This window comes from Bufo gargarizans, chromosome 9 (assembly GCF_014858855.1).
Source record: "Bufo gargarizans isolate SCDJY-AF-19 chromosome 9, ASM1485885v1, whole genome shotgun sequence".
Lineage (NCBI taxonomy): Eukaryota > Metazoa > Chordata > Amphibia > Anura > Bufonidae > Bufo > Bufo gargarizans.
This window is the reverse complement of record NC_058088.1, coordinates 183,585,277-183,729,455: the sequence shown is the minus strand read 5'-3', so window position 1 is coordinate 183,729,455 and position 144,179 is coordinate 183,585,277. Positions and strand designations below refer to the sequence as shown.

The following is a 144,179-nucleotide window of genomic DNA, read 5'->3' as shown; positions in this document are numbered from 1 at the left end:
AAGTTTTGATGTTCGTGTGCTGTGCCTCTTTTTCTTCATACATAGTGTTGTGTGTTTCTTCCAAACAACTAAACTTTGGTTTCATCTGTCCACAGAATATTTTGCCAGTACTGCTGCGGAACATCCAGGTGCTCTTGTGCAAACTGTAAATGTGCAGCAATGGTTTTTTTGGACAGCAGTGGCTTCCTCTGTGGTATCCGCCCATGAAATCCATTCTTGTTTAGTGTTTTACGTATTGTAGATTTGCTAACAGGGATGTTAGCATATGCCAGAGACTTTTGTAAGTCTTTAGTTGACACTCTAGGATTCTCCTTCACCTCATTGAGCAGTCTGCGCTGTGCTCTTGCAGTCATCTTTACAGGAGGGCCACTTCTAGGGAGAGTAGCAGCAGTGCTGAACTTTCTCCATTTATAGACAATTTGTCTTACCGTGGGCTGATGAACAGCAAGGCTTTTGGAGATACTTTTATAACCCTTTCCAGCTTTATGCAAGTCAACAATTCTTAATCTAAGGTTTTCTGAGAGCTCTTTTGTGCAAGGCATAATTCACATCAGACAATGCCTCTTGTGAAAAGCAAACCCAGAACTGGTGTGTGTTTTTTATAGGGCAGGGCAGCTGTAACCATAACCAACACCTCCAATCTTATCTCATTGATTGGACTCCAGTTGGCTGACACGTCACACCAATTAGATCTTGGAGAAGTCATTAGTCTAGAGGTTCACATACCTTTTCCACCTGCAATGTGAACATTTACATGGTGTGTTCAATAAAAACATGGTAACATTTAATTCTTTGTGTGTTATTAGTTTAAGCAGACTGTTATTGTCTATTGTTGTGACTTAGATGAAGATCAGATCACATTTTATGACCAATTTGTGCAGAAATCCATATCATTCCAAAAGGGTCCACATACTTTTTCTTGCAACTGTATTTGATATTTCGGGATTCATATTTAATAAACTTTATTTACTGTGAATGCATTTGTGCATTTTGTTTTTAGTATCCCATACGATTTTAATTTTGTTTTTTTTTAGCTATAATTAACTACTTAATATATATATCTATATGGCAGTACCTTAAAGGGCAAATAACCTTTCAGACGTGTTAATTTTAAAAATTTTCTAAATGCACTGAAATGACTTTTTGTGACTTTTTTGTTACAGTTTCACGAAACAAATAGGCAGCGAAGTTAAGGGAACCTATTGCGCTTAGAAATCGGTATACACGTACACCGGCGACATCTATGTGGTGTCCACATTCCACAGTACTGCTGCAATTGGGGCTGCAGCGAGCTCCTGTTGGTTCCCTGGTCTCAAAGTCTCTCTTTGAAAGTGCCAAAAGCACATTGGGCTTTTCAGAAGTTGGGAGCTATGCATGTACTTCAGTGCTGACACCATTTGGTACTTATTTTGCGATGCAGGCACACAGTGAGGCTGCAATGTTCTGTAGATGCCAGTCTGCCTTGTGGTCTGTGCTCCGTGCCATAACCACATGCCCCAAGATGCCATCCAGGTCTGGCCTGTTATGGAAGGTCACGCACACCACATACGTCACACACAAAAAAAGCACCAAATGGTAAAATCAGTAGTTCTCTGTCCCACCATTTGGACTGTTTTTGTGATATACCGTAGGTGCCATGGTTGACGTTCCGCAGATTCAGGGCTGGCTAAAAGAGCACAGATCTGCATGACATCTCGGAACCAGAGACAGGCGAGTACGGTTCTAACATAAGGGAAACTATGGGGGGGTCGTCAGACCATAAGGCACACTATAAAGGGGCCCAGACTAGTGGTACAGCAATAGGCTATATACACACACATGGGGCACAGTGTGTGGCACTATATAATTAGGGGGTGGCTTTACCATTAAGGGCACTGCCTGTGTGGGGCTTTATTTTCAGAGGGCACAGAGTGGTAGCATTCTGTCTTGGCAAACTACAACCCCCAACATACCTTTACACCTGTTCAGGCTGTTGTGCCTTTTCATAGGTGTATAACAATTACATCAAAATATCCTAATTATAGTGGATTTGATATATTTATATTCATATTGTGTATGTATTTTAAAATAGGCCGAAAGAGGTTCAAGGAGAGGACACAGTTCATATAATTTCTTCTCTGTACATGTACCAGTCTGAGAAGAGTCATTCTTGTCTCCTTATAGATTTATGACAGATAAGGATATTTTCTAGATGCATCTGGTGCTAATTACCCCTACGGTTTAATGTCTATTGATGAAGCTGAAAATCTGTGACGTATATGTATAATGAACATTAAATTTTAGTATAAGATAGCCAATAGGAAACATGGATTGTACTATGTTGTTAAATATTATGAAGGACGTCAATGCATCTATTATCTCACTAGGAACGCATACACTGCTAAAGCATGGTGAGAAGAATTTTCAGTGTAGGGTAAACTTTGTTAGCGAGATAGTGTTATTTTAACTAACAATCAACCATTGGAGTAACAGAGGAGACACACATGTCTGTGAGAGTACAAGGTCTATTATATTCTTATCGGTACCATAAATTTGATTAGTGTAGGAAATGTCTGAAATGGTACCCAAACGTCTGTGTTTTAATTGGTCCATGTGTCAAAGATAATCCATTAGCTCCGATTTAGGATTCCTTATGTTATGTGTATGGAATGTAAGAGGAGATCAGGCCTGGACATTTAACCCTTACTAGTATGATGCTAATAGCTTATGCAATAGTGCTACCTAGGTATATATAGGTAACATTGCGCCAACAGTTGAAATGCATTTTGGGCAATATAGTGACATCATAGTCATTATCATATGTACACGCCTAACCAACAATGATTGGAAAACTCCAAGTTAGGAAGGTGTGTCTAACTGAAAAGTTTGTGATCATAAACCACACACACACAAAGAAAAATAACACAGAGAAACAAAGAAAGAAAGGAGAGACCCCAGGAGAAAAATTCAAATTATCAGAACGTACTTCAGAAATAAGTCCCCTTAGACTCTGAATATCAACTGCACTCTTGGGTAATGTATAACTTTATTATGTGCAGTATTGATTGAATTAATTGGCTTGATATTTAGGAAAATCCCCGTTTTAGTGCGGATGTATAATGTTAAGTGCTACATCAATATTATCACTATTGAGTAAAGATACATATTACTGAATAAAAGATCTAATATTGATTTCGGAAGAAAATCTATGATTGGAATATTCAATTCCATAGCCAATATTTGGCCTGATAATTTATAAGTTGTGTAGCAATATTACCCGATATCCGAGATTGGTCATAGTTTGAGCTGAGCAAGGCTTCGTATCTGTCCTTATCATTATTGAGTGTATATCTCATAATTGTCGTAGAGACGCTGGTATTACATTTTTATGTTTGAAAGGTGATAAGGAACACTGGTATTTGTGTTAGAGCCATCTAGTGGGGAATTTAGGGCACTGCTTACAACTGTGTATTATTGCATATTATTGTTTTTTTTCTATTGATTAAGCTTTGATTGTATTTTAAGTTATTGTATGATAAATCATTTATATTTTTGCATAGAAGCTTGTACCTTATTTTACTTATTTTTGAGGTGTTTTATATGTCCACCTGTAGGATCAATTCTCTTTGAAATGTTTCCTTTGAGCCTATCTTTTATATAAAGCATTTGCTTTATATCCCTGACAAAACCATACTTGGACCTGTAGTTTCACTTTTCATATTTATATGGCAAGGGCTAACTTAACTATTCAAATGATATCTGTATTTGAGCTGTGCTGCGTATATGTACCAGGCTTGGCTCTGCTGTGTATATGTAACAGGCTTAGCTCTGGTGCTGTATTTATGTACCAAGCTTGGCTCTGGTGCTCTATTTATGTACTGTGCTGCTGCTCTATTTAGGTATAGGGTGGCCACTGGCTTCACCCCGGAAAGCTGTACTTCACCGGCCATGCCCCCAGATGGATAAGCCACGCCTCAGTTATGTGAAGCCACGTCCCAATCACAGGCAGGAAAAAAAATGGGAGGAGGAGAACGAAGAAGTTTCTGAAGGGAAGGTGAGCTGGGGTTAGACGGGGCGCTTCTCTCCCCCGCAGTCAGCCACACAGAGCCATGTCTGCAGGCTTTGGAGGGAGACAAGCCTCAGTCAGTTGCTGCAGCTCATGCTCAGACAGCACAATGCTGCTGTCTGAGCATGAGCTACTGAAAGGGTGGAGATCTGTCATGCCCTGCTCAGGCTATGTGCGGAGGTCTGCCAGATTAGCAGCACGTGTGTAGTCCTTTTGTTTTGTTTTGGAGTTGAGCTATATCCGCCTCCCTTCAGGTGCACTGGGTGTGGTCGTTGGTTTGAGTTTAAATTATGCCCACTCCCAGTGTCCTGTGCGGGTTATAGCTTCTTTCTGGCTCAGAGGAAGGAAGGAAGGATGGATGGATGGATGGATTTGCTGTTCCTGCTCAGTAAATGTAGCGGAGTGCAATATTAGAATCCACAATCTCCGCTGGTATAACAGGTAAATCCACAGTCAGCGCTGAACAGTACGGCAATATTCCCAATCCTCCCAATAACCGGACGAAACACAGTCTGGGAGTCAACTACTCGCTTTATTCACAAGCTTGTATATTTATACAGTTCCCCATGCCATTGTACACAAACTCCCCTCCCCTCTGTCTGTAACACAATACACAAAACCAAATGAGCCTTGTCTGAGATGTAAATAACCAACACAATAAGCATTGTCTGAGACGTAATCCACAAAATACAATTACCAAACGTAATGGACTAACTTGAACCCTGGCATACACATATACAATGTAACCGAACACATAATAACATACATAGTCTGTAGGACAGCCTGAATGTAATCTGCTACCCAGTCTAAAAGGGGCAGTAGTAGCAATATAAAATACCACATTCCCAAATATTGTATTCAAACGTACGGACAACCTTCTTACATTATAGTCCAGAAGTGGCTAGGTTTGCCACAATGCTCCCCCAGAACCAAGCCGGCATACACAGTCTGAACCCAACGGATCGGCTTGGGGATGTCCGGGAGAGTACTCACAGATCACTTTTCCAGTTCCGTTTATCTGGATAACCCGTCAGCATTACCGTTTTGTTTCCCTGGGCGGTAGTGGATGGTAAAGTCATATGGCTGCAGCGCCAGACTCCAGCGCAGCAGCCGGGCATTGTCTCCAGCCACACGGTTTAGCCACACCAACGAGTTGTGATCTGTGAGTAAGGAAAAAGGTTGTCCATATAAGTACGGCTGTAACTTTTTGAGGGCCCACACCACGGCCAGGCACTCCTTCTCAATGGCGGCGTAGCTTACTTCTCGTGGCAATAACTTTCGGCTCAAGTAAGCTACGGGGTGTTCTCCGCCATCGGCTCCAACTTGGCTCAGCACTGCTCCCAATCCAAACATTGAAGCATCTGTGTGAACAAGAAATCTTTTAGTTGGATCAGGAGCAGCAAGTACAGGAGCATTAGTTAGAGCAGTCTTCAGTTGTTGGAATGCCTGATCACACTCTGGGGCCCAGACAACCTGTCGAGGAAGATTCTTACGCGTCAAGTCAGTCAGGGGTTTGGCCAGGGCGCTATAATTGGGCACGAATTTTCTATAGTACCCCGCGGTACCCAGAAACGCTAGCACTTGGGTTTTTGTCCTAGGAGTGGGCCATTTAGCTACAGCTTCCACTTTAGCTGGTTCCGGTTTCTGTTGCCCGCTCCCCACCCGGTGGCCCAAGTACTGCACTTCGGCCATCCCTATATGACACTTGCTGGGTTTCAGCGTTAATCCTGCCTCTCCAATACGATCTAGGATGGCCCCTATGTGTTGTAGGTGCTCTGCCCAGGTCTGGCTGAAGATAGCGATGTCATCTAAGTAGGCACAGGCGTATTCCTGGAATCCGTCCAGTAACCGATCGACCATCCGCTGAAAAGTTTCCGGAGCGTTTTTCATCCCGAATGGCATGACCCGAAATTGATACAGGCCAAACGGGGTGACAAACGCCGACTTGGGGATGGCATCCTCGGCTAGTGGAATCTGCCAGTATCCCTTACATAGATCTATGGTAGTGAGATACTGGCCCCGTGCCATCTTATCCAGCAGCTCGTCTATCCGAGGCATCGGATAGGCATCAGACACTGTTTTGTCATTTAGCCTCCGGTAGTAGACACAGAAACGTGTCGACACAGAAACGGAAGGTTCGATAACCCCCAGCTGCAACATCTCGTCAATTTCAGTTTTCATATGGGTTCTGACTGCTTCAGGGACGCGATATGGAGTCTGCCGCATAGGTAGCTGTCCCGGGGTTTCGACTCGGTGGGTGGCCAGCGGAGTGTACCCAGGCAAATTGGAGAAGGTAGCCCCTTTAGCTACAATCAGCTCTTGTACCTGGGCACGCTCCTGAGGGCTTAGCCGCTCCCCCAGCCGAACCCCCTTGGTGGGCTCTGTCTGTTCTTCCTGTTCTAATAGGTCAGGTAGGGGCAGATTCTCCTGATCCTCAGAGGCTGAGGCGCATATCGCCGCCACGTCCTCTATCCTCTCATGGTAGGGTTTGAGCATGTTTATATGGAGCATGCGTCTCTTCCCTACCCCTGAGCAGGGGCCAATCACATAGGTGGTGTCACATCTCTGTTCCACCACCTGGTACGGGCCTTGCCAAATGGCCTGCAGCTTGTCTGTGCGGACGGGTTTTAAAATCAAAACCTTCTGCCCCACTTGAAAGCTGCGGTCTCTGGCTCCCCTATCGTACCATCGGCGCTGGCGCTGCTGGGCCGCCCGGAGGTTGGTGCGCACAGTCTGAGTCAGCGCCTCCAGACGGTCCCGGAACTCCAGTACGTAAGATACGACAGGGGTTCCATCTGGGCTACTCTCACCCTCCCAATGCTCCCTAATTAGGTCTAACGGCCCTCGTACCCTCCTTCCAAACAGTAATTCAAAAGGAGAAAACCCTGTCGATTCTTGGGGTACCTCCCTGTATGCGAAGAGCAGGTGGGGTGAAAACCGTTCCCAGTCTTTGTGCGCTTCTCCAAACATACGGAGCATTTGTTTCAGCGTACTATTAAATCTTTCGCATAGCCCATTGGACTGGGGGTGGTAGGCAGAATTTATTATTGGCTTAATGCCACATATCTTCCACAGTTGTTGGGTGACCTCGGCAGTGAATTGGGTGCCCCTATCGGATATTATTTCTTGGGGAAACCCTACCCGGGAAAATATCTTCATTAAAGCCTCGGCCACCGTTTCAGCATGGATATTAGTGAGGGCTACGGCCTCAGGGTATCGTGTGGCATAGTCCACTACTGTTAAGATAAACCTTTTCCCAGAGGGGCTGGGTTTGGGTAGGGGCCCTACTATGTCGACGGCCACCCTACTGAAAGGTTCTGCAATAATAGGGAGGGGACATAATTTAGCTTTGGGGCGGTCACCTCGCTTGCCTACTCGCTGGCATATATCACAGGATGTGCAGTACTGCCTCACATCTTTAGAAATCCCTGGCCAGAAAAATGCATGGGTTAACCTATATCGGGTATGGGTCATCCCTAGATGCCCAGACAAGGGAATATCGTGCGCAATCCTAAGTAGCTCTTGCCGATATTTCTGGGGAACCAATAACTGTTTGGTGGTCACAGTGACTGACCCCCCCACTCCTCTTTCAGCAATACGGTACAGTAGCTCCTTCTCCCATGTGTACCGCTCCCCCTCTAACCCAGCCTGGTCGGTGTGTACTCTGTCCCTATATATCTGTAGTGTGGGGTCTGACTTTACCTCTGCCTCAAATGTAGTTGGGGTATCCCAGGACATACGTGTCGTGTGGGGGTCATGGTCTTTTACCTGAGCCTCAGAGTGTGCTAGTGGAGCCGTGATGCGAGCCTGCTGCCGTGTGGTCACTGGATGAGCTTCCTGGTGTGGAGCCTGGGGTACAAAAGCAGAGGTCATCTGGCCCAAGTCATTCCCCAGTACAACATCTGCTGGTAGATTTTGCATGATGCCCACTTCCACAACCCCCTCTCCCGCACCCCAATCCAAATGCACTTTAGCAGTGGGTAGTCGGTACACTGCTCCCCCTGCCACCCTTACGGCCACTGATCCGCCAGTGTGAGCGGAACCTGGAACCAGATGGGGTGCGATCAAGGTTAGCGTGGCTCCGGAATCTCGGAGCCCTTGTACTTCCTTCCCTTCCAGGGTCACCAGCTGGCGATGGTGCTGCCTGTTGTCGGTGGCTCGAACGGACATCACCTCGTGTAATACCCCTAGAGGTTCCTCGGCTTGCACACTCCACATCTCTTGGGCAGCTGGCTCCCGCTGATAATGGTGGGCAGCAGCCCTTGGTGCCGGATTCGGTCGAGCTTGGTTCCAGGCGGGTCTGCCTCGATTTTGGGTGCACTCACGGGCCATATGCCCCCACTGTTTGCAGGTGTGGCACTGGATATTGACACAGTCCATTATACCTGGAGGGTGGTGGTAGGTTCCCTGGGGACGGGCGAAGAGGAGATGCAGTGGGAGCGTGGGGGGGTGGAATGCTGGGTGACCCCGCGGGTCGCGGGTAACTCTTGGGGAGGGTTACCTGATGCCTTCTCGCATCAAAATGCTGATCGGCTAAGCGTGCCGCTTCTGTTAGGGTGAGAGGCTTCCTGTCCCGCACCCATTCTTGTGTCTCTGGAGACAAACCGTTGAAGAATTGCTCCAACAGCATTAACTGTCGCAATTCTTCCATAGTAGTGGCTTGGCTGGCTTGTATCCACCCTTGTGATGCTTGGTCCAGCTTGTGTGCCCACTCAGCATGAGAATCTTTCTCTGGTTTTCGCAGGTTTCTAAATTTTCGCCGGTATGCTTCTGGGGTAATGGCATACCTCTCTAATATCGCTCGCTTCACTTTTTCATAATCTCTGCTGTCCTCGCTGGGTACAGCGCGATATGCTTCTGCTGCCCGCCCTGCTAGCTTGCCTGCCAGCAAGGGGACCCATACTGCCCGTTCCAAGTCATGTAAATCACACAGCCTTTCAAAATCCTGTAAAAACCCATCAATCTCATCCTTCTCCTCGCAAAATACTTTAAAGGCATGATAGGGAATTATGGGTTTTACCTGGCTGTAGAGTGACCCAGTCGTGGATTCCGCTTGGGACGGTGCATGCTGTGGGCTGTGTGCCATCACGTACTCCTGCACATTTGCCATTACCATTTGCATCATGGCCTCTGATATAGGCTGTGGCAGAAATTCCAGCCTGGTTCTCATTTCCCTCTGGTAGAGTGTCTCCTCCATGGCTGCTGGGGGTGTAGCGCTGCGGGCTCTGTCTCCCTCCATCAGCTCGGCAATTAGTACATCCTTGGGTTTGTTGCTGGCTACTTTACCCCTGGCTTCCAATAGCTCTTTCAATGTCTGCCGTTTCAAAGCAGCATAATCAATCTCCATTCACCTCGTTGTTCGTTCCTTTGTTCCATACGAATTGTCCTTCACTTTCCTTGTTCGGTAGTTTCAATTTACACGAACACCGCTTTTCGGCTGTAAGGTTGGATCCCGTCGCTTGCCACCAATTGTAGCGGAGTGCAATATTAGAATCCACGATCTCCGCTGGTATAACAGGTAAATCCACAGTCAGCGCTGAACAGTACGGCAATATTCCCAATCCTCCCAATAACCGGACGAAACACAGTCTGGGAGTCAACTACTCGCTTTATTCACAAGCTTGTATATTTATACAGTTCCCCATGCCATTGTACACAAACTCCCCTCCCCTCTGTCTGTAACACAATACACAAAACCAAATGAGCCTTGTCTGAGACGTAATTAACCAACACAATAAGCATTGTCTGAGACGTAATCCACAAAATACAATTACCAAACGTAATGGACTAACTTGAACCCTGGCATACACATATACAATGTAACCGAACACATAATAACATACATAGTCTGTAGGACAGCCTGAATGCAATCTGCTACCCAGTCTAAAAGGGGCAGTAGTAGCAATATAAAATACCACATTCCCAAATATTGCATTCAAACGTACGGACAACCTTCTTACATTATAGTCCAGAAGTGGCTAGGTTTGCCACAGTAAATATAAGTAGTTTTTTGTTTTCTTGTGATGGTCTGTCTAGGCTGTTAGAGAGACGCCTGCCCCTCCTGGTTCTGAGGGAGCAGGCTGCCTCTTTCCCCCTTTCACCATCTTAGGGTATCTTCAGCCCAGGCACGAGGACACGTTATTCCCATCTTCAGGGTCTAAACGTGGGCATAGAAGTCTAGGGGGAAGCTGGAAAAGATTTATCAGGAGGGGACCTTTATCCCCAGCTTCTTGACTAGACACTTGTTTGTTTATTTTCTGTGCATCTTGTATCCTGTCCGCCGTGACAACATCCCTGCATCCATCCAGGCCCTGCGCCAGACAGAGGACAGGAGCCAAAAAACCGAACTGTCCAGCCACCTTATCTACGTACAGCGCTTGGCTCTGGGGCTGCATCTACGTACAGCGCTTGGCTCTGGGGCTGCATCTACGTACAGCGCTTGGCTCTGGGGCTGCATCTACGTACAGCGCTTGGCTCTGGGGCTGCATCTACGTACAGCGCTTGGCTCTGGGGCTGCATCTACGTACAGCGCTTGGCTCTGGGGCTGCATCTACGTACAGCGCTTGGCTCTGGGGCTGCATCTACGTACAGCGCTTGGCTCTGGGGCTGCATCTACGTACAGCGCTTGGCTCTGGGGCTGCATCTACGTACAGCGCTTGGCTCTGGGGCTGCATCTACGTACAGCGCTTGGCTCTGGGGCTGCATCTACGTACAGCGCTTGGCTCTGGGGCTGCATCTACGTACAGCGCTTGGCTCTGGGGCTGCATCTACGTACAGCGCTTGGCTCTGGGGCTGCATCTACGTACAGCGCTTGGCTCTGGGGCTGCATCTACATACAGCGCTTGGCTCTGGGGCTGCATCTACGTACAGCGCTTGGCTCTGGGGCTGCATCTACGTACAGCGCTTGGCTCTGGGGCTGCATCTACGTACAGCGCTTGGCTCTGGGGCTGCATCTACGTACAGCGCTTGGCTCTGGGGCTGCATCTACGTACAGCGCTTGGCTCTGGGGCTGCATCTACATACAGCGCTTGGCTCTGGGGCTGCATCTACGTACAGCGTGTGAAGAAATCCACTTTTTCTTTCAATATTTCTTCCTATGCCATTCGTTAGGTGTAACTACCGAACGCTGGATCTATATGTACCGAATTTTCTAGAAGAGCGCTATTCGGTACTTTATTCGTTTCTCCCTTGTTCTAAAGTGACCGGCAAAGACACCCAAACTTATGGAACTATTTTGGGCAGCCCACCCAGGGTGAACCGGTCACAGAAGACTTCCATGTTTCTTTGAGAACCCCTAAACCGATCGGGGTAAAATTTGAATATGTTGATCACCCAGATCAGGGCTATCAGTGGACATATGATGTGTGGGGATACCTCATGTATAAAGGGGTGTTCCAGATATTGGGGAAAACTGTGACTTTTCTGCCTAGAGATAATCAAGTTGTTACTTTATCAGGCTTGATTATCTCCAGGACTAGGGGAAGTCATTGTATGTTTATGCTGGAAGGGTGGTATGTTTCCATTGTACTTGATTGGCTATACTGTGTCCCTCCCTGTGGGATGTCCCCTTGCATGGGGACTTGCATAAAAGCCTGTGTGTGTTATTTAAAGCGTGTTTTCTATTTGTACCCTTCTTCTGGACTTCGGCTGATGTTTGGGGATCCGCATTCTTCAATAAGGGATTTATCTTAAAAAGTTATTGGCATTTCGTATGGAATTTGTCTACTTGTCAACTGCCGAACGGAGCGCTATATTCACCAGGCTCGGGCGGTTCAGGAGGAAACTACTGAATGTGGTTTAAATATACTTGGTTTCCTTACAACTGGTGGCAAGCAGAGGGATTCGAATCCCGAATGGACGTCCTGAACCAAACAAGGGAATGAATGGCTCAGCAATACCAGCTACTTGAGAGGACCACGCTAAAGGATTTACTGGAAGCTGGAGGCGTAGTGGCAAGCAACAAGACAAAAGCCACGTTAAGTGCAGAATTAATACAGAGTGACGGAACCAGCAATACAGAAATGGAGCACGAGGAAGAAACCGCGATGCAGAAGGGACATCAGATGGATGCTCAGTGTATTGGGACCCAATCCATCAACAGAGGCGGTTCTGCAGGTCATGGCACAAGCCAGGCAATCGCAAAAAGAGCGAGAGGACTGAGACAGACCGACACAGGGAGATTGGCTACACGCCCCGGGAAGTACCAATGACCTACCAAAGAAGGTAAATTATGCAGCGTTTAAAACTTTTAATGACAATGAAATGGAAATTGACAGTTATTTGCAAGACTTTGGAGGGATTAGACTGCGCTGGAAGGATTAGACTCCACATAATGGGCGGGAGTACTTAGCAGCAAGTTGTCAGGAAGAGCAGTAGAGGCGTTGCGAGCAGTACCTGATGGGGACATACATAATTATGTCCAGATAAAATACATTTTGTTAGCCAGATATGCCGTAACCCCTGAGGCATACCGGAAAAAGTTTCGGGAACTTCGGAAAACCGGGAGAGATTAACACACTGAATGGGCTTTTCGGCTACACAGGGCAGCCTGTAATTGGATGCAGGGCTGCCAAGCAACTATCCTGGAGGATGTCTTACAGCTCCTGCTATTGGAGCAATTTTTCAATCACACTGCAGAAGATATAAAAGATTGGGTAAAGGACAGAAAGCCTAAAACGGTGGAGGAAGCCGCCAGACTAGCAGATGAATACCAGGACAACAGGAGGAGGGAACAGGGGGTGAGCAGATCAACTTTTAAGCCCAACTTCCCGGCTCCAACAACATCTGCAGCCCCTAGGGCCCCCATAAACCAGTGCCCTCGTTTGAACCGGGGAGGCTGGGAAAGGCAACCACCACAACAACCCAGGGCAGCCGCTCATTGTGTCCAGCAAGAAAGTACAACCTACTTCCCTAATCAAGAAGAGCAGTGGAGTGTACTACACAAGGTTAATCCAGTGCAAGCGGGAGGTGACAACTGAGACCACCACCGGCAATGGATTACAGTGGATGGCATGGGGACACGAGCTATGAGAGACTCTGGGGCCACTATAACCGTGGTACAACCACACACAGTCAAGGCCCAAGCTCGCACAGTAGCTGTAAGGGTAGCTGGGGGCGCCATACACAAGTTACCTACAGCCAGTGTCCTTGTGGACTGGGGTTCTGGATCCAAACAGTTGGAGGTTGGCATTATGCAGGAAATGCCGGCAGAAGTCCTACTGGGCAAGGATGTAGGCTGTTTAACCTCCCAACTATCACGAGACACCACTTCAGAAGCATACCCGGTTACCACCAGAGCTCAAGCCAGACTGGAAGCACCGCTGCACTCTGAGGAAAGCCAGGTAGGAGTTGAAATACCCCCTTTACCCAACCACCTGTCCCCTTTCTGGGATACGCCACAGGATTTTGAACAGGAATAGAGAACCGACCCCACAATAGAAGGGTACAGAAAGGCAGTAGACATTACCCAGGGGGAAGGCACCCACGAAAGATTTGAATGGCATAAGGGGTTATTGTACCGAGTGAAAGGAGGGGTGGGACACGAGGCCGCTCAGGTCACTAAAAGGCAGCTAATAGTACCCCGTAAGTTTTGGGCGGAGTTATTAAAACTCAGTCATGACATCCCCCTAGCAGGACATCTAGGGGTTAAAAAGACAAGGGACCGGTTGACCCAAACGTTCTTCTGGCCTAGGGTCACGCAAGATCTTAAGTATTATTGTAGGACGTGTGACATATGTCAAAAGATAGGGAAAAGGGGTGACCACCAGAAAGCCAAACTCCACCCTTTACCCATTATAGAAGAACCGTTTCACCGAGTAGCGGTGGACTTAATAGGACCCCTCAGCCGACCCAGCCAGTCCGACAAAAAGTTCATTCTCACTGTAGTGGACTACGCCACTAGATACCCAGAAGCAGTAGCTCTCGCAAACATAGAGGCAGAGACTGTGGCGGAGGCCCTAGTTAACCACCTCCGGACCGCCTAACGCAGATTCGCGTCCCGGAGGTGGCAGCTCTGCGCAGAGTCACGCATATACACGTCATCTCGCGAGAGCCGTGATTTCCTGTGAACGCGATTTCCGCTAACTTGTGACAAAAAATACTCAGGAGAAGTTGGGGAATGTGTTTTGGGGTGTCATTTTACATATACCCATGCTGGGTGAGATAAATATCTTGGTCAAATGCCAACTTTGTATAAAAAAAATGGGAAAAGTTGTCTTTTGCCAAGATATTTCTCTCACCCAGCATGGGTATATGTAAATGGATACCCCAAAACACATTCCCCAACTTCTCCTGAGTACGGCAATACCAGATGTGTGACACTTTTTTGCAGCCTAGGTGGGCAAAGGGGCACACATTCCAAAGATCACCTTTTGGATTTCACCGGTCATTTTTTACAGATTTTGATTTCAAACTACTTCTCACGCATTTGGGCCCCTAAAATGCCAGGGCAGTATAACTACCCCACAAGTGACCCCATTTTGGAAAGAAGACACCCCAAGGTATTTCGTGATGGGCATAGTGAGTTCATGGAAGTTTTTATTTTTTGTCACAAGTTAGTGGAATATGTGACTTTGTAAGAAAAAAAAAATCATTTCCGCTAACTTGTGACAAAAAATAAAAAGTTATATGAACTCACTATGCCCATCAGTGAATACCTTAGGGTGTCTACTTTCCGAAATGGGGTCATTTGTGGGGTGTTTGTACTGTCTGGGCATTGTAGAACCTCAGGAAACATGACAGGTGCTCAGAAAGTCAGAGCTGCTTCAAAAAGCGGAAATTCACATTTTTGTACCATAGTTTGTAAACGCTATAACTTTTACCCAAACCATTTTTTTTTTACCCAAACATTTTTTTTTATCAAAGACATGTAGAACAATAAATTTAGCGAAAAATTTATATATGGATGTCGTTTTTTTTGCAAAATTTTACAACTGAAAGTGAAAAATGTCATTTTTTTGCAAAAAAATCGTTAAATTTCGATTAATAACAAAAAAAGTAAAAATGTCAGCAGCAATGAAATACCATCAAATGAAAGCTCTATTAGTGAGAAGAAAAGGAGGTAAAATTCATTTGGGTGGTAAGTTGCATGACCGAGCAATAAACGGTGAAAGTAGTGTAGTGCAGAAGTGTAAAAAGTGGCCTGGTCATTAAGGGGGTTTCAGCTAGCGGGGTTGAAGTGGTTAAAATATTTTCCCCAGGAGATTTTGTCCAATCGGAGAATTCAGTTCACGGCACTCCTGACACAGCAATTGTGGCAGAGCTGTGGAGTGAATCCCCTATTTAGCTCCCCCTATCACCCCCAGACCAATGGACTCTGAACGGTTCAATGGCACACTCAAACAGATGCTAAAGACCTTCGCAAAGTCCTACAAGAATTGGGAAAAGTATCTTCCCCACCTTCTGTTTTCCTACTGCGAAGTGCCCCAGGCATCCACGGGGTTTTCCCCCTTCGAACTCCTGTTCGGGAGAAAAGTCCGGGGCCCCCTGGATCTCGTACGGGAGCACTGGGAGGGCAACACGGATGAGGGGGTAGTACCTGTCGTCCAGTATGTTCTGGAGTTCTGGGACCGATTGCGGGCTCTCACCGAATCCGTTCGGGGGAGCCTGTGGGCGGCCCAGGAATGCCAGAGGAAGTGGTACTATAGGGGAGCCAGAGATGGGGTACTAGACATAGGGCAGAGAGTGTTGGCCCTGAGACCCGCTAAAAAGGACAAGCTGCACGCAGCCTGGCAGGGACCCTTTAAGGTGGTAGAGCGCATAAGCGATACCACCTATATTGTGAGCAAATGTTCAGATGAAAGGCTGACTAAAGCTTTTCATGTAAACATGCTCAAGCCCTATTTTGAGAGAACGGAAGATGTAGGTGCCATATGTGCCCCCTCTCTTCTGAAGATAGTGAGGTACTACCCCTCCCTGATTTATTAGACACCTCCCCGTGTACTATTGACCAAGTAAGCTGGGGTCAGAACCTAAACCCCTTAGAGAAAGGTGAGGCATTTCAACTGCTTCAGGGATACCAAAGAATGTTTTTGGCCATACCAGGCTATACCTCCGCTGCTGTACACAGTGTAGAAACCCAGGGAGAAACGCCGTTACGGCAGCAACCATATCGTATCCCTGAGGCAGTACGTGAAAATATGCTCACCGAAATAAGAGAGATGCTCAAGTTAGGGGTTATAGAACCCTCATAATGTCCTTGGGCTTCACCGGTGGTACTGGTACCGAAGCGCGACGGCACCACGCGCTTCTGTGTAGACTATCGGAGACTCAACGATCGCACGATAACTGACGCCTACCCCATGCCCAGAATAGATGAGCTATTAGACCGTATGGCTGGGGAGAATTACTTGACCACCCTGGACTTGTGCAAGGGGTATTGGCAAATCCCCTTGGAGCCTGCGGCCATCCCAAAGTCGGCATTCGTCACTCCATTTGGGCTATACCAGTTCAAGGTTATGCCCTTTGGGATGAAGAATGCCCCGGCTACTTTTCAGAGGATGGCAGATAGGCTCTTGGAGGGGTTTCAGGACTTCGCATGTGCGTATCTAGATGATATTGCCATCTATAGCCGCACATGTGTCACAACCAGACAGCTGAGAAGCTCTGACAGAGGCCTTTCAGAACCTCCTCCTTGAGTTCTCTTTGTTGTGCTGTTCAGTTCCTCATCTCGTTAGCCTCTCTCAGCTGTCATGGAGTTGGACTGATTGCTTCCCTTTAAATCCTTCCCCATGGTGCATTGCTGGGCGGCTTATACTTCCTCTTGGAGTGTGTGTGCATGCTGATCTTGTTTTCCTGTCTGCTACAAAGTTAAGTGCTGAACATTTATCTGTTATTTTCTGTTTGCTGGATCCCAGGTGACCCTGACTCCCTCCGTGTCTGGAGTAGGGAGCCGGTGGTCGTGTCCCCTCACTATTGTAGGGTGTTCAGGGGTTATATAGTCGAGGTACGTGGATATGCAAACCTCCACCTTTCGGATCTTTGCATAGGCTGAGCAGCCAGGGATAGTCTCAGGTCTTGTGCAGGGGTCTCCCTTTTGGTTCCTTAGCTTTGGATCCACTCAGTCATATATGCATGTTGCTTTGTCTTGTTTTCTGTACACCGTCCGTGACAACATGGGAGGACCACCTGGGTCACGTGTCCAGGGTACTCAAACAAATTCATCTCGCAGGTCTCACCTTGAAACCGGACAAATGCCATGTAGGCATGGCCGAGGTGCAATATCTCGGCCACAGGGTAGGTTCTGGTAGGCAGCGTCAAGAGCCGGCTAAAGTAAAGGCCATAGCGAATTGGCCCCTACCCCATACCAAAACCCAGGTATTAGCCTTTTTAGGGATGGCCGGTTACTACCGAAAATTTGTCCCAGAGTATAGCGCCCTGGCCAAACCACTCACCGACCTTACCAAAAAGGGTAACCTGGACCCCAGAGTGCGCGGACGCTTTCCAGAGACTTAAAGCAGCATTAATCGAGGCTCCTGTGTTGGCAGCACCCAACCGCACTAAACAATTTCTTGTCCACGCAGATGCCTCCATGTTTGGGTCGGGAGCCGTGTTGAGCCAAGTGGGGGACGACGGCATGGAACACCCAGTGGCATACCTCAGCCGTAAACTTTTGCCCAGAGAGGTCAGCTATGCCACCGTGGAGAAAGAGTGTCTAGCCCTAGTGTGGGCACTCAAGAAACTTCAGCCCTATCTGTATGGAAGGCCGTTTACCCTTATGACCGACCACAACCCCCTTGTGTGGTTAAATCGGGGAGCTGGTGACAACCCCAGGCTATTACGGTGGAGCCTAGCCATTCAGCCCTACAACTTTACAATGCAATACCGTCCGGGCAAACAAAACGATAATGCGGACGGTCTGTCCCGACAGACCAAACTGGACTCTTGAAATAACTCTCGGACATCCCCAAGCCAACCAGACAGGGTCTAGGCGGGTATTCCGACCTATGGACTTATAGGGGAGCAGTGTGAAGAAACCCCTCTTTTCTTTCAATATTTCTTCCTATGCCATTCGGTAGGTGTAACTACCGAACGCTGGATCTATATGTACCAAATTTTCTAGATGAGCGCTATTCGGTACTTTATTAGTTTTTCCCTTGTTCTAAAGTGACCGGCAAAGACACCCAAACTTATGGAACTATTTTGGGCAGCCCACCCAGGGTGAACCGGTCACAGAAGACTTCCATGTTTCTTTGAGAACCCCTAAACCGATCGGGGGTAAAATTTGAATATGTTGATCACCCAGATCGGGGCTATCAGGGGACATATGATGTGTGGGGGTACCTCATGTATAAAGGGGTGTTCCAGATATTGGGGAAAACTGTGACTTTTCTGCCTAGAGATAATCAAGTTGTTACTTTATCAGGCCTGATTATCTCCAGGACTAGGGGAGGTCATTGTATGTTTATGCTGGAAGGGTGGTATGTTTCCATTGTACTTGATTGGCTATACTGTGTCCATCCCTGTGGGATGTCCCCTTGCATGGGGACTTGCATAAAAGCCTGTGTGTGTTAATTAAAGCGTGTTTTCTATTTGTACCCTTCTTCTGGACTTCGGCTGATGTTTGGGGATCCGCATGCTTTATTAAGGGAATCATCTTAAAAAGTTATTGGCATTTCGTATGGAATTCGTCTACTTCAACTGCTGAACGGAGCGCAATATTCACCAGGGTCGGGCGGTTCGGGAGGAAACTACCGAATGTGGTTTAAATATACTTGGTTGTATTTCTGCACAGCGCTTGGCTCTGGTGCTGCATTTCTGCACAGCGCTTGGCTCTGGTGCTGCATTTCTGCACAGCGCTTGGCTCTGGTGCTGCATTTCTGCACAGCGCTTGGCTCTGGTGCTGCATTTCTGCACAGCGCTTGGCTCTGGTGCTGCATTTCTGCACAGCGCTTGGTATGGCACCATTCAAACAGCTTCCTCTCCATTCGCTGTAATGGGACTCCTGAAAATACCTGAGCCAGCCCTAAGATATTTTTGGAAGGCCCATAGCAAATTGAAGGGCCATTCAATGCTCTCCATTCATTTCAGAATCCCGCTCTTGAGATAGGAGCAGCTCCCAGAGTTGGGAATTGCACCAGACATTCATGCCACATTCTATCAATATGCCATAAATGTGCTAGATGGGAATACCTCTTGGAACATTAACTATGCATTCTCTTCTGCATAAAATTTAAAGGGAACCTGTCACCAGGATTTTGTGTATAGAACTGAGGACATGGGTTGCTAGATGGCCGCTAGCACATCTGCAATATCCAGTCCCCATAGCTCTCTGTACTTTTGTGTAAAAAAAAAAAAAAAAAAAAAAAAGAAGATTTGATACATATGCAAATTAACCTGAGATGAGTCCTGTTCCTGAGATGAGTCCAGCGTGAAAGAGTTCAGCATTCGCGATGCGCGAGCTAGCGCATGCGCAGTGTCATCATCGCGTTCCTTCCCTGTGCTGGCATCAACCTCAAGGAACGAACTGCGCATCGCGAGATTACGGCGCTCTAGCTTTCTGATGTTGTGGAGCAAGGAGGAGATTCTAAAGGATGTGGGGCAGTGCTGGGCTCCTTTACGGGTAGATGGTATCTTAGCAATTTTCCACTCACAGCAGTAAAGTCTATAAGCAGCAATATAGGATGGCTTCTTAGTGAAAAGGAGCTCTGGAGCGTTGTCCATGAAGTCATCATTCTCCATGATAGGGCTCCGCTATTGATTATTCTAGTAATCAAGTTTTCTACCAATTAATCCAGTACTCTTCTAAATAAAAACATATTAATTCCTGTGTAAAACTTAAAGGGTTAACAACATTTCTAAAACCAGTTTTTAATAGTTTGAGGGTGTAGTTTCTAAAATAGGGTAATTTATGGGTGGTTTCTATTATGGCAGCTCCTCAAAGTGACTTCAGAACTAAACTGGTCCATAAAAAAGTTGATTTTGGAAATTGCTTCTAAAATTCTAAACCTTCTAACGTCCTAAACAAAATAAATTACATTACCAAAATGATGCCAACATAAAGTAGACATATGGTGAACGTATTTTATGAGGTATCACTTTGTCTTAAAAAGCAGAGATTCAAATTTAGAAAGTGGTAAATTTTTCAAAATTTTCAGTAACTTTTAGATTTTTTTTATAAACAAAAAGGTAAAACATATAGATTTTACCATTAACATGATGAACAATGTGTCACGAGAAAACTGTCTCAGAATGGCTGGGATAAGTAAAAGCATTCCAAAATGATTACCACATAAAGTGACATGTCCGATTTGCAAAATTAGGCCTGGTCAGGAAGGGGGCAAATGACCTGGTCCAGAAGTGGTTAAAAAAATAAATTATATATATATATATATATATATATATATATATATATATATAAAATTGAATCTTTGGTACCTCATCCATTTGATCATGAAGAGGCACACCGCAGACATTTTGCTTGAAGATCCAGCGCAAAATCTCACTCGGCGCGTGGTGACATCGTACCTTACAATGCACAAGATTTTGAGTGGTATCTTCAAGCAAGATTATTATTTTATTTTATTTTTTTAACAACATTTCAGGGAAAATCGATTTGTTACCATGAAGCACAAGGAAATTCAGCTTCACGGCGAATTTCACTTCGTCAGCTTTGATTCGCTCATCACTAGAGATAATATATTTATGCTGCTATACCCAGGGGCGAATAGGCCATAGACTTTACAGAGAAATTTCCCAGGGGGCCATCTGAGCCCTCCTCGCGGCAGCCAGTGGAAGTTTTGGGGGCTGTATTTTGTCCTGGTGGCAGGATTTTGTGATGCAATGTGGTACTTGGCTCTGTTGGGTTGGTTTATTATATGGTATTGCTGGCCATGCTTTCCATCAATTTGGACCCGACTACCGGACGGGGCAACTTTTAATATATTTTCCAGGGCCACTTTAAGTTCCCAGTCCACCCCTGGCTATACTGTTGTATGGATTATCTAAAGAGGTTTTCTGGTTGTTGATGTCCTCACGATAGTGATGACCTATCAGATCAGAGGGGGTTCACCTCTCAGCCACCTCGCCAGTCACCTGTTTGAGGAGGTTGCGGCTCTCCAGTGTGTACAATGGCCTCCTCACAGCTTCACCAAGCACAGTGCCAACTATTGGATGGCAGCTGTGTTTGTTATTATAGCTCAGCCCAATTCATTTGAATGGGACAGATCTACGCCTAGACCACGTGACCAAAAAAGTGACACCACAGGCCTAGAAAGAGGCCGCAGGGGGTGCGCCATAGCCTGATCGGCAGACTGTCAGGAGTCGGACCCCTACCAATTAGATATTCATGACCTATCATGAGGATAGGCCATCAATATTAAACACTTGGACAACTCCTTTAACCCCTTAGTGACCCATACGTGTTTTTACGGCAGTCACTAAGGCTGGTCGCTGCTTTTTCACATGAGAGCCGCGGCCCTACTCTAACAGCCCGGACAGGCAGGAGTTCCGATCCGGGCTGTTCAACACTTTACATGCTGCAGGCAATGGCGCCCACTGCATGTCAAGTGCTGACAGAGGGAGCGGTCTCCCATCGGCACCCCGAACACACATTCTTACGCTTCTCAATGAAAAAAAATTGCAAAAAATAAAATAAAAATCTCCCCCATATGTTTGGTATTGCCGCATCCGTAACAACCTGGACTACATAAATATCACATAAATTAACCCCTACGGTGAACGCCGTAAAAAAATTTTTTTTTTTTAAATTACATAAATTGCTAATTTATTTTTAGTTACCACAAAAAAACTTAAGTGATTAAAAAGCATAATTTACTCCAAAGTGAAACCAATAAAAAATACAAGTCGTCCCACAAAAATAAAGCCTCTATAGAAAAAAAAAAAAAAAAGTTATGGGTATTGGGAAGCAGCGATGCAAAAATATTTTTTTCTTTTTTTATTGCAAAAAAGTTGTAAAACATACAAAAACAAAAAATGTATTTGGTATCACTGTAATCATAATGACCCAGAGAATAAAGATATTATGTTATTTATACCGGAAAATGAACGCCGTAAATTTTGTAACATAAAAATGCAATGGCAGAATTGCTGTTTTTTCCATCTCCCTCCCAGAAAGAGTTAATAAAAGTTAATCAGAAAGTTGTGTACCCCAAAATGGTGCCATTAAAAACTACAACTTTTACCGCAAAAAAAGATGCCCTCATACAGCTTTACAGACAGGATAAGACTATAAAAAGTTATAGCTCTTAGAACAAAAAGAAAAAAAAAGGAAGTAAAACACTTGGTCAATAAGGCCCAGAACAGGCTGGTCACTAAGGGGTTAGAAAACAATAGATTTAAGAAGCTGACTGGAGCAGTGGCGTCGCCAGGGGGGGGGGGGGCCAGAGGGGGCCACGGCCCCCCCTACATCAAGCTGTGCCCCCCCATGTGCCCCCCATTCATTTTGGTAATAGTTGGTGTATGCTGCGCTGCTGTGCACTGTGTAGGCACTAGGCAGCCCTACCGGACATTTTCTTCACATCTGATGATCTGAGTGTCGGACTCTGTGCAGTTGCGGTCTCACTCTCTAGTCTCCACCCACCGCCGCAGCGCCGCGTCCCCGGCTCCACCCCCAGCTCCGCCCGCCCCCGCCCCCAGGACCTGACCAGTTGAGTCAGACTCAGTGGCAGTGAGACGAGCTGATAATGATTCATTCATCTACTGGCAGCAGCTGCTTAACCACCTCCGGACCGCCTAACGCACATGTGCGTTCCGGAGGTGGCAGCGCTGCGCACAGTCACGCATATACGCGTCATCTCGCGAGACGCGAGATGACGCGACTATGCGCGCATGCGCAGTTCGCGCCGGCATTTCGCACAGAAGTATTTCGTCAGCAACCTGCCAGCCAATGATCGTGGCTGGCAGGTTGCTGATTTTTAAAAAATCCAATCAAAGTGCCAGATAGCAGATCATATTAGTAAATATGATCCGTTATATGGCTGCCTGCTCCTCTGCTGGTTCTTTTCGTCGGTTGGATCCAGCAGAGGAGCAGGCTTCACAGTGAGTACACCAAACACTACACTATAGCCCCTGATCACCCCCCTGAACCCCAATTAACCCTTTGATCACCCCTGTCAATCACAAGTGAAAAGAAAAAAGTGATCAGTGCAAACTGTCACTTTTTTTTTTCACTGTTATTGACCGTTAGGTTTTAGGTATAGTTTAGGTCCCTTGGTTAGGTAGTTTAGCGATCAGTTAGCGCCCAGCCCACCGCACCGCAGTCCGTTATTCGCTGATTAGCGTATCGCTAATCAGCATTTGTACTTTTATAGTATCTGGAAGTGATCAAAACTGATCACGGTCAGATCTATAATTGTATTAGTGTCACTTTAGTTCGCCCTCCACCCAAAACGCAGTGTTTGCCCGATCAGGCCTGATCGGTCGCCCACACGTGCGTTCGCCCACACCCGCCCCACCGCAGTGACAAAAAAAATATTTTTTTTTGATCACTGCACATTCACTTTACACGCACTGCGGCGATAAAAAATCTGTTTTGATATTTTTTATCAACCGCAGCGGCCTCCGGTACTTCGCTAGCCTCCCCTTTGTAAGACAGGCTTGCTTTTTTTTTCTTGGGTAGTCTCAGGGAATACCCCTAAATTTAGTTGCCCACATGTCTAACAGGGGGTATTCCTCTGAAGAGGCCTACAGGCTTCTGACCCAGTCGGATGAGGAGTGGGAACCCTCATCTGATGAATCCAGCGGGTCAGAATACGAACCTGTAGAAAGCAGTGGCTCTCTGACCCAAAGTTCGGACGAGGAGGCTGAGGTCCCTGATACCACCAGGCGTACCCGGCCCCGTGTCGCTAGACCGCAGGTTGCGCAGGATCCGCTTCAAGAGCAGCAGAGTGGGGCTGGTGCTGTCGGATTACGTGGTGAGGCATACACCAGCAGCCCAGCCCTCCCTGGACCTAGTACCAGCACTGCCGTACAACCTGGTGAAGTAGCGAGCACCAGAAGGGCAGTTGAAGCTGGTACGGTGGCACGTGCAGTAGTGACCCCGTCGCAGCCACCGCAAAGACGTGCCCGTAGAGCCCCATACTGCCCAGTCTGGAGTTCGGGTTGAGACAGCTCAGATCGGTTCGGCCCTGGGATTTTTTGAGCTGTTCTTGACTGCGGAGCTCTTAGACATAGTTGTGGCCGAAACAAACAGGTATGCCACACAATTTATCACCGCTAACCCGGGAAGCTTTTATGCCCAGCCTTTCCGGTGGAAACCAGTCCAAGTTTCCGAACTTAAAACTTTTCTGGGCCTCCTCCTCAACATGGGCCTGACGAAAAAGCATGAATTGCGGTCATATTGGTCCACGAACCCGATTCATCACATGCCCATGTTCTCTGCTGCCATGTCCAGGGCACGTTTTGAGGCCATCCTGCGGTTCCTGCACTTTAGTGACAACACCGCCTCCCGTCCCAGGGGCCACCCTGCTTTTGACCGGCTCCACAAAATTCGGCCCCTCAGACCATTTCAACCAGAAATTTGCAGATATTTATACCCCAGAGCAAAACATCTGCATAGACGAGTCCCTGATACATTTTACCGGGCGCCTTGGCTTCAAACAATACATCCCAAGCAAGCGCGCCCAGTATGGGGTCAAATTGTATAAGCTCTGTGAAAGGGCCACAGGCTATACCCACAAATTTCGGGTCTATGAGGGAAAAGATCAGACCCTGGAGCCGGTCGGTTGCCCTGACTACCTGGGGAGCAGTGGGAAGACAGTTTGGGACTTGGTGTCACCCTTATTCGGCAAGGGGTACCATCTTTATGTGGACAATTTTTACACAAGTGTGGCCCTCTTTAGGCATTTGTTTCTAGAACGGATTGGCGCCTGTGGTACCGCGCGAACTAGTCGCGCAGGCTTCCCCCAACGGCTCGTTACCACCCGTCTTGCAAGGGGGCAGAGGGCCGCACTGTGTAATGAAGAACTGCTCGCGGTGAAATGGAGAGACAAGCGTGACGTTTACATGCTCTCCTCCATTCACGCAGACACGACAATACAAATTGAGCGAGCAACCCGTGTCATTGAAAAGCCCCTTTCAGTCCACGACTATAACCTCCACATGGGAGGGGTGGACTTCAATGACCAGATGTTGTCTCCGTATTTAGTTTCCCGACGCACCAGACGCTGGTATAAGAAGGTGTCTGTATATTTGATTCAATTGGCTCTGTACAATAGTTTTGTTCTCTACAGTAAGGCTGGGAGAACTGGATCCTTCCTCAAATTTCAGGAAGAGATCATCGAGAACCTCCTGTACCCAGGAGGTTCCGTGGCCCCATCCACCAGTGTAGTTAGCCGTCTACACGAGCGACATTTCCCCAATGTCGTTCCTGGTACCTCAAACCAACAGTCACCCCGAAAAAGATGTTGTGTCTGTAGCAGGAGTGGAATAAGGCGTGACACCCGCTATTTCTGTCCTGACTGTCCGGACCACCCTGCCCTATGCTTTGGAGAGTGTTTCCGGAAGTACCACTCACAGGTACACTATTAGCATAGGGATCATCTCACCAGGACAGCACACAGGGCTATTAGGGCCCATTCACTCACTGCTGCTGCAAACGTCTCCTTTCACATGGGACAAAGTGCATAACGCACTTCGCCACATCTTTGGGCGATTTGCGCTTTGCACATTGACCCATGGGGAAGGAGAGGTTTGTTCTATAAAAGGTAAAAAAACAAAAAAAAACAAAAAAAAAAAACACACCAGTAAGCAAACACGTTAATGTTCAGTTAAAAAAGTTAAAGTTTATATGTTCTGTTGCAAAGTTAATAAAATTATTGCGTTGCGGCCTGGTTTTTTTTTTTCTTTTTTTACCTTCCAGGTGGACCAACCGATTGACCAGCTGCAGCACCGATGTGCATTCTGACAGAAGCATTGCGCTGCTGTCAGATTACACGCAAGTCGGTGTATGCGGCGCTGCAAGACGGGATTTTCTCCTCTGCAGTGACAGATACGTTTGCCAAGGCATACGAGCTGAGGAGGAGGCGGCGTTCCTATGCTTTGGCAAACACTTTGTATATATTTATAAAAAAAAAAAAAAAAAAAATCCCGGCAATGATTTATTCATCCACATCGATTGATGTGAATGGAGAAATCTGGTTTGCCAGGGCATACGAGCTAAGTGGGTATGGATGTAGGGCGGAGCTCCTATGTCCTGGCAGACGCCTTTCCCCTCCATTTTTTTTTTTTGGCAGAGATTTTTTCATCCACATTGATCGATGCGAATGAAGAAATCTGTGCCGTTCATTTTTTTCTTTCAGCCCAGAGGCTGAACGGAAAAAAAAATCTCATTACCTGTATGCTCAATATAAGGAGAATAGCAGAAACTCCTAATGCTGGCCATACATGTAATGATTGCGGAGACCCTCAAATGCCAGGGCAGTACAAACACCCCACAACTGACCCCATTTTGGAAAGAAGACACCCCAAGGTATTTGCTGAGGGGCATATTGAGTCCATGAAAGATTGACATTTTTGTCCTAAGTTAGCGGAAAGTGAGACTTTGTGAGAAAAAAAAAATTCAATTTCCGCTAACTTATGCAAAAAAAAAAAATTTCTATGAACTTGCCAGGCCCCTCATTGGATACCTTGGGGTGTCTTCTTTCCAAAGTGGGGTCACATGTGGGGTATTTATACTGCCCTGGCTTTTTAGGGGCCCTAAAGCATGAGAAGAAGTCTGGGATCCAAATGTCTAAAAATGCCCTCCTAAAAGGAATTTGGGCCCCTTTGCGCATCTAGGCTGCAAAAAAGTGTCACACATCTGGTATCGCCGTACTCAGGAGAAGTTGGGCAATGTGTTTTGGGGTGTCATTTTACATATACCCATGCTGGGTGAGATAAACATCTTGATCAAATGCCAACTTTGTATAAAAAAATTGGAAAAGTTGTCTTTTGCCAGGATATTTCTCTCACCCAGCATGGGTATATGTAAAATGACACCCCAAAACACATTCCCCAACTTCTCCTGAGTACGGCGATACCAGATGTGTGACACTTTTTTGCAGACAAGGTGGGCAAAGGGGCACATATTCCAAAGTGCACCTTTCGGATTTCGCAGGCCATTTTTTACACATTTTGATTGCAAAGTACTTCTCACACATTTGGGCCCCTAAATTGCCAGGGCAGTATAACTACGCCACAAGTGACCCCATTTTGGAAAGAAGACACCCCAAGGTATTCCGTGAGGGGCTAACTTGTGACAAAAAATAAAAAATTCTAGGAACTCGCAGTGCCCCTCACGGAATACCTTGGGGTGTCTTCTTTCCAAAATGGGGTCACTTGTGGCGTAGTTATACTGCCCTGGCAATTTAGGGGCCCAAATGTGTGAGAAGTACCTTGCAATCAAAATGTGTAAAAAGTGGCCTGCAAAATCCGAAAGGTGCACTTTGGAATATGTGCCCCTTTGCCCACCTTGGCAGCAAAAAAGTGCGACACATCTGGTATCGCCGTACTCAGGAGAAGTTGGGGAATGTGTTTTGGGGTGTCATTTTACATATACCCATGCTGGGTGAGAAAAATATCTTGGCAAAAGACAACTTTTCCCATTTTTTTATACAAAGTTGGCATTTGACCAAGATATTTTTCTCACCCAGCATGGGTATATGTAAAATGACACCCCAAAACACATTCCCCAACTTCTCCTGAGTACGGCGATACCAGATGTGTCACACTTTTTTGCTGCCAAGGTGGGCAAAGGGGCACATATTCCAAAGTGCACCTTTTGGATTTCACCGGTCATTTTTTACACATTTTGATTGCAAAGTTCTTCTCACACATTTGGGCCCCTAAATTGCCAGGGCAGTATAACTACCCCACAAGTGACCCCATTTTGGAAAGAAGACACCCCAAGGTATTCTGTGAGGGGCATGGTGAGTTCCTAGAATTTTTTTTTTTTTGTCGCAAGTTAGTGGAATATGAGACTTTGTAAGAAAAAAAATAAATAAAAAAATCATCATCATTTTCCGCTAACTTGTGACAAAAAATAAAAAGTTCTATGAACTCACTATGCCCATCAGCGAATACCTTAGGGTGTCTACTTTCCGAAATGGGGTCATTTGTGGGGGTTTTCTACTGTTTGGGCATTGTAGAACCTCAGGAATCATGACAGGTGCTCAGAAAGTCAGAGCTGTTTCAAAAAGCGGAAATTCACATTTTTGTACCATAGTTTGTAAATGCTATAACTTTTACCCAAACCATTTTTTTTTTTGCCCAAACATTTTTTTTTTATCAAAGACATGTAGAACAATAAATTTGGCGAAAAATTTATATATGGATGTCGTTTTTTTTGCAAAATTTTACAGCTGAAAGTGAAAAATGTCATTTTTTTGCAAAAAAATCGTTACATTTTGATTAATAACAAAAAAAGTAAAAATGCCAGCAGCAATGAAATACCACCAAATGAAAGCTCTATTAGTGAGAAGAAAAGGAGGTAAAATTCATTTGTATGGTAAGTTGCATGACCGAGCGATAAACGGTGAAAGTAGTGTAGTGCCGAAGTGTAAAAAGTGCTCTGGTCATGAAGGGGGTTTCACCTAGCGGGGCTGAAGTCATATTTTTATTTTTTCCAACTTAAATTCCTTATAATGCGATATATTAATATATAGTGCTCTTACTCATTTTGGTTGGGTAGTTTCTTCAAAAAACTGACTTTTATAATATGTAAATGAGCTCTCTACCAGCAAGTAGGGCGGCCGCATCCTCCTTTCATAAAGACGCCCCCTTCGCATGTTGGTTGACAGGGCCAGCGAACGTGCTCGTCTTCTGGCTGGCCCTGTCTGCGTTCAAAATCTGGTGCCTGTGCCGTACCGGTCTTCAGTCGGCGCAGGCGCACTGAGAGGAGGACGCTCGCTCGGCCGCTCCATCCTCAATGCGCCTGCGCCGATGACGTTACATCTACACCCGGCACAGGCGCACTGAGGAAGGAGCGGCCGAGCGAGCGTCCTCCTCTCAGTGCGCCTCCGCCGACTGAAGACTGGTACAGCGCAGGCGCCAGATTTTGAATGCAGACAGGGCCAGCCAGAAGACGAGCACGTTCGCTGGCCCTGTCAATCAACATGAGGAGGGGGCGTCTTTATGAAAGGAGGATGCGGCCGTCCTACCTACTGGTAGAGAGCTCATTTACATATTATAAAAGTCAGTTTTTTGAAGAAACTACCCAACCAAAATGAGTAAGAGCACTATATATTAATATATCGCATTATAAGGAATTTAAGTTGGCAAAAAAATATATATGACTTTAGTGGGGTGACAGAAGCCCTTTAAGCCAGCCAGGCCCAGACTAGAGAACAGACAGTGTGTGGCGTGGCCCTACCCTACCGATACCGAACAGACTGGACTGAGCCTGACCTAGTGGAGACGGTGTGTAGCAGGTTAACTTAATAATAATAAGGTACAACTTACAAGTAGTGACTGAGTGGACTGACCTAGGCCTCTTTCACGTTGTCCGGATGCAGCGTGTACTCCACTTGCCGGAATTACACGCCGGATTCGGAAAAACGCAAGTGTACTGAAAGCATTTGAAGACGGATCCGTCTTCAAAATGCATTCAGTGTTACTATGGCAGCCAGGACGCTATTAAAGTCCTGGTTGCCATAGTAGTAGTGGGGAGCGGGAGAGCAGTATACTTACCGTCCGTGCGGTTCCCGGGGCGCTCCAGAGTGACGTCAGAGTGCCCCATGCGCATGGATGACGTGCCATGTGATCACGTCATCCATGCGCGTGGGGCGCCCCGACGTCACTCTGGAGCGCCCCGGGAGCCGCACGGGCGGTAAGTATACTGCTCCCCTGCTCCCCACTACACTTTACCATGGCAACCAGGACTTTAGCGTCCCGGCAGCCATGGTAACCATTCAGAAAAAGCTAAACGTCGGATCCGACAATGTGCCGAAACGACGTTTAGCTTAAGGCCGGATCCGGATCAATGCCTTTCAATGGGCATTCATTCCGGATCCGGACCCCCACTTATCAGACATTACTTTCCTACACAGGTTATAGGGGATAAGTCGTTGTATTGGGATAACCCTTTTAACATGAGATTTATGCAAAGATGTAATTAAAAAACGCACATGCTCTATGGAAAACTTCGAAACATTATGGCCTATTTGTACAGGAAATTTTTGAATGCCCGTGTCCGATCATTGCAGCCTGTAAATATGGTCAGCAAATCAGTCAATAAAAGAGTAAGTTGTTCATTGTCTTTGATCATCTCTTTTTTATGGGCATAAATATCATCGTCTGGAATGTGCTGCTGAAGAGAATGAACCAACGCACTGATGATCAGTCATATTCTGTACCGATGATTGCGCCATGTAAATGGGGGAAAATAAGTTTAGATAAGACTGCTTGTGCTGATAATCAGCGCTTTCATATACCACAAATAAATCTGCCAGTGTAAACAGTCCCTTAATCTGACCGCACAAGAAGCTAATATTTGATGAGGACAGGCTACAAGGTAACTACTGTATTCAAATAATTTGCAAACACCACTTATCCTGCAGCCTTAGTCCATGTTCTTGCAGATAAAGCCGCCCCTAAACCTCAGATTAGAAGAAAACGATAAAAGATTTAACAGACCTTGTGCAAGCCAAAAGCAGCGCTGTCACCTGTAGAAACCTGTTTCCAGCGCTCATTTTTGAGGTTGCTTTTGAAAAATAAAGTTTTTTTCCTAAACTAGTTTTGATAAATGCCTTCCTGATTCAGCAAGACTGGGGCAGAGTTAACCATACTGGTGTAAAGGAAAACTGGTGCTGTTGCCCATAGCAACCAATCTGCTTCTACATTTTATTTTTCAGAGCTCCTTTGGAAAATAAAAAGTGAAATCTGATTGGTTTCTATGGGCAATTAAGCCAATTTTCCTGTGCAACAGTTTCGATAAATCTGACCCTCGTTTTTTTGTTTTCAGTGGGGAGTTGATTTGTTTCTTTCCTAAATGGTTTATTGCCACGTAAGGGCGGGTTCACACTTGCATTAGGGAATTCCGTTATAACAGAATATAACAGAATTCTTGGAGGGAATGCATAGCGAAAGCCTTTAGGAGGCATTTCGTTTTGATCCGTCATAATAGGAGTCTATGGGTAAGCCTAACAGATCCGTCTGGTTTCCTGTCCACAGGACTTTGCTTTCCGTCCTGCATAACCAGACGGATCCATTATTCTGCCCATAAACTTCTATTATGACGGATCAAAACATAATGCCCCTAAAGGCTTCCGCTATGCATTTCCTCCAAGAATTCTGTTATAGTCTCTTTCAACGGAATACCCTAACGCAAGTGCGAACCCGCCCTAACAGGTGTGGTGCTGTTAAAAAAAAAACTGCATCTGAAAGAATGCCAAGCATTCGAGGGGTTTTATAGGGTCATTTATTAACAATTTAAAGTCAGTTTTCGGTGTGTAAAAATGGCACATGATCCCTTTTTGCCCTTTTTTAACCCCTTCCCGACCAGCGCCGTAATAGTACGGTGCTAGCTGGGTCTTTAATGATGGCGCCCACTCCTGAGCGCTGCAGTCATCATAGCCGCCTGCTTCTTATAGCAGACACCCGCGGCTCTTCTCCGCAACCAGCAGTAATGCCGATCGCGGACATCTAACCCCTCAGATGCCGTGGTCAATCCTGACTACGGCATCTGAACGTGCTAAAAATCGAAAGCGCGCGCTTCTGGTGGTGCTACAGCTCCTCCGTGCGGCGATCGGAGGAGCCGGAGCTTGTGCGCAGCAGCCCCTGTCTTTGTGAATGAGAGGAGGCTGCTGCATAGTATTTTGTATGGAGCCCTTGCCTGTAATAGGGCTCCATAGGAAACAAGCAACTTTCTCATAGACTCCAATGCTATTCGCCATTTATGGTCGCTTCATTTTATATAAAAAAAAAAAAAAAAAAAAGTGATCAAAAAGTCATACACACCCCAGAATGGTATCAATGAAAAGTTCAGATCGCTCCGCAAAAGATGAGCCCCCATACAGCTCCGTACACATAATTACAAAAAAGTTATAGGAGTCAAAATATGGCGACCAAAAAATAAAAAAAGTTCCTACTTTTATTTTTATTTTATTTAAAGCGCAAGAAAAACTATACATATAAAAAGGTATCACCGGATTCGTACGGACCTGTAGAATAAAAGTAACTAGTCAGTTTTATGGCACATCGAATGTCGTAAATAAAACGACATACCGTGGTGGAATTGCTTCTTTTTTTTTTTGCAATTTCACCCCATTTGGAATTTGCGCTTCCCACTACATCATTAGCGATGAGCAGCATAGGCAATATTAGAATTAGCGATATTTTGCTAATTTTTGGCCGAACATTCGCCATAAATTCGCAAATTCGTGCTCAACACTATACATCATATGCAATATTAAATGGTGGCGTTGGAAAGTACAACTTGTTCTGCAGAAATCAAGCCCTCATATGACTATGTGAACAGGAAAAAAAGTTATGGCTCTGGGAAGGCAGGGAGCGCAAAACGAAAAAAAACAAAAGCAAAAAAAAAAAAAAACTGTATGACAATAATTTGTTGCATGGTCATTTTTTCACTGTGTTCGACACTTAGGAGTGTCGGGCCAAGCAAATTGACCAACATTTATGCATGGAAACAGGTGCTCAGGGGGCTGAAGTAGGTTTGTTTTTGCCAGGTGCACCAACTGCTGAAGGTGCACCTAATAAAAAAAAAAAGGTGCACGCACCCCTCATGAATTATTTTCATGTTCCAGAAGGAAAGTCAACACAAAAGGGGAGTAAAAGACAGTCGAAAAACACTGGCCCTAGTAAGTGATCCCCGTAGGCCTCTTTCACATGAGCAATAAGAATTGGCTCAGGAAGTGTTAAGGCTGGGTTCAGACCCGAGTTCCCGTACATAGACTTCAGCGGGAACGCGCGACATTGGGCGTTCGCTTGTCTCTGTATGCGCGATTGCAAACGCCCGTACAATCGCGCATACAGAGTGCTCCATCGCAAACGCTCAGGTCTGAACCCATCGTCAGGGTGCGTTCAGTAAAACTTGCATCATTTTGCAAGCAAGTTCAGTCAGTTTTGTCTGCATTTGCGTTCAGTGTTTAAGTTGTTTCTGCGCAGATGTAATGTGTTCTTCACTGAAGCCCCATTCACTTCTATGGGGCCAGGGCTGCATGAAAAACAGAATATAGAACATGCTGCGAATCTCACGCAACGCAGAACTGATGTGTGAAAAAAAAAAAAAACACTCATGTGCACAGACCCATTGAAATGAATGGGTCAGGATTCAGTGCAGGTGCTATGCGTTCACTTCACGCATTGCACCTGCGCAGAAACCACACTTGTGTGAAAGGGGCCTTAATTTTGGTAATTTCTGGTAAAACCTTATGTACCTTTTATTTCATTATAATGTGCATGGTAAAACACAAGCATCCATAATACTAAGGCTACGGCGACGTGTCTGAAAAGTTGTGCAAGGTTTTTGTAACGATAGTCAGTGTGCTGTGCTGTGGAAAAAAAAAACGTCCAAGTTGGATTTTTGTGCGACTAGTTGCAGCATGTTGCAGTTGGAACTATCATTGCAAGAAATGTAAAAAAAATGTGTAGCCTTAGGTTACAAATGTAACGCCCATCACATGGTAAGGATGCTACAACATAACAAACTCCATTTGTGTAATAAAATACTGAGGATTTGCAGATACCTGGTCAGCGCAGAGCTCCATCCAGCAGTCAGGGAGGTTTTGCAGGAGACCCTCATGTGATCCTTACTCCTCCCAGGTGCAGCAATATCTGCAATTACAACCAGGAGACACATTACAAGGGTGGACCTTCTGAATGGAGACTTTTTTCTGAAGCCTGGCTATGTCTGGTAAGGCCAATGGTAATAAAAATACTATTGTTCTCTGCATTGTATCTTATACTTCATGTAAGAGATGTGCAGTGTGTGAGCATGGTCCTGACATCCCATTGCAGCAGCCTCCCACTGGTAGGAGATTTTTCTATATATATACCTTTCTCCTTCTAAAGATCAGGCTTTTGTATGTTGATACAGTTCTTTGTATGCAGCTTTTTCTAAGCGGCACCAGAAATGGATAAAAAAAAAAAAAAAAACACCATCCTGATAAAACTGGTAGAAAAGATGCACCTCAAACTGGGGCCCTAGTTATGTTGTAAAAAATAGGGGAGATTTATCAAAACTGGTTTAAAGGAAAACTGGCTTAGTTTTCCTTAAAGGGAACCTGTCACTGGGATTTTGGGTATAGACCTGAGGACATGGGTTGCTAGATGGCCACTAGCACATCCTCAATAGCCAGTCCCCATAGCTCTGTGTGCTTTTATTGTGTATAAAAACTGATTTGATACATATGCAAATTAACATAAAAGAGTCATATCTTACTTGTGTGACCAGAGAAGAGTCATATTTTCAAGCTCTGACTCATCTCAGGTTAATTTGCATATGTATCAAATCGGTTTTTATACACAATAAAAGCACACAGAGCTATGGGGACTGGGTATTGCGGATGTGCTATCGGCCATCTAGCAACCCATGTCCTCAGCTCTATACCCAAAATCCAGGTGACAGGTTCCCTTTAACAATCAATCAGATCACACCTTTTATTTTCCAAAGGAGCTCTGAAGAGTGAAAGGCGGAATCTGATTGGTGACTATTAGGCCAGGGCTACACTGTGACATTTTGTAGCGCGACTGATTGATTTTAACTATTGAACTAGAGCTGAAGTCCGTTCAATGAAATCCTGATCACTGCAGCTGTAGTTCAATAGTTAAACTCAATCAGTCGCGCTACAAAATGTCGCAGTGTAGCCCTGGCCTAAGGGAGGAGCGAATCGACTTGGAACCGAACCCGAGTTTTGTAAAAGGTTTTTTTACAGTAGAAATTTATTAATGAAGTTATTACCCGAATTCTCGCAAGGCTTTGCAAAGTAATAACTTCGGCTCAGGAGCCAATACATTTTAATACTGTACGGAGCGCTCGCTCCATACGGCATTCTACCGAAGTTTTATGTGAATCGCTCATACCTAGTGACTATGATAAATCTCTCCCATGAATGTGTCTGTAGAAAATGACACACTGGTGTTCTGCGGTTAGATGTGAGTTTATCATTGCATTTGAAAAACAACGGGCCACGTTTACTATAGTGTTTGAGCCTGTTTTTAGTCTAAAAATTGCTGTTGTAAACTATCTTTATTTTCTACTGAAATTACACCAGCTTTGGAGGCTTTTGCGCTTCATTTATCTATTTTTAGTTCTTAGACTCATTCAGAGGTTTATTAACCTTTGCAACCTTTTTCTGACCTATTTATGTAGATGCGAATTTGTCACAAAACAGTCTGATTTCTACATCACTTCAGAGCTGGTGTATTTTCTTTGTTTTCAGTGGTGAAGTGCAAGTTTTTTGCATTAAAAGTCGCACTTTCCTGGAGACATGCAACTTTTCTCCACAGAGATGAGACTTTTATTTTTATTTTTTATGTGCAAATAAATTAGACTAATCGCTGATTGGGGGTCTGATCTGAGGTTGAGTGGGGCTGGGGGTACGATCTGAGAATGATAGGGTCTGATCTGAGGCTGATTAGAGCTAGAGGGTCTGATCTGAGGCAGATGGGGGCTGAATTGAGGATAATGGAGGCTGGGGGTCTGATCTGAGTCTGCTGGAGGCAGATGAAGAATGAAGATCTGATTTGGGGGTCTGATGGAAAAGGTCTGATTGGGGCTGGGGGGTCTGATCTGAGGCTGATTGGAGCTGGGGATCTGGTCTGAGGCTGAGTGGGTCTGGGGGGTGCGATCTGATGCTGATGGGACTGGGGTCCCGATCTGAGGCTGATAGGGTCTAATTGGGGGTCTGATCTGAGATTGGGGGGGTGATTGATACTAATGGAGGCTGGGCAGTCTGATGGGGATCTGATTTGAGGCTGGGAGGGTCTCTGATTTTGCGGTCTGATAAAGAATGGAGATCTGATTTTTTTTTTTTTTTCCCTCCAAATCCTAGGTGAGTCTTATGGTTCATTCACACGTCCGTAAGTGTTTTGCAGATCCGCAAAACACGGACACCGGCAAGGTGCATTCTGCAATTTGCGGACCGCCCATCGACGGCACTATAATAGAAAATGCCTAATCTTGTCCACAATTGCGGACAAGAATAGGACATGTTCTATTTTTTTTTTTTGCGGAAACGGAAGCATGGATGCGGAAGTGCGGATCCGAAAATGCGGATGCAGAACCACAAATGCGGATGCAGATCCACAAATGCGGATGCGGACAGCACATTCCGGCCCTATTGAAAATGAATAGGTTTGCACCCGTTCCGCAAAATTGCAGAACGGATGCGGACCCATTTTGCGGACATGTAAAAAAAATATAAATGCAATAAAATGAAATAAAATGAGTCACTAGGTTTCAACGGTACTTGCGCTGCTGGTCTCCCGAAATGGAGTGGGTTCTTCACAAATGCAAAGTGTTAATGTAGTGGGACCGCGCTGCTCCTGTTCACACAAGGCGTTTTTCCAGGAATGCAGGTAATCACTTTCTCTGGCTCAAGACAGACACCCTTTAGTTGGATAGTGGTGTGCTTCAACCCAGATTGAAGCTCAGCAAATCTATGCTGGATCGTTAAAGGCTTTTCTGCAAGATGTCATAAATCACACAATAGTGAGAGTACCTCCGACACAGTAAAAACTTTCAATTTTATTATACTCACAGAAGTAAGAAGGTTATTCAGCATATCAATATGATAGTATTCTTTCCGCACTCAAAACTATGAATTAACACATGTGGAATTATATACATAACAAAAAAGTGTGAAACAACTGAAAATATGTCATATTCTAGGTTCTTCAAAGTGGCCACCCTTTGCTTTGATTACTGCTTTGCACACTCTTGGCATTCTCTTGATGAGCTTCTAGAGGTAGTCATCTGAAATGGTCTTCCAACCGTCTTGAAGGAGTTCCCAGAGATGCTTAGCACTTGTTGGCCCTTTTGCCTTCACTCTGCGGTCCAGCTCACCCCAAACCATCTTGATTGGGTTCAGGTCCGGTGACTGTGGAGGCCAGGTCATCTGGCGCAGCACCCCATCACTCTCCTTCATGATCAAAAAGCCCTTACACAGCCTAGAGGTGTGTTTGGGGTCAACCAGCTGCAAGATGCTGTGGTAGCCATGCTGGTTCAGTATGCCTTCAATTTTGAATAAATCCCCAACAGTGTCACCAGCAAAGCACCCCCACACCATCACACCTCCTCCTTCATGCTTCACGGTGGGAACCAGGCATGTAGAGTCCATCCGTTCACCTTTTCTGCGTCGGAAAAAAGAAACTGTGGTTGGAACCAAAGATCTCAAATTTGGACTCGTCAGACCAAAGCACAGATTTCCCCTGGTCTAATGTCCATTTCTTGTGTTCTTTAGCCCAAACAAGTCTCTTCTGCTTGTTGCCTGTCCTTAGCAGTGGTTTCCTAGCAGATATTCTACCATGAAGGCCTGATTCACACAGTCTCCTCTTAACAGTTGTTCTAGAGATGTGTCTGCTGCTAGAACTCTGTGTGACATTGACCTGGTCTCTAATCTGAGGCTGGTGACTCGGATTAACTTATCCTCCGCAGCAGAGGTGACTCTTGGTCTTCCTTTCCTGGGGCAGTCCGCATGTGAGACAGTTTCTTTGTAGCGCTTGATGGTTTTTGTGACTGCACTTGGGGACACTTTCAAAGTTTTCCCAATTTTTCGGACTGACTGACCTTCATTTCTTAAAGTAATGATGGCCACTCATTTTTCTTTACTTAGCTGCTTTTTTCTTGCCATAATTCAAATTCTACAAAAGAAAGGGCTGGGCACTCACTATATCTAGTAGCCGTGGTACTTTATTAAATAAAATCAATTCTTATATTATTAAAAACACATATTCTAACACACATTCATACACATAGATTATAATGACTAAAATATATAATCACTGTAACACAATGGTAAAAGGACCTATTTGATATATATAAAAAAATCGGATGTGACCAATAATTTGCATATATGGAGGATGAGAACAATCCAAAACTATCCAAATGTTCAGTCCAATATCAGAAGTGTGCCATATACAAAAAGGGCGGATGAAATAGTCAATCGGATATCCTAGGATCTTTTACAGAGACTAATAGTCCTGAATTCAAATATGTTCGCACAGTTCAAAGTAACAGCGTTAATTTCCAAATAGATTATTTGTCAGTTGTATTATAGTCTACTCACATAATAAATGTACTTAGGCGGCTCAGATCAGCAATCCGCGGCGTCCCGCGTAATGGTCAGGGTATGATCTCCGCTTGTACGTGTGAGCCTCAACTTCACAATGGAATAGTCTTTGATAACTCCTAGTAGATTTCACAGAGAGTTTTCAACAAGCTGTTTTTCAATTGAACAATCAAAGTTCCTCACTTACTGGCGCCAGTAGTATCTTTATAGTCCACAGCTCTGCAGGTATACGTTCCACCTTCAGTGTGTTTTCTCCAAGAAGGGTCGAAGCTGCAAGAGTTAGTGGTCCTTAAGTCCAATCGGGGGGTCCAGTACCAGACGCGTTTCGGGGCTCTTAGTGGCCCCTTCCTCAGTGGTTGACCTCCCCTCCCTAATGTCTCTCCTTTTATAGAGGACTTCAGTAATCAATCCAACTTGGAAGTGAACCAAGTATTCCTCAAATTCTGAAATGGATCAGGTTCTCCTCAAAATCTGTGGTGGATCTCAATATTGGGATCTCTTCAAATAAATCAGTATTAAATACACCAGAAAGTCCTCCATAATCCTTTCCATAATTTTCATTAGATATGCATAGATCTGGATTGTATATATCAAAGATACACCAAATATAAAGAAACCGCATATGCGGTATTGATGCGTCTTTGTTACGTTTTTATTGCGTTTATATTCAAAACAATCCAGATTTCATAACTGTATAGATCCCTCATATGCATATCTACCAAAATATGTAAATATCAAATAATAGGTCACCATCGTGTCGGGCTATGTTATATAGCCTTGTTACAATGAGCAGGAGATTTTGAAAAAAAAAACAAAAAAAAAACAAAAAAAAAAAAAACGCATGGTCTACAAAAAACGCGTATGCGGTTTTGATGCGTTTCCGATGCGTTTTTACTAAAAAACGATAAAACATGTTATATAATACATAAATAACATAAAATTCCCCAAAATACATGCAAACATTCCATAAAAACGTATAAAATGTGTAATAGTGAATGTACGAAGATTGATATTTCCTTACTCATGTTTGAGGAAAAAACTGGTTACCTAAAACCATTTAATATATAAAAGTTAGAAAAAGCATAAAATCTCCATGTCAGGCTCCTAAAAAGTAGTCCTAAGTTACATTTCATACTTATATATAAAAAAAACTCCTTGTAGTGGCTATCTATTTCGAATTCAGATCTTATTGTAGTATATTGGGGGGAGCGTCAGCGGCAGAGAGGGACCGGCCACCTTAAATATGGTACGGTCACTAGTCGGCCGATGGCGCTCTCCCCTATAGAAAGCCAAACAGCTCAAATTCAGAATTTAATCCCATTGGAAGAAGTGTGTCAAATTCGAAAAATTTTTGAGTTTCTGCTCTTGACATCTTGGCTATATAATCACCTCCTCTCCAATCTCTATGTATCTTTTCAAGGGCTGCAAACTTAAGGCCTGAGGGATCCTGATGATGTACATCTTTAAAATGGCTTGAAAGGGAGTGATTTTCGAAGCCCTTTTTGATTTTACTAATATGCTCCGCTATCCTTTTCTTAAGTAATCTCTTTGTTCTCCCGATGTATTGTAATTTACAAGGGCATTCAATGACATATATAACGTCACTTGTATCACAGGACAAAAACTCTTTAATCTTATGTCTAAATCCGTTTGAGGTCGAGACAATCTCCATTGTTTTTTTAGGGAAGGATGTTGACTTACAATTATTGCATTGTCCACACCTAAAAAAACCTTTGATGTCGGCCCATTTTTGTAACGTTTGGGCTCCTTTCTTAGGTTTGACTGTTGGCGCTATTTTAAGGCCCAAATTTGGAGCTTTTGTAAATGATATACCGTATTTTTCGCCGTATAAGACGCACCGGCGTATAAGACGCACCTAGGTTTTTGGGGAGGAAAATAAGAAAAAAAATATTTTTAACCAAAAGGTGTGCTGTGGGTTTGGAACTAGGTGGTCTGTGGATGGCACTATTACTGGGGATCTGTGGATGACGGACACTGTTATGGGGGGATCTGTGGATGACGGACACTGTTATGGGGGGATCTGTAGATGACGGACACTGTTATGGGGGGATCTGTGGATGACTGACACTGTTATGGGGGGATCTGTGGATGACGGACACTTATGGGGGGATCTGTGGATGACGGACACTGTTATGGGGGGAACTGTGGATGACGGACACTGTTATGGGGGGAACTGTGGATGACGGACACTGTTAGGGGGGAACTGTGGATGACGGACACTGTTAGGGGGGAACTGTGGATGACGGACACTGTTATGGGGGGATCTGTGGCTTTCACTGTTACAGGGGGGGATCTGTGGATGGCACTGTTATACATGTGTCATCCACAGACCCTCCCAGCCCATAACTGTGCCATCCACAGATCCCCCGCCGCTCCTGTATACTAATATCATATGTCTTATTCAATTAATAGTTTTTAAATATGCCTCTTTATTCCTAAAAGTACCTTAAATCCGAAGCGCTTCAGTACAATGCCGGCAGGCCGGGCAGCCGGCGCGGCGCGTCACTCACTGACGTCACTTGCCTGCGCCGCCTGCTTCATTCATAAAGTAGGCGGCGCAGGCACGTGACATCAGGGAGTTACGCTGCCGCCCGCCCAGCCTGCATACTACTGAAGCGCTAAGGATTTAAGGTACTATTAAGCATAAAGGGGCATATTTAATAACCATTCATTGAATATGACATATTTTATTAGTACACCGGAGCGGCGGGGCGGGCCTTTAGTACAGTGACTGCACCGCCCCGCCGCTATTGCCGGCCCCAGCTCCTCCTCCCAGTCCCTCCCCGAGTCCTCGCTCTCTTTACATCGCTGCCAGCGATGTAAAACTGACTGCATTCGCCGTATAAGACGCAGGGGCATTTCTCCCCCATTTTGGGGGAAGAAAAAGTGCGTCTTATACGGCGAAAAATACGGTAAGTGGATATTCTGGCATCATACTCCCAATGATTTTGTCCTTCCGGACCATATGCCAGTATTTCTTGATGATCTTGCGAATCTTTCCATATTGCTCATTATATGGCAAGATCATCCTAATCTGTTCGTCCCCTTTCCCTTTTTGGAGTATAGTATTGTCATCAAAGAAGGAGCTCCTGTCCATATTACGGACCTTATCAATAGTTTTGTCTAGCACTTTTAAAGGGTACTTCTTTACTAGGTTCACAATAGGTAATAAGCAGATGGCTCACTCTGAATTGTCACAGTTGGTGCACAGGTTCAAAAGGACACACCCCTGATTCTGTGCTGCATATATAAATGTTGAATGGAACCGGCACTCAAACAGTTGGAACACACGTGGGATTGTTTTAACTTATAAAACTTTTATTAAATAGTATGTTTTTTGTGCACTTCTAAAAAATATATAAAAAACTTAAAAATAATAACTGCTGCACACATTCAATTGGAGGCTTTCAGTAAGGAAGAATCGTTATTAAAACTGCCCTGTAGGTTCGCTATACCATATGTCGCTGCATCCGTATCCCGCTTGTTTAATGGGACTAGTGAATCGCAGCCGTCTATGGTCGAGCGACCTATTTGTGGGGCTATTTGTATGGCTCCTTACAAATTGACAGTTACAAGCAGATGGTTATATAGATAGTCCCTGCGACAGATATATAGTATAGCTTTCAAGCAATAGCTCGCATTATATAATGCATCAGTCCTCTAGCGCAGTTTTCTTAAGCGCAGTTTTCTTAAGGCTCCGGGTGTATCACCCAAACAAAGTCAACAGTTCGGTAGAGTTTTTAAAGTCCCACCTGTGTAAGCACAGAGATATAGCGACGCTCCACGTATATTTCTATCAGTTGTGTGTATTACTCACTGCGTTCCGTATGGGTTCACTATGTGCGTCCCGTAGTCGGTTGTTAGCGTGGCGTCCCACGCTTCCACCTTTCTCCGGTATGTTTCTATTACTTCCGGCTCTGCTGAAGTCTCGCTTTTAGTCTCGCGAGAGTCTTGTGTCGGGTAATTCTTTCGTGAATCCCAATACGGTGTTCCGTGTATGTGAGTTCGCTGGAGTTCTTTCTGTCTTTATTTGAGATTATCAGTTGTCAATCCTTCTGTACATGGCCATGCACTGTCTCACAGGTAACACCCAGACGCGTTTCGAGATACTATCTCTTCATCAGTGGGTCGCCTGTGAGTTGTGGTTTCTTGGTTCTTATACTCTCCTCTTAATTGCTTGATTGATCACACTTGTTATCGCTGTGAAGTCTAGTTCACAATTGGTTTGTCTTTTTCTCTGTAATTCTGTCATTTCCTCAGTTGTTCACCATCATTAAAGCTTTTATGCATCAGCTACTTTTCGAATGGTATCAATATTATACAATATAAAATAAAACATATAGTATAAAAAATATCATATAAAATGTGATATAAAAATTGTAACATAAAAAAGAAAATACAAGAATGCAATATAGAAAAATATTTTTGCACATAGGTATATTTCTATTAGCAAGAGATTGTCTGTCTGTCCTTGCTTTCCCATTACTATTTTCAATATATTGTTGTTTCTTTTTTATTCATCCTACAGTATTAGAATCTCATTCTATTCAAGACAGATTTCTCATGTATGTCTTTATTTACAGCTGTATGAGGTGATTCTACATTTTTATGGGGAGGCAGGTTTCACATAGTGCTATCTTTTATCTACGCATTCATTCATAACTATATGATGTAATCCTGCATTTTCATGGAGGGACCTTTATAGAGGGGCATCTTGAACAGAGGGTTTTTGTCTATGAAAATATCTGAAGTGTCTCCTCGAGACTCCATCTATATGTCGTAGATCATCCTCTCTATCTCACTTCTAGATATTACTATATAGTTCCCCTGTTTATCACCATATGTTCAGATCTGATGTATGAGAATGTCACGGGCAGAGTCCAGGAGAATATACGATTTTGGGAGTCTTCTCCCTGCAGGACTAAATTCAGACCTAGAAATTTTTGGTTTTATATAAAATACAGATACATCAGATCTGAACATATGGTGATAAACAGGGGAACTATATAGTAATATCTAGAAGTGAGATAGAGAGGATGATCTACGACATATAGATGGAGTCTCGAGGAGACACTTCAGATATTTTCATAGACAAAAACCCTCTGTTCAAGATGCCCCTCTATAAAGGTCCCTCCATGAAAATGCAGGATTACATCATATAGTTATGAATGAATGCGTAGATAAAAGATAGCACTATGTGAAACCTGCCTCCCCATAAAAATGTAGAATCACCTCATACAGCTGTAAATAAAGACATACATGAGAAATCTGTCTTGAATAGAATGAGATTCTAATACTGTAGGATGAATAAAAAAGAAACAACAATATATTGAAAATAGTAATGGGAAAGCAAGGACAGACAGATAATCCCTTGCTAATAGAAATATACCTATGTGCAAAAAAATCTCTTTTTCTATATTGCATTCTTATATTTTCTTTCTTTTTTATGTTACATTTTTTATATTACATTTTATATGATATTTTTTATACTATATGTTTTATTTTATATTGCACGATATTGATACCATTCAAAAAGTAGCTGATGCATAAAAGCTTTAATGATGGTGAACAACTGAAAATGACAGAATTACAGAGAAAAAGACAAACCAATTGTGAACTAGATTTCACAGCGATAACAAGTGTGATCAATCAAGCAATTAAGAGGAGAGTATAAGAACCAAGAAACCACAACTCACAGGCGACCCACTGATGAAGAGATAGTATCTCGAAACGCGTCTGGGTGTTACCTGTGAGACAGTGCATGGCCATGTACAGAAGGATTGACAACTGATAATCTCAAATAAAGACAGAAAGAACTCCAGCGAACTCACATACACGGAACACCGTATTGGGATTCACGAAAGAATTACCCGACACAAGACTCTCGCGAGACTAAAAGCGAGACTTCAGCAGAGCCGGAAGTAATAGAAACATACCGGAGAAAGGTGGAAGCGTGGGACGCCACGCTAACAACCGACTACGGGACGCACATAGTGAACCCATACGGAACGCAGTGAGTAATACACACAACTGATAGAAATATACGTGGAGCGTCGCTATATCTCTGTGCTTACACAGGTGGGACTTTAAAAACTCTACCGAACTGTTGACTTTGTTTGGGTGATACACCCGGAGCCTTAAGAAAACTGCGCTTAAGAAAACTGCGCTAGAGGACTGATGCATTATATAATGCGAGCTATTGCTTGAAAGCTATACTATATATCTGTCGCAGGGACTATCTATATAACCATCTGCTTGTAACTGTCAATTTGTAAGGAGCCATACAAATAGCCCCACAAATAGGTCGCTCGACCATAGACGGCTGCGATTCACTAGTCCCATTAAACAAGCGGGATACGGATGCAGCGACATATGGTATAGCGAACCTACAGGGCAGTTTTAATAACGATTCTTCCTTACTGAAAGCCTCCAATTGAATGTGTGCAGCAGTTATTATTTTTAAGTTTTTTATACACTTCTTTACTAGGAATTGTTGTTTCATTTTGGTTGCTTCCTCCTCAAATTGTTGATCTATTGTACAATTTCTTTTTATCCTTCTAAACTGTCCTTGAGGTATGTTAAGGAGCCATTTTGGAAGATGACAACTGTTGTACAGTATAAAGCTGTTACGAGCTGTAGGTTTAACAAAAGTGCTACATTTCATTTTTGTATCCTCTATCTGAATCTGTAAATCTAAAAACTCAAGTTTCATTTGGCTAGTCATGGAGGTAAATTTTAAGTTAAAATTATTATTGTTAATATCAATTAAAAATTGGTCCAAATTTTGTTGGCCTGTCTGCCAGACAAAGAATATATCATCGATATATCTTTGCCAGAGCACCAGGTCTGTCCCCAGCCTGGGAGTGATGATGGACTAACAGTCTATTCAGTAGGACTATCAGCTGTGTATCCACCTGACTTCTCCACAACGCAACTGATGGCCCCAACCCCATTTATAAGGCAAGAAATCCCACTTATTAAACCTGACAGGGCACACCTATGAAGTGAAAACCATTTCAGGTGACTACCTCTTGAAGCTCATCAAGAGAATGCCAAGAGTGTGCAAAGCAGTAATTAAAGCAAACCTAGAATATGACATATTTTCTGTTGTTTCACACTTTTTTGTTATGTATATAATTCCACATGTGTTAAGGTGTGTCCAAACTTTTGGTCTGTAAGATTATAATCTGAATAAGATTTCAAATGTCCACATACAAAGAGATGACCCTACGTAACCAGTAAACAAAATCTGTGATTTTAAAGAATTCCGTCAAATTCCTATTCTCCCACAAAGGGGTGAAAGCAAAAGGGGAGGAGACTTTCAAAATCCTCTTGAGCTTATTCCAAACCATCTGTAGGGTCCAAGGAATCAATAGAGTCTTCCTCCCCCCCCCATATAACCAGACTATATTCTCTATTGGTTTTTCCAAGACCTGCGACAAATATCGTGCTAAAAAACTATCCTGTAAAACTACAACAACGTTGAACCTGTGCACATAATTTAATATCCGTGAAAGAAAGGGAATAATAGCCCACCATCTGATTCCGACAGCCATAGATATCTTTGCTTTATCCTCACCCTCTTCCTTCCCCATATTAGATTGTTAATAAGAGTCTCCAGTCTGTAAAAAAAATTATAATAATAATAATATCATCGATCCAAACTGGGGAAGCACACATCGGGTACATCACAATAGGCAAAATAATCATCTTGACCAGCGCTATTCGATCCGTCTGTGCCAGTATCAATTTCTGCCAAGCACATATTTTGGACTTTACTTTGTTCAAGACCGGAACTAAATTAAGCTCATAAAACCTCTTTATAGGAAAACCAATCTTAATTCCCAAATAGTCCAGGGTTTCATTCGGAGCAAAAACCCTTACTCCACTCCCCTCATCTACGGCCTTGCGGTTAAGCGGGAGGAGCGATGACTTGGACCAATTAATCAAATAGCCCGGATCTTACAAGCCAATGGTTCAATAAATAGGGTAAAGAGAAGGGGGGGGAGAGAGAGGGCATCCCTGTCTCATCCCACGACGCATCATAATAGGGGCAGAACAAATACCGTTGATGTTTATATGCGCTACTGGCTGTTCGTATAGCATTTGAGTCATCTCTATGAATACAGTCCCCATTCCAAAATGAGACATAGTAGCCCACAAAAAAAGCCCACTCTATCCTGTCAAACGCCTTTGCGGCATCTAAAAACAGCACGGAGTGGTCTATACTACCCCCTACCGAGAGGTTCAAATACACCCTATAGAGACTCATCTGTATTTGTCGGACCGGAATGAATCCCGTCTGGTTGATATGTACCAGAGAGGCTATGACCCTTTTTTTTCAAACTTTTGGCCAATATTTTGGCGAAGATCTTGTAATCTGTATTTAGGAGCGATATGGGTCTATATGACCCCATATCGCATACATCTTTATCCTTTTTCAGCACCAAGGTATTTCATGGTCTATCTGACCCTGCTCCCCTATCACATCCAGCCAGTGCGAGTTCAATTTAAAAGTTCTACCTGAGGCTGGAGAATCCACCTCTCTGAGCGATATCAGGATGGGAGAATGTTCTGATATTCCATGAGGTTCATATTTCATTTTCACAATTTGATGACACAAATCGCGACTTGCAAAAGCCAGATCAATAAGGGACATTGACCCATAGGACTGGCTAAAGCAAGAATAAATTCTCCTGTTGCCATAGAGGTGGCGCCAGATATCCACCAGCACCAGCTCCTGGCAAACAGAGCTCAAAGGAGATCCAGTCCGACCTCGCCCAGCCGAGGTAGAGAAACGATGCAGCCCAGGATCAGGTGCAGAGTTAAAATCTCCGGCTACTAGTAACGGGCATGGGTTTTTTGTAGCAAGATATTTAGATAATAGAGAAAAAACTGTTGATTTATATGGTGGAGGAATGTAGATGAACGCCATTTATAATCTCCTGCCCTTTTTAATACCCATGCAAGAAGACAAATTTCCCTTCTTTATCGATCATGTTATCCACCGGTAGAAATTCCATCCCACCGTGAATATACACACTGACCCCTCTTGCATAAGAGGAGAAGTAAGCATGGTATTCAAGAGAAGCCCATTTTCTCTTCAATGTGTAGAGCCTGTCTACTGTTGCCGGTAGATGACGGGCCACCTGATCAAACACCACCGTCCTCTTCACCCTGTCTCCCAACGCTCTCACACCAAAATAGAATATTACGTGGCATAGGCAGTAGATAACTGGTTATCCTGGTCCCCCATCTAGGAGAGAGATACCTAAGCCTATAAAGCGAATGACTACAGCCAATCCCTCCCTTATACCCACCCCCAAAACACCCCATCCATGGTGGATAAGGAAAAGCACCTTACCCATCAACCTCTTCCAATCCACCAAAACCTCCCCCCTAACCTCCCTCCTCCCCACAGCCATATTTTCTTTATAACCCCACCGTGGCCAGCCATTTAACAGCGTCCGCCTGTGTAGAGAAAAAACGAACCAAATCGTTGTGAACCACCTTCAGTTTGGCTGGGTACATCATTGAATACTTAATATTAGCTGCAGCTAATCTTTTTTTTTAACATAAAAAAAATCTTCTTTTAATTTGGGGGTCTCGTGAAAAATCTGGATATATTGATATCAAATTACCGTCAAAGTATGTATCTAATACTTCTCTTTTGCGTCTAAGTACCCAGTCCCGGTCCTTGGAGCAAACTAGTTTTGCCAGAATTGCCCTAGCAGGAGCCCCTGGAGGAGGCTTCTTGGAGGGGATTCTGTGGGCTCTTTCCACGCAGAAAGTAGATGCATCATGGTCCGGCCCTAGATTATTAACCAACCATTTTGGAATAAAATTTGCAGGGTTATACTGTTCTGTCTCTTCTGGAAAACCTACTAATCTCAGATTATATCTACGGGACCTGTCTTCCAGATCTATCAGTTTCCCTTTTAAGCCAGGAGCGATCTGCATCTACCTCTTCCAATCTCTTTTTAAATAGTCTGGTCTCTGAAGTGGCAGTTCTTGCGTTTCTTGTAGGGTCCAATATTTAGGTTGTAAGATCAGGCCTCTCAAGAAATGTGTAGCTGAACACGTTACACATATTGCTAACCCATCCAACCACACTCTTTATGCAGTTTCTACCAATTTACATCATGGGAATACTTATACCTTGCAGGTTATGGACTTGAAAAAGGTTAAAAGGGTTTTCCAGGATTTTATTTTACTGATGACCTATCCCCTAGATAGGTCATCAGCATGGGCAGATTGGCCATAGACCTTGCAGAGAAACTGGCTGATGGCCAAGGAGCCGCCCAAGCCCTCTTCTGTGCCAAAGGCCAGATAGTTAATGAGCTCTCAATGGTAACTAGCACTGTAAGAATCAGGTACTCATTTACCCCACACAGTGCCCTCGAAATTCAACAGCTGTGGCCCACATCTCATCTCCTAAGCTCCCTGCTCCATATCTTAATCAGAGACAATTGGAGGAGGGCAAAAATGGCAGCTATTGATGGCCACCACAGAGGGACAGCTTTTGGGAAAATATATTGTGGGGACATATTTTGTTCTGCTGGGATGGTATTTTGCACTAGAGTGTTGCTCCGGCTTCTGTCAGTTTGAACCTCCCTACAACATAAGGCCACTTTTAGTTTTTTTTTTCCAGGGCAGCTTTAAGTTCTCAGTCCACCCCTGGTCATCAGTATCTGATCAGTGGAGGTCTAACACCCATAACCTTAACCGATCAGCTGTTTGAGAAGGCATCTCGCTCCTGTCTGCGCTGCTGCCTTCTCACAGCTTATCAAGCACAGAGCTGTCCATTGTATATGCAGCTCAGGCACATTCACTTCTATGAGGCTGATCTGCATCTAGGCCAGTGATGGCGAACCTTTTAGAGACCGAGTGCCCAAACTGCAACCCAAGACCCACTTATTTATCACAAAGTGCCAACACAGCAATTTACCCTGAATACTGCAGTCCTATATACAGGTCCTTCTCAAAAAATTAGCATATTGTGATAAAGTTCATTATTTTCTGTAATGTACTGATAAACATTAGACTTTCATATATTTTAGATTCATTGCACACCAACTGAAGTAGTTCAAGCCTTTTATTGTTTTAATATTGATGATTTTGGCATACAGCTCATGAAAACCCAAAATTCCTATCTCAAAAAATTAGCATATCATGAAAAGGTTCTCTAAACGAGCTATTAACCTAATCATCTGAATCAACTAATTAACTCTAAACACCTGCAAAAAATTCCTGAGGCTTTTAAAAACTCCCAGCCTGGTTCATTACTCAAAACCGCAATCATGGGTAAGACTGCCGACCTGACTGCTGTCCAGAAGGCCATCATTGACACCCTCAAGCAAGAGGGTAAGACACAGAAAGAAATTTCTGAACGAATAGGCTGTTCCCAGAGTGCTGTATCAAGGCACCTCAGTGGGAAGTCTGTGGGAAGGAAAAAGTGTGGCAGAAAACGCTGCACAACGAGAAGAGGTGACCGGACCCTGAGGAAGATTGTGGAGAAGGACCGATTCCAGACCTTGGGGGACCTGCGGAAGCAGTGGACTGAGTCTGGAGTAGAAACATCCAGAGCCACCGTGTACAGGCGGGTGCAGGAAATGGGCTACAGGTGCCACATTCCCCAGGTCAAGCCACTTTTGAACCAGAAACAGCAGCAGAAGCGCCTGACCTGGGCTACAGAGAAGCAGCACTGGACTGTTGCATGTCATTCGGAAATCAAGGTGCCAGAGTCTGGAGGAAGACTGGGGAGAGGGAAATGCCAAAATGCCTTAAGTCCAGTGTCAAGTACCCACAGTCAGTGATGGTCTGGGGTGCCATGTCAGCTGCTGGTGTTGGTCCACTGTGTTTTATCAAGGGCAGGGTCAATGCAGCTAGCTATCAGGAGATTTTGGAGCACTTCATGCTTCCATCTGCTGAAAAGCTTTATGGAGATGAATTTTTCAGCACGACCTGGCACCTGCTCACAGCGCCAAAACCACTGGCAAATGGTTTACTGACCATGGTATTACTGTGCTCAATTGGCCTGCCATAGAGAATCTGTGGGATATTGGGAAGAGAAAGTTGAGAGACGCAAGACCCAACACTCTGGATGAGCTTAAGGCCGCTATCGAAGCATCCTGGGCCTCCATAACACCTCAGCAGTGCCACAGGCTGATTGCCTCCATGCCACGCTGCATTGAAGCAGTCATTTCTGCAAAAGGATTCCCGACCAAGTATTGAGTGCATAACTGAACATAATTATTTGAAGGTTGACTTTTTTTGTATTAAAAACACTTTTCTTTTATTGGTCGGATGAAATATGCTAATATTTTTAGATAGGAAATTTGGGTTTTCATGAGCTGTATGCCAAAATCATCAATATTAAAACAATAAAAGGCTTGAACTACTTCAGTTGTGTGTAATGAATCTAAAATATATGAACGTCTAATGTTTATCAGTACATTACCGAAAATAATGAACTTTATCACAATATGCTAATTTTTTGAGAAGGACCTGTAGTATATCTTCAATGTACTTTATCATTTAGCTATAATAGCCTGACTGCATTCAATGTGCTGCCTGTGCTGTACATGGTGCACCCTGCGCTGATGAATGGCAGGAAAAGTATGAGGCATATTGGTACACCATAGACTTTTTTCAGGGTGCGGCTGCCCATAGAGAGGGCTCTGGATGCCGCCTTTGGCACCCGTGCCATAGGTTCGCCACCACAGATCTAGACCATGTGACCGATTAATCTTTCATCACACAGCCTAGGAAAAGCTGTGTGAAGGCTGCAGCACTACTGCGAGCGCCACTGCCTTCTCAAACAGCTGATCTGTGGGGTCCGGGGGTCGGATTCCCACAGATCAGATACTGATGACCTATCCTGTCAGTAAACCCCTTTAATAGACCTAATAGAGGTGGAGGCTGGGAGTGCAAGCTACATCTAAGAGAAGCATGCTTGATCTTGACTTTGGATACCAGACACCCCGCTGGCATGACCAGACATACAGATTTAACATATTTTTGTTGATTTTGTATTGTGCTGCAGTTTTTTTTCCTCCAGTTTCTTAATTGTTTTCATATGGTAATGCAGCGCCATAGGTACTACCAGGATTCCCTCATGAGGCCGGGGACTTAGTAGTATTACCAGCGTCTGGGGTATCCCTTACCCTTTAAGAGGTTTTTACTATATATGTCCCTCTGATACAGCAAGTTGTTGTGACTCCAGTTGCATTGAAGCAACGAGGACATGTAGGATTGCCAGAGTAGTTTAGAGTGGCCTCCAATCTCTCTGAAGGTGTTGTATGCACGTGTCATGCTGCTCCTACCTGGATATCCTTGTATCCCAGACGTAATTGGACAAAGCAGTGCAAAACGGGTAAATAGTTGAGGACTTTGTAGAATAAATTGACTTGTATTAACGTTGAACACAGCTTTACTTGGCATAGACTGTCATTAAGGAACAATCTTCCAACTTTATCTTGGTTATCAGCAGGTATTGGCATGAAGTTCTGGCAGGCAAACACTCTCGGTTCTGCTACATCTGTACTCTCTCAGCTTGACTATGTTGGCTGGATTAAATAGGAACCTTTTCCTCTTCTGCTGTAACTGTAACTTAGCTGTCTGTAGTCTGTCTCTTCTGTAACCCTAGGAACTTCTTCCTGGCTTCAAGCTTACTCAGCTTGGCTTTAGGCAATGCAAGCCCAGGAGGGGACATGCAACCATTTAGAAGTTACAGGCAGGGACGAGGCCTGCTTCCTTCCCCAAGGAGGGGATCCTCTAGACTAGGGTTGTTTTGGGTATCGAATTTTCGATACCCAATCGATACTTTTGTCCCGGTATCGATACGATACTGGGATTTGCCTTTTATCGATACTAGGCTGTGCTACTGCAGAGCCCAGTATCAGAGAAAATGGATCGCGCTGCTCTCGGCACAGCCATGTTCCCTCAGCAGCACAGGCGAAAAGAAAGCAGTCTCTTCCTACCCCCTGTGCCGCTACTGCCACCAATGGGAACGAAGATGAGGGGAGGGCGCACTGCGCCACCAATGATAACTAACGTTTAATACATTACAAACACAGGCGGCAGAAACACATTGCCGGCACCCGGCCTCTGACAGGGCGCTGCGATCTGCAGCAATTAACCCCTCAGGGGCCACACGACACAACGGCATCTGAGGGGTTTTATGTCTGCGATCCGGTTGCGGACATGAGCCGCAGGTGTCTGCTATAAGAAGCAGGCGGACACCCGTGGCTATGGCACCCGCAGTGCTCAGGAGCGGGCGCCATCTTTAAAGACCCGCCCAGCGGGTACATGTACGCCGCTGGGCGTTAAAGGGGTTTTCTCAACTCGGCAAATGGCATTTTTTTCCTGTAGACAAAGTAAATTCAAGGCACTTCCTAATGTATTGTGATTCTCCATATTGCTTCCTTTGCTTGCTATATTCATTTTTCCGTCACATTATACACCGTACTTTTCAATGGTTATGACTACCCTGCAATCCAGCTGCAGTGGCCGTGCTTGCACACTATAGAAAAAAGTGCTGGACTAGGTGTGCTCCCGCAGTCACAGCCACCAGAGAGGCCGTCACTTTTACCTATATTGTGGGCCCTTGGGCAATAAATCTCAGTGGGCCCCCTTGTGGCATTTTTTTTTTTTTTACATTTACTTGTACCCCTGTGGCTCCCACATCGTATAATGACCCCCAGTGGCCCCCATACAGTATAATGACCACTAGTGGCCTTTCACACAGTATAATGACCCCACAGTGGCCCTCCATTCAGAATAATGACCCTCAGTGGCCCCCACACTGGGGGATATACTGTATGGAGGGGGCACCGTGGTCATTATACTGTGTAGGAGGCCCTCACTAGCTAGAACTGACTGGGCCCCACAGCTAATTTTTGTACGAACCCCCCCCATCCCCCTAGTGGGTTCACATCACAGTATAATATATTAGAATCTATATACTATAAAGATATTAGCCTTACCCTAGAATAATAATATAATTATGGGGTCAATTATTAAACAGAAATACGCTTATATTAGGAGTATTTCTGACAAAGATTGTGGCGCAAAGGTCCTTTGTGCCGCAATCTGCAACTTTTTCCCCACTCACGTCAGGTCTAAAAAAGGTGGCGTGGGCAGGGAAGGGGATACAGTTATTGCCATACTATTGAATAACACCACCATACAGTGACTGGATACTTCCATACAGTGATCGGATAAAACCACCATACTGTAACTGGATAACACTGCTATGCAGTGACTGGATAAAAGGGTATAAGAGGGCACAGTACAGGGTGCGGTAAGAGGGCACAATGCAGAGTATAAGGGGCACAGTACGGAGTGGGGGGCACAGTCATATGACCCTGTAACGTTAGAAGGTCCTTATGGTGCATGTGGTTTAGACGCCACCATGAGAGGCAGAGGACTGAGACAGGGGAGTAGTAAGAGGGTATATGTTTCGTCAAACTGCAAAGTGACAGGTACCACGCCCCCTTTTATACAGATACCCCGCCCCTTTTATATTGCTTGATATTAAATTGATATTGCTTGATATTAATTTTATATTGCTTGATATTAAATGTATAGTGCTTGATATTAGCCTACCAGACATCCTTCACAGATTATTGCTAATGCCCGGCAGTTTACAAATGAAGACAAAAGCCTTCTGTAAGCAGGATGTTGAGGTTTGAGAGCTTCCTGACAGCTTACTACTGATTTTGAAATCTACCCCTCGATTTAAACCTGATATTTGTAACCAAACGGGTTAGTTCATCATACAGCCTTCTATCTATTTATCAATTATCTTTCTATCTACCTATCTATAGTCTATCTTTCCATCTATCTGTTATCTATCTATCTATACAGCCATATCCCCCATCTATCTAAATTCTATCTATCAATTATCTTTCTATCTAGAAAAAGTATAAAGATTGGGCAGCACAGCTGTATATCAAGTACAGGCGGAGTGCCAGCGGCTGTGAAGGCGATCCCGCTTCAGATAATAAGCAAGAAAAATTCCACGGCACCTCCAAGGCATAAAATAGTATCAAACTTTATTCACCAGACCCGCAACGTTTTGATCCGCTTCCTGGGATCTTTCTCAAGCAGTGACAACATTTGTTAGTGCAATGTGCATATTTATACAGCTTCACACCATTAATCAATCAAAGTGCTGATTACATCAATCCAAAGAGTATCACAAAAAAAATCCACCAAAATACATGATATATCGTGACTATAGCATTAACATGAATTACAGTGACGTGCTATAGGCATCATTGTCAAATAAAAGAATCATAAATGCATATACAAATGTATAATCATCCTTATTATAAATTCACACATCTGTGGATAACTTCCTAATCACATATTTGGTGCAGGTGTACCTTAAAAACAAGCAAGATGAGGAAGGTCCTAGAGCGGGCGATGGAGGTGGTCCACATGGATTTCGGCGTGCAGATCAATCAACTGCGCATGTCGATCACGTGATCGTGTATCCGATCACGTGATAGTAACTCCTATGTTAATTATGCGGACACCTGTGTGGTCCGACGTCATGCGCTCCACCGTTGCTAGTAAAGAAAAGTCAGATGTCATGCGCTCCAAAAGCTTGTGGAGCGCACGCATCACCATAGAAATTCGGCATCCAATCACATGAGAGCAACTGCCCGAGCGTAAACCATGGCTCCAAATCCCATCTGCACACAGTAAAATGTATGACCTCCAGCGGAGCAGGCAATACTGCGCATCGGAATCAAATCTAAAATTGAGAGTTACATGGGGATGTCATAAAGTGTAGTGGATGTCACTAGCGGCTGTACCGCCTCTCACCTATCGTATGGATCTGTTGGAAATCTGCATCCACAGTTATCAGTTTCTCTGCAGGGTGCATCTGACATACTCATGATCATTGCACTGTCAGCTAATCATAGCAAAAAAAAAGTATATAGTATCAATCTTATTAATGATTCCCCTAGTCATACGGGGAGTCCAACTAGTGTATCATGTGCTGGTTACACACGATCCCAAGTCAGAGCACCATCCCTGTCAGGAGACCGCCATTCCTGGATGTCAAACCTGATCAGTAGGAGGTACCATCCTCTAGATTACGGGGATAGTCACCCTAGTATATTGAATAAAGTTAATTGTGTCACCAACCTATCATATCAGACTCGATCACCGATGTCACAGAACAAACCATGCATCCAGCAGTGGCCATATAAGTCCGAAGACTCTCATAAAGCCGCGCCAGACGGGAGCCACCATGCAGCCACAAGCAGTCACCCCCATGTAGATCATGTATAACCAGACAGACCATTGTCATGGCCCACAGAAAAAAAAAAGTAAATATATATATATAAAGATAAAACATAGTGATCAACAAAAACAATAGAATGTTTCGCTATTGCAGATATATACTGTTTGTTATTGTTCCACCGCCATATCAATCCCGTAGACCCACATTCCACCGCTCTCTCTTCACAAACAGGCCACTTCCTCATCGCATGACTGCAAAAAATGAGAATAAATATTAAAACCACCTATCTTTCCACTTTCTATCTATCCAGCTATCTAACAATTTAGCTATCTATCTATCAAACTATCTATTTATCTAGTATCTATCAGGTTTATTTGAAGTACACAGTTTTCCCAAAGCTATTAAATCCCAGCAAGTTATTAAAACCCTATGAAACCATTAATAAGAGTATGAATCGCACAAATCTCTTAGAATATTTGCACCAATTTTTACAGCGTATTTTATTATTCCAAATATTTGCACTGCTCTGAATAAGGTTCAACGACTCCATAAGAACTGATAGTGGCTGACCATACATTGTGGACGTGTAAACTTGGCAGGTGTTTGTACAAAATGGTCTCCAGATCTTTGAAAGATTCTAAGAGATTTGTGCGATTCATACGCTTTTATTAATGGCTTCATAGGGTTTTAATAACTTGCTGGGATTTAATAGCTTCGGGAAAACTGTGCACTTCAAATAAACCTGACAGATACTAGATAAATAGATAGTTTGATTGATAGATAGATGGCTAAATTGTTAGATACCTGGATAGATAGAAAGTGGAAAGATAGGCAGATAGATATATAGATGGCTTATTAGCAAGATAGATATAACGATAAATGGATAGATAAATAGATATGTGATAGATAATAGAAAGACAGCTAAAATAAATAGGTCGATTATATAGATGGAAAGATAGGCTGTTAGATAGATATTAGAAGCTAGATAAATAAAATGGCAGATATTTAGATAGATTGTTGATCGATAAATTGTTAGATAAATAGATATGTCATAGATAGAAAGATAGTGGAAAGATAGACAGTTAGATAGAAAGATAAATAGATGTTTGATAGATAGCCGTGTTATAGATAGATCGCTAGATAGAAAGATATGCAGTTAGAAAGATAGTAGAAGCTTTATAAATGGATATACGTATACATAGATATATGCATAAATAGATGGATGGACAAATTGATAGCTGTTGGAAGCTAGATAAATAGTTGTATAGATAGGTTGTTGATTGATAAATAGATATGTTATAGATAGAAAGATAGATAGAAAGACAGAATGGATAGATAGATAAAATAGATTGGTAGATAGTTAGATTGTTCATAGATAAATTGATAGATAGATGTCTAGATAAATTGTTAGATAAATAGATAGATAAATTGATAGATAAATAGATATGTGATAGCTAGAAAGATAGTGGCAAGATAGACGGTTAGATAGAAAGATAAATAGATGTTTGATAGAAAGGTAAATAGATTGATAGAAGGTTAGAAATGGATAGAAAGATAGAAAGACAGATACATGGATAAATTGTTAGATAAAGATAGATTGATAGGAAAATAGATACAAAGATTGGATGTTAGATAGAGATTAGAAGCTAGATAAATAGATAGCTAAAATAGATAGAAAGATGGATAGATAATAGAAAGAAAGATAAAAAGACAGACAGTTAGATAGGTAGAAAGATAAATAGATGTTTGATAGAAAGCCATTCATATTATAGTAGCTAGATGGCAGTGGCATACCTACCATATAGGCAGACCATGCAGCCGCAATGGGGCCCGTGAGGAAGGGGGGCCCGCAGTGGAGGAGAGTCCCCGCCCCTATCTATCTTCCTAACTGTCTCCCATCTGCTAGCCCCGCCTGCTAGCTCCGCCTCCCGCCTGCTAGCTCCATCATGTCTGATTCCTATGGCTTGCCACAACCCCACCAGTAAGGAAGTAAGTGACCACTTGTAGGTGAGGACAGTGCAGAGGTGTATGTGTGTGGGGGGTCACTCAGCTTTCCCAGGCTATTCCTCTGCACGTATGCCATTCAGAACAGGAGGAAAGCTGGGTGCTATTATGTCATGTGACTCAGCTTTCCTAATGTCCTGCATGGCACAAGTGCAGAGGCATGAGAAGATATGAGGGGAGGTGGGAGTTGTTACTCAGCTTTCTCAGACTGTTCTCATGTCTCTTCACATGTGCCATGCAGGTCAGCAGAAAAGCTGGGTGCTATTACATCATGTAATGTCACTCCGATTTCCTGCTATCGTGCAAGGCATAAATGCAGATAATAAGAACATGGAAAGGCAGGGGGAGGGGTTCACTTAGCTTTCCCAGAGACTCATGTCTCTGCACATGTATCATGCAGGATAGCGAGTAATGTCAGTGTCACCCAGCTGTCCTGCATGACACAGAAGATGGGGGGAGGGGGACACTCACTTCATCAAACTTTTCTCATGTCTCTGCGCAAGTGCAATGCTGGACAGCAGGAAAGTTGAGTGCTATTACATCATGTAATGCACCAGATTCTTGTCAATATATGCTGAACACCGCCGGGACCTACCAGATCCCATTCTCTATAATGGGTCTGTTGGGTTCCAGCATGAGTACTGCCATTTCGTAGAACAAAATACTTCTGCATGAGGTGGGGCAGGGGAGTAGTTAGGGAGCGTAGTGAGAGGAGCCAGGGCACATAGTGGGAGGGACTAGGAACGGACATGGGGGCCCAATTTAAATTCTTGCTATGGGGCCCAATGATTTCTGTGTACGCCCCTGCTAGATGGTTAGAAATAGATAAAAATATAGATAGATAAATGGATAAATTGATGGATAGATAGAAAGATAAATAGATGTTTGATAGCCATGTTATAGTAGCTAGATGGTTAGAAATAGATAGAAAGATAGATAAATGGATAAATTGTTATATAGATTGATGGGTAGATAGATAAAATATTTATCTATTGAAACGTTAGATTGGGATAGATATACGGATAAATTGATCATTTTGACATTTTTACAGCATATTATAGAACATTTTTTAAATTTTGTATTTGTGTAAACATTTTAAATGAATACAACTTTGCAACATTGCGGTGTGTATTGCCACAGAGTGGTGGGGATACTTGGCACAGAAATACTAAGGTGTGTATTGACAAAGAGTGTTGGGGGTTGGTTGTGTAGGATATGTCTTAGGACATCTGTGACAGTGCACAACAGTATATACATTTAATATCAAGCAATATAAAATTGTAATATCAACCACTATAAATTTAATATCAAGCAATATAAATTGTAATATCAAGCACTATAAATATAGATAGCTGGAAAGATAGGCTAAAGATAAGTAGTTAGATAATTGATAAATAGAAAACAGGTAGATAGATAGATAGACTATAGATAGTAGATGGATAGATAGAATTTAGATAGATGGGGTATATGGATGTATAGACACAGATAGATAACAGCTGGATAGATAGATAGTTGGATATATAAATGGATAGATAGATAGATAGATAGACGTCTGGATAAAATGGATTGCTAGATAGATAAATAGATAGATGGAAAGATAGACTATAAATAAGTAGATAGATAATTGATAGATGGGTAGATACATAGATAGATGGATAGATATATGTATAGACTTTATATTAGGACATGTCCTGAAATGTCTGTAGATAGACAGAATAAATAGATAGGTAATTGATATATAGATATGTAGATAGAAATATAGATAGATAAATTGATAGAATTTAGATAGATGAGGTATATGGATGTATAGAAACAGATACAAAAAACAAAATGGCTGCACACCATTATATATGCAAACAATAGAGCTAAGAAATGGGGGTCATTCTAGATGAAAGTGGTACAATACCGACTATAAATGGGTGATGGAAGCTCTTAGCGCACATACGTGTCGGGCCCACCTACCAGGCGTCAAGGTGGCTTTCGCAGATGGGTCCCTATCACTAAAGATACTGCCTCACTTTGTACTTACTAAAGCCTCCAATATTCAGGGCTGTGTAGGAACCAGCTACAAAAGTACTCTGCTGAGAAGTCCCAGGTAGATGGGCGTGTCCAGTCTAAAAGGGTTGCCATCCCCAATATATTGCAAGAAAATTTAGACTAAAACCTTCAGAATCACAGGTGCATATCCATGAAGCAAACAGAATTACAAAAAACTAAATGGCTGCACACCATTATATATGCCTCACATACAATATAGATACAATATAGTTATAATTGTATCAACTGTAAATTGATGTTGAGAGGTGACTCTTTTGTGCACCCTACTTCGGGACAGAGGTTTAAGATCAGACAGTATTTAACATGTGATTCTTCCTATGTTATCTATTTGTTGACGTGCCCCTGTGGTCTCCTATACATTGGCGAGACCACATGGGACGTAAAAACTCGCCTTAATCAACACCGTTATTCTATTAGGAAACAAAAAATGGACCTCCCTGTGTCTAAACATTTCACTCAAGCTAAACATACACAAAATGATTTACGTTTTAGAATCTTAGAACAAATATCTCCCTCAAGGCGAGGTGGTGACCGTATAAAAATTTTAAAAAAACGTGAGCTGTACTGGATCTACACACTTGGTACCTTAAGGCCACAAGGTTTAAATGTGGAGTTTAGGGTTGTCTAGACATTGATCATGCATTTTCTCTCTCCTTGTCTGATGACTTATGTGGAAGACAACATGTGCTAAACAATAATAAATAATTCTTCCTCCCCTTTTTTTATAGGACATGACTTTGAAATACAACATTCGAATGGTCACATATGGCGATGACTGTAGGAACTTTGTTGGTGATCCCTCCCTTTTTTTCTTTTTCTTTTGCCCTGTTTTTGTGCAATATATATAATGTATAATTGAGGACAGCCCCTGTCTGGGTGATGGTGCGACTCTGGCCCCCTTTGGGACTTGGGTGGCATCTATCCAGACGGGAGATGCTGTCATGTTTATTATAAACAAAAAACTGATATACTATGAGCCCCGATGCAGTTTGATCCGTGTCTCTACAGTGGACAGTGGTCTTTGGATACAAATGTGTATCCTGCCCACTCTACCGCTGTGAGTGACATGGAGCGGATGTGCTGACTTTCTGGACTGTGGGATATTCTCGGTATGACCACCACGCTATCCCACTGATACAGATATCCTATTGGTGACCGACGGTGACCCGCCGGTCCCCGATTTTTGGATCAGCTTAATCTGCTTTATGCTGCGGGACTCAGGCGATGTATAAGATCCTGTTGAATTTACATGGGCGTCTGTATTGGCATGCGCATGCGCCCAAGCGTAATGTTCAGAAGCAGCCATCTTTGATGTGGTTTGTACGCTCCGTACCACCTTTGTGAATCTCGCGATAGCGGTTGAAGCGGCGCATGCGCCGTTTTCCTTTCCGGATGCCAACAGTTCCCACATTGTCCATTCTGCCCTAGGTGATTCATTCAAAGGTTTTTAACTTTTTCATTTACTTATTATGCTAAACACACTTGTTCACCTGTCACCCCTTGATTAGTAATTATGTATCTTTTGTGATTCTATATCATATTTATTGCACTATGGAATTTTTAACACTATATTTATATTGCTGCTATATTGAAACACGATAATATATGTACTGTATTTGCAATATGGATGTAATTTTTATGTATTTGCACTTTATTATATGATGTATCAATTTATACCCTGTTAATCACCTGCACTATTTATAGATGTAATTTTGCACATGTTACTCAGCTGGAAAAAGGCTCCATAGAGATAGATGAAACGTTGCTGATGAGTGAATAAACCATCCACTTTTTTCATTGTCATCTAGAGTGCTGCCTTCTTTGCTTTACTATTCATAGATAGATAGATAGATAGATAGCTAACAGATAGCTGGAAAGATAGACTATAGATAGATAGTTGATAGATAGAAGGATAGATGTGTAGATAAATTGATAGATAGAAAACAGGTAGATGGCTAGATAGATAGATAATTGATTGATGGATAGAATTTAGATAGATGGGGTATATGGATGTATAGATACATAGTTGTATAACAGATAGCTGGATAGATAGATAGTTGGATAGATAAATGGATAGATGATAGACAGTTGTCTGGATAAAAATGGATAGATAGATAGATAGATACATGGATAGATAGATAACAGATAGATGGAAAGATAGCCTATAGATAGATAGATAATTGTTAGGTAGATAAATTGATAGATAGACTTTAGATAGATGGGGTATATGGCTGTATAGATAGATAAATGGAAAGATAGGTAGATGGGTACATAGATAGAAGGATAGATAAGTAGATACATTGATAGATAGAATTTAGATAGATGGGGTATATGGCTGTATAGATACATAGATAGAAAAATAGACTATAGATAAGTAGATAGAAAACAGATGTATAGGTAGATGGATAGATAGAATTTAGATAGATGGGGTATATAGCTGTATAGATACATAGATAGAAAAATAGACTATAGATAAGTAGATAGAAAACAGATGTATAGATAGGTAGATGGATAGATAGAATTTAGATAGATGGGGTATATGGATGTATAGATACATAGATAGATAGTTGGATAGGTAACAGATTAAATAGATAGATACAGTTGTCTGGATAAAATGGATGGATAGACTATAGATAGAAAGATAATTGATAAATAGATAGAAGGCTGTATGATGAACTAACCCGTTTGGTTACAAATTTCAGGTTTATCGAGGGGTAGATTTCAAAATCAGTAGTAAGCTGTCAGGAAGTTCTCAAACCTCAACATCCTGCTTACAGTAAGCTTTTGTCTTCATTTGTAAACTGCAGGGCATTAGCAATAATCTGTGAAGGATGTCTGGCAGGCTAATATCAAGCAATATAAAATTACAAACCGGATTCCAAAAAACTTGTGACACTATACAAATCGTGAATAAATACTGAATGCAATGATGTGGAGGTGCCAACTTCTAATATTTTATTCAGAATAGAAACATAGAAACATAGAATGTGTCGGCAGATAAGAACCATTTGGCCCATCTAGTCTGCCCAATATACTAAATACTATGGATAGCCCCTGGCCCTATCTTATATGAAGGATGGCCTTATGCCTATCCCATGCATGCTTAAACTCCTTCACTGTATTTGCAGCTGCCACTTCTGCAGGAAGGCTATTCCATGCATCCACTACTCTCTCAGTAAAGGAATACTTCCTGATATTACTTTTAAACCTTTGCCCCTCTAATTTAAAACTATGTCCTCTTGTAGCAGTTTACAGAACATAAATCATGGAACAAAAGTTTAAACTGAGAAAATGTACCATTTTAAGGGAAAAATATGTTGAATCAGAATTTCATGGTGTCAACAAATCCCCCAAAAGTTGGGACAAGGCCATTTTCACCACTGTGTGGCATCTCCCCTTCTTCTTACAACACTCAACAGACGTCTGGGGACCGAGGAGACCAGTTTCTCAAGTTTAGAAATAGGAATGCTCTCCCATTCTTGTCTAATACAGGCCTCTAACTGTTCCATCGTCTTGGGCCTTCTTTGTTGCACCTTCCTCTTTATGATGCGCCAAATGTTCTCTATAGGTGAAAGATCTGGACTGCAGACTGGCCATTTCAGTACCCGGATCCTTCTCCTACGCAGCCATGATGTTGTGATTGATGCAGAATGTGGTCTGGCATTATCTTGTTGAAAAATGCAGGGTCTTCCCTGAAAGAGATGACGTCTGGATGGGAGCAGATGTTGTTCTAGAACCTGAATATATTTTTCTGCATTGATGGTGCCTTTCCAGACATGCAAGCTGCCCATGCCACACGCGCTCATGCAACCCCATACCATCAGAGATGCAGGCTTCTGCACTGAGCATTGATAACAACTTGGGTTGTCCTTGTCCTCTTTGGTCGGGATGACATGGCGTCCCAGATTTCCAAAAAGAACTTTGAATCGTGACTCGTCTGACCACAGAACAGTCTTCCATTTTGCCACACTCCATTTTAAATGATCCCTGGCCCAGTGAAAATGCCTGAGCTTGTGGAAATGGCTTCTTCTTTGCACTGTAGAGTTTCAGCTGGCAACGGCGGATGGCACGGTGGATTGTGTTCACTGACAATGGTTTCTGGAAGTATTCCTGAGCCCATTCTGTGATTTCCTTTACAGTAGCATTCCTGTTTGTGGTGCAGTGTCGTTTAAGGGCCCGGCGATCACTGGCATCCAGTATGGTTTTACGGCCTTGACCCTTACGCACAGAGATTGTTCCAGATTCTCTGAATCTTCGGATGATGTTATGCACAGTTGATGATGATAGATGCAAAGTCTTTACAATTTTTCGCTGGGTAACACCTTTCTGATATTGCTCCACTATCTTTCTGCGCAACATTGTGGGAATGTCACAACCAGACAGCTGAGAAGCTCTGACAGAGGCCTTTCAGAAACTCCTCCTTGAGTTTCTTTGTTGTGGTATTCAGTTCCTCATCTCGTTAGCCTCTCTCAGCTGTCATGTGTTGGACTAATTGCTTCCCTTTAAATTCCTCCCCAGAATGCTTTTCTGGGCGGCTTATACTTCTTCCTGGAGTGTGTGTGCATGCTGACCTTGTTCTCCTGTCTGGTACAAAGTTAAGTGTTGAACATTTTATCTGTTATTTTCTGTTTGCTGGATCCCAGGTGACCCTGACTCCCTCCGTATCTTGTGTAGGGAGCCGGTGGTCGTGTCCCCTCACTATTGTAGGGTGCTCAGGGGTTATAAAGTCAAGGTACGTGGATATGCAAACTTCCACCATTTGGATCTTTGCATAGGCTGAGCAGCCAGGGAAAGTGCCAAGTCTTCTGCAGGGGTCTCCCTTTTGTTCCTTAGTTTTTGGATCCAGCGAGTCATTTATGCATGTTGCTTTGCCTTGTTTCCTGTACACCGTCCGTGACATTATAAGCCGCCATAACCGTCTCAAGCATGGATCCGGTTTCACTTTTGGCTGAACGCCTTCAGGGTCTTTCATTGGAGGTAGCTGATCTCCGCAGGACTTTTTCTCAGCTTCAAGTGACCGGTTCAGCTGGCGTTCATGGAGTTTGTTCTGAGCCTAAGATTTCGCTCCCGGATACGTTTTCCGGGGGTAGTGAGAATTTTGTGCGCTTTAGAGAGGCTTGCAAACTCCATTATCGCCTTCTTCCCCTTTCCTCTGGTGATGAGGAACGGAGGGTGGGGATCATTATATCGCTGCTCAGGGGTAACGCTCAGTCCTGGGCCTTTTCGCTGCCGGAGGGGGCACGGTCCCTCCGTTCAGTGGATGAATTCTTTTTAGCCCTGGGTCAGATATATGATGATCCGGATCGTATTGCTCTGGCGGAGTCTAGACTACGTCTCTTATGCCAGGGTAAACAATCCGCAGAGATTTACTGCTCAGAATTTCGGAGATGGGCAGCTGATACTAGTTGGAATGATGCTGCACTCCGAAGTCAATTTTGCCATGGTCTTTCAGAGGGATTGAAAGATGCATTTGCCTTTCATGAAAGGCCTATTTCTTTGGACTCTGCTATGTCTCAGGTCGTTCGTATTGACAGGCGTCTTAGAGAGAGAGGAGAGATCTCTCCTTCCTGTCATACTCGGTCCCAGGACTGTGCAGCGGTCCCATTGTGTGCGCAGGGGTCTCAGTCGCTGTCAGCCCCTTCTGAGCAGGAGCCCATGCAGCTGGGGTTGATTGCTTCTGACAATAGAAGATTCAGCCCGCATGGGAGGGTTTGTTTTTGTTGTGGAGGTATTAATCATTTAGCAAATATTTGTCCCTCTAGGAGATTCAGGCAGTTCTCTGGGAATAATAAAGAAACAAAGAGGAAAAAATCTTTTAAAAATGTTCCGTCTGTTACTATTGGCAGGGTTGAGGCGGAAATTGAAGGTTTTCTGTTTGCTTGTAGTTCCCGTTTTGTCCTGCCTGCTAGGGTGGCGCTAGAGAGCAAGGGCATTTTTTGTGAGATTTTTGTGGATAGTGGAGCAGCGGTCAATCTCATTGATAGTTAATTCGCAATAGCTCATGGTTTCAAGGTGTGCACTTTGGGAAAGAATATTCCGGTTTTTGCGATTGATTCCGCTCCACTTTCTCAGAAATCATTAATGGGCATAGTTCACAATATCCGTTTAATTGTGAGTGATGCTCATGTTGAGGATGTGTCATGTTTTGTCCTTAGCGGTTTGCCTACCCCTCTAGTGTTGGGGCTACCCTGGCTCACTAAACATAACCCCACCATTGATTGGCAAGCGAGGCAAATAAATGGTTGGAGTGACTTTTGCAGAGAGAATTGCCTCATGACATCTGTTTCTGAGGTTGCTACTAAGACTGTACCATCTTTTCTCTCTGAATTTTCGGATGTCTTCTCTGAGAGTGGAGTTCAGGATTTGCCCCCGCACAGGGAGTACGATTGCCCTATTAATCTCATCCCAGATGCCAAGCTGCCTAAATCTCGCTTATACAATCTTTCCCAACCTGAGAGGATCGCTATGCGTGCTTATATCTCTGAGAGTCTGAGAAAAGGACACATACGACCCTCGAAGTCACCTGTTGCCGCTGGTTTTTTCTTTGTTAAGAAAAAAGATGGTTCATTAAGACCTTGTCTGGATTTCAGGGAGCTGAACAGTATCACAATTCGTGAACCTTATCCGCTTCCTCTGATCCCGGACCTGTTTAACCAGGTTGTTGGGGCTAAAGTCTTTTCCAAATTAGATCTAAGAGGGGCATACAACCTGGTCAGGGTCAGAGAAGGGGACGAATGGAAGACGGCCTTCAATACCCCTGAGGGCCATTTTGAAAATTTGGTTATGCCTTTTGGTTTGATGAATGCCCCAGCCGTTTTTCAGCATTTCGTGAACAGCATTTTTTATCATTTGATGGGAAAATTTGTATTGGTGTATTTGGATGACATTTTGATTTTTTTCTCCCGATTTCAAAACTCATAAGGAACATTTACGTCAGGTCTTGCTCATCCTGCGGGAAAATAAATTATATGCGAAACTGGAAAAATGTGTGTTTGCGGTTCCAGAAATTCAATTTCTGGGGTTTCTTCTCTCCGCTTCTGGTTTTCGCATGGATCCCGAGAAGGTCCGCGCTGTGCTTGAGTGGGAGCTTCCTGAGAATCAGAAGGCGCTGATGCGTTTTTTGGGCTTTGCCAATTATTACAGGAAGTTCATTTTGAATTATTCTTCTATTGTTAAACCACTCACTGATATGACCAGAAAGGGGGTAGATTTTTCTTCTTGGTCAGTAGAGGCGCGTAAGGCTTTTTCTGATATCAAGAAGAGTTTTGCTTCCGCTCCCATCTTGGTGCAACCTGATGTTTCTTTACCCTTCATAGTTGAGGTTGATGCTTCTGAGGTGGGTGTGGGGGCGGTCTTGTCTCAGGGTTCCTCTCCTGCCAATTGGCGACCGTGTGCCTTTTTCTCAAGAAAACTCTCCTCCGCAGAGAGAAATTACGATGTGGGAGATAGGGAATTGTTGGCCATCAAGTTGGCTTTTGAGGAATGGCGCCATTGGCTAGAGGGAGCCAGACACCCTATTACCGTATTTACTGACCATAAAAATCTGGCCTACTTGGTGTCAGCCAAGCGTCTGAACCCGAGACAGGCCAGATGGTCTTTGTTATTTTCTAGGTTTAATTTTGTTGTCACGTTCCGCCCTGGAGTTAAGAATGTGAAGGCAGATGCCCTGTCACGTTGTTTTCCGGGAGGCGGGAATTTTGAAGACCCGGGTCCCATTCTGGCTAAAGGTGTGGTGGTCTCTGCTCTTTTTCCTGAATTGGAGGCAGAGGTGCAGGCAGCCCAGTCAGAGGCTCCTGATCTTTGTCCTCCTGGGAGGTTGTTTGTGCCTCTCGCTTTAAGACACAAGATTTTTAAAGAACACCACGATTATGTCCTTGCTGGGCACCCGGGGGTAAGAGCCACACTGGATCTCATCGCTCGGAGATTCTGGTGGCCTGCGCTTCGTAAGTCGGTTGAGGGTTTTGTGGCAGCCTGCGAGACTTGCGCTCGTGCCAAAGTCCCTCATTCACGGCCATCAGGTCCTCTCCTTCCCTTACCCACTCCTTCCCGTCTTTGGACACATCTGTCCATGGACTTCATAACGGACCTGCCTCGTTCCTCGGGGAAGACTGTGATTCTGGTGGTGGTGGACCGTTTTAGCAAAATGGTGCATTTCATCCCTTTTCCTGGTTTGCCCAATGCTAAGACGCTGGCGCAGGCATTTATTGATCACATTGTCAAATTGCACGGTATTCCTTCAGACATAGTCTCTGATAGGGGCACGCAGTTTGTTTCCAGATTCTGGAAGGCTTTCTGTTCTCGCTTGGGGGTTCGGTTGTCATTCTCTTCTGCTTTCCACCCGCAGTCGAATGGCCAGACAGAGCGCGTCAATCAGAATCTGGAGACATATCTGCGCTGTTTTGTGGCGGAGAATCAAGAGGATTGGTGTTCTTTTTTGTCCCTTGCTGAGTTTGCTTTAAATAACCGTCGTCAGGAGTCCTCTGATAAGTCACCATTTTTTGGTGCATATGGGTTTCATCCGCAGTTTGGGACTTTCTCGGGAGAGGGGTCTTCTGGTTTACCTGATGAGGACAGATTCTCCTCGTCTTTGTCATCTATTTGGCAAAAGATTCAGGATAATCTAAAGAGCATGAGTGAGAGATATAAGCGTGTGGCAGATAAGAGACGTGTGCTTGGTCCGGACCTGAATGTTGGTGATCTGGTGTGGTTGTCTACCAAGAATATCAAATTGAAGGTTCCCTCCTGGAAGTTGGGTCCTAGGTTTATTGGGCCTTACAAAATCCTGTCTGTCATCAATCCTGTTGCATACCGTCTTGATCTTCCTCAGACTTGGAAGATCCATAATGTTTTTCATAAGTCCTTATTGAAACCTTATGTTCAACCCATTGTACCCTCGCCTTTGCCTCCTCCTCCGATTATGGTTGATGGGAATCTTGAATTTCAGGTCTCTAGGATTGTGGATTCTCGTCTTGTCCGCGGTTCTCTTCAGTACCTTGTTCATTGGGAGGGGTATGGTCCTGAGGAGAGGATGTGGGTCCCAGTGACGGACATTAAGGCCTCTCGTCTCATCAGGGCTTTCCATAGGTCCCATCCTGAGAAGGTGGGTTCTGAGTGTCCGGAGTCCACTCGTAGAGGGAGGGGTACTGTCACAACCAGACAGCTGAGAAGCTCTGACAGAGGCCTTTCAGAAACTCCTCCTTGAGTTTCTTTGTTGTGGTATTCAGTTCCTCATCTCGTTAGCCTCTCTCAGCTGTCATGTGTTGGACTAATTGCTTCCCTTTAAATTCCTCCCCAGAATGCTTTTCTGGGCAGCTTATACTTCTTCCTGGAGTGTGTGTGCATGCTGACCTTGTTCTCCTGTCTGGTACAAAGTTAAGTGTTGAACATTTATCTGTTATTTTCTGTTTGCTGGATCCCAGGTGACCCTGACTCCCTCCGTATCTTGTGTAGGGAGCCGGTGGTCGTGTCCCCTCACTATTGTAGGGTGCTCAGGGGTTATATAGTCAAGGTACGTGGATATGCAAACTTCCACCATTCGGATCTTTGCATAGGCTGAGCAGCCAGGGAAAGTGCCAGGTCTTCTGCAGGGGTCTCCCTTTTGTTCCTTAGCTTTTGGATCCAGCGAGTCATTTATGCATGTTGCTTTGCCTTGTTTCCTGTACACCGTCCGTGACAGGGAATTGGTGATCCTCTACCCATCTTGGCTTCTGAGAGACACTGCCACTCTGAGAAGCTCTTTTTATACCCAATCATGTTGCCAATTGACCTAATTAGTGTTAATTGGTCTTCCAGCTCTTCATTATGCTCAAATTAACTTTTTCCAGCCTCTTATTGCTACTTGTCCCAACTTTTTGGGGATTTGTTGACACCGTAAAATTTTGAATCAACGTATTTTTCCTTTAAAATGATACATTTACTCGGATTAAACGTTTGATCTGTCATCTACGTTCTATTACAAAAAAAATATTGACATTTGCCATCTCCACATCATTGCATTCAGTTTTTATTCACGATTTGCATAGTGCCCCAACTTTTTGGGAATCCGGTTTGTAATATCACACAATATAAACTTAATATCAAGCACTATAAACTTAATATCAGGCAATATCAATTTAACCACTTCAACCCCCCTAGCTGAAACACCCTTAATGACCAGGCCACTTTTTACACTTCTGCACTACACTACTTTCACCGTTTATTGCTCGGTCATGAAACTTACCACCCAAATTAATTTTACCTCCTTTTCTTCTCACTAATAGAGCTTTCATTTAGTGGTATTTCATTGCTGCTGACATTTTTTACTTTTTTTTTGTTATTAATCGAAATTTAACGATTTTTTTGCTAAAAAATTTCATTTTTCACTTTCAGTTGTAAAATTTCGCAAAAAAAACTACATCCATATATAAATTTTTCGCTAAATTTATTGTTCTACATGTCTTTGATTAAAAGAAAAATGTTTGGGTAAAAAAAAAAATGGTTTGGGTAAAAGTTATAGCGTTTACAAACTACTTTTGAAGCAGCTCTGACTTTCTGAGCACCTGTCATGTTTCCTGAGGTTCTACAATGCCCAAACAGTACAAACACCCCACAAATGACCCCATTTCGGAAAGTAGACACCCTAAGGTATTAACTGATGGGCATAGTGAGTTCATAGAACTTTTTAGTTAGCGGAAAACTGATATTCTTTTATTTTTTTATTTTCTCTTACAAAGTCTCATATTCCACTAACTTGTGACAAAAAATAAAAACTTCCATGAACTCACTATGCCCATCACAAAATACCTTGGGGTGTCTTCTTTCCAAAATGGGGTCATTTGTGGGGTAGTTATACTGCCCTGGCATTTTAGGGGCCCAGATGCGTGAGAAGTCATTTGAAATCAAAATCTGTAAAAAAAAATTACTTGTGAAACCCGAAAGGTGCTCTTTGGAATGTGGGCCCCTTTGCCCACCTAGGCTGCAAAAAAGTGTCACACGTCTGGTATCGCCGTACTCAGGAGAAGTTGGGGGAATGTGTTTTGGGGTGTCATTTTACATATACCCATGCTGGGTGAGAGAAATATCTTGGCAAAAGACAACTTTTCCCATTTTTTTATACAAAGTTGGCATTTGACCAAGATATTTATCTCACCCAGCATGGGTATATGTAAAATGACACCCCAAAACACATTGCCCAACTTCTCCTGAGTACGGCGATACCACATGTGTGACACTTTTTTGCAGCCTAGGTGGGCAAAGGGGCCCACATTCCAAAGAGCACCTTTAGGATTTCACAGGCCATTTTTTACAGATTTTGATTTCAAACTACTTCGCACACATTAGGGCCCCTAAATTGCCAGGGCAGTATAACTACCCCACAAATGACACCATTTTGGAAAGAAGACACCCCAAGGTATTCCGTGAGGGGCATGGCGAGTTCCTAGAATTTTTTATTTTGTCACAAGTTAGTGGAATATGAGACTTTGTAAGAAAAAAAAAAATTAAATCATCCTTTTCCGCTAACTTGTGACAAAAAATAAAAATTTATAGGAACTCGCCATGCCCCTCACTGAATACCTTGGGGTGTCTTCTTTCCAAAATGGGGTCACTTGTGGGGTAGTTATACTGCCCTGGCATTCTAGGGGCCCTAATGTGTGGTAAGTAGTTTGAAATCAAAATGTGTAAAAAATGACTTGTGAAATCCTAAAGGTGCCTTTTGGAATGTGTGCCCCTTTGCCCACCTAGGCGGCAAAAAAGTGTCCCACATGTGGTATCGCCGTACTCAGGAGAAGTTGGGGAATGTGTTTTGGGGTGTCATTTTACATATACCCATGCTGGGTGAGAGAAATATCTTGGCAAAAGACAACTTTTCCTATTTTTTTTATACAAAGTTGGCATTTGACCAAGATATTTATCTCACCCAGCATGGGTATATGTAAGATGACACCCCAAAACACATTCCCCAACTTCTCCTGAGTACGGCGATACCACATGTGTGACACTTTTTTGCAGCCTAGATGCGCAAAGCGGCCCAAATTCCTTTTAGGAGGGCATTTTTAGACATTTGGATCCCAGACTTCTTCTCACGCTTTCGGGCCCCTAAAATTCCAGGGCAGTATAAATACCCCACATGTGACCCCACTTTGGAAAGAAGACAACCCAAGGTATTCGATGAGGGGCATGGCGAGTTCATAGAATTTTTTTTTTTTTTTGGCACAAGTTAGCGGAAATTGATTTTTATTTTTTTGTATTTTCTCACAAAGTCTCCCTTTCCGCTAACTTGGGACAACAATTTCAATCTTTCATGGACTCAATATGCCCCTCACGGAATACCTTGGGGTGTCTTCTTTCCGAAATGGGGTCACATGTGGGGTATTTATACTGCCCTGGCATTTTAGGGGCTCTAAAGCGTGAAGTCTGGAATATAAATGTCTAAAAAATTTTACGCATTTGGATTCCGTGAGGGGTATGGTGAGTTCATGTGAGATTTTATTTTTTGACACAAGTTAGTGGAATATGAGACTTTGTAAGAAAAATAAAATATCTATTTCCGCTAACTTGTGCCAAAAAAAATGTCTAAATGGAGCCTTACAGGGGGGTGATCAATGACAGGGGGGTGATCAGGGAGTCTATATGGGTGATCACCCCCCTGTAAGACTCCATTCAGACGTCCGTATGTGTTTTGCGGATACGATCCATGTATCCGTGGATCCGTAAAAATCATACGGACGTCTGAATGGAGCCTTACAGGGGGGTGATCAATGACAGGGGGGTGATCAGGGAATCTATATGGGGGATCACCCCCCTGTCATTGATCACCCCCCTGTAAGGCTCCATTCAGACGTCCGTATGTGTTTTGCGGATCCGATCCATGTATCCGTGGATCCGTAAAAATCATACGGATGTCTGAATGGAGCCTGACAGGGGGGTGATCAATGACAGGGGGGTGATCAGGGGTTCATAAGGGGTTAATAAGTGACAGGGGGGGTGTAGTGTAGTGGTGTTTTGTGGTACTTTACTGAGCTACCTGTGTCCTCTGGTGGTCGATCCAAGCAAAAGGGACCACCAGAGGTCTAGGTAGCAGGTATATTAGACGCTGTTATCAAAACAGCGTCTAATATACCTGTTAGGGGTTAAAAAAATCGCATCTCCAGCCTGCCAGCGAACGATCGGCGCTGGCAGGCTGGAGATCCTGTCTCTTACCTTCCGATCCTGTGAACGCGCGCGCCTGTGTGCGCGCGTCCACAGGAAATCACGGCTCTCGCGAGATGACGCGTATATGCGTCACTCTGCGCAGAGCTGCCGCCTCCGGACCGCGGATCTGCGTTAGGCGGTCCGGAGGCGGTTAATATCAAGCAATATAAAAGGGGCAGGGTATCTGTATAAAAGGGGGCGTGGTACCTGTCACTTTGCAGTTTGACGAGACATATACCCTCTTACTACTCAGGGGCCCAAGGCCCTGGATAGACAGGAAGGGTGCACACAGCAAGTAGGTAAAAGGGGCTCTGAGGGGGATTAATACAAGAAGTAGGGGTAGGAGGTCTGTGCAGGGCAGCAATAGTAGATAGGAGGGTGAGACAGGAGCTCTGGATACATGGGGGAGGAAAGGAGACAGAAGGGCCTCTATGAAGATGAGATAGGACAGGATATGGGGGGCAGGGGCAGGTGTTGTGATGGACTGAGCTTTCACTGGGGCTGCTGGAGAGGCCTGAGGGCTAGCCTCCTTCCTATGGACTATGGACCCAGAACTATGGAGATCCCACCCACCCTCAGTCTCTTGGGGTTACAAGGAACTATTAACCCTGATTTATGTGTGGAGTATTATAGGCCATATCATTCTACTACCCATTAAAGGTACAGGGGTGAACCCAGCAACACAAAAAGGGTTAACTCTGCGCTGAGGCTCCCAAGGAATGTGTTAGTTCATTTGTACCTTTTGTTCTATTGTTTTAGTGATCGGAGGAGTAGCTGACTCCGGTGCAGAGGAGTAGATCACCCTCTGATACACTCAGGAGATAATCCCATCACATGTGTCTACTCTCTCACTATTCTTTTATTAAGACACTGGGGAGGGGATGTCTGTTTGCACGCTGTTCATGTTTAAGTTATGTTGTTAGACCTCTTGAACTGTATATGTATACTGAGTTAGTCCATGGTCCTCACTGGAGTGAAATTGCGCTTTTTTTTGTGTGACTTTTTAGCGACTTTTTAAATGGTCGCAATAGTAAATCTGTCTAGAGATTCATTTACATAAGAAAACACGCCCACTTTCAGAAAACTGGTGAGCATAGTGCAGAGCAGAAGAAAAACGTTTTTGAGCAGTTTTTGTGACTCCATTATTCTGACTTGAGCTAATGATAAATCTGGCCCCGTGTGTTTGTCAGCTTGCATTTTATGGACATCTTCCATAGACTGCTCAGTACTACATAGTTTAGTGTTATCTGCAAAAATAGATATGGGCTATTAATCCCGTCCTCGATATCATTAATAAATAAATTGAGTAATAAAGGGCCCAGCACTGAACCTTGGGGTCACCACTTATAACCTGGGCCCATTCTGAATAGGAATTGTTGACCATAACTCTCTGGAGAAGGTCCTTCTGCCTCTTTTGAATATAGGCACCACATTTGTCTTGCGCCAATCACTTGGCACTGTACCAGTACCTAGAGAATCTTTGAATATTATAAACAGGGGCACAGCAATGATTGGACTGAGCTCTTTAAGAACTCTTGGGTATAATACATCTCGACCCGGAGCCTTGTTCACATTTACCTTATTTAACTTGTCTTAGACCACATCTACAGTTAGCCACTTGAGTATATTACTGGATGTACTAACAGCCCCAGCACCACCGATATTAGCTCCTTACTCTTCTTTTGTATTAACGGAGCTAAAAAAAAACATTTTGTAACTCTGCCTTTTCCTTAGCTTCAGTAACTACCCCCCCTTTACCATTATTTAGGGGACCTACCTGCTCGGACCTTGGTTTTTTAGCATTTATATATTCAAAGAATTTTGGGGGATTTGTTTTGCTCTTTTGCCACCCGCTGTTCGCTTTGTATTTTTGCTAATTTTATCTAATTTTACAGATTTTATTAAGCCCTTTTGTAATCTTCAAACGCTACAGCTGACCCCTCAGATTTGTATTTTTTAGATGCCCTTTTTTGTCTTTTATTGCCCTTTTTACAGTAGCTGTAAGCCATGGGGAGTTTAATTTTAACCGTTTATACTTGTTACCTAAGTGAATAAATTTTTTAGTGCAATTATGGATTTAAAGCTCTCCCATTTTTCCTCAGTATTATTTTGTGACACTAGCTGCTCCCAGTCTATGCTCTGAAATGCTGCCCTCAACCCAGGGAAATTAGCCTTTTTAAAATTCAGTGTTTTTGCTCTGCCTGACAGCGTTTGCTTCTTCTAGTTTAGGCGGAATATAATTATATTGTGGTCACTATTACCTAGTGTTTCTCGAACAGTAACATTTTCAACAAGCTCGGCGTCAATAGAGATTACCAGATCCAACAGAGCATAGCCGCTAGTGGGAGCTTCTACAAACTGGCCCATAAAGTGGTCCTGTAGCAAGTTGAGGAATCTTCTCCCCTTTGCAGTTGAGGCAGAATCATGACCCTAGTCAATGTCTGGGAAGTTAAAATCTCCCATTATGACCACTGTACCAGCCTGTACTGCCTGCTCTATTTGGTTATACAGTTGCATTTCTATATTCTCTGTGATGCTAGGGGGTCTATAGATTACACCAAGTAATTATTTTTTCAGTGTTTATATCACTTTGAACTTACACTCATAAGGTTTCCACATCCTCACCCACAATTTCCTCTTTCACACTTATCACTCCTCACATACAGGCACACGCCACCGCCTTTACTATTGACCCTGTCAGTGTCGGACTGGGGTACCTAGGGCCCAGGGACAGTTTTAGACAAAATTTGGCCCTGGGCAAAATCAAAAGAGGGGGGGGAACCCACATTTTGTAATAATGTGCTAAAAACATAGTCCGACAACACCGCCGATCAGCTGTTTGAGTAGACGGCACGTGCTGTTCACTGCTGCTGTCCCATAGACATACAGCAGCAGAGCAGAAAGAGAGGAGGGAGACGGCATGTGAGCACAGCACATGCCGTCTCCTCAAACAGCTAATTGTCAGGAGTGCCGGGTGTCAGACCCCCGCCGATTTAATATTGATGACCTATCCTAAGGATAGGTCATCAATATGAAAAAAACCTGGAGAACCTCTTGAAGCTACCCTCAATACTGTGCCTGTTCTGCTCCCCCTCCCCCATGTCCACAAACTGTATACTATACTATACACCCAGACTTCCCTCATTAGTAATGGTGCCCCTATTAGTGATAATACTCCCCAAGATAGCCCCTATTAGTAGCAATGCCCTACCATATTGCGTCAAATAATAACGCCCCTACAGTATTCTAGTAGTAATAATATAACCATAATGCTCCCAGTGGCTCTAAAGTCCCCCTATAGTGCCCCCCACTAGTTCTGATATATAATGCTTCCCCTCATAGTGCCAGTATGTATATAATGCTCCTCCATTCCTCCCCAGTAGTGCCAGATATATACAGGTCCTTCTCAAAAAATTAGCATATTGTGATAAAGTTCATTATTTTCTGTAATGTACTGATAAACATTAGACTTTCATATATTTTAGATTCATTACACACCAACTGAAGTAGTTCAAGCCTTTTATTGTTTTAATATTGATGATTTTGGCATACAGCTCATGAAAACCCAAATTTCCTATCTCAAAAAATTAGCATATCATGAAAAGGTTCTCTAAACGAGCTATTAACCTAATCATCTGAATCAACTAATTAACTCTAAACACCTGCAAAAGATTCCTGAGGCTTTAAAAAACTCCCAGCCTGGTTCATTACTGAAAACCGCAATCATGGGTAAGACTGCCCAGAAGGCCATCATTGACACCCTCAAGCAAGAGGGTAAGACACAAAGAAATTTCTGAACGAATAGGCTGTTCCCAGAGTGCTGTATCAAGGCACCTCAGTGGCAAGTCTGTGGGAAGTAAAAAGTGTGGCAGAAAACGCTGCACAACGAGAAGAGGTGACCGGACCCTGAGGAAGATTGTGGAGAAGGACCGATTCCAGACCTTGGGGGACCTGCGGAAGCAGTGGACTGAGTCTGGAGTAGAAACATCCAGAGCCACCGTGTACAGGCGTGTGCAGGAAATGGGCTACAGGTGCCACATTCCCCAGGTCAAGCCACTTTTGAACCAGAAACAGCGGCAGAAGCGCCTGACCTGGGCTACAGTGGTCCAAAGTACTTTTTTCGGATGAAAGCAAATTTTGCATGTCATTCGGAAATCAAGGTGCCAGAGTCTGGAGGAAGACTGGGGAGAGGGAAATGCCAAAATGCCTGAAGTCCAGTGTCAAGTACCCACAGTCAGTGATGGTCTGGGGTGCTATGTCAGCTGCTGGTGTTGGTCCACTGTGTTTTATCAAGGGCAGGGTCAATGCAGCTAGCTATCAGGAGATTTTGGAGCACTTCATGCTTCCATCTGCTGAAAAGCTTTATGGAGATGAAGATTTCATTTTTCAGCACGACCTGGCACCTGCTCAGTGCCAAAACCACTGGTAAATGGTTTACTGACCATGGTATTACTGTGCTCAATTGGCCTGCCAACTCTCCTGACCTGAACCCCATAGAGAATCTGTGGGATATTGGGAAGAGAAAGTTGAGAGACGCAAGACCCAACACTCTGGATGAGCTTAAGGCCGCTATCGAAGCATCCTGGGCCTCCATAACACCTCAGCAGTGCCACAGGCTGATTGCCTCCATGCCACGCCGCATTGAAGCAGTCATTTCTGCAAAAGGATTCCCGACCAAGTATTGAGTGCATAACTGAACATCATTATTTGAAGGTTGACTTTTTTTGTATTAAAAACACTTTTCTTTTATTGGTCGGATGAAATATGCTAATTTTTTGAGATAGGAAATTTGGGTTTTCATAAGCTGTATGCCAAAATCATCAATATTAAAACAATAAAAGGCTTGAACTACTTCAGTTGTGTGTAATGAATGTAAAATATATGAAAGTCTAATGTTTATCAGTACATTACAGAAAATAATGAACTTTATCACAATATGCTAATTTTTTGAGAAGGACCTGTATATAATAATGTCCTTGCGGCTTCTTGCTCTGTTCTAACACCCCACAGGCTTGAGGTCTAGCAGCCTGAGGCTTGTGAAGTTGGACGGCCATGAATACGCCCCCTATTATGAAGTGGCGCCCTAGGTGGATAACTACCCTCCCCTATCCATCGTCCCAGCCCTAATTCAGAGCACATTACTGCAGAAGTATAACAGGAGATGACTACAACCTAATACCTTGGTTGATGTTTGTAGGTAACAGGTTCTTGTTACCAGCAGTTCTATTTTTCATCGGTGTATAGTTCTGCCCAGTCTTCTCCCTACTTTCCTCACTAACCCCAGCCCCCACTAAATCCCAACTGTCCCCTTCTATATCCCACTCTCTATCTACACTATCTACCCCCTTATTAGTATGAAACCCCCCCCCCCCCACCCTCCCCCTAGATCCTAGTATAAAAGCTTCTAACCATTTTTTCGGGGGCATACGCCATTTTGATTAACTTCTTTTTTTTTTTTTTTTTTTTTTAGCACAGTTTTCATTATTTTTATTTTTTTAAGATGTTCACCTGAGGGGTTAGGTAATGTGATATTTTTATAGAGCTGGTCAATACAGAGGCGGAGATACCGAATATGTCTACTTTTCTTTTTTTAACTAATTTAAAAAAAATATATATTATTATATTTTTTTTTTTTACTTTATTTTGGGAGGACGCATTATTTTTTTTTCTTGAAACGTAACAATTATTATTATTTTTTTTTTAGCCGATGGCTAAGGTGAGAGACCGCAAACCTCCCATATGCCGCAGTCAGCGCTGACCGCGGCATATAAGGGGTTAATCCACCGGCATCGGCGTTATCACCGATACTAGTGGATGCAGCAGGGATCCGGCTGTCAGTAACAGCCAGATCTCTGCCGCTGATCGCGGCACCGCACGTGGGGGAAGAGAAGGACCGCAGGACGAGAATGCTCGTCCTGGGGAGCAAAGTACCAGCCCTTTAGGACTAGCATTCTCGTCCTGGGTCCTTAAGGACTTAAATGGGGATGAACAGTAAAGAAAGAAGGAAAACAGTAAGGGTCCATTCACATGTCTGCAAAATGGGTCCGCATCTGTTCCGCAATTTTGCGGAATGGGTGTGGACCCCTTCATTTTCAATGGGGCCGGAATGTGCTATCCGCCTCCGCATTTGCGGATAAAAAAATAGAACATGTAATTGCGGACAAGAAAAGGCATTTTCTATGAAAGTGCCAGCAATGTGTGGTCCGCAAAATGCGGAACGCACATTGCTGGTGTCCGTGTTTTGCGGATCTGCAATTTGCGGATCCAGAAAAAACGCATACGGACGTGTGAATAGACCCTAAATATGAGTTAGAATTAGACCCTGTCTGCTGTAGTTGGAGGACTAGCTAGAATCAAGGAAAATCAATCAAACCTTAGTTTCTTGCTCCTTGTCATAAACTCTGGTTCTTTAAACTCCACTTATTCACAAGCCCACTTAGTACAGCAAGGCCAGGTAGAGCGAGGAGTCCAACAACCAGCTCTGGTGAGCACCGTGGCATCCTCGCAGCTTACCTATCACAGTCCTGTCCACTGGGTATTGGCTGTGCTTTGTATCTCACTAGGGTGAGCTGCAAGGAGTTATTCTTATCAAAAAATCCAATTTCTATTAGTGCTTTTTTTTAGGGACAGCCAGGTTAGGCAAGGGGAGGCTCCACCTTAAGGAGTCATCCCAGGGCTGAGGACTTAGCAGGGCTACACTAGGGAAATTTTTCTGCCCCATTGTTATTTGTCCTTTGCCCTCCCTCTTTTTGACCTTTTTATAATTACTGGCGGTCCACTAGCTATCTGGTAAATACACTGATTATTGTTCACTTATCCTGTGAGTTGTTGTATAGTTAGCCATTTTTTTATAAAAGTATTTAATAAATAGTAAGTTTTAAGTAGTCATTCTCTAAGGGCTCTTTCACACTTGCGTTCTTTTGTTCCGGCATAGAGTTCCGTCGTCAGGGCTCTATGCTGGAAGAATCCCGATCAGGATTATCCCCATGCATTCTGAATGGAGAGAAATCCGTTCAGGATGTCTTCAGTTCAGGACCGGAACGTTTTTTGGCCGGAGAAAATACTGCAGCATGCTGCGCTTTTTGCTCCGGCCAAAAATCCTGAACACTTGCCGCAAGGCCGGATCCGGAATTAATGCCCATTGAAAGGCATTAATCCGGATCCGTCCTTAAGCTAAACTTCGTTTCGGCGCATTACCGGATCCGACGTTTAGCTTTTTCTGAATGGTTACCATGGCTGCCAGGACGCTAAAATCCTGGCAGCCGTGGTAAAGTGTAGTGGGGAGCGGGGGTGCAGTATACTTACCGTCCGTGCGGCTCCCGGGCCGCTCCAGAGTGACGTCAGGGCGCCCCACGCGCATGGATGACGTGATCGCATGGACACGTCATCCATGCGCATGGGGCGCTCTGACGTCATTCTGGAGCGCCCCAGGAGCCGCACGGACGGTAAGTATACTGCTCCCCACTACTATTATGGCAACCAGGACTTTAATAGCGTCCTGGCTGCCATAGTAACACTGAACGCATTTTGAAGACGGATCCGTCTTCAAATGCCTTCAGTTCACTTGCGTTTTTCCGGATCCGGCGTGTAATTCCGGCAAATGGAGTACACGACTGATCCGGACAACGCAAGTGTGAAAGAGGCCTAAAAAATTTATTTTCTTTGGTTTTCACTTGCACCTGACCTTTAAGTATCTATATGCATCTGTTTTTTAATAACAATAACTAGGTTTTTTAAACGGGACTCTGTTTACTGAAGCATTCATTAGTGAGGCAAAATATATCTTCTCTGACAAGGAGATTTCGGGCCTGTCCTCCTCTGTGACCTGTAAATTAGCATTTACAATTACAAAGAGAACATAAAGTCCTGGTGGGAAATAAGATCCCTGGAGAGCTACCTTGAACACCAAATTGTACCTAAGGGTTTACAGATCCATATAGCCCCTGCTCCCCGAATTCCCTTCCCCACTTTTATTAAAAGGTGGGAGAAGGAATTGACACAGAGCTCTTTGAACCTCATGAACATCCTGTTGGAAGAAGAAAGAGATCTCTTTGTGAGAACCTCTGATAAATTAAAAGAACTGAAGTAGATTGCCCTTAAAATTACGGCTTACCCAGACTTTAATAGACGTTACTCATCCCTTCAAACATCTGTTGAGAGATTCCAGAGCCTCATTAAGGAAAGGAAACATAGACAATTTATTAGAGACCCGAGTGACTTTAAAGAAAATAAACCATACCAGCTAGAAAGTAAAAGTAAGGATGTTCCCTCTGCGTCAGAGGTTTTCTCTGTGGATATAGATTTTTCCGATACAGAAATTCAGCAAACCACTAATAAGGGAGGATGAAATAAGTGACCCTCTTATATAAAAAAAGGCAGAAAATACGCAAAGGGGGAAGGGATATGGGCAATCGCCAGAGGGGAGGGGGGCCAATAAGGTGCCCTCCTCCTCTTCTTTTGTAGCATCGTCTGGTAATACAATCGTTCCGTCCCCTTTTTTAACACAAGTTCAAAATTCTAACCAACTGAGAGATCAGAACAAGGGAGGAGACAGCTGGATACCAACGATGGCCTACAAATCATAAATCTCTCCTCACGCTTTTTAGATGAGACAGAAATAAGTGTATTAAAAAGGGGCCTTTCCTTCGTCCCAACCACTGAGTTTAGACCATTTACCTGGATAAAGGATTTACATATTTTCTGCAGGAAACTCAAGTGGGAAAAAGTTCTTCAATAATTCCAACAGACAATCCCTAGATAAATTAGGGATCGAACAGAGTGAGATTTCTGATTTGGAGATCCTTATGGAATTATGGGAAGAGGACTCGCGTAACCCCGGCGAAGGCCAATTTTACAATCTGTGCCCCAAAAGTACCAAAATGCCCCCTCTCGCAAACTATGAATTCATAGACATTTTTCAACGGCTAATGATTTTAGATCTTGAGAAAATTGGGGCCAGCCAACAGTATCATAAAAATCTTTCCATAAAGTAACTAGAGGCCCTAAAAACCCTGGAATGGGACATATCCGTTGTTATAAAACCGGCCGATAAGGGGGGTAATTTTGGTAATAATAGATCATGAAATATACACCAAAATGTGCCTGAGCATTCTGAGGGATCCAGAAGGGCATCAACTCTTACCGTGGGACCCCACCGATTAACTTTCTGGCTGAATTAAAAACGATTCTCCTATCTGGCAGAAGGAATAAAGTAATAACCGAATCTAAATATAACTTTTTTACTTCCAACGGTACTCCAAATTGCAACCTTTTACTGACTGCTAAAAGTCCATAAGGGGACATCGCCCTTAAAGGGTCGCCCAATAGTGTCTGGAGTAGGGTCACGGTCACAGAACAGTGGCATATATATTGATAGTTGAGACAATTTATTCTCACACGTCCCTCCTACACTAGCGACACAATGGACTTTCTTAATAAAATCGAGACGCTAGACATTAATTCCTCGTGTTTGCTTACCAGCATAGATGTGGAATCACAACGGATTTGTGCTCGCACTTCTTGAGTTTATCCTGACTCCTAATTTATTTTTGTTTAACAAGCGTTTCTACCACCAGCTCAAGGGGACAGCTATGGGCAGCCCTTGTGCGCCCAGCTATGCCAATCTCTTTCTGGGCTGGTGGGAGGACAAGGTGGTATTCCCGGACCAGGATACCTGGTGGAACGATAAGATATCATTCTGGACCAGATATATAGACAATATCTTTGTAATCTGGAGCGGGAATAAGGCTGAGTTTGCTAAGTTTGTCGACTCACTAAATGTAAACCAAGTGGGGCTCAGATTTACATACGAAGTACAAGATCAATCTATTACTTTTCTTGATGTAAAAGTATCTAAAACTGGTGAAAGACTTACCACTACCCTTTTTAGGAAATCAACAGCGACCAACAGCATTCTCCATTGGGACAGCCATCATCCCCCGGCCTTGAAAAGGGGCATCCCGAAAGGACAGTATCTTAGGGTCCGGAGAAACTGTTCCGATGACTTAAGTTTCCATAAGGAGGCCGGAGAACTACGGAATAGGTTAACTGAGAGGGGATACCCTCCCAAGATCCTCAGACACGCTTTTAAACAGACACTGACACTAGAAAGGACGTCCCTTCTTATTTAAAAAAATACGACCGTTAGAAGACAGGCTCCTATCCGCCTCATCTCTACATATGACACCACTAATGCCGAGGTGAGGGCGGTCCTGAATAAGTACTGGCTCATTTTATTAATTGACCCAGACTTAACGGACTCTGTTGCCCCATATCCCAGTATTACCTATAGAAAAGGCTACGGGATCGCCTTGTGCACAGCCATTATACAACGCCAGGCACTTGCCTGTACCTACCGAAAACCCCTTGGCAGTTATCGCTGCGGCACATTTAAAGCGTGTTACTTTGTATCTGGATCTAAAACTATCACATGCTCAGCAACTAACAGGACATTCACGGTCCGGGATTTTGCAAACTGCAAAACAAAACGTGTTATCTATATATGTCAATGTCCCTGCCCCAAAGATTATATAGGGAATAGGGAAGTAAGGAGAAGAATTTGTGAGCATGTCAATGATGTAGATAAAAAGAAGGGCACCCCTTTAGAAGAACATGTTAATGAACATCATGGAGGGAACCCTAGAGTAGTGACATTTTCATTTTTGGAGGTAATTCCTCAGTCTCCTAGAAGGGGTGACTGGGACAGGAAAATCCTACAAAGAGAATCCGAATGGATATATAAATTCAGGTCCCAGTCCCCACTAGGCCTGAATGAAAGACTTGATTTCACCTGCTTTATTTAAATGTATGGACCGGCCGGTCTCCGTTTTTATGATTAAATGTGCTTTAAGAAAGGGTAACCATATTCCCTAGACTGGTCAACGACGTGGAAAGCATCGAATTTTGTCTGTGACATATATATCATGTCATAATGACACATCCCTTTTGTGTTTAAAAGTTCATACTTAGCCCCGCAACAGCAATTAGTTCAAGATAAGTGTTGCCTTATATGTGCACCATGTGAGATATGTCGATCCTCTTTAATAAACTTTAAACAAAGGAGTTTATGAGTACCCAGTAGAGAGCCCTCTGCCTACACTTTGATATGAGGGGATTTTGGGTGGGCCTCTATCCCCCTCCTCCACTTCTTTATCTCCCGTTTCCCTCCGCTAGTGGAGGGATTTGGGGTGTGGTGGGGGTGGGGTTCTTTAAGGGTGCATTTTCCATATGAGCGTACCGCCTGTCGGGTAACGGGCGCGTGAGCAGTGCCTGGCATCTTATCTTTAGTAGCGCCTGAACACACACATTGATCACCGGCAGTTTGGGGGGGGGCAAACGCATCAGGGCAGTAGGGAAACCCAATTTCTATTAGGGCTTTTTTTAGGGCCAGCCAGGTTAGGCACGGGGACGGGGAGGCCCCACCATCAGGAGTCATCCCAGGGCTGAGGACTTAGCAGGGCTACACTGGGGAAATTTTTGTGCCCCATTGTTATTTGTCCTTTGCCCTCCCTCTTTTTGACCTTTTATAATTACTGGTGGCCCACTAGCTATCCGGTAAATACACTGATTATTGTTCACTTACCCTGTGAGTTGTTGTCTAGTTAACCTGTTTTTTATAAAAGGATTTTATAAATAGTAAGTTTTAAGGGGTCATTCTCTAAAAAATGTATTTCCTTGAGCTGAAAGGAGGCCTTCTCAGACAGCTGATCGGCAGAGGTCCCGGGTGTCGGACCCTGACCATTGAGATAATGATTAACTATTCCAAGGATATGTCATCAGTATAAAAAAAACTGAGAAAACCGCTTTAATAGAGGGGAGTCCCTCATTTAGGACCGACAGCTGACTGATTTTCCCGAAAACAGTTTCATACTTTATTTCTCCTGTGGTGGCGCTGCAGGAGACTTGAACACTTGCTGACAGGGCATATTACAGCAGATTGTTGGGGGTCTGAAATCAGGCCACATTGAGATTAGATTATTGCTTGGGGACTCTTCTAACAAAAAAAGAATTGTCCAAACAAGTAAAAATTTGATTCCTATAATTTTGACTTGATTTCTTGTTATAATTATGTATATTAATCCTGTGTGTTTTTTTTTGCTTTTTTCCTAAAGTTTCTGTTACCCTGCCGCAATGTACAAATGCCCAAAGAAGCTTCTACTCTGTATGTCTGTTGCAACGACTTTCATCTTTTTACTGGGGGTTCTAAGCAAATTGCCGATCACTGCACCTGTAAAGAAGAAAATTGAGAACGCCCCTTGTAATGGCAAACTCAGCACCGATACGATTACAGCACTGGACGACAACCGGACGTTCATCATCTCGCCGTACTATGACTACAGAGATGACCATCGGTCTATGGTGCGGATTCTCAGCATTATCCACCATAAAGAGGTAAAGGAACTATACTGCTATTTCTGCTGCCCTACAGACAAGAGCGTGCAGATCTCCAAGGCGTCCATAGACATGCATAGCGATCGCTTTGACTTTCCCTATGTGACAACGGACCTTTTATGTGAGACTCCACCAAACTGCCCTGCTGAGTATTTATCTGTCCATACGTCTCTAACGCAAAAAATGACCCAATTACCTCTATTCCAAATACAAAACCAAGATGTGAAACCATTTTCTGCAGAGTTCACGGTCTGCATTTCCACCATGTTTGGGAATTACAGCAATGTCTTACAATTCATTCAGACCATGGAGATGTACCAGATCCTGGGGGCACAACGGGTCATGATCTACCTTAACAGCTGCAGCCCACAGATGAAAAAAACTATGCAGTATTATATCGCAAGAGGTATCCTTGAGGTGGTAGACTGGCCGATCCAGCGTTACCTCAGGCCTGGCACCGCATGGCACCATTCAGTTGACCCCAAAGATATAGGGTATTATGGTCAGTTGGCAACACTCAATGACTGCATTTATAGGAATATGTACAGGACTAGGTTTGTGCTACTCAATGATATTGATGAGATCATTTTACCGTTCTCGCACACGACTTGGGATGCCATGATGAAAAGTCTTCAACAACAGAATCCAAATGTTGGAATTTTCCTATTTGAAAATCATATTTTTCCTCAAACTGTGCCCATTGATGTCCACTTCTCTGATATTTCCTCCTGGAAAGACGTCCCGGGATATAACATCCTCCAGTACATCTATCGGGAACCAGACAGACCAGATTATTTCAATGCTCTGAAGATGATCGTGGATCCCAGGAAGGTCATACAGACGTCGGTTCACTCCATTTTAAAATGTTACGGAGATTACCGGAGTGTCTCATTGGAAACAGCTCTGGTTTACCACTGCAGAGGACCTCTACAGAAGAAATTACCAAAGACCTCTTTAATAGAAGACAAGACTATCTGGAAACATAATGCCTCTCTTATCAGAAATGTTAATAAAGTTCTGGGGGAAATCTCATTCCAGTGATAAAACGCTCTACACATGCGTTGGAAGCTATAGATGGTGCAGAAGTGCCTGGAAATTAAAGAGGTTATCCGGGAATTGATATTGATGAGCCATCCTCAGGATAGGTCATAAATATGAGATCAGTGGGGGCCAATATTCCCCGCCGATCAGCTTTTAAAAAAGGCCAGAGCCCTGTGAGCACAGTGGCCTCTTCCTAGGCCATGTGATGTCAACACAGCCCTAGTTGCAGCTGAGCCCTATTCAAGTCAATGGGGCTGAGCTGCAACACCAAGCACGGCCACTACACAATGGACGGCGCTGTGCTTGGAAAGCTGCCAGGAGCCGACTGTGCTTATCAGAGCTCTGGTGACCGCTGTGGCTCCCACCCTGAGAATAGGTCATCATTATCAATTCCTGAATAGCCCCTTTGATAGATACAAATCTCTATGTACAAAGACTGTGTGGCCTGTGAATATATTTTATATAGTTTTTTTCCCCCCTTTCTTTATAGCATATCATTTGTTCCTTTTTTTTTTTTTTTTTTTTTTTTACTTTGTGTTCTATTTATAAGATTATTAAAGGACTTGTTTCATTGGATCAACCTCTTCTCAAAGAGTGTATTCACATGCAGTTTTCTGCATTCCAGAAAACAGTTGTATTTACGTGGTGACTATTATCAAAGGTGGCAAATGGGGTCTCAATTTTAAAGGGTCATTTCCATTGTGACAGTTAGTGCATATCTACCAGTGTCTCTTGCCTGCTGTCAATGGAGAGGTGGCGGCACATGTGCAACTCTTTCTATTCACTTCTATGGGAGTTCTGAAAATGGACACATCTAGTAAGTATGCTCGGCTTATGCATGGCCATCTTTCTATCTACAGCATCTAGTGATGAGCAAAGCGAGATTCGGATGTTATACCCGAAGTCGATTTGTTCAAAACTTTGAATTGATGCTGTACGGAGATCTGTATAAAATGTATGGGCTCACATGAGACGAAGTTAGTTATCCGTGAAGTCAGCCTGACTGGTACTGCAGCTGCAAAAGAGTGTGTTTTTGTTTTTGGGAAAGGTGCAGGTAATGCAGAAGTGGGACTCAAACCTTTCATAAATTTATGGCATATGTGCATCGAATGTCTTGGAATCGGGTTTTTCAGCACTGGGGACCTTTCTGACCCTGCAGAGGGAATCGTACTTACCTGACACCTGCTGTTGGCTTCCCCCACTGCGACTGCAGATCTTGGGTCTCACTTCATCAACATCCAGTTAGATGCAGGACACGTGGCGCAGCACCAATGACTGGCCTCAGCGGTGACGTGTCATGTGTCATCCAAGCGTGATGTCATTGGGTCAAGTGACACGTAGGCGACACGTCGCCACTGAATCGGCCACAGATGTTGATGCGGGAAAACCCCAGATCTGCAAACGCAGCTGGAGAGTGAATGAGCTGGAACGCGGCACAGATCAAACATAAATACAGCACCAGAGCCAAGCATGGTACATATATACAGAACCAAGATTAATACATAAATACAGCACCAGAACCAAGCACATTACTAGAGATTAGCGAATTTCATATTTTGAAATTCGTTCATGCTTCTTTACTGGTAAAAGCAGAATTGCGTTATCAATTCTATGACTGAATGCATAACTGAAAACGGAATGCCTTTAGAGGCATTCCGTCATAATAGAAGTCTATGGGATGCAAAACAGATCCGTCCATCCTCTGCTGCATAACGGAAACGGGACAGATCCGTTGTGCAGGCCATAGACTTCTATTATGACGGAAGGAATAACGGAATGCCTCTAAAGGCATTCTGTTTTCCGTTATGAATTTCGTCATAGAATTGCGTTATGGTCCGTGGTAACGGAATCCATAACGCAATTAACCTTTTACCGGTAAACGAAGCGTGAACGAATTTCAAAATATGAAATTCGCTCATCTCTACTCGCTACATAAATACAGTACTAGAACCAAGCTCTGTCCATAGGTTCAGCACCACAACCAAGATCAATACATAAATACAGCAGCAGAACCAAGCCCATTAACCCCTTGGCTACCTCAGGTTTTTGCGTTTTCATTTTTCTTCCCTATTTTCCATGAGCAATAACTTTTTTATATTTCCCGTCACATAGCTGTATTAGGGCTTATTTTTTGTGGGACAGGTTGTACTTTCTAATGCCACCATTATTATGGCATAAAATGTAGTGGGAAGCAAGAAAATTATTCCAAATAGGGTGGAATAGAAAAAAAACAAAAAACGCAATCCCTCCACCGTTTTACGGGTTTTGTTCCCACTGCATTTCGTTTACGGCAAAATTGACCCATGCACTTCATTCTCTGGGTCAGTACGATTACAAAGATACCCGATATGTATAGTTTATTTAGACATAAAAAAATGTAAAAATAATATATATATATATATATATATATATATATATATATATTTTTACATCCCTATATTCTGACCCCCATAACTTTTTTTATACTTATGTCTACTGATCTGTTTAGGGGCTAATTTTTTTGCGGAAAAATCTGTACCTTTTTATTGATACCATTTTGGAGTGTGCGTCACTTGTTGATCACATTTTATTACCTTTTTTTGGGTAAGAGAAGCAAAGAAAAAATGGCAAATACGCTATTTTGACCCTTTTTTCAGTTGCGCCATTCGCCGTATTGGTATTTTTTTTCTATTTTAATAGTATGGGCGATTTAATTCACAGTGATACCCATGGTGTGTGTGTATGGTATGTATATACACACACACACACAATGGGTATCACTGTGAATTAAATCGCCCATACTATTAAAATAGAAAAAAAATATATATATATATATATATATATATATATATATATATAGTTAGGTATTTATTTTTAAATTATATGGAAAAGGGGTTGATTTTAAATTTTTATATATTTTTTAACTTAAATATAATTGTGATCAAGAGCAAAGTTGACTGTAATCTTATCCTTGGCCTGCCATCTGGGGGCCAATATAAGAATTGCAGCATAAACACTTTCAGCCTTATCAGCAAGGCTGAGAGTGTTCAGCCCAACTACCAATGACCGAATTGGCCACACGGTGCATCGGTAGGAAGCTCGGAAGCGCGAGCTTCTGGGTTTTTGTGCATGTAGGTGCCATGATCTGACTTGATCACGGAATCTAAAGCATTTCATTACTGTACTGCGATCAGTATTATTGCCGATCACGGTAATTAGCCGCAGGTCTCTGCTGTGTGAAACAGCAGAGAACTGCCGGCCATGACGCCCGCTGCACGTGCGAGCAGGTGCCATGTTCGCACATCGCTCCAGCGCCGTACATGTACGGCGCTGGTAGCGAACGGGTTAAGTAAATACAGCACCAGAACCAAGCCCATTATATAAATACAGCATGCTACAGATATACAGTATCATAATCAAGCCCATTACATAGATACAGCACCAGAAACAAGCACAGTACAGTGTGAAACTACAGCTCTCAGTATGTCGTGAAAAGTTGTAATGGTATGCTGGGAGTTGTTGTTTCACAAAAGAGAATGGCATCCCCCCATCATCACGCTGTCAACCATATCCCTAAGTTCAGACCTGAGCGTTTTACAGCGCGTTCCTACGCGCTGTAAAACGCTCAACACGGAGAAACCAATGATTCCCTATGGGAATGGTTCTCACCTGGGCGTTTTACAGCGCGTACGATCGCGCTGTAAAACGCCCGACGCTCAAACAAGTTCTTGAGCTTTTTTTGGGGCGTTTGTCGCGCGTTCCCGCACATAGATATTCGGGAACGCGCGACAATGTGTGCACGCCTGTCTCTGTATGCGCGATTGTAAACGCCCGTACAATCGCGCATACAGAGCGCTCGTTTCAGAACGCTCAGGTCTGAACCCCCTGTATGAGTGACCACTAATCAGATGCTGTCAGTGGAAGAATACCAATTTACATTTAGTGACTTACTGGTGACGTCTCCTCCAGAGTTTTTCTCTTTCCATCTGGTTCAGCCCACCATAGTCCAAGACGTGATTCATCTCTGCAGTTTGCTGCCTAAACATCTCCAGGTTCCTCCTTTACCAGCTCATGCAACGCACCCTATCAAGAGAAACCCATCAGTGCCACATGCTGTGCCCTGAAGACAATAGCAGCATACACTGTGATCATGTCACATATCCCCACCCCCCAAAAAAAATAAAAATAAATGAACCACATACCACGTGCACTTATTGATGGTGCCCACTATAGATAGTGCCACATTCTCTGTGCCCCCATACATAGTGCCACATTCTCTGTGCCCCCATACATAGTGCCACATTCTCTGTGCCCCCATACATAGTGCCACATTCTCTGTGCCCCCATACATAGTGCCACATGCTCTGTGCCCCCATACATAGTGCCACATTCTCTGTGCCCCCATACATAGTGCCACATTCTCTGTGCCCCCATACATAGTGCCACATGCTCTGTGCCCACATACATAGTGCCACATGCACTGTGCCCACATACATACATAGTGCCACATGCACTGTGCCCACATACATACATAGTGCCACATGCACTGTGCCCACATACATACATAGTGCCACATGCACTGTGCCCACATACATACATAGTGCCACATGCTCTGTGCCCACATACATAGTGCCACATGCACTGTGCCCACATACATACATAGTGCCACATGCACTGTGCCCACATACATACATAGTGCCACATGCTCTTTGCCCCCATACATAGTGCCACATGCACTGTGCCCTCATACATACATAGTGCCACATGCACTGTGCCCACATACATAGTGCCACATGCACTGTGCCCACATACATAGTGCCACATGCACTGTGCCCACATACATAGTGCCACATGCACTGTGCCCACATACATAGTGCCACATGCACTGTGCCCACATACATAGTGCCACATGCACTGTGCCCACATACATAGTGCCACATGCACTGTGCCCACATACATAGTGCCACATGCACTGTGCCCACATACATAGTGCCACATGCACTGTGCCCACATACATACATAGTGCCACATGCACTGTGCCCACATACATTGTCTCATGCTTTGTGTCCTCATTTTCTGTGCCACTTATGCTGTGACCTTTTGTTCTACCCTCATGCTCTGTGCCATCATGCTTATGGCCCTATATACTGTTCCGCCATACTCTATGCCCCTTATGTCCTGCGTCCCCATGTACTGTGCTACTTATGCTCTGTCACCTCATGCTCTGTGCCCCTATGTACTGTGCCCCCATGCTCTGTCACCTCATGCTCTGTACTTTTCCCTGGTCCCAGGACATCCTCAAGTGAGGCTGACATTAGCAGAACGTCGCAGGTGGCGAGATGACATTGGCGTCCCCTCAGAGCTCTGAATGACAGTGCGGGAAACCAATGGTTCCCTAGTCCTGCAGCGCGGAGGCGGATGCTGAATCTGCATCCAATGGAAAAACCTGCGGTGTACTGACACAGCATGGCCTTCCCACTGAGGCACATTTATGTGTATGTTCACACAGGGGGCTTTGCCTCTGCCAGAAACCAGAGGGCTGCATGAATAGCACTGCCTTCTTACCATTGAAAACAATGAGGTGGTTTCCCCGGTTTTCGGCGTAGAAGCCGCAACAAATTCCGCTGACATAAACCTCCGTGTGGACGAGGCTGTCAGTGGATTGTGGTGAACCAAACTCAAGGCTGCGGTGTGAGAGTCCTGACAACTACTGTACTGCAATGACAGCTATTTGCGGTTGTCACCAAGCGTCTGCTGACTCCAAGACACCTAGAGAAGTGGCTAAAGAGACCATAACCAGATGTCCTATGAGAGGACATGTCCCATACAGGTCAGTGCTGGGGTCTATATTTCTGCATGTTTTCTGCAGTAATTGTGGCTGTCGGGGTCCCTCTTCAGGTTACTTATCTTCCCCTCCCATTTGCTGACACTTTTTACCTCAGAATTACCTCAGTTTTGTCTCATTTCTCTCACAATGTCCTGACATGGCCGCCCTCCCTTCTTTACCTCACAGCTGACTGACCCTTGGCCCCGCCCCCTCCCTCCTGTCACTCAGCTGGCTGGCCACGCCCCCTCCAGTGCTGAGTCTTGGGGACATTGACTGCAGCCTCCAGCTCTGCTGTGGCTAAGATCCTGTCTGCTGAGACTTGTAGTCCACATCCTTAATGACCAGGCCTGTTTGGGCCTTTGTGACCAGCTTTTTTCAGGGGTTTGAGAAAGCTTGATATCCGTGTGTGTGTGTGGGTAAATGTTATCTGTAACCCCACATATAAATGCCTCAGGTTACATTGCGATCATTAGACAGCTGCGGTCACAGCAAGTGCGCCTGAGACCAGCCAAAGCGGTCTGGCTGTGTGGCATCGTTGTAACAGGGTGCTACAACCATCCAACGCAGTGTAAAAGCCGACAGGGGAGAGCTCTAATTGATGTAAGATCGCCCCCCTGCTGGCTGTAAAAATTAACTGCGAGCCTGAGGCCAGTGATGCGGATCCGTCTCACAAATGCATTGCAATAACGGATCCGTCTCTCCGCTTGTCATGTGGATAGACAGATCCATCTTGTATTTTTTTTCACAGTTTTCGTTCTTCAGGTGTTTCTTAATGCCGGGTCCGGCACTAATACATGTCAATGTAAGTTAATGCCGGATCCGGCATTCCAGCAACTGATCAGGCGTTTTGGACAGAGATAATACCGCAGCATGCTGCAGTATTTCCTCCGTCCAAGACGCCGTTCAGTGACTGAACTGAAGACATCCTGATGCATCGTGAACGGATTGTTCTCCATTCAGAATGCATTAGGATAAAAATGATCAGTTCTTTTCCGGTATTGAGCCCCTAGGACGGAACTCGGCACCGGAAAAGAAAAACGCTAGTGTGAAAGTACCCTAAGTGGCATTTATCATGTACAGAAAGTTAATACAAGGCATTTACTAATGTATTGTGATGGTCCATATTGCCTCCTTTGCTAACTGGATTAATTTTTCTTCACATTATGCACTGCTCGTTTCCATGGTTACAGACCACCCTGCAATCCATCAGTGGTGGTCGTGCTTGCACACTACCGGAAAATGCGCCAGCCTCTCTGGGGCCCGGGATCATGGGAGCGCACATAGGCTAGTGCTTTTTCCTATATTGTGCAAGGATGACCACCACTCATGGATTGCAGGGTGGTCTGTAACCATGGAAACGAGCCGTGTATAATCTGATGGAAAAATGAATCCAGTTAGAAAACGACCGTTGTGTGCATCAGCGGCCGTTGTTCCGTTTTTTTCCGTGGACCCATTGACTTTCAATGGGTCCGTGAAAAAATTGGAAAATGCACCGTTTGGCATCCGCGTCCGTGATAGGTGTTTCCAGTCCGTGAAAAAAATATGACCTGTCCTATTTTTTTCACGGACAACGGTTCATGGACCCATTCAAGTCAATGGGTCCGTAAAAAATCACGGCTGCACACAAGATTGTCATCCGCGTCCGTGATCCGTGTCCGTTTTTTCCTATCATTTCAAAGGCAAACTTGACTTAGATTTTTTTTTTTTTTCATTTTTTATGTCCGTGGATCCTCCAAAAATCAAAGAAGACCCACGGAAGAAAAAAACTGACACGGATCACGGAACAACGGAAACCGTTTTGCGGTCAGCAAAAAAAAACGTCCTTATAAGAATAAATTAGTAAGTGCCTTGTATTAACTTTCTCTACATGATCAATGCCACTTACTGAAGTGAGAAAAAAAATATAAAGTAAAAATAAAAGTATGTAAAATTAATAAAGTTAAAATTAATAAAAATTAATATAAAGAAAAATTCAAAGCAAGAGCTGCCCATCAGACGTCTGATTTGTGACTGCCCGAGGCGCTGGAACTCCACCTTGTATATGCTTGATAGGCTGCTCCAGCAGAAATGTACCGTTAACGCTGGGTTCACACCTAAGCGTTTCGCAAACGCGCGTTTTTATGCGCGATTTTGTCGCGCGTTTTTATGCACGTTTTTTGTAATAGTAAACGCGCGTTTGATGCGCGTTTGGGTGATTGACAGCAGTGTTGTCCAAAGAGTCTATGGCCCAAACGCGCGTCAAACGCGCCAAAAAAAGCTCCTGTACTTGTTTGAGCGGCGGGCGTTTTACAGCGCGATCGTACGCGCTGTAAAACGCCCAGGTGTGAACCATTCCCATAGGGAATCATTGGTTCTTGCCTGTTGTGCGTTTTACAGCGCGTAGGAACGCGCTGTAAAACGCTCAGGTGTGAACCCAGCGTAACTCTGCGGCAGGACAGGTTCTGGGGAGCTTGTTTTTTTTTCACCGCGCCAGTGGCTGCTCATGCGCGACGCATTCAGACTTCTGAGACCATGAGAACTGCACTTTTCGGTCCTGTGAAAACCTAATGTTTGGGACCTCGGAGGAATTCAACACCTGTTGACAACCACATGTTATCGAATTTCAACTATTATCATTTGGGGTTTTTTCAAGAGGAGGGCATTTCTTTAGCCATGTTTTTAATCCAATTTTATATTTTTTGTTCTTTTAAACATATGTATTTAACATCTATTTGTACTGGCCTGTAGTAAAATTGATATTGAATGACCTTCTAATATACCTCCAGCCACATAATCCCTTGATGTTTTCTGTCCGGTGAATGCCTAATTTTTGGGGCCTAAAATTTAATTTTTCTAGGCTCCAGCAGGGCACATTTCTGAGAATTTTCATTTAAGACGCATAAAAATGGCCCCTGATTAAAATACATATTTTTAGGGGGAATTTTTGCCATTGACCCCCCTCTGGTATGTCACTGTCCATGTTGTGGGACGATTTGTGCACTTCTTGTAAGTATTTGGTGGCTGCAAATACGACCTGAAGGTTTTTCAGGTTCGCCTGCCATTAAAGTGAATGGGGCCCGCCGCGAACTTGCAGTTCGCGAATCGTCCCGGCCGATGTTCGTCCATCACTAGTGAGCAGCATTTAGCAGTATGGTGTCTGTCCACTTCCATTTCTTTCCCCTGCACCCATACACTTGAATTGGACACAAATTCAACAAGAATAGCGCTTGTGGGGAGTTTCTCTGAACAGACCAGACGTGTGAAATAAACTGAAATTAATGGGTCTGGGTGCTGTCCACTGCGCAAGCAGAAAATGCACCCATCTGAATCAGGCCTTAGTAATCAATTCACTGTATCTGAATGCAGCGGTAAAGGTGATGATGTATGCTCAGGATAGGCCATCAATATCTGATTGTCGGGGGTTAAACTCCCAGCACCCCTGCCGATCAGCTGCGTGAAGAGATCAAGGCATTCTAGTGCGTGCTGTGACCTCACAGCTTACCAAGCACAGTGCCGTTCAGTGCATAGTGGCTGTGCTTGGTATTGCAGCCCAATCCTATTCACATGAATGAGACTGAGCTGCACATAGACCACGTGACTGATGAATGTGTAGTCACTGGCAGGGGTGCACGCACCTAGCCTTTCTGCTGCCTGAGGCAAAAACCGAAACAGTCCTGGCCTCAGTGGAGTAAGAGACAGTTTATATGTGTCAGCAGCAGTTGCTGTTTGACACCTTGATACTTAGCATGGCTGTAATAGCTGATTCGGGATGGCTTTTTCTGGGAGTAGTCAAAGTGCTGGGTCGGTGACTACTCCCCATGTCCCAGGCCGGGTTTTGCCAGGCATAAAATCCAGCCAGCACTGCCAGGTGGAAAGGATTACCTCCGCCTGACAGTGGAGCTCAGGAGGTCTGTGTGCTGGGATCTGAGGGCTGTGTTGGGATCCGCGGCTTGAGCCGGGCTGGAGGGTGAACAGACCGCCTAACGCCTGCCTGTGGACTTGACAAAGCAGAACTTCCAACAGGGTGTGAAGTAACACCCAGGAGAAAAGGTGACTGTTTTGTTACTGAACTTTTCATGTGTGTGTGAACAATCGCCAAGCAACTTGCTTTTTTGTTTTAAATTTTACATGTGAATAAACGCTGATGTTTTGAACCAAGAACTTGTACTTTGCCTCTGTGCTGCACCCGCTAATCCTAACTACCAGAGCGAATCCCTACAGCTACAAAGCATACATCGCTACATACCTCTTACATCCAGTGATGTCTCCTCTATAGACAAAAATATTTAAGTTTGTTGCCAGGAGCCAAGGTATGAACCCTGGAAACCGAACTGGTTATTATGGGCAGTTCTCAGCTCTAAATCATTGTATGTACAGAAACATGTACACGTAGATATGTCATCCTGCCGGGATGTTGCAAAACCCAAATGATAGAAGCAGCGCTATAGAAAACCTATCCAGGTATGACTATATATCTGCAGAAAACATTTCTACCCTAAGTACATCATGTTTCCAAATTTTCAGACAGCTTTTCACAAAAATGTCCCAAGAACCAACATTCTTCTGCTGATATACTATGAGCCAGAAATTCCAAATGGATTAAACAACCATAAGATGATAGTCAACCCGCGAGAAGTCATTCAGCTTTCAATTCTTATAAGAGCTAATAAGTGTTCATATTCCCAATCATATCATAAGCCTTCACAGTGGCTGATCACCAATGCAGCCAAATCTCCCACAGACATCTCACTGTAAGCAGCAATTTCTGCAGGTTTCTAAAACAAACAGTCAAATAGAAATCTTTGCAGAAAACAAAGGGGCTAATCTCCTGCTGATCTGCTCCATCAGCAGGATGCTGAGAAAGCGGTGGGGCATAGATATTCGTTTGTTCTCCTGCAGACAGGACGCAGCCGGGAGGTTCCTGCTGCAGCCACTTGTCTTACAACTTGTCACAGGACAGCGAGGAGGAGAGAGGACATGGTTGATCTCTTGAGACCCATAACAATATGCAAAAAAGAAACAAACATAACAATAGTATAACGTTTTAACAAAATATATAACAATTTATATCACCCAACTTGTGGTGGCTGGGGTCAAACCAAAGGGGTGTGTGAGGACCAAACCCCATCTGTATCGCCACCCAACAGTGGCTTTCTGTATGTAGTTATGGGCTGTAGAGGGGTGTAATCCCTGGGAGTTTATCAGGGCTCCCACAAGTGGTTTTGTGTACCATGTGTACTGTTTTTAACTTATGGTGCTACTTTACTAATAGTTTTGTACTTTGGGTAATTTTATCAATTGGTTATTATATTAGTATTTTCAGTTATTGCTGGCAATTTTGTACACAATTTTCTTTAGTTTTCTTATCCATTGGTTTGGATGTATTGGTTTTATCAGAAGACGTAGTGATGGTCTTGTTAACTAGGGTAAGCTCTCATAAGTAAATGCAACAAAAAGTAGTACACCAATAAGTATTGTGGCTAAATTGGGGGGCCCGCTAAAAAATATCCTAGTACAAGCTTCTAAGCAGAGAACAAGACTTAAATAAATAATAGAGCTCAAAAAGTTCATGTAAAAGGTATAGTATTTTATTAATCACAAAATATAAAATTACTCCTGGATGATGGCATGCCGAAACGCGCGTCGGGGTAGCGCCATCCTGGTATGTGCACAGTTTCTTGGGTGAGTTCCATGCAGCAATTCCTAGTTTTTCCATTTAAGGGAATGTATGTGATTTCGCTCCCTGGTACTACATTAATTTTATTTCCTATTTAACTGGTGCTGACTGTCACCATGGGTACTTGACACTTGTTATTGCTGCACTATATATGGGACATATCCAACTTTTTATTATACTCTTATACTTAGTCTGTGTACTGCCAGGATGATGTGTTTGTCTTTTATATTTTGTGATTAATAAAATGCTATACTTTTTACATGTACTTTTTTAACTCTATTATTTATTTAAGTCTTGTTCTCTATACTCGATGGAATATAAGTGATATTTATGGCTTTCAAACTTTATTATATATATTAAATCACATAGTGTCAGAGCTATATCATATTTTACCATCAAGCATACATGCACTTACGTCAATAGAAGCCTATCATTAACCAGACCAATATACTGTCCATCAACTTACGAACATATCCTCCAGTTCTACAGACTGGTAACAGTATAGAGACTGCTCAACAACAACCCCTGGAACAGCTTCTGTCTTCATACGTTAGGACTTTCTAAGGAGAATGTTGGCGTCTTTTCTGCTTGTTATGTAAAAATAATTGACCACCAAGTCCGTGGATATATGGAGAAGACTTCCTGCCTATCTGCTCCAAGATTCATCCAGCTCCCATGGACTCTAAACGTAAGTGACTCTACACGCTTTCTTCAGTGACCTTTTAAAATCCAGATTTAGATATGGTGAAAAAACAAAACTTATAAGAGTTTTCCACAATGCTATATTTAATGACCTATCAATCTAAAGAAAATCTTCATAGGGAAGAGCTTGGTGTTTCTCACTAGTCGAACCCTGACTGAACCTGTTCTAGTCTTGGTCGGAATGAGAGAGCTGGCCACATGTGTGCAGTCTTTTTACCTACAGTGCTATGCGGTAAGTTAGTAAGATGTGCACTCTCTCCTATTCATAGTGTTCCCTTTGCGCCAATTAAGATTAAAAACTGAAACTCGCCTAAACATTTTTTGATGAGCATCATTCTAGGTCCTCTTCCTTAGCCTACTGTCCACAGCCTGATTGTCATGTCGGTGGTCTGTGTCTGCTGCTGTCCCAAGCAGGTGCAGGATTTGCTTCTCGCAACCTGTGTTTATTGGAACCAGTACTTAGTGGACTTCTTTTCAGCACTGTAAGAGTTAGGCCCCTTTCACATGGGCGAGAATTCCGCGCGGGTGAAATGCGTGAGCTGAACGCATTGCACCCGCACTGAATCAGGACCCATTTACTTCAATGGGGCTGTGCACATGAGCGGTGATTTTCATGCATCACTTGTGCGTTGCGTGAAAATCATAGCAATCTCTATATTATGCGTTTTTCACACAACACAGGCCCCATAGAAGTGAATGGGGCAGCGTGAAAATCGCAAGCAAGTGTGGATGCGATTTTTCACGCATGGTTGCTAGGAGACGATCGGGATGGAGACCCGATCTTTATTATTTTCCCTTATAACATGGTTATAAGGGAAAATAATAGCATTCTTAATACAGAATGCTAAGTAAATTAGGGATGGAGGGGGTTAAAAAATAAAAATTAAAAATTAACTCACCTCATCCACTTGTTCGCGCAGCCCGGCTTGTCTTTTTTCTTCTTCTTTGAGGACCTGGAAGGAAAAGGACCTTTGGTGACGTCACTGTGCTCATCACATGGTCCGTCACATGGTCCATCACCATGGTGATGGTTATAAGGGAATGGAACATGTGATGAGCGTAGTGACGTCACCAAAGGCCTTTTTTCTTCCAGGTCCTCAAAGAAGAAGAAAGAAGACAAGCCAGGCTGCGCAAACAAGTGGATGAGGTGAGTTTAATATTTTTTTAACCCCTCCATCCCTAACTTACTTAGCATCCTGTATTAAGAATGCTATTATTTTCCTTTATAACCATGTTATAAGGGAAAATAGTAAAAATCTAAACAACACCTAACCCAAACCTGAACTTCTGTGAAGAAGTCCGGGTTCGGGTCTGGGTACTAAACATGCCGATTTTTCTCACGCACGTGCAAAACGCATTAAAACGCTTTGCACTCACGCGGAAAGATCGCACATTTTCCCGCAACGCACCCGCATCTTGTCCGGCCCTCACACATGACGCCCGTGTGAAAGAGGCCTTAATCCTTTCCTCTTGTTGCTGATTAAGTTGCTGATCAGCCTCCCCGTTTACCTGGGCTGTGGATCCACATGCCAAAGTTTTTGGGTTTACTAGTATCTAGTAACCATACATTGAACCACGTGAGGGAACCATTCACAGTTCATGTTTATTTCCTATATTGAGAACCATTGTGCTTCTCTGCTTGCATTATTATTACTGTTATGCGCACTGTGCCTCAACTTGAGTAGTTCGTATTGGTTCCAACTTGACTATGTCAGCAAATCGTTTTCAAGCCTGACCAGCCTGTGGCCACGCAACCCTGTAATGCTAGGTTCACAACACCGTTTTGTTTTTCATTCATCTGATCCATTCTTAAGCGTCCTTTATGCTCATTGATGAACTGCTTTTTTTTCCATCTAAAATAACTGATTTCAGATGGAAACGGCTAAATGGATGCACAATGTGGACAACTGGGCATAATGGACACTTAAAATAAAGGATCTGTTTTTGGGGTTGTTTGCTCTTCACAGTGATGTGAACCTACCCTGTCTACCACTTTCCTATGCACTAGTTTTTCACACTTACCCCTCCCTAATATTAAATGTGTTCATTTATTTTGTAGCTGCCCGCCATTGATATTCTTTTTGAACATTCATTTACAACCAATAAGAAGCTTTGCTTGGCTATCGTCATCCCAAACATCTTTTTCCTGATTTCTTATCTGAGTCTACCAAAGCTAGGAGCTGGACAAAAAGGTCAGAGCCTTTACAGGGACGTGATCATCTGTGTAGAAAACAATAAATATAATGTTATTTCCCAATGACACAATTACATGTAAAACAATAAGACTACTTTATTTTGTAATCCTTTCATGTTATAATTATTTATATTAATCCTGGTTTTTTTTTCTGCTTTTTTCCTAAATTTTCTGTTACCCTGCCGCAATGTACAGATACCAAAAGAAGCTTCTACTCTGTATGTCTGTTGCAACGACTTTCACCTTTTTACAATGGTTTATAAAGAGCAAATTGCTGATCACTGCAGCAGTGAAGAAGAAAATTGAGAACGCCCCTTGTAATGGCAAACTCAGCACCGATACGATTACCGCACTGGACGACAACCGGACGTTCATCATCTCGCCGTACTATGACTACAGAGATGACCATCGGTCTATGGTGCGGATTCTCAGCATTATCCACCATGAAGAGGTAAAGGAACTATACTGCTATTTCTGTTGCCCTACAGACAAGAGCGTGCAGATCTCCAAGGCGTCCATAGACATGCATAGCGATCGCTTTGACTTTCCCTATGTGACAACGGACCTTTTATGTGAGACTCCACCAAACTGCCCTGCTGAGTATTTATCTGTCCATACGTCTCAAACGCAAAAAATGACCCAATTACCTCTATTCCAAATACAAAACCAAGATGTGAAACCATTTTCTGCAGAGTTCACGGTCTGCATTTCCACCATGTTTGGGAATTACAGCAATGTGTTACAATTCATTCAGACCATGGAGATGTACCAGATCCTGGGGGCACAACGGGTCATGATCTACCTTAACAGCTGCAGCCCACAGATGAAAAAAGCTATGCAGTATTATATCGCAAGAGGGATCCTTGAGGTGGTAGACTGGCCGATCCAGCGTTACCTCAGGCCTGGCACTGCATGGCACCATTCAGTTGACCCCAAAGATATAGGGTATTATGGTCAGTTGGCAACACTCAATGACTGTATTTATAGGAATATGTACAGGACTAGGTTTGTTCTGCTCAATGATATTGATGAGATCATTTTACCGTTCTCGCACATGATTTGGGACGCAATGATGAAAAGCCTTCAACAACAGAATCCAAATATTGGAATTTTCCTATTCGAAAATCATATTTTTCCTCAAACTGTGCCCATTGATGTCCACTTCTCTGATATTGCCTCCTGGAAAGACGTACCAGGATATAACATCCTCCAGTACGTCTATCGGGAACCAGACAGACCAGATTATTTCAATGCTCGGAAGATGATCGTGGATCCCAGGAAGGTCATACAGACGTCGGTTCACTCCGGCGTGTCTCATTGGAAACAGCTCTGGTTTACCACTGCAGAGGACCTCTACAGAAGAAATTACCAAAGACCTCTTTAATAGAAGACAAGACTATCTGGAAACATAATGCCTCTCTTATCAGAAATGTTAATAAAGTTCTGGGGGAAATCTCATTCCAGTGATGAAACGCTCTACACATGCGTTGGAAGCTATAGATGGTGCAGAAGTACCTGGAAATTAAGACGGACATACATTATGTGTTATACAGCCCTTTTTGGCGTATTTAGGTTGCAGATTTTCTAGCATTTTGTAGTTCTCACACCACTTTTGCGAAATGGCGGAAAAAGGGGCAAGGCGTGGGGGCGGAAGAGTGCGTGGGGGAGGCAGCAAGCACCAGAGTTAAGTAGAGGCCTGCGCATCTACATAACTTTAGTGCATCCACCAGCAGCGCAGAGGGATTAAGGCTACTTTCACACTAGCGTTTTTTTGCGTCTCGCTCCACACCACATCGCAGACAGAAAAATGCTGCTTGCAGCGTTATTCTGTCCGCAATGGGGACGCAACCAAATGGAACGAAATGCATTTGAAGGTGTCAGCAACATCTTTCTGCTTGCTTTAACACTGCACTGTATGACTGAATTGGTAGACCCATCGTCTCTGGTACGGGCAGCCTCACTCATGGTATAAGTACCTATGTTGATAAGATACTGCGACCATTTGTATTGGTCCTCCCGTCGTACTTGCGCGATTCAATAAAGGTCATAAAAAGACTTGAGGGGGTCCAGACGGATAACGGAACCATGTTGGATTTTGGATGTGGAGGCGCTGTACAGCTCCATACCCCATGACAAGGGGTGTGGAGTTGTGGCGTCCTTTTTGCACCAAGGTGGTACACATCTATGGCAACACAATGAGTTAATCATGGATCTTCTCCATTTCATCTTGGAAAATAATGTTTTCCTGTTTGATCGTCACAAGTACAGTACCACCAGCTCAGGGGGGTGGCGATGGGTAGCCCATGGGCGCCCACCTTCGCTAACCTCTACCTGGGCTGGTGGGAACGGGAAGTGGTATTTCAAGATGAGGGCAACAAGTGGACTGACTGTATTAGCCTGTGGCTACGTTATATAGATGTCCTCATTCTTTGGTCGGGGAGTAAGGCTAACTTTGATAAGTTTGTAGAGGACCTAAATAAAAACGATTTGGGACTGTTCTTTACATCCGATATCCATGAACACCAGATTACCTTCTTGGACCTTACCATCTCTAAGGACAGAGAGGGTAATGTGGGGACTCGGCTGTTTCATAAAGAAACATCTACTAATAGTCTCCTGCGTTGGGACAGCTGTCATCCTACGTCCCTAAAAAAAGGTATTCCCAAGGGCCAATACTTAAGACTGCGCCGCAATTGTTCCAGAGTGAGTGACTACCGTGTTGCATCTAAAGATCTGCAACATAGGTTTAGGCGCAGAGGATATCCACAAAATGTCCTAGCTGGGGCATACCAACATTCCCTAGCCGTGGATCGGAATACTTTGTTGGTTCCCAAAGTGACATCAATGGAGAACGATAAGCTCCGCATCATTGCTACGTATGATGAGGCACATGAGGAGGTTAGAGATATCCTTACACAATTCTGGGGGATACTGAAATCTGACCTGGGTGTGGGACATCTCATTGAAATTACGCTGTGGGCGTAATCTGAAGGATCTCCTCGTACACAGTTTTTTACAAGCTCCTATGAGTACCACCTGGCTTAGTATCGATCTCAAAGGTAGATTTTGATGCGGGGGATGCGTGGCGTGCAGTGCCATATTATTGGGCAATGAGTTCACTAGCACCGTTACGCGCAGAACCTTTGATATTAGCGCTTTTGTAAACTGCAGAACTAAGGGGCTGGTGTACTTGGCCACATGTTAATGTGGCAAACAATATGTAGGAAAGACTTTTCGCAAATTCTGGAGAAGAATTGGAGAGCACCTTGGTGACATCCGCAAGGATCCTGACACTGCAATTGCGCAACATGTAGCCTCCCTACATAAGGATGACATGAATGCGATCAAGTTCCAAGGGATTGAAGTTGTTAGAAAGTCGCTAAGAGGGGGTGATTTTGACAGAAAATTACTACAGAAGTAAGGGCAATGGATATTTAGACTGCGAACGGTCCAACCGCAGGGTCTGAATGAGCACATCTCATATGTGTGCTTCTTGTAAATCACTGTAGCAGCATGCTTATCCCCTCTTGTCACACAACACCTTCTTCATTAGTGATATCCCTTATATCCTAAATAGATCTGAGGTTTCCAAACTTCCCTATGGATTTATATACGCCTCAGCTATCCTCCTACACTCATGTGTCTATATGTATATATCCTCATAAGTCTGCTTCATCGCTGTCCTAATATGATTCTAATGACAGTAACAAAATTTGCTGTTGTTACTTCAGTGCATAGACAGTATGACTTTCCTCTTTTTTATGTACTTACCGTAACGCCTTGATTACCATCCTTGCCGTGCTGCTGCAGTATACAGACGTGGACAAAATTGTTGGTACCCTTTGGTCAATGAAAGAAAAAGTCACAATGGTCACAGAAATAACTTTAATCTGACAAAAGTAATAATAAATTAAAATTCTATAAATGTTAACCAATGAAAGTCAGACATTGTTTTTCAACCATGCTTCAACAGAATTATGTAAAAAAATAAACTCATGAAACAGGCATGGACAAAAATGATGGTACCCCTAACTTAATATTTTGTTGCGCAACCTTTTGAGGCAATCACTGCAATCAAACGCTTCCTGTAACTGTCAATGAGACATCTGCACCTCTCAGCAGGTATTTTGGCCCACTCCTCATGAGCAAACTGCTCCAGTTGTGTCCGGTTTGAAGGGTGCCTTTTCCAGACTGCATGTTTCAGCTCCTTCCAAAGATGCTCAATAGGATTGAGGTCAGGGCTCATAGAAGGCCACTTTAGAATAGTCCAATTTTTTCCTCTTAGCCATTCTTGGGTGTTTTTAGCGGTGTGTTTTGGGTCATTGTCCTGTTGCAAGACCCATGACCTGCGACTGAGACCAAGCTTTCTGACACTGGCTAGTACATTTCTCTCTAGAATTCCTTGATAGTCTTGAGATTTCATTGTACCCTGCACAGATTCAAGACACCCTGTGCCAGACGCAGCAAAGCAGCCCCAGAACATAACAGAGCCTCCTCCATGTTTCACAGTAGGGACAGTGTTCTTTTCTTGATATGCTTCATTTTTTCGTCTGTGAACATACAGCTGATGTGCCTTGGCAAAAACTTCGATTTTTGTCTCATCTGTCCACAGGACATTCTCCCAGAAGCTTTGTGGCTTGTCAACATGTAGTTTGGCATATTCCAGTCTTGCTTTTTTATGATTCGTTTTCAACAATGGTGTCCTCCTTGGTCGTCTCCCATGTAGTCCACTTTGGCTCAAACAACGATGGATGGTGAGATCTGACACTGATGTTCCTTGAGCATGAAGTTCACCTTGAATCTCTTTAGAAGTCTTTCTAGGCTCTTTTGTTACCATTCGGATTATCCGTCTCTTAGATTTGTCATCAATTTTCCTCCTGCGGCCACGTCCAGGGAGGTTGGCTACAGTCCCATGGATCTTAAACTTATGAATAATATGTGCAACTGTACTCACAGGAACATCTAGTTGCTTGGAGATGGTCTTATAGCCTTTACCTTTAACATGCTTGTCTATAATTTTCTTTCTGATCTCTTGAGACAGCTCTTTCCTTTGCTTCCTCTGGTCCATGTCGAGTGTGGTACACACCATATCACCAAACAACACAGTGATTACCTGGAGCCATATATATAGGCCCAATGGCTGATTACAAGGTTGTAGACACCTGTGATGCTAATTAGTGGACACACCTTGAATTAACATGTCCCTTTGGTCACATTATGTTCTGTGTTTTCTAGGGGTACCATCATTTTTGTCCATGCCTGTTTCATGAGTTTATTTTTTTACATAATTCTGTTGAAGCATGGTTGAAAAACAATGTCTGACTTTCATTGGTTAACATTTATAGAATTTTAATTTATTATTACTTTTGTCAGATTAAAGTTATTTCTGTGACCATTGTGACTTTTTCTTTCATTGACCAAAGGGTACCAACAATTTTGTCCACGTCTGTATAATACCGCCAGTTGGTCCCCGGTTATCTTTGGAGTGTTTTGACACTCCGGCTGGTATCTGTCACCACCACTTCTGTGAGAAGGTCTGACAGATGTTCTTTGTTTTGGTTTCACTTTCTCATCTCAGAAATTTCCTTCTCCCAGGTGTCACCTATTTAGACTAATCCTCTTTCCTTTATATTCCCTCCCATACTGCCTCAGTATGGGAGGGAATATAAAGTGCAGGAAGTGCAGGAAGCCGGTGGTCGTGTCCCCTCACTATTATAGGGTTTTCAGATGTCACACAGTCTAGGTACGTGGGCATGCAATCGTCTACCTCTGAAACCCTTGTTTGTGCTTAGCAGTCAGGGTGAGCTCTTAGGGTTTTATAGGGGTCACCTATATGCTCCTTAGTTTGGGATCAAGCCAGTCGGACGTTTATTCATAACTTCCAGCTATCTGCAACATCATCCGTGACACTATCGCTTTGTTTAGTGGGCGGGCAGTGTGGGCGGGGTTGAGCTGTGGCTAGCTGCGCCCTCTCCATGCCATTGGCCGACTCAGGGGCTTGATCCAACCTAGGGGAGGGGCCTCCTCCTCATAACCTGAGCACCTCAGCGGCCGCGTACGGCCATTCTAGCGCAGCTGCCGCTGACCTCAGAACACGAGGCGGTTGGCGTTCTTATTTGTCTTCAGCCCAGATATTTTAGTGCTCCCGAGGACCCCGACTTAGGGTGAAACGCGTAGAGCAGGATTGGGGGCTAAGATGCTAGACAGTTAATGGGAGATTGATTCGTGCCCACATAAAAGATACTGGGTGCATCCCGTCACTGTAATGTGGATGCATACTGGGATGTGAGCAGATGTTTATCAATCTCCTTTAGGACATAGGGCAGAGAGTCTCTTTTGGTAGGGTACCTACAGCAAGAATTGCAGCCCATATGTCAGCTCAATTAGCCGCTTGCACCAGCAGGTAATACTGTGACCACACTTAGCTAGTGGTGTTGACCTTTGGTAACCAGACTGGTTTATTAGAGGTGCAATAACCACCACTTGTCAGTGCTTATGGTATGGTCATAGTTCTAAGTGGTGTATATGGTGGACTCGTTGTTCCACATGTGAGCGTCCAGTTACACAGATTTTTAGCGACACAGCTTTTCAGTACATCAGACTCACTTCTGAACTGGTCTCTCACTTGTGGATAGTCGTCCATTAATTAGATAGAATTTGTGTTGTCCCTCCTTGTATTTTATTAATATTCAATAAAGGTGATTTGATCATTTTTTCACAACGTTCCTTCATTCAGTGACATTTAGACTGGACTAACACCCTGACTCCCTCCTATTCTTATATAAAGCATTGTTTCTCAGCGCCCGGATTTAAAAATATACCACAGAATGAATACCGGTGGTAAATCTTGATGCACTGACACAAATTACATCACCTGCTCAATACTAAGCAAATCCTGAAAACATGACCGGCAGGTGAGCCCTGAGGACTGGAGTAGATGGAGGCCCCATCTAGTGGTGACAAATGAAGCATACAGCATTATCCCCAAAAAAATATCCAGCCTCTTATCTACAGTAGTACCAGGAGCTTTACACATTGCATTGCACTTTGCAATGGTTTGCGACTGTCTTGGAGCAGGAGACCGCATACACCTCCATTTAAAGACAAGCTTGACTTGCGACTAAGCCCATAGGTCTGTAATACCTAGAAAGATAAGACTTCACAAATGCAAATAACATTTCAATAACCTCATAAAGGACAAGGGTTACACACAACAATAAGCATATAAATCATAAATTCTAAAATACACATTGATCTGGGGCGTTGTGACTTCTCTGCGTGACGGTGATAAAATGGGGTGTGGATCTTTTTAGGGCACAGCCCATGACAAAGTCCTGGATATAAGTTAAGGCAAAGTCCATCCCTGGTTATCAGCTATGTATAATCCATTACAGTAGGTAGTATTACTAATCCATCACGGTAGGTAGTATTTGTAATCCATCACAGTAGGCTTTAACACAAAAATGGCTCAGTACATTTACAGGAATGCCCAATATAGATAGATTTTATTATGTTTTACTACGATGAAATAAAAACCTTTGAAAAAATTTTTTTTGCATTGCTATATTAGAACACATAATTTTGTTTTTGTCTTAAAATAATTTTTTATCATTTTTAGTTTTTATTAAGCCACATACACTCACCTCAAGAATTATTAGGAACACCATACTAATACAGTGTTGGACCCCCTTTCGCCTTCAGAACTGCCTTAATTCTACGTGGCATTGATTCCACAAGGTGCTGATAGCATCTTTAGAAATGTTGGCCCATATTGATAGAATAGCATCTTGCAGTTGATGGAGATTTGAGGGATGCACATCCAGGGCACGAAGCTCCCGTTCCACCACATCCCAAAGATGCTCTATTGGGTTGAGATCTGGTGACTGTGGGGGCCATTTTAGTGCAGTGAACTCATTGTCATGTTAAAAAAAAAACAATTTGAAATGATTTGAGCTTTGTGACATGGTGCATTATCCTGCTGGAAGTAGCCATCAGAGGATGGGTACATGGTGGTCATGAAGTGATGGACAAGGTCAGAAACAATGCTCAGGTAGCCCGTGGCATTTAAACGATGGCTAATTGGCACTAAGGGGCCTAAAGAAACAGAAAACATCCCCCACACCATTGCACCACCACCACCAGCCTGCACAGTGGTAACAAGGCATGATGGATACATGTTCTCATTCTGTTTACGCCAAATTTGGACTCTACCATTTGAATGTCTCAACAGAAATCGAGACTCATCAGACCAGGCAACATTTTTCCAGTCTTCAACAGTCCAGTTTTGGTGAGCTCGTGCAAATTGTAGCCTCATTTTCCTATTTGTAGTGGAGATGAGTGGTACCCGGTGGGGTCTTCTGCTGTTGTAGCCCATCCGCCTCAAGGTTGTGCGTGTTGTGGCTTCACAAATGCTTTGCTGCATACCTCGGTTGTATCGAGTGGTTATTTCAGTCAACGTTGCTCTTCTATCAGCTTGAATCAGTCGGCCCATTCTCCTCTGACCTCTAGCATCCACAAGGCATTTTCGCCCACAGGACTGACGCATACTGGATGTTTTTCCCTTTTCACACCATTCTTTGTAAACCCTAGAAATGGTTGTGCGTGAAAATCCCAGTAACTGAGCAGATTGTGAAATACTCAGACCGGCCCGTCTGGCACCAACAACCATGCAACGCTCAAAATTGCTTAAATCACCTTTCTTTCCCATTCTGACATTCAGTTTGGAGTTCAGGAGATTGTCTTGACCAGGACCACAACCCTACATGCATTGAAGAAACTGCCATGTGATTGGTTGACTAGATAATCGCATTAATGAGAAATAGAACAGGTGTTCCTAATAATTCTTTAGGTGAGTGTATGACTTTATGTTTAAATTATGTTTTTGAAAGGGGGGGTTGATTTTAAAAAATGTCAAAGAACAATTTAATTTTGTTTTCTATTACAGTTAGAGTTGAGTGGACACCTGGCTGTTTTTTTCACAAAAAAGTTCGAGTTCAGGACCCGAACTTGTCCCCGAACCTCATTGAAGTCAATGGGAACCCGAACTTTGGAGCACTAAAATGGCTCTAAAAAAGTTATGGAAAGGGCTAGAGGGCTGCAAATGGCATCAAAATGTGCAAACAAATATGGATAGGGATATGACTTAAAATAACATAAAATACGCAAAAATAAAAAATAATAATCTTGATCTAGGAGGACGAGGTCCATATGGAGTAGGAGGTTGAGGAGGCGGTGGAGGAGGAGGAGGTAGCCAACACTGGTTTTTGGTTTTAGTTTTTTGTATTTTTTTGTATTTTTTTATTAGAGTACACCCCAAAACGTTCCAAAACATTTGGAAATATAACCTGTGATAACCCCCTCCAGCCATGCTAAACAAACGTTTAGATAATACACTGGCTGCAGGGCAGGCCAGCACCTCCTAGACGTAAAGGGCAAGCTCAGGCCATGTGCCCAATTTGGAGACCCAGAAGTTGAAGGGGGAAGACCCATCAGTCAGTTTGTGTAGGCGTGTGCACATATACTACTCCACCATGTTGCTGAAATGCTGCCTCCTGCTAAGACGTTCCATATCAGCTGGTGGTGCTGGTTGTTGTGGCGTGCTGACAAAGCTTTTCCACATTTTGGCCATGCTAACCCTGCCTTCTGAGGTGCTGGCGGTGCCCCAGCTGCGTTGGAGACCTCTTCCTCCTCCTCTGCCTTCGCCTTGTGCTTCCACTGTGCCCCCGCTGTCAGGTGGGAATGCCACCAGCAGCACGTCTACCAGCGTGCGCTTGTACTCGCGCATCTTACGATCATACTCCAGTGACAGAATTAAGGATGGTACATTGTCCTTGTAACGGGGATCCAGCAGCATGGCCATTCAGTAATCAGCACAAGTTAGAATGTGGGCAACTCGGCGGTCGTTGGGGAGACACTGCAGCATGTAATCGCTCATGTGTGCCAGGCTGCCCAGAGGCAACGACAAGCTGTACTCTGTGGGAGGTGTATCATCTGTGTCCTCTGTATCCCCCCAGCCATGCACCAGTGATGGCCATGAGCCTGGTTTGGGTGCCACCCTGCTGTGAACACGGTTCCTTCTCCTCCATCTCCTCATCCTCCACCTCGTCATCCTCCAGAACTGTACCCTGGGTGGACAATTGTGTAATTGGCGTTTGTGGGTGCAGGAACCCACCCTCGGAACCACTTGTGAATGACTGGCCGGAAACCCTATGAAATAATCCCTCTTCCTTCTCCTCCTGTGCCACATCCTCTTCCATCATCGCCAGAAGCGTTTCTTCAAGTAGGCATAGAAGTGGGATAGTAACGCTGAGAACGGCGTTATCGGCACTGGCCATGTTGGTGGAGTACTCGAAACAGCGCAACAAGGCACACAGGTCTCACATGGAGGCCCAGTCATTGGTGGCGAAGTGGTGCTGTTCCGCAGAGTGACTCACCTGTGGGTGCTGCAGCTGAAACTCCACTATCGCCTGCTGCTGCTCGCACAGTCTGGCCCGCATGTGCCAGGTGGAGTTCCACCTTGTGGGCACGTCGCATATGAGGCGTTGAGCGGGAAGGCCGAAGTTACACTGCAGAGCTGACAGGCGAGCAGGAGCAGGGTGAGAACGCTGAAAGCGCGCACAGACGGCCTGCATTTTCTGCAGCAGCTCTGACATATTGGGGTAATTTTTAAGGAACCTCTGCACCACCAAATTCGGCACATGCACCAGGCAAGGGATGTGTGTCAAACCGGCTAGTCCCAGAGTTGCTATGAGATTTTGCCCATTATCGCACACCACCAGGCCGGGCTTGAGGCTCACTGGCACCAACCACTCATCGGTCTATTGTTCCATGCCCGTCTACAGCTCCTGTGCGGTGTGGGGTTTGTCCTCAAACAGATACGTTTTAAAACTGCCTTCTGTCGTTTACCCCTGAGTGTGCTGAAGTTGGTGGTGAAAGTGTTACGATGACCGGATGAGGAGGCGGTAGAGGATGAGGAACTGGAGTAGGAGGAGGAAGCAACAGGAGGCAAAGAGAAGCACCCTGCAATCCTTGGTGGTGGAAGGACATGCGCCAAACTGCTATCCGCCTCAGGCCCAGTCGCCACTGCATTTACCCAGTGTGCATTTAGGGAGATATAACGTCCCTTACTGGTCCACGTATCCGTAGTTAGGTCCACCTTGCCACAGATGGCGTTGCGCAGTGCACACCTGATTTTGTCTCCCACTTGATTGTGCAGGGAAGGGATGGCTCACCTGGAAAAGTAGTGGCAGCTGGGCACGACGTACTGTGGAACAGCCACCGCCATAAGGCTTTTAAAACTGTCTGTCTCCACCAGACAGAATTGCATCATTTCAAAGGCCAGTAATTTTGAAATGCTGGCATTCAGGGATCGCGGGTGGGTAGGGGGGTACTTCCACTCCAGTGTTTGGGAGATAGCTGAACGCTTCCATGGGTCATTGTGGAGATGCTTGGTGACCCAGGTGGTGGCGTTGCTGGGAGATCCTCTGTTTGCGGGGTGGCAGGTGCCACTGTCACTCCAGAGGTGGATGAAGAGGCCAAGACTGCAGCAGAAGAGGAAGCAGTTCAGTTTTCAGTTTTTCAGTTCACTTTACAGTTCGGGTTCGCTCAACCCCAATTACAGTATTAATAGTTCTGGCATTTTCGGATGTGGCAGTACCAATAATGTTTATTTTTTGTTTTATTTTTATATGTAAAATTGGGAAAGTAAAGTGTTTAAATGTGTAATATTTTAGCTTTTATATTTTTTAAAACCTTTCTTTTTTTAATTTAAAATGTAAAAATTCATCAACCTCTGGCCCTCCAGCTGTTCTGAAACAGCATCTACAGGTCCTTCTCAAAAAAATAGCATATTGTGATAAAGTTCATTATTTTCTGTAATGTACTGATAAACATTAGACTTTCATATATTTTAGATTCATTACACACAACTGAAGTAGTTCAAGCCTTTTATTGTTTTAATATTGATGATTTTGGCATACAGCTCATGAAAACCCAAATTTCCTATCTAAAAAAATTAGCATATTTCATCCGACCAATAAAAGAAAAGTGTTTTTAATACAAAAAAATAATAAATTTCAAATAATTATGTTCAGTTATGCACTCAATACTTGGTCGGGAATCCTTTTGCAGAAATCACTGCTTCAATGCGGCGTGGCATGGAGGCGATCAGCCTGTGGCACTGCTGAGGTGTTATGGAGGCCCAGGATGCTTCGATAGCGGCCTTAAGCTCATCCAGAGTGTTGGGTCTTGCGTCTCTCAACTTTCTCTTCCCAATATCCCACAGATTCTCTATGGGGTTCAGGTCAGGAGAGTTAGCAGGCCAATTGAGCACAGTAATACCATGGTCAGTAAACCATTTACCAGTGGTTTTGGCACTGTGAGCAGGTGCCAGGTCGTGCTGAAAAATGAAATCTTCATCTCCATAAAGCTTTTCAGCAGATGGAAGCATGAAGTGCTCCAAAATCTCCTGATAGCGGCTGCATTGACCCTGCCCTTGATAAAACACAGTGGACCAACACCAGCAGCTGACATGGCACCCCAGACCATCACTGACTGTGGGGACTTGACACTGGACTTCAGGCATTTTGGCATTTCCCTCTCCCCAGTCTTCCTCCAGACTCTGGCACCTTGATTTCCGAATGACATGCAAAATTTGCTTTCATCCGAAAAAAGTACTTTGGACCACTGAGCAACAGTCCAGTGCGGCTTCTCTGTAGCCCAGGTCAGGCGCTTCTGCCGCTGTTTCTGGGGAATGCGGCACCTGTAGCCCATTTCCTGCACACGCCTGTACACGGGGGCTCTGGATGTTTCTACTCCAGACTCAGTCCACTGCTTCCGCAGGTCCCCCAAGGTCTGGAATCGTCCTTCTCCACAATCTTCCTCAGGGTCCGGTCACCTCTTCTCGTTGTGCAGCGTTTTCTGCCACACTTTTTCCTTCCCACAGACTTCCCACTGAGGTGCCTTGATACAGCACTCTGGGAACAGCCTATTCGTTCAGAAATTTCTTTCTGTGTCTTACCCTCTTGCTTGAGGGTGTCAATGATGGCCTTCTGGACAGCAGTCAGGTCGGCAGTCTTACCCATGATTGCGGTTTTGAGTAATGAACCAGGCTGGGAGTTTTTAAAAGCCTCAGGAATCTTTTGCAGGTGTTTACAGTTAATTAGTTGATTCAGATGATTAGGTTAATAGCTCGTTTAGAGAACCTTTTCATGATATGCTAATTTTTGGAGATAGGAATTTTGGGTTTTCATGAGCTGTATGCCAAAATCATCAATATTAAAACAATAAAAGGCTTGAACTACTTCAGTTGGTGTGTAATGAATCTAAAATATATGAAAGTCTAATGTTTATCAGTACATTACAGAAAATAATGAACTTTATCACAATATGCTAATTTTTTGAGAAGGACCTGTATAATCTTTCTTTCACTTCTATGGAGTTACATGAACAACCAAGCACGTGTGCTTGCTGGGAGTTGTAGTATAACCAATATTCTTCTTCCGATAGACTATGAACCAGAAATCTCAAATGGCTAATATTTTAGTCAACCCGTGGGAAGTCATTCAGGTTTTAGCTCACATTGCGTTCAGAACTTCTAAGTTAAGTTTTCCTGTTCCAAATTTAGAAATTGGCTGCTTATCAGGGTTCCCACAAGTGGCATTGTGTACCATGTATACTGTTTTAATTGTTTTTAACTTATGGTGCTACTTTACTAATAAAGTTTTGTACTTTATAATTTTACTGGGTAATTTTATGAATTGATTATTATATTAATATTTTAAGTTATTGCTGGCAATTTTGTACAAACTTTTCTTTAGTTTTCTTATCCTTTGGTTTGGTTTCATGAGGAGACGTAGTCGAGTTTTTGTTACAAGAGTAGGCTCCCTATAGTCGCTGAAGAATGTGATATTTGTGGCTTTTAACCTGTATTGTATATCTTGATTGTCTGAGCATAGCAGATAGTGTGGGAGCTATATAATGTTTTACGACGTACCATACATGCACTTACGTCAATAAATACTTATCATTAACCAGTCCATTATACTGTGTGTCAGCTTACTAACATATCCTCCAGTTCTTCATACTGGTAACAGTATAGAGACTGCTCAACAACAACCCCTGGAACAGCTTCTGTTTTTATACGTTAGGACTTTCTAAGGAGAATGTTGGCGACTTTTCTGCTTGTTATGTAAAAATAATTGACCCTCAAGTCCGTGGCTATATAGAGAAGACTTCCTGCTTATCTGCTCCAAGATTCATCCAGTTCTCATGGACTTTAAAGGTGAGCGTCTCTGCACACTTTCTTCAGTGACCACCGGTTAGTCGACCTTTGAAACACATGGTGAGAAAAAACTGAAGTTAAGAGTTTTCTCCACTGCTATGTTTAATGACCTATCAATAGGTAATACATTTTTGATGGGGAAGGGTTTGGTGTTTCTCACTACTCTAACCCTGACCAAACCTGAGACTGAGGCAGTTCCAGTTTTGGTCAGAATGAGAGAGCTGGCCACACCTGCACAGTCTCTCTTCCTACAGTGCTTTACAGTAAAATTTGCCTCCTCTCTCTCAACCATAGCGATTCCTCTGCACCAATGATGATAAAAAGAACCTGAAACTCATCTAACGTATGCCTATGATGGGCACCTGGGTCCTCTTCTGTTTGCCTGCTGTCCACAGCCTGATTTATTGAAGCCATCACTCTGCCTGAGGTCCTCTGCATGCTCCCAAACTCGGGTAAGCCACAGGCTGGAGAACCCTATGACTTACCAGAGTAAACAGGGCAGGGAGACAATGTGCTCCACCATAATTTTTAACTGAATCTATGTCCTGGAGATGCAGATACAGTGATGCTTGCTTTGCCCTCTGGACCTGATTGCGGTTGACCCTGTGACAACCACCACAGCAAATGAGCTTCGATAAGGGAAGAACCTGGATGTTTGCTTTCGAAGGAGTAGATCATGTTTCGCACTCATTAATAAATAATAAAGGTATCAGATCTCAAAAATACTTTCATTCAGTGGGACTTGGGTTCAGTGAATCCTGCTCGCTCTTTCCCTGCTTTGGCAGCATCTCCCCATAGTTGAAGGGGAAGCCTCTTAAGAAAACAGCAGGATTTGGTCTCCGTTGCTGGGGTGACATGGCAGGCAGATAATACCACCCTGAGCACCATGTTGCTGATGGCTTAGGCTACATTCACATTAGCGTTTTTTGCGGATACGTCATGGATCTGCAAAAACGCTTCCGTTACAATAATACAACCGCATGCATCCGTCATGAACGGATAAGGTTTCATTATGTCTTCTATAGCCATGACGGATCCGTCATGAACACCATTGAAAGTCATTGTCATTGTGTCAGAGAAAATGAATCCGTCCCCATTGACTTACATTGTGTGTCAGGACAGATCCGTTTGGCTCCGCTTCGTCACGCGGACAGCAAAACGCTGCAGGCAGCGTTTTGGTGTCCGCCTCCAGAGCGGAATGGTGACTGAACGAAGGCAAACTGATGCATTCTGAGCAGATCCTTTTCCATTCAGAATGCATTGGGGCTGAACTATTCCGTTTTGGACCACTTCTGAGAGCCCATGACGGATCTCAGAAACTGAAAGCCAAAACGCGAGTATGAAAGAAGCCTTACCTCCATAAAGGGTGACATCATGATGTCCTGCTATTTTTCATGCCGCTAGTCAGCGTTATGAGAAATGTTATAAGATGGAAACCCTGCTTTGCAGTCTACCTTGACTTGAGGACAAGTTTCACAATAATAGTGGTTGACCTCTGATCCTCCGTTGTAACATTGTAGGATCCATAAAGACCAACCGAGTAAAGACTATGATTCAGAAGGGGGAAGGTCCGGTGAAGGACAACTAAGTTGAGACTGTTGATTGTTACTGTGGCTGAGGAGCGCACTACTAGGTCCTAGCCAAATGGGAGGTTGAGAGGGGGTCCCTCTGCATGATTCTCACAAGAATAAAAGGATTAGAAACCGGTTCAGTGGAGAGTCAACCCATGTATAGATGTTTGACGTTACAGTTTCGAGTACTACTGAGCCACAGAAAATATATTGAACCACATGAAGGAACCACCCATTGTGCTGCACCTGTTCATGTTTATTGCCACTATGGAGAAGCATTATGCTTCTCTGCTTGCATTATTGTAACTGTTATGTATGCTGTGCCTCAACTTGAGTACTTCTTCTTGGTTCTAACTTGACTATGTCAGCAAATCGTTTTTTCTGACCTCACCAGCCTGTACACCTTAACTAGATGGTTGACCACTTTCCTTTGCACAAGTTTTTCCTACTCACTCCTTCCTAATAGTAAATGTGTCCACTTTTCCTTGCAGATGTACATCATTAATATTCTTTTTGAACATTCATTTACAACCAATAAGAAGCTGTATTTGGCTATCATCACACTGAACATTATTTTCCTGGTTTGGAGTCTACCAAAGCTAGGAGCTGGACAAAGAGGCCAGAACCTTTTACAGGGATGTGATCATCCGTGTAGAAAACGATAAAAGCAATTTAATTTCCAATAACACAATCACACCTCTAGAAAACAATAAAATCTTCATCATAGCAGCTTATTATGATGGCAGAGAGTCCCGCCGAGTGCGTGTGTTGACCATTATCCACGAAGAAGATGTGAAGGAGCTATATTGTTGGTTTTACTGTTTGAATGACCTTGGATATTTCTCCGTAAAAGCAACCATAGAGATCCACTCCCAATGGTTTGGGTTTCCTTATGGTCCAGCAGATGTGGTCTGCCCTGAACCTCTGAACTGCTCTTCTCAGCACATCTCCATCCATTGGTCCAACATAACAAACCCAAGGCATGTTCCTGTCTTTGAGATAAAGAACCGCAATCCCCAGACTTTCTCGGCAAACTTCACAGTGTGTATCTCTACCATGTTTGGAAACCAGGACAACATATTGCAGTTTATCCAGGCCATAGAGATGTATCGTCTTCTAGGAGCCCAGAAGGTGGTCATCTACAAGAATGGCTGCAGTAAGGCCATGGGACGAGTCCTTGATTACTATGTCTCAAAAGGGGTTATAGAAATTGTATCTTGGCCAATAGACAAATTTTTGAGAACTTCTGTTGCCTGGCGCCAAAATATGAACCCTGAAAGCCAAATTGGTTATTACGGGCAGCTTGCAGCACTGAATGATTGTATGTACAGAAACATGTACAAAAGTCGATATGTCATCTTCAATGATGTGGACGAAATCATTTTGCCAAGACATAACACAACATGGGATGAAATGATGGAAGTCCTAGAGAAAACCTATCCAGATAAGGCTGCATACCTGGTAGAAAACCATTACTACCCAAAGAACATCACTGTGCCTAATTTTCAGACCGCTTTTCCTAAAAATGTACCAGGAACCAACATTCTTCAGCTGATATACTATGAGCCAGAAATTCCAAATGGCTTTAACGGCCGCAAGATGATAGTCAACCCACGGGAAGTCATTCAGGTGTTAGTTCACTCTGTATTAAAAGCTTATAAAAAAAGAGTTTTTGTTCCCAATGATATCGTAAGCCTGCACCATGGCCGGTCACCAAAGCAGCCAGATCTCCCACAGACATCTCTCATAAGAGACACGACCATATGGAAATACAATTCTACTCTTATTACAAATGTTAACAAGGTTTTGAGACAACTGAACTATCACTGAAATCCAGGTTCTGCGTATGTAGATAAGTGTGGCAATAATTTTTTATGCACCTGTCATGAAGGAGTCAAGGAGTTAAAGGGGTTGTGTAGGATTAGAAAAACATGGCTGTTTTCTTCCAGTAGCAACACCACCCATGTCCACAGATTGTGTATTATGCTGCAGCTCAGCCGCATTCTCTTCAATGTAGCAGAGAGTCAACACCGTATATAACTTGTCGACAGGTGTGGAGCTGTTTTTGGAAGAAGGCAGCCATGTTTTCTGAATTCTGGACAACCCCTTTAAAGGAACACTAAACCTAGAAATTAATGCTAAAATTAAACAAGACATATAGTTGCCCTCGCGGTTTGTCAGACTGCAGCACTTTCTGCATGTACCTGCTTTGTATTTTTTATTTTATTTTTTGCTTTACTTCAGGCTGGACACTTCTGCTCCAGCCACTTGTCTTACAGTTTGCAACTGACAGTGAGAAGGAGTCATCAAAGTGTGATAGGTGCTGATCCCACGTCTGGAACCCACACCAGAACGGGCCCCTGAAGTGAACAGACAGCAGCTGCACACGTACGGCCACCCTCTGTTCACCACTATGGGAGCTCTGAAAATAGCTGAGGGCACTCGCTTAGCTTTGGAAGTCCCATAGCAGCAAATGGAGGGCATGTAGCACATGTGTAGTATGCTCTCCTTCACTTCAGGGGCCTGTTCTGGAGATAGGAGCGGGTCCCAGAGGCGGGACCTGCAACTGTCTGACATTGATGGCATGTCCTAGCAATAATCCATTAAAGGGTTTGTCTCATCATGGACAATGGGGGCATATTGCTAGGACCCGCACCTATATCGAGAACGGAGCCCCGCAAGTGAAGAAGGGTGCACTGCGCATGCGCAGCTATCCTCCATTTATTTTCTATGGGGTCGGTGAAAATAGCCAAACGCTAGCTCGGCTATTTCCGTCGGCCCCATAGAAATGAATGGGAGTGGGGGCCGCGCATGCGCGGTACGCTCTCATTCACTTCTATGGGGAGCCGGCTTGGTGGTGGCCGGACCGAAGTCCTCCAGCCACCACCTTGCGGGGCTCCGTTCTCTATATAGGTGCGGGTCCCAGCGGTGGGACCTGCACTTATAAGACAATGGGGGCATATCCTAGCGATATGCCCCCATTATCTATGATGAGACAACCCCTTTAATGTCCCAGATGGGACAACCCCTTTAAAGTAGTTTTCTGACATTTAGATATTGATGACCTATCTCAGGATAGGGGATCCAACACATAGCATAATATAACGTGTATGTAGACTGTATATATTTTGACATCTTTACCATCAAGATGAGAATCACCTAGTGTTGGACTGGCCCACCAGAGTACTAAAGAATCCTCCGGCAGACCTATGCTCTGATACCATAGTGGGTCCCAAAGGTCCAGGAGAAAAACATTTGGAGCAAATAACTTGCCACTAGGGTCTGTTTTAGTGATGAGCGAATCGCTTTGTTCTTCTGAACAAACTGTCTGTCTTTAAGGGTCTGTCCCTCTACAGACGATTCCTGACTGTCTTGGCAGATAAACATGGCTGCACATCTCATGCAGCCATAATAATCTTGCACATGCGCAGTTACTGCGAATATCGTTGCACGTGCAAATGATATGCCAACAAAAATTAATTAGCAATTGTCCTTGCGCCTCTAAAATTCGTTGATGTGGATTTGCAGGCATATCATCCGCGCATGCGCCCACACTCGAAGTATCGGAGCATGTGTGAGATTATCAAGGCCAAGTGTGTAAAGCTGTGGGGATGATCCTTCACAAATTTAAATTTGTGCAGATGAACGAATTGATTCTATTTCTTTAAATCACCACCTATTACACTTTATAGATGATATGGGGTTGGGCTTTGAGTATAATGTCCTCTGATGGGCCAAAGGAACCCCAATCCAATTGTTATTTCATCTTTACCGTTACTCTTGATTGGACCTACCATTTGTCTCATATTTTCTGTTATTGTCATATATTCTGAATTATTATTTGTCTACAGTTTGATGGAAACAATATCATCCTTAATACCAAAGTATTGCAATACAAGTTTTAGATTTGTTTTGCTACATATTAAAATTTATTATAAAGAAAAAAAAAAATAAGGCTATGTACGCCTTCAGAGGCAATTTTAAAAAAATGATTGCATGTTACTCATTTTGGGCTAAAAATTATTTTTTATATTGGTCTTTATTAAAAATATTGACCTGTTCTGTCACAAAGGGTTAAATGTCTAGCTATGTGAATCTCACCTTCACTTTGTGCCGTCATCTTATAAAACTTATTTCTAAACTCATAAACACTTATTTAGGAACTGAGCTATAATGAGTGTTTATAATGTCAGAGATCAGAGATAAAGGGTGCTACTAGCAGGGATGGCCAACCTGAGGCTCTCCAGCTGTTGCAAAACTACAACTCCCAGCATGCCCACACTGCCTACAGCTATCAGCCTACAGCAAAGCATGGTGGGAGTTGTAGTTTTCAGTAGTTGTAGTTGTGGTGCTTTCAGAAAACGGCTGATTGGTGGGTGTCCTGGGTGTCCACCGATCAGAATATATAAAAATCTCCAAAAACCCTTTTAAATCTTGGATCTACTTGGGTTGCAATATTTGGCATAAAAGCTAGATGGCTACATAGGGAATGTCATATGTCTACAAAGACATTCCTCTGCTTTGGTTTTTCTGCCTACAATTCCCAGCAAACTGCAACTGCCAGCATGCACACCTATTCGGCTGTTCTTTAAGAACAGCTATAGTGCAGGAGGTTGCTGATCCCTGTTCTAGATGGGTTCAGGAGCTGTGCCCGCCCGATCAGAGGCAGGGGCCCGGCTGTTCTTGATAGTCGAGCCCCTGCTGTATACGCCAGCATTAGACATATTAGGTATCACCGCATCCGTAATGACCAGCTTTATAAAAATATCACATGATCTACCCCGTCAGGGGAAAATAAATTAATAAAAATAGCGACAAAATATGCAATTATTTTTGTTACTTTGCCTTGCAAAAGAGTATTAGCAAGTGATTATTGTACCCCACATTGGTAACATTGAAAAAATCACCTAAAAAAAATTAGCCCCTACACAAGACGACAGAAAAAATAAATAAATGGCTTTCAGAGATGGCAACATAAAAACATTTTTTCTTTTTCAAAAAGGTTTTTTTTGTGTAAGATTGCAAACCAAATCGAAAATAATAGACATATTAGGTATTGTTGCATCCATAATGACATTCTCTATAAAAATATCTAATATCAGGTGAATGCTGTAAAAAAGAAAATTAAAAATGGTGTCACCTTGCCTTACAAAAAGCGTAATAGCGAGTGATCAAAAAGTACTATGTGCCCCACAATGGTACCAATGATAACGTCAAATCATCCCACAAAAAATGAGCCGCTACACAAGATAATTGACAGAAAAAAACAAAATAATGATTCTCGCAGAAAATGGTGACACAAAAATGTGTTTGTTCTCTCCAAAAATGTTTTGTGCAAAAGTGGTAAAATGTAAAAAAAACGATATAAAATTGGTATCTCTGTAATTGTACTGACCAGCAGAATAAAGGTAACATCATTTTTCCCGCATGGTGTTTGCAGCAATAACAAATCCCAGAAAGCAATGGCAGAGTTGCCTCCTTTTCTTTTTCCTGCTTCCTGAAAAGCTAAATAAAAAGTGATCAAAAAGTTGTATGTACCCCAAAATAGAACAGAATGATAAAGCTCTGCTGAGAGAAAAATAAAACGTATGGTTGTCAGAAAATGGCTGTACTGGTCTCCAGAGGCTGATCAATAGCAACATGGCGCTCGTAAACCATTCCACCAAAATCTGTCCTCCAAAAACCATATGGCACTCCTTCTCTTCTGATCCCTGCCGTGTGCCCAAACAGCAATTTATGACTACATATGTGGTGTTGCCATGTTCAGGAGAAAATGCTTAACAAACTTTGTGGTGCTTTTCTCCTGTTACCCTTTGTGAAAATGAAAAATGGGGAGCTTATGCAACATTTTATTGGAAGAAATTAAAAATTTTATTTTCACAGCCAAGTGTTTCTATGAAAATCCTGTGTGGTCAAAGTGGTCAGTACACCCCTCAATAAACTCCTTGAGGGGTGTAGTTTCCTGGTTGACATAGAAGAAAAACCTTGCGCAGGAGGTTATGCTTATGATAGTGTAAGCAACCAGAGCAGCTGTACATATTAATTGCCAACAAAATAAAATAAAAAAACAAAACAAAGGAACAATATGTAACCGGTGATGGAATTTTTTTTATAAATAAAGGTTACACAAATCGACTCAAATTTACCTTTAATATAAAGTACATTGTGTCACGAGAAAATATTCTCTGAATCACTTGGATAAGTAAAAGCATTCCAAAGTTATTACCACATAAACTTACAGAGTAAGCCCCCTTCACACGAGCGAGTTTTCCGCGTTGGTGCAATGCGTGACGTGAACGCATAGCACCCGCACCGAATCCTGACCCATTAATTTCAATGTTGCACCACAACTACTGCATTTTTTTTTTTAGCATCAGTTCTGCATTGCATAAAAAACACAGCATGAAAAATTATATAGCAAGATTATTTAAACATAATTAAATCTTGGCAATACCAAGGTTGCAATATTGGGTATAAAAGCTAGATGGCTACAGAGGGGATGTTGTGTATCTGGACAAAGGTATTCCTCTGTTTTGGTTTTCCTGCCCAGAGTATACGAATTGCATCCAGATGCGAGCTATCTAATGTATAAAGCTGAGTGTATGTGTGTATGTCCGCTAAAGGAATCCGCACCGTTGCATTTACAATTACGAAGGTACATAGGGTATCCAGGAAGGTTATGAGATTGGGTCTCAGATCTCTAGCACGTACCGTTCCTGAGATATTCCCCAAAAATGCATTAGACAATAGAAGCCTGGTCACATGACTCCTATCAGCCAATAGAAGCTTGCAGACCCTTAGTCTCCACATACACACAGTTTTACACACCCGCCATTTTTCTTCACTGCTGTAGGTTAGCTTTAACCACCTCCCGAACGCTGTACGCACATATGCGTCCGGGAGGTGGTTGCTTTACTCCTCCTGGACGCATATACGCGTCCTCTCGCGAGACGCAAGATTTCCTGTGAACACGCGCACACAGGCGCGCGCGCTCACAGGAACGGAAGGTAAGCGAGTGGATCTCCAGCCTGCCAGCGGCGATCGCTCGCTGGCAGGCTGAAGATGTGATTTTTTTAACCCCTAACAGGTATATTAGATGCTGTTTTGATAACAGCGTCTAATATACCTGCTACCTGGTCCTCTGGTGGTCCCTTTTGTTTGGATCGACCACCAGAGGACACAGGCAGCTCTGTAAAGTACCACAAAACACTACACTACACTACACCCCCCCCCCCCCGTCACTTATTAACGCTTTATGAACCACTGATCACTCCTGATCACCCCATATAGACTCCCTGATCACCCCCTGTCATTGATCACCCCCCTGTCATTGATCACCCCCCTGTAAGGCTCCATTCAGAGGTCCGTATGATTTTTACAGATCCACTGATACATGGATCGGATCCGCAAAACACATGCGGACCTCTGAATGGAGCCTTACAGGGGGGTGATCAATGACAGAGGGGTGATCACCCATACAGATTCCCTGATCACCTCCGTCATTGATCACCCCCTGTAAGGCTCCATTCAGACGTCCGTATGATTTTTACGGATCCACTGATACATGGATCGGATCCGCAAAACACATGCGGACGTCTGAATGGAGCCTTACAGGTGTGTGATCAATGACAAGGGGGTGATCACGCATATAGACTTCCTGATCACTTCCCTGTCATTGATCACCTCCGTCATTGATCACCCCCCCGTAAGGCTCCATTCAGACGTCCGTATGATTTTTACGGATCCACTGATGCATGGATCGGATCCGCAAAACACATGCGGACGTCCTGCTTCCTGAAAAGCTAAATAAAAAGTGATCAAAAAGTTGTATGTACCCCAAAATAGAACAGAATGATAAAGCTCTGCTGAGAGAAAAATAAAACGTATGGTTGTCAGAAAATGGCTGTACTGGTCTCCAGAGGCTGATCAATAGCAACATGGCGCTCGTAAACCATTCCACCAAAATCTGTCCTCCAAAAACCATATGGCACTCCTTCTCTTCTGATCCCTGCCGTGTGCCCAAACAGCAATTTATGACTACATATGTGGTGTTGCCATGTTCAGGAGAAAATGCTTAACAAACTTTGTGGTGCTTTTCTCCTGTTACCCTTTGTGAAAATGAAAAATGGGGAGCTTATGCAACATTTTATTGGAAGAAATTAAAAATTTTATTTTCACAGCCAAGTGTTTCTATGAAAATCCTGTGTGGTCAAAGTGGTCAGTACACCCCTCAATAAACTCCTTGAGGGGTGTAGTTTCCTGGTTGACATAGAAGAAAAACCTTGCGCAGGAGGTTATGCTTATGATAGTGTAAGCAACCAGAGCAGCTGTACATATTAATTGCCAACAAAATAAAATAAAAAAACAAAACAAAGGAACAATATGTAACCGGTGATGGAATTTTTTTTATAAATAAAGGTTACACAAATCGACTCAAATTTACCTTTAATATAAAGTACATTGTGTCACGAGAAAATATTCTCTGAATCACTTGGATAAGTAAAAGCATTCCAAAGTTATTACCACATAAACTTACAGAGTAAGCCCCCTTCACACGAGCGAGTTTTCCGCGTTGGTGCAATGCGTGACGTGAACGCATAGCACCCGCACCGAATCCTGACCCATTAATTTCAATGTTGCACCACAACTACTGCATTTTTTTTTTTAGCATCAGTTCTGCATTGCATAAAAAACACAGCATGAAAAATTATATAGCAAGATTATTTAAACATAATTAAATCTTGGCAATACCAAGGTTGCAATATTGGGTATAAAAGCTAGATGGCTACAGAGGGGATGTTGTGTATCTGGACAAAGGTATTCCTCTGTTTTGGTTTTCCTGCCCAGAGTATACGAATTGCATCCAGATGCGAGCTATCTAATGTATAAAGCTGAGTGTATGTGTGTATGTCCGCTAAAGGAATCCGCACCGTTGCATTTACAATTACGAAGGTACATAGGGTATCCAGGAAGGTTATGAGATTGGGTCTCAGATCTCTAGCACGTACCGTTCCTGAGATATTCCCCAAAAATGCATTAGACAATAGAAGCCTGGTCACATGACTCCTATCAGCCAATAGAAGCTTACAGACCCTTAGTCTCCACATACACACAGTTTTACACACCCGCCATTTTTCTTCACTGCTGTAGGTTAGCTTTAACCACCTCCCGAACGCTGTACGCACATATGCGTCCGGGAGGTGGTTGCTTTACTCCTCCTGGACGCATATACGCGTCCTCTCGCGAGACGCAAGATTTCCTGTGAACACGCGCACACAGGCGCGCGCGCTCACAGGAACGGAAGGTAAGCGAGTGGATCTCCAGCCTGCCAGCGGCGATCGCTCGCTGGCAGGCTGAAGATGTGATTTTTTTAACCCCTAACAGGTATATTAGATGCTGTTTTGATAACAGCGTCTAATATACCTGCTACCTGGTCCTCTGGTGGTCCCTTTTGTTTGGATCGACCACCAGAGGACACAGGCAGCTCTGTAAAGTACCACAAAACACTACACTACACTACACCCCCCCCCCCGTCACTTATTAACGCTTTATGAACCACTGATCACTCCTGATCACCCCATATAGACTCCCTGATCACCCCCTGTCATTGATCACCCCCCTGTCATTGATCACCCCCCTGTAAGGCTCCATTCAGAGGTCCGTATGATTTTTACAGATCCACTGATACATGGATCGGATCCGCAAAACACATGCGGACCTCTGAATGGAGCCTTACAGGGGGGTGATCAATGACAGAGGGGTGATCACCCATACAGATTCCCTGATCACCTCCGTCATTGATCACCCCCTGTAAGGCTCCATTCAGACGTCCGTATGATTTTTACGGATCCACTGATACATGGATCGGATCCGCAAAACACATGCGGACGTCTGAATGGAGCCTTACAGGTGTGTGATCAATGACAAGGGGGTGATCACGCATATAGACTTCCTGATCACTTCCCTGTCATTGATCACCTCCGTCATTGATCACCCCCCCGTAAGGCTCCATTCAGACGTCCGTATGATTTTTACGGATCCACTGATGCATGGATCGGATCCGCAAAACACATGCGGACGTCTGAATGGAGCCTTACAGGGGGGTGATCAATGACAAGGGGGTGATCACGCATATAGACTTCCTGATCACTTCCCTGTCATTGATCACCTCCGTCATTGATCACCCCCCTGTAAGGCTCCATTCAGACGTCCGTATGATTTTTACGGATCCACTGATGCATGGATCGGATCCGCAAAACACATGCGGACGTCTGAATGGAGCCTTACAGGGGGGTGATCAATGACAAGGGGGTGATCACGCATATAGACTTCCTGATCACTTCCCTGTCATTGATCACCCCCCTGTCATTGATCACCCCCCTGTAAGGCTCCATTCAGAGGTCCGCATGTGTTTTGCAGATCCGATCCATGTATCAGTGGATCCGTAAAAATCATACGGACGTCTGAATGGAGCCTTACAGGGGGGTGATCAGGAAGTCTATATGGGTGATCACCCCTCTGTCATTGATCACCCCCCTGTAAGGCTCCATTCAGAGGTCCGCATGTGTTTTGCGGATCCGATCCATGTATCCGTGGATCTGTAAAAATCATACGGACGTCTGAATGGAGCCTTACAGGGGGGTGATCAGGGAGTCTATATGGGTGATCACCCCTCTGTCATTGATCACCCCCCTGTAAGGCTCCATTCAGAGGTCCGCATGTGTTTTGCGGATCCGATCCATGTATCAGTGGATCCGTAAAAATCATACGGACGTCTGAATGGAGCCTTACAGGGGGGTGATCAGGGAGTCTATATGGGTGATCACCCCTCTGTCATTGATCACCCCCCTGTAAGGCTCCATTCAGAGGTCCGCATGTGTTTTGCGGATCCGATCCATGTATCAGTGGATCTGTAAAAATCATACGGACGTCTGAATGGAGCCTTACAGGGGGGTGATCAATGACAGGGGGGTGATCAATGACAGGGGGGTTATCACCCCATATAGACTACCTGATCACCCCCCTGTCATTGATCACCCCCTGTAAGGCTCCATTCAGACATTTTTTTGGGCTCAAGTTAGCGGAAATTTTTTGTTTGTTTTTGTTTTTTCTTACAAAGTCTCATATTCCACTAACTTGTGTCAAAAAATAAAATCTCACATGAACTCACCATACCCCTCACGGAATCCAAATGCGTAAATTTTTTTAGACATTTATATTCCAGACTTCTTCTCACGCTTTAGGGCCCTAAAATGCCAGGGCAGTGTAAATACACCCCATGTGACCCCATTTCAGAAAGAAGACACCCCAAGGTATTCCGTGAGGGGCATATTGAGTCCATGAAAGATTGAAATTTTTGTCCCAAGTTAGCGGAAAGGGAGACTTTGTGAGAAAATACAAAAAAAAACAATTTCCGCTAACTTGTGCCAAAAAAAAAAATATTCTAGGAACTCGCCATGCCCCTCATTGAATACCTTGGGGTGTCTTCTTTCCAAAGTGGGGTCACATGTGGGGTATTTATACTGCCCTGGCTTTTTAGGGGCCCGAAAGCGTGAGAAGAAGTCTGGGATCCAAATGTCTAAAAATGCCCTCCTAAAAGGAATTTGGGCACCTTTGCGCATCTAGGCTGCAAAAAAGTGTCACACATCTGGTATCGCCGTACTCAGGAGAAGTTGGGGAATGTGTTTTGGGGTGTTATTTTACATATACCCATGCTGGGTGAGATAAATATCTTGGTCAAATGCCAACTTTGTATAAAAAAATTGGAAAAGTTGTCTTTTGCCAAAATATTTCTCTCACCCAGCATGGTTATATGTAAAATGACACCCCAAAACACATTCCCCAACTTCTCCTGAGTACGGCGATACTAGATGTGTGACACTTTTTTGCAGCCTAGGTGGGCAAAGGGACCCACATTCCAAAGTGCACCTTTCGGATTTCACCGGTCATTTTTTACAGATTTTGATTGCAAACTACTTCTCACACATTTGGGCCCCCAAATTGCCAGGGCAGTATAACTACGCCACAAGTGACCCCATTTTGGAAAGAAGACACCCCAAGGTATTCCGTGAGGGGCATGGCGAGTTCCTAGAATTTTTAATTTTTTGTCGCAAGTTAGTGGAATATGAGACTTTGTAAGGAAAAACAAAATAAATAAAAATCATCAGTTTCCGCTAACTTGTGACAAAAAATAAAATGTTCTATGAACTCACTATGCCCATCAGCGAATACCTTAGGGTGTCTACTTTCCGAAATGGGGTCATTTGTTGGGGTTTTCTACTGTTTGGGCATTGTAGAACCTCAGGAAACATGACAGGTGCTCAGAAAGTCAGAGCTGTTTCAAAAAGCGGAAATTCACATTTTTGTACCATAGTTTGTAAATGCTATAACTTTTACCCAAACATTTTTTTTTTATCAAAGACATGTAGAACAATAAATTTGGCGAAAAATTTATATATGGATGTCGTTTTTTTTTTGCAAAATTTTACAGCTGAAAGTGAAAAATGTCATTTTTTTGCAAAAAAATCGTTACATTCTGATTAATAACAAAAAAAGTAAAAATGTCAGCAGCAATAAAATACCACCAAATGAAAGCTCTATTAGTGAGAAGAAAAGGAGGTAAAATTCATTTGGGTGGTAAGTTGCATGACCGAGCGATAAACGGTGAAAGTAGTGTAGTGCAGAAGTGTAAAAAGTGGCCTGGTCATGAAGGGGGTTTCAGCTAGCGGGGTTGAAGTGGTTAAAGGGGCAGGGCACTGTGGATGACACTGTTAAGCAGGGGCGTTGCTAGGTTAAAACATTCGGGGCTTGGGCCCCTGATGTTTTGTCCCAGGCCCCGAATGTACTGCCTGCCTGCTAGATACAACTGTATTGCCATCCTCAGGACGTAAGGATGAGCTGAAGGACCTGTGATGACATCACAGTCCATGTGAACAGTTCTAAATGCAGTAGCTGAAAAAGACCTGCGATTATGTTACCGTCATGTGACCAGTGCAGGAGAGGACGGCTCAGCAGTGAAGAGAAGTCCTAGGAAGAAGCTGTGGTGGAGTCTACTAAGATGAGGAGAGGTAGATTACTCGAGAGGCAGAGCAATGTTGGGAGTTGAATGTTGAAAAGGTAATGTGATTTACATGAGACTGCATGGTATTTACATGGGACTGAATATTGAGTGGGTGATGTTATTTACATGGGACTGTATGTTGAAGGCGGCTAAGGAGGGGGTAATGTTATTTACGTGGAACTATATATTGAGGGAGGCAGGAGAGATGGTGTGATGTTATTTACATGGGACTGTATTTTAGAGGGGGCTGTAGATAGAAAGCGATGTTAATTACATGGGACTGTATATTGGAGGGGGCTGGAGAGATGGTGTGATGGTATTTACATGGCACTCTATGGCGGAGAAGGGAAAATGTTTTATTTACATGGGACTGTATGGTGGAGGGGCTGAGGAATTCTAATTTTTTAGGACAGTAAACGGAGGAATACAACTACAGGGGGCACTGCAGGGGACATTATAAATACTGTGAGGGCTTCAGGGCGAGCATTATAACAGTAGGGGGCGATATAAATACTGGGCCACTTTAGGGTGAGCATTATAACAGTAGGGGGCGAAATACTGGGGGCACTGTGGGGGCATTTTAAATCCAGGAGACATTAGGCATTCTTATTACTACTGGGGGCTCTATAGGAGGGACTTATAGAACCGCATTATTTCTACTAAGAGCACTGTTGGGGTCTTATTACTACTGAGGGGTCTGTAGAGAGCTTTATTACCACTGGGGGAACAATAGCGAGGCCTTATTTCTACTAGGGGCTCTGTAAGGGCATTATTAATACTGGCGGGCTCTTCAACTAATGGGGACACTCTTGGGGAGCATTATCACAAATGGGGGCACTGTAGGGGGCAGTATTACCAATGAGGGCATTCTAGAAGGGTGCTGTAGAGGTCACTGTTAAGGGGGTGGGTTATTGTGGAAATCCCTGTTAAGAAGACAGGATACTGTGGAGGTCACTAATAAAGAGGTGGCCGCTGTGGCGGTAACTGTTAACCCTTTCACTACCGGAGTTTTTTTTTTTTTCATTTTTGCGTTCTCATTTTTCTTCCCCATCTTGCTTGAGCCATAACTTTTTTATATTTCCGTTCACATAGCTGTATGAGGGCATTTTTTTTTGTAGGACAAATTTAACTTTTTAATGCCACCATTAATTATGGCCTAAAATGTAGTGGGAAGCAGTAAAAAAATTCCAAATGGGGTGAAATAAAAAAAAACGCAATTGCTCCACTGTTTTACGGGTTTTGTTCCCACAGCATTTCGTTTTTGGCAAAACTGACCCATTCCCTTTATTCTCTGGGTCAGTATAATTACAACAATACCCTATGTATAGGTTTTTTATGTCTAAATAGTGTAAAAATAAATTTAAACTTTGATTAAAAACAAATAATTTTAATATCACCATATTCTCACCACCATAACTTTTTTATACTTATGTCTACTGAGCTCTTTAGGTTCTCAATTTTTGCGGGACAATCCGTAGTTTTTATTTATACCATTTTGGAGTGTGTGTGACTTTTTGATCACATTTTATAACAAAATTTGGGTAAGAGAAGCAATGAAAAAATGGCAAATCGGCCATTTTGCCCCTTTTTTCCGTTATGCCATTTGCCGTATTGGAAAATGTTTTAAATATTTTAATAGAATGGGCGTTTTTGGTCGTGGTGGTACCCATGATGTTTATATTTATTGTTATTTAGATTTTTTTTTTATCAAATCATTTTTATAGATTTTCTCCATTTTTTTTGTACATAAACAGAGATAACATAGTTACATACATGAACATATTTATATACAGGGTGGGCCATTTATATGGATACACCTTAATAAAATGGGAATGGTTGGTGATATTAACTTCCCGTTTGTGGCACATTAGTATATGTGAGGGGAGAAACTTTTCAAGATGGGTGGTGACCATGGCGGCCATTTTGAAGTCAGCCATTTTGAATCCAACTTTAGTTTTTTCAATAGGAAGAGGGTCATGTGACACATCAAACTTATTGGGAATTTCACAAGAAAAACAATGGTGTGCTTGGTTTTAACATAACTTTATTCTTTCATGAGTTATTTACAAGTTTCTGACCACTTATAAAATGTGTTCAATGTGCTGCCCATTGTGTTGGATTGTCAATGCAACCCTCTTCTCCCACTCTTCACACACTGATAGCAACACCGCAGGAGAAATGCTAGCACAGGCTTCCAGTGTCCGTAGTTTCAGGTGCTGCACATCTCGTATCTTCACAGCATATGAATAACTCATGAAAGAATAAAGTTATGTTAAAACCAAGCACACCATTGTTTTTCTTGTGAAATTCCTAATAAGTTTGATGTGTCACATGACCCTTTTCCTATTGAAAAAACTAAAGTTGGATTCAAAATGGCAGACTTCAAAATGGCCACCATGGTCACCACTCATCTTGAAAAGTTTCCCCCCTCACATATTAACTTCCTGTTTGTGGCACATTAGTATATCACCAACCATTGCCATTTTATTAAGGTGTATCCATATAAATGGCCCACCCTGTAGATATATATATATATATATAAATGATGAAAAGAAGGGCAGCACTCCAATGAATAAAAATTGAAAAAAACTTTAATTACCCATAAGGCTATAGCGACGTTTCGGCTCCTTACATCTGAGCCTTCCTCAAGCTGTGTGTACAAACCAAACTCTAAGCATATATAGTGTTATGACTACCCATAACCAATTACAAATCAAGTGAACATAATTAATGAAGAATCGACATTACATAGTACATAATGAATATAAACATAGATCAAGACACCCATGAAGCATAAACCAATCATGATACCCCTAATTAAATGCACATTAATAAAGTGAATATAAAATATAATAAGATATCTTTACAGATACATAATTGATAATATTATTAGTGCCAACTATGGACAATTACATCAGGTGATATGTGCTTACTGGTACAGGTGATGTATATAGCGAATCCAGGGCGAGGGACGGCTGTGCTCCATGCTAACATGCACGATCCGGCGTGCCCGGAACCACACTGCGCATGCGCACATGACGTGCATTACGTGTTCCCGACCATTCCTGATGACATCACCTGACGTCTGGATACATGCGTCACTATGCTGGCGCGGCCATTTTAGACAAGGGCAAATCAGCCCATTACATTGCGCCAACCCACTGTTAACAATTGCCTCCAGTAAATTATGGAATCGGGATGGTGATGGCATAAAAGATGCCAAAGTATCTTAGTGGCTCAGTGGGTTCGGGTGAAGGCCACACCCACCTTTGGAAGTGTAGTCGCCACCCGTGACCAAAGTGCGCCGCGCATCTGCATGTGAATACAGGGTCGCACCGCAACAATAATCAATAACCCACCTATCACCACCGCAATCAGAGGGTTCTCCTCATCACACCCCTTCACACATATAATGGAGATAAGAACAGAAACCATTTATAAAAAAAGGGGAAGAGGGATACAAGAATACATAAGCCATATTCTGCATGAACAATGACGTCCAGACATTATGATCATACAGCCCACATGGACACCAGACCGTTTATCCTCGACCCTGATCCGACAACACATCACCTGTAGGAAAAAAATGTGAAAGATAAATATAAAAAACAGACAATCTTTATAGAAATAAAAACTTCTTACAAAAGACGATAGTGTATATTTTATACACACAAATCACATCATTTACACTAGGGCAATCGACATAAAAATACATGAGATGAGGGCAAGTCACGCAACTAACCCACCCCAATGTGTGGTGGGTTAGTTGCGTGACTTGCCCTCATCTCATGTATTTTTATGTCGATTGCCCTAGTGTAAATGATGTGATTTGTGTGTATAAAATATACACTATCGTCTTTTGTAAGAAGTTTTTATTTCTATAAAGATTGTCTGTTTTTTATATTTATCTTTCACATTTTTTTCCTACAGGTGATGTGTTGTCGGATCAGGGTCGAGGATAAACGGTCTGGTGTCCATGTGGGCTGTATGATCATAATGTCTGGACGTCATTGTTCATGCAGAATATGGCTTATGTATTCTTGTATCCCTCTTCCCCTTTTTTTATAAATGGTTTCTGTTCTTATCTCCATTATATGTGTGAAGGGGTGTGATGAGGAGAACCCTCTGATTGCGGTGGTGATAGGTGGGTTATTGATTATTGTTGCGGTGCGACCCTGTATTCACATGCAGATGCGCGGCGCACTTTGGTCACGGGTGGCGACTACACTTCCAAAGGTGGGTGTGGCCTTTACCCGAACCCACTGAGCCACTAAGATACTTTGGCATCTTTTATGCCATCACCATCCCGATTCCATAATTTACTGGAGGCAATTGTTAACAGTGGGTTGGCGCAATGTAATGGGCTGATTTGCCCTTGTCTAAAATGGCCGCGCCAGCATAGTGACGCATGTATCCAGACGTCAGGTGATGTCATCAGGAATGGTCGGGAACACGTAATGCACGTCATGTGCGCATGCGCAGTGTGGTTCCGGGCACGCCGGATCGTGCATGTTAGCATGGAGCACAGCCGTCCCTCGCCCTGGATTCGCTATATACATCACCTGTACCAGTAAGCACATATCACCTGATGTAATTGTCCATAGTTGGCACTAATAATATTATCAATTATGTATCTGTAAAGATATCTTATTATATTTTATATTCACTTTATTAATGTGCATTTAATTAGGGGTATCATGATTGGTTTATGCTTCATGGGTGTCTTGATCTATGTTTATATTCATTATGTACTATGTAATGTCGATTCTTCATTAATTATGTTCACTTGATTTGTAATTGGTTATGGGTAGTCATAACACTATATATGCTTAGAGTTTGGTTTGTACACACAGCTTGAGGAAGGCTCAGATGTAAGGAGCCGAAACGTCGCTATAGCCTTATGGGTAATTAAAGTTTTTTTCAATTTTTATTCATTGGAGTGCTGCCCTTCTTTTCATCATTTACATTTGCTGGATTGGCTTATATCCAAACTGGGCTGCGTGCACCCTGCATTCAACTTGTTTTATTTGTGACGGTGCTGCCATCTCTTTTTTCTTTTTTTTATATATATATATATATATATATATATATATATATATACACCCTAATTGGGTTGAGCAGTGGTCAAAGACTAAACACATATAGTTATATAACCTCTTCCTCCCTCCCTACCCTATACCGCACCATGCCGTATTGACCTTATATCTCTCTCCTTTCTCGGTTTGTAATGCAATATTTCTTATCACAGGTGTGTCCTATGTTCCGACAAAGCTAAATTATCCCCTTTTTGTCATTACCTGCAGTGACCAGGGACGGGTAGGGGTTTGCTGATGCCACTTTATGCAGCGGCAGGGTCAGGTATAATATTCTGTATATGTTTGTGATGCCAATTGCAGCATGCACAGGATACTATCCCAGGGCCCTTCCAAGGTGTTATAACGCACGTCCCAAATTAGGAATGCCAGAGTGGTGCAATGGCCTGACAGGTCTCTGTAGGGTAGTGATAATTGTGTCACTGTGTCTCCTACCTGGATACGGCCGGACTCCTGGCTCACTTGCAATAAATTTGAGTGTAGTGATAGTAGGAGTAATAGAGGAATTTTGCAAAAGAAATGATGTCCAGACCTTTAGATGAAGTTCAAACATTTCTTTACTTGAGGTAACTTTCATCCAAGCAGTGTACAGCTTTGGTCTCTTGGTCACAGCAGGTTTTGGCAATGATTGGCAAGAATAAATACTTCTGCTTTAAATGTAGAGCTTTGCAAGATAAACATCTGCTTGGTAGCTCTGTCATTGTGGCAGGGTTAGCTTCTGCACTTATCTGGTATGTTCTGCTGTGTGGGGACAGACTAGCTGAGGATGAATTGGCTTCTCCTAGGGCTCTGGTCTTATCTCACAGATAGATTCTCAGGGGATGCTTTCTTCCTGGAACTCCGGAGGTTGTCTGTAGTTTCTGCTTTCCTCATCCAGCAGAGCTGAAGGTGCTCATACTTGGAATATGGCCAAGTCTCAGCCGAGACTAGGTCCTTGCTGTCTTCCCTATGCAGGGGGAACTCCTCACACGCACACCCTACCCCTTTTAGGGGGAGGCTACACTCACTCTAACTTCCTTCTCCACCCATGGAGGATGCGGGACCAGCCCATTCTCTCCACACAGGGGGAGCTAAGCTGGAATAATCAATTTCAGCTCAGATACACTAGACTGTCACTAGTACCTGCCAATGTGTTTCTGCAACCTACTGGTAACCAGGCAAATTACATGAACAATTGCATTTTACATAGATTTATATGCACATTTGTGGAGGGTATAAGCAAAATCATATCTGATGACAGTTTAAAGGCTCTTAGGAGATAGTAGCGGGGTAGAGGCGTGTAGTAACACAAATCTGGGGTGTTACATACCTAGCGGCACCTCCTCCCAATTGGATAGATCGAAGGCGCCCTGAGGGCAATCCCGGTGCTGTCAGCCATGGTCCTCATATATTAGAGAGAAAATTCACGGCACTCGTCAATAATTTGCAAAAATAGAAATTATAGACTCAAACTTTTTAATAGTTCCTCTTTTATAGTATACTCTTAGCCCAATTATCACATTCATACATGCAATGAACTCCCCTTTAGCTGTACACTGGTACTGATCTAATATTTGGCTATAAGTTTCCTAGCCTGATATAGTAGTCTACTTATACCAATACTAAGACCCTCTGTGGAATCATCTTGTAATAGGCCCAATATGCATGTCAATGGCTCAGCTGGAAGTCACATTTTATATACCTCAAAAATAATATTCAGTATTTCTCGCCAGAAAGGCCCTAAGACAGTACATTCCCAAAACATATGGATTATGTATGCAGTACGCAGACCTGCAGGGTATTGCGATTTGAGGTCACGGTTAATAGGCATACGAGGGTTGCTGTGGGTTACTCACAGTTTGTAGAAGGACCCTGGGCAGGCGTAGAGCAGTGATGGAGAGGCTGGCACAGGGGTCCTCTGGGGCACTCTCTGTATTCAGGGACCAGGCCTGATGGTGGATGAGGTGCCCTGGATGTTGCAGGTGTTTAATGTGCCTAGGGCAAGGTCCCTTTAAGATTCGTGACGCCAGTGCCTGTAACGGTGGCACACCAATTTCTAGCAGTAATAAGTGAGGAACACAGGTTGCGGTGAACCAAACTTTTCTTTACTAGTAACAGTTCAACTTTGTACAGTTGGTTGTCAATACAGTTCCATATAGCAGGTTCACTTCACATGCAGGCTTTCACAATAATGGCAGGTATACTGTTCCTTGCAAGATACTCAGAGGGTAAACAACAACACACTCAGATCAAGCTGTACCTTCTCCTCAGAAATAGTGTACACTGTTCCTTAGAACTCCTGTCTGTTCTTATCCCAAGGCCCGGATGCCCTAATGCTGGCTTTTATCCTTGGTAACAATCTTCCTCCGGTATATATCCCTTGCTTTACATTAATAATACTTCTGCCCTTCAGCTTACTTGACTGGCTGGAACACTGGCTCTGCTTGGCTTGTGGGAACTGCAGGTTTTCTCTCAGGAGGCACACTCTTCACTTGGGGTGAATCTTCTGAGCTAACTCTGGCTCTTTATCCTCAGGCAGGCTATGCTCCTTCACTAGCCTCCTGGTGGCAACTAGAAGCCTGGACTGTCTAGCTGCATGTCAGGAGGAGGCCCTCAGCTTGTCTCTGGCTAAGGTGCCCTCTCACTTCTGTCTCCACAGACTCCTGACTACAGACTAACTCCTCCCTGTCTGGGCCTGAATATATATACTAGGGGCTCCCTATCTCCCTCTAGTGTCTGGGATGCTTAACTGCACCCTAATAGGCCTGCTACACACATCACAGGGAAAAATACACATAAAAGCACATCAGAATACATTAAAATGGACTGTTAAATACACTGCCACTGTCCCTTAGGAGTAGGAGGACAACGTAGCCCAATTGACCTCATGTATGCTTCAGGGAGATCACATTTAGGGCAATTAGATGTATCACGTATACCCAGCCTATGGAGGGACATGGGTGACCTGTATACCCTGTGTATCAGATACATCTGTAAGAGTCTGTGCGTCTCACACAATGATAGCAAGGGACCACTTTTCCCTTACTATTAGTGGAAAGCACTCCTGATAGAATGAGAGCAGTAGTTTATAAAAGACAGAGATCACTCCCTAAGTCTCCCCCCTTTTCTAATCTGCTCCGCTATAATAGAAGCCTGTATGGTAAGATCAGTTACTTTCCCCTGCACTGCCAAGGCATGGCGTAGCTGTAGGTACTGGTAAAAGTAAGTATTAGTGAGGCTACACTCCTCCTTCAGTTGTTCAAAGCTTTTTAAAATCATTAACATATAATTTTATAACAAGACACGGAGGCTCCTATTGCTTCAACCTTTCTTTACTTCTACCATAGCAGCAAAGAGAAAAAGGTATACAGAATGGAAACCATAGTAACAGGCTCCTCCCCCTTATCCCAGTATATCCCTCTTTGTCTGCCTGGGCTCTTCCTCTTTCTTTGCTGCTACCAGGCAGATAAGTACTCTCCAGCTCTGTGGCGTTGCTCAGGGTCTGGTATATTATATGTCCTTGGTTCATGGGATTGATTCGCCCTTTTCAATTTGGTGCTTAGTTTCTTAACAGAGATTCTTTTTTCTGTCATATATATATATGTATTTTGTTTAGTATATGTTTATGACCCTTTGTTCCCTCAGGTATTGGTGTGGCCGTTCCGTTTCGGCTATATTGCCCTCTGTTGCGGTCCTTGCGGCTCCTCCGCCCCCCTCCCGACGTTCCTCTATCCGTCCTGTTTACCTTGTTCCCTGGTCACTTCGGTCTGCGTCGCCATTGCGCGCGCTTTTTCCCTTCTTCTTCCTCTCCTTCCCGCCCGAAGTCTCGCGAGATCGAGATTTCGGGCGCTCTTCCCTTGTCCGGCTGCTGCTGACAGCGAGATCTCGCGAGATCTCGCTGTCTCTGTGAGTTTCCCCGCTCTGCACACCGGACAGCACCGCTCGGCACAGCACGTCTCCTTCGGCTTGCCTCTGCTCCCTTGTAAGCTCGGTTTTTATTCCCTCTTATTCTATCCACGTTTTTTCAATCTATGGTTATATTACATGATCCCTTTTCTCTCTCTTTTTCCTAGTGCTATTCCTGCTGCTCCGGCTGGGGTGACTAACTCCTGCCGTCTTTATCCTACACAATGTCCCTGAGAGAGAATTCCGTTGCCTCTGTGGCCCCTAGTGAATCCCCCCAGGTAGTTCAGGTTTCCCCTGCTCAGGATAGGAGGTCCGAGGTAATTCACCCGGACGACCATGAGGTGGCATTGCAAAGGTCTATTTCAAGTGCCATTATGACCGCCATGGGCTCGATGTCATCCGCATTGACCCAGTCTATATCGCAGGCCTTTATGGCGCGTCCTAATACTACTGCCCAGGGTTTGGTTCCACCTCCAGGACCACCTCCTATTGCCTCCAGAACACCTCAGATTGATGGGCCATCCCCATCGCAAGATAACGCGCTCGGTTCGCGTAAAAGAGCTTGTACCCGCCAGGCAGACAAAACGCGGGCATGGAAGACTGCCAGGTCTCTACCTGAGCCAAGGTCAGACTCTGATAGGGAGTCGGAGGAGGAGACTCATGAGAATGTCTATGATTTGACTGATGAGGTGGAGGATGATTTGGCGGATATCACTGTAGATCCGGCTCTTAATGTGGGCCCGGAAGCCCCGTTGTTTCAACAGGGGTCAGCAGAGGATCTCTTATTGGATCCATCTGGAGAGCCGTTGTTTAACCCCGAGGAGCTGCACCATCCCCGCTCTGCGGAATGGATGCCCGCCACACATGTGGCACAATATATGGAGGCTCGCATACGCAATCCGCTTAGTAAAGAATCGCGGAATAAGTTGCGAGCAGAGTGCCCTCGTCCTTTGATCCCACACAAAGTGTGTGAGACGCCATCAGTGGATCCGAAGATGGTCCAGTTTTTGGCGAAGACGGGTTTTAACCCCCGTAAAGGCCTAGACGCAGCCTTGAAGGCAGTCCAAGACAAGCTACTGGACATTACAGGTCCTTTAGCAAAAATTTTCGATTTGGCAGAGTCCGCTATTGCGGCAGGTAGCCAGGTAGACCCTGTAGAATTAAGAGGTTGGGCCCAGCGGGCCATATGCGTGGCTGGTAATACCAATACCTCGCTCGCCATTGAAAGGCGGAAAGCGATCCTGATTAAGATCGAGCCAAAGCTCTCTAACTTGGCCTTGACTGAAGCGGGCAAAGACGCCCAGGGGTTGCTATTTGGCGACTCCTTTATTAAAGAATTAGGGAAATATGTTGGAGCCTTTACGGCTCTTGACAAGGCCCAGACATCGATGCGTCGAGTCTTTCAAGGGCGTTTTTCCAACAGGGCCGGCAGTTCTAGGGGCCGACTGTCCGGCCGTTCCAATTTTCATGCCAGAGGTTCCGGCAGAGGCTCCTTTAATTATAGAGCGTCCCTCCAGGATCAGAGACACCAGCCGTCCTTTTTTCCGTCCCGAGGCGCTCCCTTCAGGTCACGAGGTTTCAGAGGAAATCCAGGCTCCCGTCGACCATTTGGTAAGTTATATGCTTCGTCCTCCTCCTTTTTTAGACCATTTAGTCGGGGGCAGACTCCGATTCTTTTCTCATGTGTGGTCAGGCATAACCTCAGACCAATGGGTCCTTTCTGCTGTACAGGGGTTCACGATAGATCTGATTGCCGATCCAAGTTCCATCCCTGCCCCCCCTGTGATACCACTGTCCAACTCAGCACGATCCCTATTTCAGAGGGAACTGTCGGACCTTCTACAAAAAGGCGCGATCGAACGCGCACCAGAGACTCGAGGGGGAGTAATCAGCAGTATTTTTCTGGTGCAAAAGAAAGGGGGCCAGATGCGCCCGGTGATCAATCTGAAAGCACTGAACGCTTTTGTGCAATACAGACATTTCAAGATGGAGGGCATCCATCTTTTGAGGGATCTACTCCTTCCAGGCGACTGGTTGGCCAAGATAGATCTCCAAGACGCCTATCTCACTGTCCCAGTGTCTCCTTCTTCCAGAGACCTGCTGCGGTTCCTGTGGAACGGTCGGACCTGGCGCTTCACCTGCCTTCCGTTTGGCCTGTCCTCCGCCCCCTGGTGCTTTACCAAGATCATGCGCCCAGTGGTGGCGTGGCTTCGCAGCAGAGGTGTTCGTCTAATAGTCTACCTGGACGATATCTTGATCATGGCCCACTCGCAGACTCTCCTATTGAGGCACCTCCACTTGACGGTGTCGCTCGTTTCCAACCTGGGGTTCATTATCAACCAGGAGAAATCCTGTTTGATTCCTTCCAGATCCATGGAATTCCTGGGGTTCCAGGTGAACTCGGAAGAGTTATCCCTCAGTCTTCCACTTTCAAAGATCAAGTCCACCCGCAAGGAACTGAAGCACGTCCTACGTCTACCTCAGATGTCGTTGCGACACTTAGCAAGGATAATCGGACTTCTGGCCTCCTCGATTCAGGCCATCTTTCCAGTCCCCCTCCATTATCGGGCGTTGCAGCGCCTCAAAATTGCTCACCTTCGGTCGGGGGCCTCCTACGCGGATCTTGTCACATTGGATGCAGAGACAAGGGACGAATTGAGATGGTGGATCCACAACCTGTCAGTGTGGAATGGCAGAGCGATCGTGGGTCCCCAACCGGATCTGATCATAGAATCCGATGCGAGCCTGCACGGATGGGGAGCACATTGCAGTGGTGTTTCCACAGGCGGTCCATGGTCTCAGGAAGAATCCCGGCTTCACATCAACGCCCTGGAACTTCTAGCAGGGTCGTTTGCCATTCGCAGTTTTGCCAATGGTGTGGTAAGTTCAGCCATCAGACTCCGCATGGACAACATCTCAGCGGTCAGGTATGTCAATTGTATGGGTGGCACACGGTCGGTGGTTCTGACCCATTTAGCGAAGGATTTTTGGGAGTTTTGTCTCGACAGGAACATTTCTGTGGTGGCCGAATACCTTCCAGGCCTTCACAATACTCTAGCGGACTGGAGTTCACGCTACACATCGGACTACAGCGATTGGAAGTTAGACGAGACGTTTTTTTCCGCTATTTCTTCTCTATGGGGTCCCTTTGCAGTCGACCTATTCGCTTCCCGTTTGAATACCCAACTGCCCAGGTTCTTCAGCTGGAGGCCGGATCCCTTGGCGGAGGCAGTGGACGCTCTGCTTCAGCATTGGGGAGGCGCGTTGATGTACGCATTCCCTCCCTTCGCGCTCATCCCACGGGTGCTCATTCAGGTTCGTCAGCAGTTGGCGAACCTGGTTCTGATCGTTCCATTTTGGAGAGCCCAATCCTGGTTCCCTCAAATCCTGGAACTTCTGGTGGATCTTCCGCTTCTCCTTCCCGCTCAGTTGTCACTGCTCAGTGGGCCTGCAGGAGAGTTTCACCCACTCCTGCAGAACGGATCGCTACGCCTCCTAGCTTGCAAGATCTCGGGGGTCCAGGAGGAGGCGCTGGACTTTCAGGAACAACTAGGTTCCTATTGGACTGCGCTTGGGCGCCCGGGACGAGACGGGCTTATCGAGCCGCCTGGGGTTCTTGGTCTCGCTGGTGCGTCGACCGGACTTTGGATCCCGTTGCGGCTCCTGTAACTTCCATCTTGGCCTTCTTATCCTCACTTTTTGAGGCAGGAAAGGCTTACCGCACCATCAATGTCTTTAGGTCAGCTATTTCCTCCAGGCATAACGGGTTCGAGGGACGTCCAGCGGGTCAACACCCCCTGGTCTGTCGTTTACTCAAGGGCTCACGTTTGGCCCGACCACCTCGGCCACGGTTTTCGTCAACCTGGGATGTGTCTGATGTCTTAACGTTTTTGATCAGTTGGCCCTCGAATGATCTTTTGTCATTACGTCAGTTATCGGCCAAATTGGTCACTTTATTCTGTTTAATCTCCTGTAAGAGAGTTTCGGATGTGCGTGCTTTGGATTGGGACGCTAGATCCTTTACCCCGGAAGGGGTCCACTTTAACATTTCCCGTCGCACGAAAACCAGTATCCGGTCGGTCTCTTATCCCCGTTTTCCGACTTCACCACAACTGTGTCCTGTGGCGTGCTTGCGCGAATATGAGGACAGAACCCGTCCGTTGCGGTCTCGTTCTCTTCCCCACTTGTTCATCTCGTTTCGCAGCCCGTTTGCCCCGGTTACCAGTGTTACTTTATCTCGCTGGGTTAAGTGGATTCTCTCCCTTTCCGGGATTGATACGTCTATCTTCACGGCACATTCGGTTCGCAGTGCGGCAGCTACTTCCATGACAATCTCTGGGGCTCGCTTGGAAGATGTTATGAGATTGGCGGATTGGTCCAGATCTTCCACTTTCCGCGAGTTTTACTTTAGACCGGCTTCACATGTTTTTGATTCTTTAGTGGCTCAGCTTTAAACAAGCAATAGGAGCCTCCGTGTCTTGTTATAAAATTACGGGATTTTACTAAGTATGACGTAAAGTCATGATTTTATTAAAGACACGGAGGCGAGTATTGCCCTCCCTGGACCCACCCTTTGGGCTTGAAGTAAGTATGTAATGTTAATTTACCCTATGATCAGGATTTTAGAGCTGTTAGTGTTTTTTCCAACAAATGGATCCTATGTGTTTTTCTAATGCACTGGAATACGCTCTTAGAAGGTTTTCTCTCTTTATATCCTTTTTTCCTAGGTTGAGAGGCTAACGGCTTCATGTTTTGGAGTTACTCAGTTCCGATCCAGTCGGATGTTCGGTTGTTGCGGTCCACGCCGACGAGTTCAAGAGGTTTTTTCGTTACCCAGTTGTTTCGGCATCTGTTGCTCCGGTTGAACAGCGATAGTTGAGACGCAAAGAAAGAGGAAGAGCCCAGGCAGACAAGGAGGGATATACTGGGATAAGGAGGAGGAGCCTGTTACTATGGTTTCCATTCTGTATACCTTTTTCTCTTTGCTGCTATGGTAGAAGTAAAGAAAGGTTGAAGCAATACTCGCCTCCGTGTCTTTAATAAAATCATGACTTTACGTCATACTTAGTAAAATCCCGTAATTGTGACATCCAGTATACAGTAAATCTCTCTCTCTCCATCATGTAGACCTAGCATGCTCTAACATAGGCTTATGATTGATTGACGTAAGTATATTATGTTTGTAATGTGCATATAATCAATCTATTTGTGGTTTGTGGTGAAAACATTGCACAGCAGGATCACACGTGCCGTGTCTGGTAGAGCCGCTATGCTCTAACATGAGCTTATCCTTCTCTGACCTAAGTAAATACAACGTTTTTAGACTTTAGCAGCAAATTAATCCGAATTTAGGCAAATGCAGGATATTACCCAGATATATTATTGGATATACATGCCGTATCGGATAAACATAAGCTTATATTGCACTGACCTGAGTGATAGAATACAATAATTTCTTTACCCATTTTTGAACAAATAGAAATTTTTAATAATAATAATCATAATAATAATCTTTATTTTTATAGCACCAACTTATTCCGCTCTAGAGCTGGTATGCTTTGGCAGTGCATCTGTCAGCAGTTTTGCACCTATGACAGTGGCTTACTTGTTACATGTGCGCTTGGCAGCTGAAGACATCTGTGTTGGTTCCATGTTCCTATGTGCCCGCATTACTGAGAAAAATAATGTTTTAATATATGCAAATGAGCCTCTAGGAGCAACGGGGGCGTTACCATTACACCTAGAGGCTCTGCTC

The 144,179-nt window shown here is 43.9% G+C and overlaps 3 protein-coding genes across 3 annotated transcripts; all 3 read left to right on the top strand.

The window, feature by feature from the left end:
- The first annotated feature begins 33,682 nt into the window (after window positions 1-33,682).
- Window positions 33,683-86,616, top strand: LOC122919382. The gene is made up of 2 exons (XM_044268379.1): window positions 33,683-33,851; window positions 84,856-86,616. Exon 2 carries the CDS (start codon window positions 84,875-84,877, stop codon window positions 86,174-86,176), a length of 1,302 nt encoding a protein of 433 aa, XP_044124314.1. The 5' UTR covers window positions 33,683-33,851; window positions 84,856-84,874; the 3' UTR covers window positions 86,177-86,616.
- A 14,105-nt stretch (window positions 86,617-100,721) lies between these two features.
- LOC122919857 lies at window positions 100,722-102,001 on the top strand. Its single transcript, XM_044269046.1, is given in 2 exon segments — window positions 100,722-101,835; window positions 101,838-102,001. Coding segments are annotated over 2 exon segments (1,278 nt in total).
- Window positions 102,002-105,281: 3,280 nt separating this feature from the next.
- LOC122919855 lies at window positions 105,282-118,216 on the top strand. The gene is made up of 3 exons (XM_044269044.1): window positions 105,282-105,288; window positions 114,682-114,815; window positions 116,990-118,216. The coding sequence occupies exons 1-3, from the start codon at window positions 105,282-105,284 to the stop codon at window positions 118,214-118,216; spliced, it is 1,368 nt and encodes a 455-aa protein (XP_044124979.1).
- The last annotated feature ends 25,963 nt before the right edge of the window (window positions 118,217-144,179 follow it).

Excerpts from the sequence above, each read along its gene's own strand:
- LOC122919382 (XM_044268379.1), top strand. The coding sequence starts at position 84,875 with ATGTACAAATGCCCAAAGAAGCTTCTACTCTGTATGTCTGTTGCAACG.
- LOC122919855 (XM_044269044.1), top strand. Across the intron at positions 114,816-116,989 it reads AGTTCTCATGGACTTTAAAG|GAGCTGGACAAAGAGGCCAG; the intron begins GTGAGCGTCTCT and ends TACCAAAGCTAG.